The sequence below is a fragment of the Esox lucius genome, chromosome 3 (genome assembly GCF_011004845.1).
Source record: "Esox lucius isolate fEsoLuc1 chromosome 3, fEsoLuc1.pri, whole genome shotgun sequence".
NCBI classification, from domain to species: Eukaryota; Metazoa; Chordata; class Actinopteri; order Esociformes; family Esocidae; genus Esox; species Esox lucius.
The window spans coordinates 3,616,592-3,760,770 of NC_047571.1; the positions used below are offsets into that span (position 1 = coordinate 3,616,592).

Here is a 144,179-nt window from a genome sequence, read left to right on the forward strand (position 1 = left end):
AGGAGCACAAATAATTGAGCATATTGTGAGTGAATTTGACATATTAAATATTATTAAGATTATAATATCTAAAAATTGATAGCACCACAAATATTTTTTAAGGCACAAACCAGCACGAACGATTAAGCCTATTTTGCAGTAGTAGTACCCCCTTAAAAGTCGTGTTTGTTTGTGGCTGCTTCGGTGTTTTAAATATTAGACATTTAATTATAGGGTGTGATGTCACCAGCCCCCCAACATGCTCAAAATGAAGTAAATAATTGAAGGGGATCCACCCAGCAACTCAACGTGACTCAGTAGTACATGGCCCCAACGTGTCTGTACAGTTTGGTCAGAATCATGCACACCGGTAGCCCGCTGTAGGTCATTACGTAGGGCTCTGGCAGTGCTCCTCCTGTTCCTCCTCACACAAAGGAGTGGATACCGGTCCTGCTGTTGGGTTGATGGGTACCAAGTTCAGCAGACAAGTTGTAAGAGCCTGTGGTTTCAATTGTTTACTTAGATTTTTGGTATGATTTTGAATCCAGCCTTCAATCGGTTGGTGATTTTGGTTTCCATTGGTCGTTGTTGTCATTTTGTTCTCAATGAATTACACAATGTACAGTAAAGATTTCCTTCATCGAGACCAGACGATTTAAGTGTTCCCTTCATTTTTTTGAGCAGTGTACTAAACAGTACGTACTTCATCATCACCTGCGAAGCATTGACTTTTAATTAAATACCAAAAATGTTCATACTTCTACAATGTTAGTTTCTACAGATCTAAATAATAAATGACTAACCAATGCAACATGCAGTAATAGTCTTGGCGTCATTCAATGATGCAATGCATAAGATCTTTACGCAGAATAAAATAACCAAGGACTGAATGCAAATGTTTTCAAATGTTCCTGACTGCACTGAAAGCATCCCAGACACAAGGCATGCTGGGAAAGCACAGGAGACCTATGGATTTCACAACCCACTTCATCGTGAGAGCACGATTATGGGAGACGTCTGTCAGGGGAAAACCAGTCCCTCATCCAGTCTCCTCTCCTTCCGCTCAAGTAAACAAACAGGGGCACGCACATACACAGGGCCTGCTAGTTTTCGCCCCCCCACTCCTTCAAAACACCAAACACACGCTGCCTTGTCTGCTTTTACTGTCAGTGCATGTCACATCAGCAGTGTCCATCGGGAAAGCTGCCATTTATGACGACTGCCCAAGTTACCAAACCGACAGCCCCCACACCAACACACACCCTTATTGATAGCATTGTAATGTCTCCCACTAGCCACCCCCTCCTTCTGTTTTCTACCCATGCACCTCCTCCCTGTAGTCCCCCAGCATATGATGCCTTTAATAAGTCCAGTTGGTTCGAGCAAGGCGTTTAAAGCCTGAGTAGTAGAAATGATTCCTGCATGAACCACACATTCAGTATGTTAAATGTGCATTGTTTTCGGGGAACACCAGTATTACTAGAGGCATGTGTTGAAACAACGGAAGCGCTGCGGATCCAACAAACCTAAGACGCAGAGCTTCCAGAAGCTTCTTCATAGTTTTCTAACGCCATCTGTTGCTCTAAAATTAGCTCATGGTCAACTAACAAAATAAATATTTTCCTATGAATTTAATCTGATGGAGCACATACTCTCAAAAGGATGCTGAAACTTGAAATATAATTCAGACGGTTATGACGGTTACATAGCCTTCTAATAGTGGCAACACTGAATGTTTTAGACACTAATTCAGCTTTGATCTTAATTCATCAAATGAAAGAAGTTCCTATTGGATCAGTGGCATGAATAAACAAACCTTTATCAGCATGTGCAGACCAGAATGCTAGATGCCGAAAGTCCAGGAACTAGAAACTTACATTAAACTTTCAATTACCCTTCTCAGGTCTTAAATGGCCCTTGGCTCTTTAAGTTAAAACTATATTAGGCATTTTTGTGTTATATTGTATTCAGAAGAGAGTAGGAAAGAGTTGTGTATGTTCTAAAACAGCTATATGCCAAATTCAAAAAAGTACTGAAACTCGAAGAGATCTGGCATGCAGCCAGGGTCCCAATTCTTCTTGAGGTTGGGTAAATGGATAGTGTGGCAATATGTTTTGCAAAATTAAAACATGTGGAGATCATTATTTAACTTCCTGCAACATGACAAGTTATCAGACTAAAGTATTATTGAATTAAGTGGATTATCTTGAAATGCCAGATATTTTTAGCAGACAGAAGCAATGAATACATCTGGCAAAAAGATGTCCATCTGCATGTAAAAACCTTTATTTTCAAATTATGGGAACTTTAAATTCACTTTACCTTCTGCCAATATCACCACAATGAATCAGCCAACATCATTCAACACTCAATGGACATCTACATTTAACATTCAATTGAAAAAAAGTCACAACAAGCACTCTGGGTTTGGTTTCCTAGGCGAATATCATGATTCACTTTTATTAAAAGCATCATAACTACAGTTCATCATACATGATGTTCCAAAAAAAGACACAAAAATAAAGAAAAAAATACATTTACAACATATGTCTGTAAACTTCAAGGCTAGTTAGAATTGAGGTAATGCTGTTCAGCTTGGTGGCTAAAAGTAACAAAAAGTCCATTCAATAGCTATAATAAAGGTACCTGATTATTTTACTCTTACACCAGTGCATCAACAGGAATAGAGTGAGACAAATTGATTGCAGTACTTTTTCATGTCATCGTTAATATGCGTTCAAATTCTTTCACTGACACTTGTTGTAGTTGTGTTTTTTTTTCATATTGGGAGAGCGATGTTTGAAACATTCAAAAAGCTGCCTTAGGTTATTGCTGTCTCCCCCCCTTGGTGTCGGGGAGAGGTCTCTCCCCTGCTAGGCTTTGTCAGTGTGTCAGACTAAAAAACAGTCAGGAGAGTCAGGGCAATCAGACAGTGTGTGAGACTGGAAAACAGTTTCTATAACGAGTTTGAGTGTGACTTGGAAGAGTCAAACAACAGGGGTGTTAGTAGTAGTAGTAGTAGTAGTAGTAGTAGTACTTAAAAAACTGGAACCGGAAAGTTTGACAAACAGCGGTGGGGAATGTTTTGTAGACTAAGGAGGGGGACGGTTGGAGGGTTAAAGGGTCATCCCAACTGAGACCAGTCGGATTAGGGTGTTAGTGTGAGATTAAAAATAATGAAACTGTCGGACGTGTGCGCAGGTGTGTTATGAAGGAGAATCGAGCATGTGAAGCTCGTTCAGTGTGAAAGACTTGGAACAGTCACAGATTCTTAGGCCATCTGATATGTGAGAACTTCACCCTGCTTTTCAAGGCAGAACAGTACAACAGCAAAATAAAAATTACCCATCAGCAGCATATAGACGCTTAATGCCGTTAAATTGAACGCCACTGGAGAGTTAAGAGATGCTACTTACTGTCACAATAAACGGTAGAGAAACAAAAAAGGAAGAAAAAACAGAAAAGCAGCATAGCACTATTGGAACCATTAATTCCTATAATAATATTTCAGAGGAAACTTCCCATCTCATCTAGAATGCACCATTTAGTGCACAAAGACCAAAAATAACACCCTTTTGACATCCGCAAAACTCTACTTCAGTTTGCTTTTTTCCCTGACTAAGCTATTTTAATGGTGCAGTGAGAGCTTTTAGTTACATACACTCTCCCTGACTTAATTTTTACCTGTCAAAGAAACGAAAGGGAAAGAAAAAAAAGAGGAAAAAACCAAATTCATACATGTTTGGATATAAAGTTGGTGTGTAAACTTGTCTTGAGACCACTAAGGGGAGAGGGAAGAAATGTCAAAGGCCAATAAGTTTTCAGTCACTCTTCTCTTCCTCCTCGGGGGCATCCTCCCCGTCTTCCTCGGCTGCTAAGTCTTCTGGCGAGTCGGCGTCGTCAGCCAGTGCGGAGGCCTCGTCTTCCAGCGCAGATGATTCTGCAGTCTTCTCCTGGCTCTCAGCTGAGTCGCTGTCGTCGGCTGTCTCTGGGTCAGCTGTTGCAGCAGCAAGGCAGTCTGAGGCAGGGGCGGCCTGGCTGGACTCCTTCTCCTGACTCAGGGCTCCAGAGCCACCAGCGGTTCCAAGGGCACCAGCCATGGCGCTCTGTAGGTCAGCCAGCGCGGTGGGTGGGAAGCCTGGCATGGTCAAACCTCCTAGGCCAGGGGGCAGAAACATGTAGGGGGAGAAGAGCCCCGGGGCCATGGTAGACAGGAGGAAGGGGTTAAAGGCCAGGGAGTTGGCCGACATCCCGGATGCGGCCATAGCGGCAGCAGTGGCGTTCAGAACTGCCGTGTCTCCGTTTGCCTCGCTTGAATCTGCCTCCTCCCCGGGGTCCCTCTTCTTCTCCCGGTCCTCATCCTCCTCACCGCCGCCCTCTGCGTCGTCTCTTTTCGACGCCTCATCCGACTCTCCCTCATCATTGGTGCCGTTGGAAGCGGCAGCGGACGTGGATGCGGCGGCGGAGGAGGCCGCTGCCAGATTGTTTCCGAACAGGCCTCCCAGGCCGAACATGTTGGGCAGACCACCCATGCCAGGCAGCATGAGAGGCAGCATGGCTGAGGCGTGTTTGGTGTCGCCGCCACCCATGCCCGGGAATCCCATTAGCTGCAGCTGCAGGCTGTGGAGGTTCTGGAGGCCCTGCAGGCTGGTGAGGTCCATGCTTCCAAAAAGACCATTCATCAGCAGGGGGTTCAGGCCCCCGGATGAAGTGGCCTGTGCCTGGGCTGCCGCGGCGGCTGTTGCCTTGGCAATCTCCGATTTGGGCCGCCGCCCCCGACGACGGACACCCTCCTCCCGCACCACAGGCCCTGTCAGGAGACGGTCAAACATGGCTTCAGGGAGGAAGCCCTGTGAGGTGAGAAGAGATTGCGGTTAGTGTGGTTCATGGAGATAAGTGGTCTCATCTGTGGATCAACATTTGTTCCTACATAAATAGCGCCATTGACATCTTCACAAGAAAGTAGTCAATTATAATACCTGAATAGGTTGATGGTTGAGCCAATTACGTAGACCCACCCATTTGACTACACTAAAATAACAGATGCCTATTATAGCAATGTCTGTTATTGTTCAAGTTGCTACCATGATAACTCTGAAATGATGCTTAAACTAATTAGAATGGACCAGGTGTACATTTTGATAACCAAACAGTGGAACTTTACAGGTGAAACTCAATGTTCAAAATGGATGTCGAGCTTGTGTCAGATAAGGTCAAAATCGAAAACAGGTGGTGATTGAATGTAGTTGAGTGTTAAATGACAATTAACTTACTGATTGCTTGACAATGTCGGTCCAGTCAGGAGCAATGGCAAACTCTGGGTTTTCCAGGAGCCACCTGGGCAATTCTTTCATGGGAGGGGCCATGGCTCCACCCATCTGGGGGATTAAGCAGAACAAAATGAAGAATATAAATTAAATAAAAAAACAGTTTCTGATAGTACGTTCTGGAGTTCTTTGTTGTTGCTAAACATTTTGCCACATGTGATCCATTTGATCCACTTCGATTTTAAATACCTTTCTGCCGTTTCTCCGGTTGACCACAGGAACCCGCTCGTCTCCGGTGAGTGTGTTGATGTCGATCTTGTTGGGGTTCCGGCAGCGATGTCTCTTCTGCTTGGGTTTGGGGAACTGGGAGGAGAGGAGCATCTCCTCACTCTTCTACACAGAGAGAGACAAGGACATGTTTAGGAACCACAACATGACACTAACATAATACATTTACATTCTAAAGCAACTTGCATTTACTGCATACACAGCTTGAATGTACTGAGAACCTATAGTATTTTAGAAATAAGGAGAGGGGACAAATTAGCTAAATGAAAGCTAGCAATGTCTGGGATGCCCCTACAATAAAGGCTAGATTGGATATCGAGCCAGGTCACCAGGGTTACCATCCCTACTCTTACACTAAGCGCCATGGGATCTTTACTGACCACAGAGACAGGACATCTGTTTAACCACCCATCCAAAAGCCTATACCATGCACATGGAGGGCAATGTCCCCATCAATGCCATGGGACATAAGGATCTTGATTTTTAGACCAGAGGGAAAAGTTAATCAATAATAAAACCCTTACAAAATGAACTGGATAACAATTTCTAACCAAATATCGATCACTAATATGGATGGGTGAGGATTTCATTTAGCAGGAACAGGTGGTTGAAGGTATTCCAAAGATGCTCACATTCCAAATTAAGGGACCATTTCACAGGATACAAATAAATAAAAAATGAAAAAGTACATACTGGTGTGTATGCAGAAGGCATGTCCATGGTGTATGTAGGGTGCTGTCTTAACCAGTCCCTTAGGTCCTTGCTAGAGGGGGTACCAGCCTCCCCATCTTCCGCACTGACTGATGGGACTCGGGCTAAAGCGCTGGGATTGGTAATGTGTCGGTGGGTGCGCGGGGGCATCTGAATCCCCTCCACTGAAGCTTTGGTCCCCTCAGAATCCTGTTGTGGTGGGGAGACCGGAAACAACAAACTCTTCATTTGTAACCATGTGGAGTATTGCTACCAAAAATGAAACTTCTAATAAATGTATCCTAAAACACAATGCGTTTCATTTTTTAGTTGAAATATGAAAAGAGCCATGTCAATACATTTTAATTCAGATTATTTTCTTAGTGTTATTTAAAAACATTTTATATATATACACATATATATATGCTAATCTGCCTGATGAATTGTTCCGTACCGCAGCTCCTCTCTTGTTGCTCATGAAGAGTAATTCCAGCCCTTCCACATTTTTCCTGCGGCCCCGCCTCCTCCGGGTGGGCAAGTCGGCCTCAGCCAGTGAGCCATTGGCCCTGTGTCTGGAGGGCGTGGCTGCCTGAAGCAGCTCCATCTGAGCCTTAAGGGCTGCGGGAGGTACCAGGCTGCTGCTGGAGTAGCCTGCCGGGGACGACGTTGTGGGTGATTTGTGATGGTGGTGGTGGTGCATACCCTGGAGAAAAACATAAATCCCCAAGTTTAGCAACATACACAATTTCAGAGCAAAAGGTTAACATTTTATTTTAAAAACGTAGAATTCTGTGGAGTCTACCTTGGTGAGGTCCATGGCCTGGCTCTGGGAATCTGCAGCGTGGGACTCTCGGAGTTGGGCCACCATGTCCATTAGGTTCCTGCGCTTGGCCGCACGCTCAGCCTCTATCTCCACCTTCCTCCGCCTGCGACGGCGCTGCTTCGGCAATGACATGCCCAGAGCATCCTCCTACACAGAGGGAAGAAGACAGGGAAAGAGAGACTTGTGACGGCCATAAAGGAAATGGTGACTAATAGTTATATTGAGGAGACAGAGTGAACCAAATCTAGTTTGAGAGAGTACAGACAGACATTTCATAATGAGAACTTACATGAACTTGTGGCGAGAGCGTGAGATCCTCGCTGCCGCTGAAGTTTGTCTGAGCGGCAGCCACCATTGACAGCTCTGCCAGGCTCCGCCTCTGCTGGGGGCTTTCGGACGTCATGGGGCCAGGGTAACCAGGCAACAGGCCGGGAAAGTCAAAGAACTGTCGGCGGTTGGCGGGCCACTTGCCCTTGATGACCGCCTCACAGATGTTGTCCATGCGATTGATCATCACGCGGTCCTGGGCAGCCGGGAGAGAGCAGAGGGATGGGTTCATTTAAGGGATTTGCAGTTTTTTTATAGAATACCATCAACCAGGCACTTATGGCCTAGTTTTTCTATTGTCTTAAGGTAAAACATTTATTAATAAACAAATGGAAAAGGATTTATGAAAGTGCACATGCTGGGAAAAACAAGGATGCTATAACAAATGACTAAAACGACAGTCATGTTAGTCTGTCACTTAAATCATTTTTTTTTAAGTAGACCAGAGTTCAAGTAGACCAAAATAGCTGACAAATACTACCAGAGGACGTATTTCTTACAAACAATACTTCATCGTAACGTGACTGAGAGGACATATCTTCATAGTACCAACCTTGGGCCAGAAGGAGAAGGAAAATGTTCTTTCCTGGAGGGCCTGCAAGGCTGAAGACTCCCCATCCTCCGGGCAGAAGCCATCGCGGGTCTCATCTCTGGCCGTGGTGCTCAGAGAAGCGTTGCTCTCCTCGTCAAAGTTCTTCTGCTCCGAGGCAACACCAGCTGTAAATCGAAAGCATTGTCAATTCCAGCTGTTAGAGAACCAAAGCACGTCTAATAAGCTTTACTGTACAAATACACAGCCAAGTAGTTAACTGAAATCTTAAATAGAATAATAAAGACTCTGTTAAGAAAGCCAGCAAAAGCCAACAAACTACACAAAGCCCAAAGCCGCTGACTGTTGCGGCTGGCTGATGGTCTGCAGGAATTTGTGCACACAAAATCAAATTTCCATGACCCGTGAGAATACTTTAAGCTACAGAGTGTGAACCTACCTTCAGCTTGAGAGGACTTCTCAGACTTGTCGTCCTCCTCAATCTTCTCTTCATCTTCAGGGCCTTTCTCCTCCACTACTTTAGGTGACTTTGCCGGGCTTATTCCACCCTCCAGCCTTTTCAAATCATCCTTGTTCTCCTGATCTTCCGAAGCTTTGGGAGACTCCACTGTCTCTTGGAAATGTGTCTTTTTCTCCTGGTCCCTGTTCTCCTCAGTGAGAGAGTCACCATCATTTTCAGGTTTGGTGTCCTTGAAAGCCTCTGGAAGGGTGTCAGAGTCCATTCTCTCAGTTTTTTGTGCTTTTTGCTCATCTTCATTCCAGATTTCACCCTTCCCTTCTTGCTCGTTTTTCACCTCCTCCTTGATAGACTTTGCCCCCTCCTTCTCAATCACTTTGTTTGGCTTTGTGGTTTTAGTGCTTGGAATGTCATCGAAGCCTTCCTTCACCTTCTCTTTTGTGACACAGGTTGACTTCTCAACAGCAGCGGCCGCAGCTACTTGCTCGTTGGAAGAAGACGAGGCGGTTGAGGGGACTCCGTCTCGGGGTGGCAGAGGCACCCCTGCAGATCCCCCCTTAGTGAACTTTCTGTGGGCCTCCAGGAAGCCCAGGGCCGGGTCGTTGAGGATGTGGTAGTCGGTGCGACTCACACCGTGCTTCGAGGCACCCAGGAGTAGGTCTCGGTCGTGCCGACCACACTCCCACCACTCAGGTAGGTCCGAGCTGGGCTGGCATAGGCGCAGGCGCTCGGCCAGCTGGGGGTGAGGCAGCACTTGTTCGCGGATGCGGCGGAGCAGCTCGATGCGGTATAGGGTGCGTGAGGCGCGCTCCTCTGTGATGGGGTCAATGATCAGGGTGGGGTCTGGGAGCTCTGCCAGATGGAGAAAGGGGAGGGAGATGAGTTGAAGAGGAAGAGAGAGTTCATCAGTCTGCCTAGTAATTTATTTTGGCTACATTCAGCTGTAGCCAAAATGGCTACGGCTGTATGTTGTTGCACAGACAAAATTTACCATGTATTGTTTGTTAAGTAGAGGGCCCTTACCTGTGTCGGACTTAAGCTGCATGCGACAGACGCGCTTACACATGGCCACAAAGGAGAAATAGTATTTCTCCAGACTCTCGTCAGTCTTCTTGTCCAGCCGGGCAAAGGCCCTGAACTGGGTCCAATCAAAGCACACACGGGTCGTGTCGTAGACCACACCGAATGTAGACACGACACGGTAGAAGTCAGCCTCCTCACGCCGGGTCCATCTGAGGAAACAGGACAGGGGTAAGATTAAACTACAATGGATAGGTTGGTCAGTTTAGGGATGTCCTCCAAAGAACTCTTGCTAGAATGTTGAAAAAGATTAGTGTCATTTCCCAGCCAGGTACATTTGCGTACCTTTGACGCCGCTCTTTGAAGAAGGCCCCTCCATCGGCCAGGAGCGTCGTTGCCTCGGGAATGAAAGTACCACCTTTAGTCATATAAGGGCTTCCCTCTGCTATAAAAGCTCCTCCCTCTGGCAAATAGGCCCCTCCTCCATCAGTGACAATAGAGAGGAGTTGTTCCCGGGGGCGGCGGCGGCGACGACCATCAGGCCGGGCCATGGCCTCCTGGCGTAACTGCTCTCGTTTGTGTGTGCGCTGGTAGGCTGTGATGAGGCGGCGGAGTCTAGCCGTGAGGGCAGAGGCCGCTGGCCAATAGAGTCGACCCGGTCCCCGATTGCTTGATCCATTCTCACCTGGCTTTGCTGAAAGAAGAGAAGAAATTTAAGCTACATTCGGTAAAGTATAAACTGTTTCCTATAGATGCGCAAACTGGTGAATATGTACAATTACATATGTTTTAACTCTGGATTGGTAGATTGTATATTTAAATGTAGGTGCAGCGACAAAGTTGGAAAAATGTATTCCTTATTAAAAGCTATTCTGGCATATATTTCTTTATTCTGCACCTAAGAATGTGCGCATCTACGTGCTTCTTGTATAAAAATGTCAGTTTATTGACTCTCTTTGAAAGCTGCACTAGACAGGATTTTCAGTAAAAAAAACAAAAAAACACATTTTGCAATTACTCACTGGTCAGAAAGAGGTTCTGCACCAATGCCGATAGAGAACGAAGTTCCAAATAATATGAAAAATAGAATTACCTGTTCCAAAAAACATCTAAGTTATTCTTAGCCTTGCTAGCTTTAGATGAGGGTTCCTGGTTGCTAGCTACAGAGGGCTAGTCTTCGTAGTGTACACTATAGTATACAAGGGAGGAATTGACAGTTTGTCGTCCTGGGTCTCTAGCTGTCATTAATGTTTCTTATAGTAAGCAAACTTCGCTCTCTATGGCGCTGTCTATATCTCCCTCTCCTCTCCCCTAACCTCCCTCCATAAATATATATCAATAGATATTCCAGGTAAAATGCGCTTCCTCACAATAAGACGAGGAAGGGCTGCCTCGCCGAAGGCTATTGGCTGAAACGGGATTGCTCGGACAGAATTTTCTGGAAAGTAGCAGAATGCCCCAAAGATTATAAATTGACATTCCACTGGCACTGAACTGTCTGTGTTGCTAAACACTTAGAGGCCCTCATCAGTTTACATAACATGTTAACGGGGGGGGGGGGGGGGGACACCTTTGTTTTTGTACTGAGGACATCCTACCTAGTGCAGCTTTAAGTGAATATCTCCCAAAATGGTGGCTAATGCAGTGGTGCAACAATCTGAAACCTACACTTACAATCGACGCTCTCGATGTCCATAGCATCCTCTTTGTCATCCAGGGGAGAGTTAGTGAAGTCGTCCATCTCATCTTTAAAAGGCATGCGGACAGGCTTGTACTCTGGGTCCTCATCCTCTCTGAAGACACACACAGAGTTAGACGCGCGCGCGCACAGAGTTAGACGCACGCACACACGCACAGAGAGCGAGAGAGGCACACGGACGCACGCACAGAGAGCGAGAGACAGAGCGAGAGACAGACAGAGCGAGACAAACAAATGAGTCAGAACAGAATGAAACCAAAAGGGTTGATTCAGAGACAGAAGATTGGAGACAGGCAGTTGGCAATATATAAACACACATACAAAAAAACAGGGTGAGAAAGGATGAGAAAATGGAAGCGAGGGAGACAGGAGGCCAGGAAGAAAGGCAGGAAGAGCGATGCGGTGGCGAATTTTGGCTGAGCGTCTTACCCCTCCACGCCATCTGCCATCATGTCCGCCCCCCTCTGCTCCGCCGCGATGGCCTTGGCGTCGGGCATGCCCACCCGCTCCAAGAAACACAGCGCCGGGTCGGCACGCATGGAGTTGTACTTCTCATAGCCTGGGATGGAGACAGAGACGAGGAGGAGGGGGAGGTTGATTACTGAATTAAAAGAGTTCTACTTTTCACGTCCGCAGAGGCATGGGAGATGATACAATTGTGACTAGCAAACCACTCAGACAGGCAGATAATGAAGCCCAGTTGGACTTGGGCGGGTTGCTTTGAAAAGCATATGGGCTACCTACACCTAGGCGTCGATCAGGAAAGACGCCGTAGCGTTGATGACAAATGACACATTTTGAGAGCAAGTGAAAACTACCTTAAAGGAATTAAACCTAAAGCTTTGTGAAGTAGACGATCAGAAAATGCAACCCTCTTGTAAAAAATTTATGAAAAAACGTCAGTCTGTATAAAACAGAAATTAAGAGAAAAAACAAAAACAGAAGGCTAGACCACAGGGCCCAGATGCAGACAGAGGGCAGCGCCTGTTGGAGTGTGTCTGTGCAGCAAAGACACACACACACACACCCCGTTGGAGCTGTCCAAGCAGAACAGATTAGAGCCTGCAGATCCCACTGAGCACTGCGGGTGGGATGAGAGGGGAGACAGGGAGAATGCGCGTGTCTGTGTGTGAGCGCGTGTCCATGTAGAGTGGGGGGAGAGTGCAGCCACCTCCAATGCGCCAGAGAGCTGAGCTGAGCAGAGCAGAGCAGAGGACCCCCCCCCCCCCCCCCCCAGCGCTTCACCCCCATGGCTGCCGCCTCCTTCCCCAAAGCCCCCGCCAGAACATCACATTTCAATTAGGATTTATGCGGTGACACATTGTTCCTAACCGCTGCGGCGCCCCGAGCCAAGCGCTAATCATGAGGGGGTTTATAGGCCATCACTCTTTCCTTTTGCAGCCCTGGAAACAGTGCGCGTGCGTGCGTACATGAGTTAGTTAAACAGCGTGTGTATGTGTACAGTGTGTGTATTAAGCATGTGTGCGTGACAAAGATGCATAGAGCAGATTTATCCTCTGGCCTCCAAAGTGAATGAGGAATACGATTAACTATAGTCAAGCTCTATTGTATTCTGCCGTTTTAGAGATCTTCGTGTGTGTGTGTGAGAAGGCGTGTTCGAAAGCAAGTGTGCATGCAAGGCCCGGATCCATAATTGAATCACAGGGTTACAATTACAGAAAAATTAAAATTACTCCAAATTAATATTAATATGTATCACTATCAATACAATTCACACGTAAATTGTTGAAATTCTGCCTCGTAATCTTGTTTGGCGCCGTAATGCAATAAGACAGTTCCAATCTGAACCATTTAGCTACAAAAGCCCTCATGAGAAGTGTGTGGACCAATTGTGTTTGATAAAACATTGGACCACCACAAACCATACACATAAAATCATGCACACACGCACGCCCCCCCCCCCGACAGCCTGTTTCCCCGGGCTCCTGGACACAGCCATCAATCAATCTTCTGACATCTTATTAAACCAGCTGTGCTCAGCGGTCGCTATGGGAACACCAATCAAGCCAAAGCAGCCAGAATGTTGGTGTGGTGTGTGCGTGGCATAGCGAAAGAAACAGCTGGGCGGAGCTTACCGTGTTTGAAGACGCCGATAAGCAGTGATTTGTCCGCCTCGCTGTCCCACCAGTCGGCAGGGACCTCGGCGTGGAAAGGCTGCGGTATCCAGATATCCATTTCACTGGCGGCCCAACCAAGGCGAGACAGGGAGAGAGGAGTGCAAGAAAGAGGAAAGGCGACAAGAAAAAAAAAAAAAGATTAAAAGGGTCCAAATCGGCACGCAATCGCTTAATCTGATGAGTGTGTCCGTAATGGGCCTTATCTCCCGGCATCTGGGAGGAAGCTCGGTCATTAGCCACGATTCTGGAACATTGTCAGAATCCCAAATGACTGCCTACTCCCTATACAGTGTAATACTTCGGCCCGGAGCCCAGTGAGGGGGGAGGGGGTTAGGGTGTCGGTTGGGGACTCAGCCGTCCTCTGGAAGGAGACGTGGGCAGAGCAGGCCTAACCTTATCACTGTTGTGCCAAGCCTGGGCTGCACCACTATCGCCACAAGCAGACTGCCTGGATTGGATTAGGCCACACGCACACATTCATTCACAAACTGGCACATACCCAGGCACATACACTCACTGGCATATATACAGGTGCGCACAGACGCGCAAACACTCACACTAGAAGCACAAACGCACACAATAACACCATTGTAACTATTCAGCTAAGACGCCATCAACATGATGCCCACGTTTCAGCATTATACATGCACATCTGGGTGAGGGGGAGGAGGGAGAAGGGGGAAGACAATTCTGGCAGCAGCTCAGGACTGGGGTGGGGAGGAGTGTGGATGCCAACCTAGAGTCCGTTCCCTCCAGGATCCTGTCGGCTTGGTCACCGATGACTTCCTGCCGAAGATAGTAGAGCATACGGACCCTCAGGAGAACTCTGTAGAGGAGAGAGGGGGTGGGGAGAAAGGCAAAGGGTGAGTGAGTGAAATCTAAATGAACGGGTAAGATATTTGTGAGTGGCGGGGGGGGGGGGGTCGGCAAAAGAAAAGAAACAAAGAGTGCGAGACTTGGGGCCCGGTGCGCCGGCAGCATTGGCTGGGTAGCGGGGGCAGAGCAGCGAGCTGAGGCGGCAGCTCCTTGGCACGGGCCCCTGCCCATCCATCACACTGCCAGGCCTGATTAGGCGCGCTGCGCGCCAGCCCCCGCGCCTGACAGATGGCACCACATAATCACCCCTGTGTGAGACGCCTTTCACCCGCTTCCAACAGGTCTGCCTGGCACCTGGCCTGGCATGCCGCCAGCCTTAGCCCAACAAAAAAATGGTTTTACAAAAACCTGGCCTTCACAAAATCTCCCCAACAACAAGATGAGTGGAAAAGGAAGAAGAGAAAGAAGTTGTAGCTTTGTAAGGAGAAGAGGAAATGGGACACCGGCTGAACTGAACAAAAGGAGTGGTGTGTGTGGATGTGCGCTAGAGTGTAACAGCAACTAATGGGGTGGTGGAAAGGGACGGTTCTAAATTAAACCTCCAACTAAAGAGACTAAGGCCGTAAACCAGGTGTGGAAACAGGAGTGGTTTAAGATGATGGGCTTCTATCATCAGCGGTACACAAGGACGCCCCGAAACGTGATTTTGGCTAATCCCAACATCTGCAAAGCACATGCTTTTGGATTTAAGGGGGTAGAGCGGTTGTTGTGGTGTCCAGTACCTTGCGAAAGAACAGCAACAGGCGATGGCCTTTAGGATTTGAACTGGCAACACTCCAGTCACTGACTACGGCTTCTAAGTGATAGGTTACCTCCCACCAGACAAGCTGTTGCTTGGTAAAAAAGTTAGAAGTCAATGGGTAGAGGTCAGAGGTACGTACTTGTTACAGTGGTGTTTCAGGTGCCTCTTGTAGCTGTCCTCCTGCAGGAGTAGGTCGGGGTTGCAACTGGCCAACCACTCTGCCCTTGGGAGCTGTGGAGCAGTGGGCGGAGCTGGTTTCCCCTTTTTCCCCTTACGACCCCGTGGAACAGGAGTAGACAGACCTGCAGCAAGAGGAAGCCATCATTTAATGCTTTATTAAAGAGTTTTTGAAACCAAGCTGCATCAGTGTGTGTGTAATGGAGGCAGCGGTCTAACTCTAGGCCACAAACATGTCATTGCAATACTATACTCTCCATGAGAGAACTGGAAATTTTTTTTTTTTTTTTTACATCAGCAGTTGACAGTGCTTTTACAAGAAATCCCGCCTGAAACCCCTAAGAGCAAGCAACAACAGGGATGATGCACTGTGGACAGTAAAAACACCCTAAAAGGGCCAAAACCTACAAAGAAACCTAGAAGGGAACCAGGCTCTGAGGGGTGGCCAGTCCTCTACAGGGGGATTAGCCACCTCCATAAAATCTTTAGTTTAATCACAACGTCTAACCGTTTATAGTTGCCAATTCCATGTATTGGTTTAGAGGGTAGTAGAAAAACAACATACAAAAGTAATTAGTGCAGTAAGTGAGCACAAATTGCATAAGTTAAACCAAGTAAGTAAAATTAGGAGGGTAAATAATTTGGTACCAAATGAACCAATCAAAAGAGGGATCTTAAGAGTTAGGACAGGTCGCAGATAAAGACAAGCAAGACAGTCAATTTGGTGTTAACCATATAGGTGAACGCAACACACCATGCCGAGAGGAAAGGAGAACTCAGAGGATATAAAAGGGTAGGGAAAGCACATCAGTCTGGGGAAGGTTATACAACCATCTCAAAAAGATTTGCGCTCCATCCATCCATTGTGAGGCAAAATAATTTACAAATGCAGAGCAATAAACATGAAAGCAAGCGGGCCTAGAAATGGACGCCTGTCCAAAATATCCAAAAGGTGCACAAGAAAAATTATAAATCAGATAAATGCCATCCAAAGCATAACATCTGGAGATTTGCAGTCCTCAATACTTGCATCTCAGGTTACGGTGCATGCTTCAACAATAAGAACACTGACTCAAAATGGTATTGAAGTTTAATTTCTAGACAGATTAATCCAAAATTAACCTTCTTGGCCAAAGCTGTTTGGCTAAAACCCAACACTCCACACCACCAAAATAATCTTATCCCAAAAGTCAAGCATAGTGATGGGAACGTCAAGATCTGGGGCTGCTTTTCTTCCACAGTACTTGGTGGACTGCATATCATTAAGGCAACCATGAATTCTGAGAGATGCAAAAAGATTATTGAACAAAATGTCAGTCCATCAGTCAATGAGCTAGAGCTGGGACTTCCAATTAGACAAAGAGCTGAAGCATTCAAGCAAATGACAGTCTCAGTAGAAAAAAGACTGGCATTTCGGATCGGCCAAGCCAAATTCCAAACTTCATTCCGATAAAGATGCTGCTAATGGAGGTGCTTCAAGCTACCGAATGAAGGGGTTAATACGCTTTGCACACATGAAATATGAGTTTTTGTTAATTAACTACTTAAATAAGCAATGAAAATATCACTCCATCACACCCTGGATACAACCTGTTCCAGCCCCTCCCCTCTGGTAGGCGCTACAGAGCACTGCACGCCAAAACAAACACACAGGAACAGTTCCTACCCAGAGGCAATCACTCTGATGAACAGTCAACTTCAGACACTTAGTGCCAGGCACAATCCATGTATAACAACCCAGTAACTCTGACCCTAACATCCACCTGTTTACTAATTTTCTTGTCATCCTGTAATTCAGTGCGGTTCATACTGTATATATACTGTATATCATATCCACCTACCTCACGTACATTACACCTGCACATAAATAACGTATTAATTCCAGCATTGTTTGCACTCTGCTCCATTACACTAGATATATATAGATTACGTCCACCGTCATTATGTAAATAATAATACCTGTGTACAAATATTTCCAGCACCCTTTATACCCTGCTCATTGCACGATTGTCTCAGTCTTTTTATTGTTTTGGTTTAGTATGTGTATTTATGGGTACTGCATATTGCAGTCGGTGACTCTTGTTTAAAGTTTAGTTATTTTTTTTATGAGTAAACAAATCATGAGCCTGTATAATCCAGAGTCAAATTCCTCGTATGTGTACACACACCTGGCGAATAAAGCTGATTGATGTTTTTGAATGTCTCCTTTCTTTGGAATGGCTATTATAAGTTGGGGTTTAGATAAGGATTTCATGAGTTTATTTTGATATTTTAGACTAAGGTTCACATATTTTCAAGTATCAGTGTATACATTTTTAAACCAATCATATTCCAGTGTTTCTTTCAGGATGAATCAAACGAGTCACGACTGAGGAACGAGTCAGGGAAGGAAGGTCTCAAATGTATAACCCTGCCTTTATTATCCAATCAGACTTGAAAGGAAATGAGGAAGGATGCAACTGAGCACTTCCCTTAGTTGTGGGACTGTGACAAATCCTAATGGAGGTTAACATACACTGCTCAAAAAAATTAAGGCAACACGTAATCACAGAATAACAACCAAGTCAATTAAACGTCAGGGATAATCTGTCCAGTTAGGAAGCATAAGCGATTGTGAATCAATGTCACCTGTTTTGGTGCAAATAAAAAAAGAGACTGGTTTTGCATGTGGGGCCACAGATTTGCTCTCTCCTTATCCTTCCGGACTGATTCTTCTCTAGTTTTGCTAGTGTCCTGAGGCAGTACCTGCAGCCCTTTCAAGTTGCACAGACAGTCCAGCTCCTCCAGAATTACACATCCATACGTGCTGTTGCAAGAAGGTTTGCTGTGTCTCTCAGTACAGTCTCAAGAGGAGATACCAGGAGACGGGCCGTTACACGAGGAGAGCTTGACAGGGCCATAGAAGGGCATCAATCCAGCAGTAGGACCGGTATCTGCTCCTTTGTGTGAGGAACAGGAGAGCCCAACAAAATTACCTCCAGCAGGCTACTGGTGTGCATGTTTCTAACCAAACAGTCAGAAACAGACTCAATGAGGGTGGCATGAGGGCCCAACATCATCTAGTGGCACCTGTGCTCAAAGCCCAGCACCTTGCAGCTCGATTGTCATTTGCTGGTGCAGTGGGCCCTGGGTTCCTCCTGGTGAAGGACAATGCCTGGCCTCATGCAGTCAGAGTGTGTAAGCCATTCCTGGATGACGACTATATTGATGTCATTGACAGGCCCTCAGGTTCCCCAGACCTGAATCAAATTGAGAACCTCTGGAGCGTTATGTATCGGTGCATCCGAAGCCGCCAAGTAGTGCCACAGACTGTCCAGGAGCTCTCTGATGCCCTGATCCAGGTCTGGGAGGAGATCCCCAGGACACAGTCCACCAATACATCAGGAGCATGCCCAGACGTTGTCAGAAGTGCATATAGGCACGTGGGGGCCATACACACTGAGTTGCAATTATGAAAATCAAGTTGGAACACTCTGTGATTTCAATTGTTTAGTTTGATTTAGGGCGTAAGTTTGAATCCAGCCCTCAATCAGTTGGTAATTTTGGTTTCCAGTGACTGTTGTTTCATCATTTTGTTAAACGAATTATAAAATATACAGTAAAAATGTTGATCTTTAAAACATTTCCTTCATTGAGACACTGTGATTTAAGATGTATACATCTCTTGCTAGTACAGGGAGCAAATGTGGGTGGGTCAAATTAAGTGGTTAAGCACAGGGTTATGTCACAGTAAGAGTGGGGGGGGGGGTAGCAATGTACCGGAGTGGTTGGAAAGAGTGCGACTCTGTCCGTCCTCGGTGGGTGTGATAAGGTCCCATATGAAGCTCTTGATGTTCTCGTCGCCACGGTAGTGCAGAAGGCAGTAGGCCAGCAGGGCCCGGCAGATGGTCTCCACGTCTTGCTCCCTCAGGGGACGCTTGAAACGCCCGTGGGAGAGGATGTCACCCCAGCGGCCCCACCTAGCAGGGAGGAAACAGGGGATAGAGATTGAGAGACGGTGACAGACAGAAGAGAGTTGAGAGAAAACAGGCCAAAGGATGGGATAGCGAGGGTAACTGAGAATGTGAGGCTAATTAACAAAAAAAGTCAAGAAGCCAGTGAAAGAAACAGGAAAGTGTTGCTAATTTATAATTTATCACAAACTACATATACAGACTGGGGCTAAATGTCTCATCACTACCCTACGCTGCTAAGCTTTGTCTCTCGGCACTTCAACCATGGTTAATCTGATTTTAGGACATCGTTTGTCAATTACGTTGCTAGCCGACGATGGGACACCACTAACAAGCCTGACCAAGAGCAAAACGCAAACGAGTGATAACAGGGCAAAGGCTTTCTGCACGCCTCCTTGCACAAAGCGTTTCTGTAATGCGCTGGCTCCACATTTGGTGGGCAACCCCGCCGACACCCAGACACAGGCGGGTCGTTTATGGGTCGAGGCAGAGTCTGGGAGGGGGTGGAGATGGGAGACTATGGAAGCACTGTCAGTTGAGTGGAGTCCTCAGATGTGATGGCTCTAATTTGCCCTATTGCCCCAGGGTCTAGACAGTACAGTGGAGCTGCTGCAGGCCAGCCGTGAGTGCCCACAGCAGAGGGTGGGGAACAAGCAATGAATGCGCATCAGGTCACTAAGTGACCATTGTGCGGGTGATGTACACTGCCTTTGGAAAGTATTCAAACCACTTCACTTTCTCCGCAATTTGTTATATTACAGACTTATTTATAGTTGACAAGATGTATTTGTATTGCCACCATTCTAAAAACACCACCCTCTAATGACAAAGCGAAAAAAAAAATTGAAATACAGTGGGGAGAAAGTATTTGATAACCTGTAAAATCGGCAGTGTTTCCTACTTACAAAGCATGTGGAGGTCTGTAATTTTTATCATAGCTACACTTCAACTGTGAGAAAATAAAACAAAAATCCAGAAAATCCCATTGTATGATTTTTAAATAATTAATTAGCATTTTATTGCTTGCCGTAAGTATTTGATCACCTACCAACCAGTAAGAATTCCGGCGCTAACAGACCTGTTAGATTTTCTTTAAGAAGCCCTCCTGTTCTCCACTCATTACCTGTATTAACTGTACCTGCTTGAACTCGTTACCTGTATAAAAGACACCTGTCCACACAATCAAACATACTCCAACCTCTCCACAATGGCCAAGACCAGAGAGCTGTGTCAGGACATCAGAGATAAAATTGTAGACCTGCACAAGGCTGGGATGGGCTACAGGACAATAGGCAAGCAGCTTGGTGAGAAGGCAACAACTGTTGGTGCAATTATTAGAAAATGGAAGAAGTTCAAGATTACGGTCAATCTCCCTCGGTCTGGGGCTCCATGCAAGATCTCACCTTGTGGGACATCAATGATCATTAGGTAGGTGAGGGATCAGCCCAGAACTACACGGCAGGACCGGGGCAATGACCTGAAGAGAGCTGGGACCACAGTCTCAAAGAAAACCATTAGTAACACACTACGCCGACATGGATTAAAATCCGGCAGAGCACGCAAGGTCCCCCTGCTCAAGCCAGTGCATGTCCAGGCCTGTCTGAAGTTTGCCAATGACCATCTGGATGATCCAGAGGAGGAATGGGAGGAGGTCATGTGGTCTGATGAGACAGAGCTTTTTGGTCTAAACTCCACTCGCCGTGTTTGGAGGAAGAAGGATGAGTACAACCCCAAGAACACCATCCCAACCGTGAAGCATGGAGGTGGAAACATCATTCTTTGGGGATGCTTTTCTGCAAAGGGGACAGGACGACTTCACCGTATTGAGGGGAGGATGGATGTGGCCATGTATCGCAAGATTTTGGCCAACAACCACCCAGCGACAGCCATGAAACCTGAAGGATCTGGAGAAGCATCTCAAGGTCCTGGAGTGGCCTAGCCAGTCTCCAGACCTGAACCCAAAAGAAAATCTTTGGAGGGAGCTGAAAGTCTGTATCGCCCAGCAGAGGTGGGGGAATCGAGTCACATGACTTGAGTCTGACTCGAGTCACAATTTTCAGGACTTGTGACTTGCTTGATTAAAGTATGAAAATGACTTGACTTTGACTTGAGAAAAAGTTACTTGAGACTTGACTTGAAGTGGAAGACTCGACAATGACTTGAACTTATAAACAAACAGCAATAAAATGATTTTGTGACATCAGCACCACTAATCAGCATATGTGCCTTTAACGCTGCACAATTCAAACCGCGCCAAAAACGGCAGAGAGTAACGTTAGTTGAGCTCCACAAATAGTATCGTTTGGATACAAGGACTTTGAACTGGACTGTGTGAATAAAAAAAGATTTGCCAGATGCAAAATATGCAACAACGTCAAATTTCATTAGTTATTTTAAGAACCACAAGGAAAGGTAAGAAAGTAATCTCTTTATATTCAGTTTCACTAAGATCTATAACGATTAAGTTACTAATGTAATGAATTCATCTTTTGTTTGTCATAATTTGGCCTTGGTTGCATATTATGTATTTTTTTTTTCTTGTTAGAAATGTGACCATTATCATTACGGAATACGTCTGGTAAATATATGTAAGGGAATTTGACTATAACAGTGGCATAGCCTGAATTTTAATGTTGATGGGCATCTTAAATTGAGCGGGCATGTATATTATTACACGTAGGCTATAATGTCTGTATTAAATGTGGGCATTTTCAAGTGTTTGTGGACTGCGTGTGGAAACTAAAAAGCATTGTGCTTACACCATAACAGTTAACTTTACTGCATGAAAGGCTAACATGGAGGCGCCGATGTGATTACTAGCACCTAAACATTTGGAAGAGTTTATTTTTTTTTACTCATACAGACAAGAATAATTACAGTGTAATTACATATTAGGCAGTTTTTCGGTCACAATTAGTTTATAAGGTTGTTATTATCAGCCCTTATTACATGGATTGGCTGAATTCCAGTGCAGAATGCGTGTTATTTCTTGATAACAGACCATTGCCATGAAAAACAGCGCGTTGCTATGGACGCAGCAGAATTCTAATCAGAGACGGAACAGACCATTTTCTTTAGAGGAAGCAATACAATCATTTTTATATCAATAAATTCCTTTTGAAATCAATATTTTGTGTCAAATTATAGATTTATTTGGTAGGTAGCCATGTAATAAGCGGGATAAGGTATAGCGAGGCGGTTGTTATAGCGAATACAACCCCTTCAGGCTGATTCAAGATCCCTCCACTTCGTCCCCCCAAAAAAATTGTACCGCGGAGGAGAAAAATATTTGATTTTGAAATCGAGCTTCGCACCGAGCGCACGTCAGAAACAGAGGACAGTGTGTGTGTGTGTGTGTTCATCTCTTTAGTACTGTGACTTGACTTGCTTAGGGTGAACCCTTGACTTGACTTGCTTGATTTATCTGAACTGTGACTTGACTTGACTCGAGACTTGCTGGTTAAGACTTGAGACTTGCTTGGACTTGACCCATGTGTGACTTGTCCCCATCTGTCGCCCAGCGACAGCCACGAAACCTATCATTTGGTGGAGGAGTGGGCCAAAATCCCTGCTGCAGTGTGTGCAAACCTGGTCAAGAACTACAGGAAACATGATCTCTACTTGCAAACAAAGGTTTCTGTTCTAATTATTAAGTTCTGCTTTTCTGATTTATCAAATACTTATGTCATGCATAAGTGCATATTTGCAATAAAATGCTAATTACTTAAAAATCATAGTGTGATTTTCTGGATTTTTGTTTTAGATTCCATCACTCACAGTTGAAGAGTACCTATGATAAAAATACAAAGTTCTACATGCTTTCTAAGTGGGAAAACCTGCAAAATCGGCAGTGTATCAAATACTTGTTCCCCCCATTGTATGTGGCAATTTCTTGCGTGTAAATGCGTATTCAGACTCTTTATTTGGTATTTTGAAGAAGCGCCTTTAACAGAGATTGCGTCTTTGAGTTAGATTCTCCATTGGTTTCATGGTCACCTCCGTTAGTTACTAAGTTTTGCCGGAAAGCGAGCCATGGTGGTTCTAAACCTCTTCCATATTACAACGAAGCCCACAATCCCCCTGGGAACAATAAATTCCTTCAGTTTTTTTAAAAACCTTTCCCACACCTGTGCTGGGAAAATTCTAATGTCTGCAGAATTATCCTTTGAATCCATGGCTTGGTTGATTGAACAATTTATTTTAAAACACTTAAAGGTTAGCTATGCAATGATGAATGCCTCAGAGCTGAAAATAAACATTTTAGGAGGTTCTGTTTAAACACATTGAAAATTGCCAACAACTTTTGTTTTATTGCCAACTTGTGAGCAGTACTTGGGGAGGATTCAGTAGAACTTAGGTATTGTAATATCAACAACTCTGTTGTAGTCTAAAACAAACTGTTGCCATTGACCAACTAAAATGCTCTATACAGTTGCAAACAGTTTAAACCTGTTAACATACATCACCCCAGAACCAATATCGTTAGAGCAACATGCAAACCATAAATTAGTTTAATAATAATGTAAAAAATTAACAAGTGATGTCTTTTAAAAGATGCCGTTATGTGCCTGCACTGTGAGTGAAAAGGAGTAAAAAGGGTTTCAAGACTATGTGAAAGGTTAAAGCCACATTATGAATGTCCCTCTTCAGCAAATAGGTACCCACATTGAGCGTGCCAAAGCACAAGATAATCAATTGGCCAATCAAGAGCCACACAGTTTCCTTTTAATTAGTATTTTTAATAAGAGTTTTCAATTAAGAAATAACAGTATTCTTATAATTGTTCACTCAAACATTGTATGGCTCATTATTTTTGGGTTTGTGTTGCATCATTTTACAAATAACTAAGAACTGATTGTGTAACTGTTTACATGACATTTTTGCACAGTACCCGAAACCTTACAATGACCCTGAAACCAAAATTAGGCCCCAAATGTGGACATACCGATACACCCCAAATTGGGGCACATTTCAAAAAAAAAAATTGTGCTTTGTCATTATGGGAAACTGTTGATAGATGGGGGGGGGAATCTATTCTAAATTACGTCTAAAACAAAATGGAGACAGTGAAGGGACATTAACAATTACCGCAGGCACTGTATGTGTTGAATATGTGGTGATGTGTTGGATCATAGCAGTGCAGGCAGAACTGATCTTGGTTCTGTTGTGTGAAAGTACACAGGAATGTTAGTGTCCTTGTGGGTGGCTCAGATTGCTGTGCGCTTAAATGACTATACGTGAGCGTGCAAGCATTAGTTTTCTGCAGATGTATTTCCGCCCCTACCCCACAGACCACCGCAGCATAACAGACCAGTATCCTGTTAAGTGTTTAACAACGCAGGCAAGCGTACATGCTCAATCTCATCTTTCAACAAAGGAGGGGAAACCATACAGGATATGACATCGCTCAGCGGACTTCCTGGCCAGGATAAGACGTGAAAGGAAGTGTGAGGAAGTTAGTTCCTTCTGGTAAGCCACCAATTTTGCCATTATTGGGGAATATTTTTTGGGTTAAATATGCAGGGATTTGTTAGGTTGTGAGACATTTAATTATGAATACTAGGGATGCTCTAATTACAGAAATATGTACATGATACATATATTTGATTTGATATTTTATCACATTAGGTATATAGAATCTATTTCTATGTTTTCAACTTTAGCAGTAAAAAAATAAATTGGGAGTTATGTTAGCTCCGGTTTGGTGAGGGTAAATTGAGTGATGCGACATCTTGTTGGACAGCTAGTTTCTAGCCAACAGACTTTGAGATTTGTAGCTAGCAAGCATCATTAGTGAAGCTAGCATTGCTATCACATTGTTGGTTAACAATTTGAGACAGATCCCTGAGGCCAGCTCAACCAGGGTGTCGATTACACAGTGCAAGGTTTTAGTTTTGAAACACTGCTGATTGGTTTGCTCTATTCTTTAGGGGAATGAACATGATACTTAGATAGGATATGTGATTCCCTAGCTTTCCACAAATGCAGATACCCCCTGAAACAAGAGCAAAACAACTCCGACGAAAAAATTCAATAAGGTGTATACTGGATTGAAACTATACACCACAGTTTGGAGATGAGCCTGACTGCAGAAAGACTAATGTCAGTGATATCCACTCACCCATAAACCAACAGGTTCTTCTCCACCCTAAAGCACTCGCTGCGAGGGTACCCCTGGGCTCGATCCTGGGGCCTCCTGGGTTTGGTCAAGGGCTTCTCGTTTTCACCGTCGCTCTCCAGCTCAGAGAACTCTGCCAATTCATCCTCTTTCATCGAGCTGTAGTGGCGTGTCTGCTTTCGCACCCTAGGAGTGTCTATCACCAGGGTGTTCTGAGAAAAACAGAAAAAGCACCACCTATAATAAATATAAACCTACAAAAATAATCCTGCCCAATACCCCCAGATTGTTAAAACACACACACATATTTGTTTTTGTTGAAAAACTCATCCCGGGATACTTGCACAGCTGACACATCTGTTTATGCGGATGGATTAAGTGCCGTGCTCTAGGCTCTTGAGGAGAGGGAGGAAGAGAGCACGGGAGCGGAGGAAGAGAGAAAAGGACTTGATCTAGACTGACTAAGTGATGTCTCTGTTCCCCTCCGGCAGCAGCGTAAGCTGCTTATGGCCTCTGGGTCCACTGAAGAGGGGGAACGCGGGGGTAATTAAGAAAGAGATTCCCACAGCCGCCTTTTTAAATGAGCTCGCCTTAGCCCAGTTATGACTGGGGCTCCATGCATGGCTAGCCTGGGGTAATAAGCCATATTAATTAACGCTTTAGATTAGCGTATGTATGAGGGAGAGATCAGGGAGAGAATACCATTGAGCTCCCTTACTGTAGCCTGGTGTCTAGCGGGAGGGGAAACGTTATGACCACGTATGGGGTCGGTTTCTCCTATACCCATAGTAAATATAAAAACGGAGCATTTAGTCACAAGAGTCAATATGACATCCTTGTTATTAGCCTCACATTCCTCAAATAGCCAGCACTGTCTTTGAGTGACTGAAAACTAACCAAGACACAGTTCTGTGTCCTTGGTCACTCCGACAAACACCATTGCCCAGAGGCTCACCCGTCCATTGATGGCATCAACATCAAGCTCCGCCTTCTTGGCCCACTTCTGCCAGAAGTCTGGGTCCTCCAGGGAAATGTCTGTCCTGTTCCCGGCTGCCACGAAGCTTGCCTATGTAATTGGAGGAAAACCAACAAATACAGCTATTCTTCTCACAAAAGTGCTAATTTGAATAGAAAATCCCTTCTAGTAATTCAATGCATATGGTAATGAACAAACATTTACTTCATCAATGTGCCATTAGAACACATTGAAAACGAGGTATTGATGCTACCTTGGCAAAGGTGGACCCCTTGCCCTCAGACTCTATTGTGATAGTCTGCGTTCGTCTTTGGAGTATCTGGTCGATGTCCTCTTCGCAGAACTTTGAGCCCTCATCCTCCTCGTCCATTAGTGCTCCGTAGGCTCCTTTACGAAGGAGGTCCTCCACCTCTTTCTTAGACAGCTGAGGAACCTGAGGTGGAGCACATGAGTATTTTAGATGTATTGAGTTCAGCACAATGTAAGTTTCCCTTATGACAAAACACAGCCAAGAAAAAGGTTGAGCAAAGACAGAAAAAATTCACAGATCAGGTTTACCCCGTTGGCGGCATTCTCTCTGCCACTCATGGATTGCAGCACAGCCTTGTCTAGGCCCAGCTTGAGGCTGGCCTTGTCAAACATCTCCCTCTCATAGGAGTTCCTGGTGATCAGTCGGTAGATCTTCACAGCCTTGCTTTGGCCAATCCTGTGGCACCTGGCTTGGGCCTAAAAGAGAAAGAAAAAGAGGTGAAACCCGAGACAAAAAAATTCTTAAGATTCAGAGAAACACAGATCAACAGATAACCATGAAGCGGTGTACCAATGGTGAGATAACATTTGTGCCCTGCTTGGTTCACTACTGTCTACACCATGTCGTCATTAACATGTAAATAGGACTAGTGCTGCCAGAATTCAAAACACAATTCTTTATATTTATTATCTGAACAAAAAAACAAGTGGTTATACCATTTCCAAGTACAGTCATTTTACCTGTAAGTCATTCTGTGGGTTCCAATCCGAGTCAAAGATGATGCAGGTGTCTGCAGCGGTCAGGTTGATGCCCAGGCCTCCAGCACGGGTACACAGCAGGAAGACGAAGCGGTCAGAGTCCGGGCGTGAGAAACGGTCAATCGCAGCCTGCCGGAGGTTACCCCTTACACGGCCGTCGATACGCTCATACGGGTACCTAGTCAGATGGATATGGTTAAGGTCAGTCACAAACATCCTCATTGTCTATGTAATCATGAAACCAATCGTGCATGTTCTTCCTATGCACTCACACAGATCTTGTAATTTTTTTTTTTACTTTACAAAATAATATAATTACATTTTAACAGCAATGAAAATTTCAAGATGTGAAATCTATGTAGGTATTGGGCAAAGATGTCAAGGGCAGCTGGTAAACTAACGGTTAGAGCATCAGATCAATAATCTAAAAAGTTTTTTTTCTTGAGCAAGGCCGGCATCCATAATTGCTCCGAGGTTGAGGTAAATTAAATTGCGTTAAGATATTACTTTACAAATTAAATATAAAATAGTATTTACAATGACAGCAATGGGCCACTGACAAGGTGGTGCCTGGTGCTTTCCTAGGTGCTGACCTTGAATTTTTGTAGCCACGTGTTTTATCAGTGTTCAGGGTTTTAGACCACCATCTATCAGGCTCGGGCAATACAATGTATGCCAGGATATTTACAAAAAGTCATAGGGAGAATTTCAACACTGTCAATAACTTAAATTTAACAAAATTAGATTATTTTCTATGAGGCTTACAGAACAGCTGAGCATTGCACGATACGCAGGTGTCTAAAAATAAACAAGGGAGAAAGCAGGAGCTAGTGAGCCATGTGGTTTAATTAGCAAGTTGGTTAAGTAAATGGCTAAATTAATAAAGAGACAGGGACCAGACCAGTGTTGGCTTTCTGTTATATTTGAATGATGCTCTGGCTTCCGTTCACTTAAGCCTTTGCGTGCACACAGACTGCTACAACCCACAATTCAGCTTTTGGGTACATTTACACATCTCCTTCACTTTCGATTTTTAAACTTGCCCAATATGAACATTTGGAGCTAGCCAGTTCCTATACTTGTAAATGTTAAGAAACTTGATTCCCTAACAAAATCTTTCAGTTCTTTTGCATAATTAGCTAGCATGTATGCAAAATAAGTTAGCATTCAGATAAATCCCACCGTTAGCTTTCTTTTCTCTGTTTCACTCTGTCAGTCATTACCTATAAGTCATGAGGAAAATCGGTATAAAGCCTAACTAGTTACTTGTATAAAGCACTGAAAACTGCTGCTGTAAAACAGTTTAACATGACTGATTGAGGAGAATGTCCTTTAGGAGTCAATTGACAAATGCCTTACCGTTTCTGGATGAGGTAGTCCTCTAGGATGTCCAGACAGCGCACCATCTGGGAGAAGACGAGGACCCTGTGTCCTCCGGCCTTCAACTTGGGCAGTAGCTTGTCGATCAGCACCAACTTGCCTGCTGCCTGGATCATGGCCTGCAGGTGGAACTCGGCCATCTCAGCGTGATGGTTCTCACGGAACTCCTCCAGTATTTTCTCCTCCGCTCCTAGAACGACAAAACAATGATAATTGGGGGGGGGGGGGGCGGCGGCAGTGCACCAAATAAACATTGAGATAAATCTAAAATAATTATTTTGGAATTTGTTTGTGTGTGATCAGTACCGTTAATAAGGTAGGGGTGGTTGCAGCACTTCCTCAACTCCATCATGGTGTTGAGCAGGTTGGGGACTTGGGCCCCTCCACCTCCCCATGCCCCACCACCTCCTCCCGGACCTCCTTTAGACAGGAATGAGAAGTTCTTCTCCAGGATGGCCCGGTAGTATTTCTTCTGGATGTTGGTCAGCTCCACCTGAGTTGAAGAGAACAGTCGGCTAAATACAATGGCTTGCATTTAGCAAAATTTGATGTACAGGCCAATCCAAAAAAATTATAGTTGACAAGCTTGTAAAGATAGTACAGCAAATCTTAGTTTAAAACAGAGTAACATCAACAAGACCATACTTGTGTCAGAAGTGGGACAACATCATTAAATGCTTGTCTTGGTCAGGTCTGAGGCACAGTTGAATCCAACATAAACGTAAAAGTAGATTTCTTTTTCCTTAAGGACATTGTTGCTACTTGCAAAATTGATGTGAAAAGGGGCATTCATTTAAGAGCAAATCAAATTTGCATGGCCTTAATAGAGTAGAGCCATAAGGAATACCGTCCACATACCTCAATGATGGTCTCCTCCTTTGGGGCCAGGTTCTTCTCGACATCCTCCTTGAGACGCCGCAGCATCATGGGCTTCAGGATGCCCTGCAGCTTCTGAACTTGTTCCTCGGTCTTCAGGTCTCCAAACTCCTGCATGAAGGTGTTTTCTGAGGGGAAGCGTTCTGGCTCTAGGAAGTTGAGAAGACTGAAGAGCTCTTCCACGGTATTCTGTAGAGGAGTTCCTGTCAGTAGTACCTTGTGCTCCTACAGAGGACAAGGGAGAATTTAATTGTTACCCCTACATGACAAGACAATTTATTATTGTCTAGGGGTCGACAGAGCTCCTAGTAGCGCATCTTGTGAACTTACATTTCAAACAGATAAAAATGACCTAATAAGCTTCCCAAATCAGGTACATTTTACTGTTTACCATCATTGCCAGGTTTCATTCCTGTAAAAATGAATGAATAAAGTAAAACGTTTCTGCAACCTTTCTGTGATGTAGCCATCTGCAATGAAAGGGGGTTTCAAAATAGAAAGTTAAGAGGGTCAAAGAACTAAAAATACGCTTAAATTATTACAGCACAAAAGCGCTTTAGTTATTACAGCACAAAAGCAAAAAGCATGTTGGTTCCAATTCTATGAACCGAATGTATTAACATGATAACAGGGAACCAAACAACATTATTACTGACATTTTCGGCTATTGAGTCACACTTAGAGCATGACCAACCTTGGTATAAGTGACATGCAAGAATTAACATTACTTCAAGTTTTTTGCTAAGTCAGCGTTCCAAATAAACGGTAAACAAAAAAAAAAACTAGCTACTGCATTAAAAAAAACATGATCTAATTAATGCAAGAATCAACGTAACCCTAACCCTATTTAATGTTAGCAAAGTTGACTTGACTTTTGCTAAAACTAGCTACCATCATGTAAAAACATAAATACAGTCCAGTATTCTGTTTTATATTGTTACCATACTAGGAATTTTAGCTAACTAGCTGCATTTGCATTGACGTTGTTACACAAAAATATCACTGCATAAATAAACTCAAACATAAGCGTTAGCTATCTTTTACTGCAACAAAGAGCCTTAGGCAGGGACTACTGCGTATCAGATGTGGCTGATTTATCATGTCAGCCCTATTAAATGGGGGCCCGGAAAAAACGCTTTCCAAAGACTTTCTGCTAGTAGGCCAAACCAAAACATTAGCTCAGGTATTTTCGGTGGAGTAACGTTAGTTACTTTTGTCATTAGAGAAAAAGAAATGTGTTGATTGGTTATACATCACAAGTAAATAGACAATCTGATAATTCTGCGGGCAGGACATTGAGCAATACAAGCAGAAACCTTTCAGAGAGATGCGGCTGCCAGAGAAGCACATTTAAAACCAAGTACTTTACATATCAGCAGTTTCATCAGACAATTGAACGACGCAGATTGTAAAAAGCATGAATATTGAATCAAATTATCGGTCAGGCTGATAATCGGTCGACCCCTACTATTGTCACATTGATGAAGTCCTTCAAGTCTGAGATATTAAGAGTGCAATCAATACACACCCTTTTCAGATTTTCCAACTAGTTCAATGGGAAGTTGGCATCCAAACCTAAAAGCCTTGAAGTGTATACACAAAAGATGTCAATGGTCAACGTTTGCCTCCTGTGCAAACTCACCATGTCCATCATTTTCAGGCCCTCCAGCAGTTTGCAGTTCCTGTTCTTGAGACGGTGAGCCTCGTCGATGACCACACAACGCCATGGGACACTGCGGAGCTCAGGGCAGTCGGTCAGGATCATCTCAAATGTAGTGATGACTGCATGGAATTTGTAGGCTCCCTTTAGGATGCGACCCTGAAGGGGGGGAGGGGGTCGTCACACTGGTAAGAGACTTCGTTTTGCCATGCGACTGAAGAGGGGAGGGGGACTATGAATCTAGGCCATAGGTTTTCAACAAGGGCACAAAATCTGCCCAGGACTGGTAGATGAAAAAATTAAATGTTCGGAGAGGAGCCCATCAACAAAATTACATGTCATGTTGTGATTGTTTTACAGATATCCATGTTCTATGAAATAATTTACATTTAAATGTTTATATACAGGTTGGTAAAGGTGTTACTAATAGGAAAACAAGTAATACATGACTTATTGTAATGTGAAAATATTGTATGAAACCCATGAAGCACACCTATTAAAGGCTTTATAACGACTTACACTCATTAAGAATGTATACTGTATGTGCGCATGGGTCAGGATTTTATTCCTATAATCCCCAAATCAAAACCTCCCTCACTGGTGTGATCTCTGTTGGTTCAGTCACTGTCTCACTACTCTCTAGGCCACTCTGTCTTCCAACTCCTGCCAGCTGTCCCTGAGCCTGGTCCTCCCTCCAGTACCTCTGCCCCAGCATCAGTCACTGGGTCACTACTTAACAATCCTTTTACCAAAACTAAAAACCACATTTGAATTGTATAACAGTTACAGGAGGTTATAGAAATGAGATTATTAATAAAATTTTTAATATAAAGTAAAATGTTTTGTCAGGGAAATGTTTTGCCTTTGTGGTCACCTTTTGTAAAAGCACTTTGTGACAACTGCTGGTGTAAAAAAGGGCTTTATAAATACATTTGATTGAGTTGCCTTGCTAACAAAGTTTCCATTTGTCGCCTCTTTGTAGAATGGCGCTATTTTGCCTTTTTCCATGGTTTTACAGGCAAAATATGAACCCATTATCCAGCTACCTGTCTAATTATTCACAAAATTAAAACAGGCAGCAGCATTACCACAGGCTAAGGCATACCTAACTTGCAAACGTATAGACAGTACAATCTTCAGTCAGGGAGATTACTCTTGCTTCAAATAACTTTAGTTTCACTGTCAGTACAGAAACTACTCTCTTACTACAGCGCAAGATCCGAAGAACAAGTTAAGACCAGATTGTCTATTGGACGGTAACTTCACTCCTTAGAACCAAATTCCTTAAAAAGCATTTGTGGTATTGTGGTACAAACGTGGATAGCCTTCTGAGATTTACTCAGCAAATGGAATCTACCCGCATTTGGCACTTGGGGGATGTTTAGTTCAGACCCTGATGGTCAGCATTCTGGCCTTCGGTTAAAACAGTAATTAAAAATGGACTATGTACAACGCAATCAAAGCAATGTCTTTCAGTATGACATTCGTAAAAGAAGGTTAACACATCTGAATGGTGAGAGGAGTGGGTTATGGTCACATTTCAGTCTACATTTAGCCTGGTATGGTCAGTGGGGAGCTCTGGTTAATGAGGTTAAGTACCTGACCGTGCTTAAGATAACATGCTGTACATGGCTATGAAAGCTTGAGTAGCAGTGTCGCTTTGGCGCAAGTGTCTTGTGAGGTCATCGTTAGGATTGATGTTATGTGATGGATGGTTCATGGATAAATTAGAGCAGTGTTTCCAAGGGTGTACATTGTTTTTGTCATAGCACTTACAGCTGATTCAAATTGAAGACATAATGATAGGTTGATTACATCAATCTAGTGTGTACAAGGTATGGCAACAATTGAACTAGGTGTGAGAGTGCTAGGGCAAAAACAAAAACGTGCACTCCTTGGGGGGTCTGGACCAGGATAAGGAAACAGAGTTAGGGTCATGGTGTGAGACTGGGGGAATGATCAATTAACAGCATGCTCAAGGTTTACACAGCAAGGCAGTGTTAAGAACGTTACAGTACTGATCGAAAAAGTCTTTCAACCAACCAATTGGTTGACATTTGAAAAAAATGCTTTCCAGATAGACAGACGTTTTTATAAAATCCAAAGGTCTATTGATTATACCCATTATGTGTACTAGAAAGTGAAAATGTCCAGGCCGAGCAATCCAGTAGCAAACTCGACAGCCAAGTCCGGGGCCTGTGAGCTGCACACCATTATAAAGTGAATTATGTCAGTTTTAATCCTGCTGTTGCACGCAGAAAAGCAGTTTCGTTTGGGTTTCAGTTTTACGGATTAGGTAATATCGTCTTATTTTAACACGTCACTCTGACGTTTGTGTCTCAAAAATTCACTAACATGAATGTCAAGGTCAATATGAATGTCAAGGTCAATAGGCCCAGAAACATGAACTACATGAACACAAATATTTTTCTAATAAGCCCCAAGACAGGTAGGTTATTAACAATACCAACAACAAAATGCTATGCATGACTAACAACCTATGGACCAAACAACTGACCATTCATCTAAATGGTGTCAGTCTTAACGTAATCCTAGTCACCTGCAAGTAATATCCTTGCATCATAAAGAAAGAGGTTTCCTGGAACCTTAATAGGAGAGCTCTAATTCCCAAGAACTTCATAAACACAACTAAAAATGTTTCAGCAATAGGGAATAGAATACATGAGTCAAAATGACTTCTCACTGGGCAGGGTGGAGAATTAACTATATTTTTAATTAGATGGATCTTCATCATGAAAATAGTCCATGCTTTAGTTCTTGAAAGAGCAATTTGATCTAAGTTGTAATCAGGACATTCAGGCATTTGAAGAAATTCAGTCACCAGAAATCAACAGTCAGAACAAAGTAACCTATATCTTTTGCATTAAGTCTGTATGGACTGAAAACCAAAGCAATGGTTAGACTTTCTACGGTTTTATGGTTAAAACAGCCGGTTCTGTCAGAAGGCAGGCCTACCTGCGGATCGCGGTAGTTCATCTCATAGGCCTGGATGGTCTTGCGGCTGGCCTGGCTGCCGTGGTAGACAATGACGTTGAGCTCGGTCCAGGTGCGGAACTCCCTCTCCCAGTTGGGAATGGTGGAGAGGGGGGCGATAACCAGGAAGGGACCGTGGATCCCCTTCAGGTAGATCTCGTAGAGGAATGTAATGGACTGGATGGTCTTGCCAAGGCCCATTTCGTCTGCTAGGATGCAGTTCCGTCTGGAGGGGGGGCATGAGAATGTTAGCATGATGATTGGCGCAATGAGTCATCTGATCTTACAGTATAACCAGCAGTGAGTGTTCAAAAAGTGCCGTTAGGAGGACAGAAAACACTTCAAAATGAATTAGTTTTGACAGGGACACAGTCCAGGCCTGAAATGACACCCCTGTGACCAGATCAGATGTCAGCAAGCTATGGCTTTTACGCCAAATGTCACTCTTTAACCAGTTTCTCCCTGGCTATTTATAGAAGTAGTTGCAAACCCAAAAACATAACTTTAAAACGCATATAGCCTTGTTGAAAACATTAAACAGACTACTAAAACTATTTTAAAACACCCTTGCATGCAGATTTGAGTTAAAACAGGCTATAGCACAAGCAGGCCACTGACCAGGCAGGCAGGCTGTAGCTTTGACTTGGTTTGGCAATAGCTGGTTTTAGCACACGGAGTCATCTATATTGGACAGCACATCCGCTCAGTTTATAGGTGGAATAGGTCCTTGCAATAGTTATAGTCACGGCTGTGTGACTACAAATGAAAGTACAGATTTTAATTTCGTGCTAAACTAAACTGTATAACAACTCATATCGGTATGAAGTGTTTGTACAATGTAAGGTTCCCTATATACTGAGGTTAATGAGGAAACAAGCCACAGCTGATATAATGGCTGATGAATAGCATTCAAGTTTTTTTTTTATAGTTAACTTAACTAACCAATATATATTGCTTATTGTTAGTTAAAAGTAGCCTGAACAACATTTACTTTGCTGGTAGGTATTAAAATCATAAAACCATGCATGTTCATGAGATTTGATTGTCGCACGACTTGACCAAAGAGCAGCTCAGTCCAGTCTGGAATGTGAAGATTTTCTTTAGGTTCCTAACTCAAGTGAATCACTTTTGGAAATCAAATAAAAAAGTACTTACAATTTTAAAAGTGTAACTGGAAAAATAGACAAACCAAAAACTATATAGTTTAAAAGGGTACTCCATCCCCTTTTTTAGGGGATGGAGTACCCTTTTGCTCTCAAATGGTGGTACTATACCTAGTATCTTATCATTATAATTCTGGTTGTAAATATAACCCTTCCTTTGACATGCCTTGACTAGTGCACTTTCACCAATGTGTCTTTGAAGCTTCGTCCACTATTATTCTGTCAGCTAACCCGGTTGGCGCAAAACAATAACAGACAAATTAAGAAGTAGTTGTGGGTGGTTTTCACAAGTCATTCTGAAAGGAGTGTGCGTGCATGTGCGCGTGTATAACAGTGGTAGGTAACACATTTATGATTAGTGTGATAAAGGCACAGCTTGGGCACACACATCCCCGCAACACATGGGCTGGAGGACACAATATGGGGCATGGATGTGTTGATTGTATTAACGTGTGTTGGGTGACATGATTTAGTATGATCTAGGAAAGTGTTGAATAAACACATGGCCTATATGGTACTACTTATTAGATACAAACGCGCATTTCTAAAATGCATTTAAAAAAGTACTACAAATGTATTTTAACAGCCATATTTTTTTCTGTGAACTTGCACAAGCGGCATTTGAAGAGGCATATGAGCACAGCCGCCGCCGTGCAAACAAGGTCTCTGACAAGGAACTGCGCCATGCAAGTTTAAGACGCCTGAGGGAAGTGGGTTGAAGAGAGCCAAACCATATAGCGTAAATGTTATGAAATGGATACATCATTTAGCGTCTCAGTTCTAGTACTCGGGCTACTTACGTGTTGTACCAGTTGAAGAGCAGCCAGTTCAGTCCCTCCAGCTGGTATTCCCTGAGTGCATTGCCGTTTTTATAATCCCTGGAACTCTCAGATTTCTGCCAGTCATCAGTGGGAGGTCGCTCCTGTTTCAAATAAAAGCCTGCCGTTAGTGGTTTCCGTGTGACTGCAGGAGCGTGGCCTTTCTGGCTCCGCGTTTAAAGGGCCGGGGCCATATGATAGAAGGCACTAGGAGAGCAAGTGGAAGGGTGCACTCGTGTTAGAGGGGGAGTCTGCCACCCTTGTCATTTTTATTAAACACACCACACGTTTGGTCTCAGGTTGGCGAGCCGCCAAGGCCTCAAACTCCTCAATCTTGGCCAGGTCGATGTCGGCCTTGAGCTCCCACGTGCTGTCCTCGTAAGGCAGGGAGCACCACTTCACCAGGTACAGGTTTACAGGCTGGGGGAGGGAGACAGAAGGGGTTAATGTTTGTATGAGTTAAAGTTTCGTTTTCAATGACTCTGGAGATGAAAGGAAAGGGCAGCATTTGGTCTAGACTTGAAAGACAACACACCGCCTTCAATCGAGGCCGAAGCTATACGCATCTGGTTTAAAGGCCATATTGACCAGACAAACAAAACAAGAGCACACCTCCCCGTTCTCATCTGTGCTCTCCGACACATCTAGGACCCGGTCCACTTCGACATAGTCTGGGTTGAAAGGCTCATCATCCATCTGGTGGGAGACAGGCAGAGACAGGACAGTGGTTAACATTACTGAGACAACTTGAGACAGCTTTCAATTAGGACAATTCAGTTTGTAATTCACTCACACTTCTCATACATTTACATGACCATTGCTTTGTGCAGAAAATTGGCACTTTGAAACAATTTGTAAGTAATGTGCGTTATAAATAATATTCCGTTCAAACCAAATAAAACACTTACTGGATTCTTGGATGGTAGGGAATAGGGAAAAAAGCCAATTCTACAAAAATCAAAGCGGACACAAAATGGTGGCTAAACAATTCCGGGTATTGAACAGTGAACTGACCTCTGTCACAAAGGTGGCGAGAGCCTGTTTGGCTTTGAACCGCTTGACCTTCTGGTGGATCCTTTTGTCCTTCTCCAACTCCTCCAGATCAGCCCAGCGACAGTGCAGGTAGGAGCTACCCAGTAACAGGGGAAATACACAACATTAAAAAATATATTTACACTACAAACACACGTTATGTTTAAGCAATAGTTTCCCAAGGGGGATGGATAAATGGCCAATATACCACAGCTACATGCTGTTTAGACACATCGCAAAGCAGTGTGCCTGGACATGACGCTTTGCTGCGATGTTTGGGCCATGTACCACAATGCCAAGCTGACTTGTGGCAATTATGAACTGAAAAATGTAATTCTGAATCATATCCATGGTACATGGTCCGACAATGTCTGATACAGCCAGGGGATTCAGCCACTTAGAGACTCTCGCTATGACACATATTGCCATCAACTACAAACGCACCACCACAGAAACAAAGACACACACTACATTTAACCCATTCAGACAAATCACATTCACACTTGCTTAAATCCTTTAATTCCAAGACTAACAGCATTAAACGTTTTCTCATTCGACTCTGCTCGGGTCCAGACAGTAGGCCAGAGGTTCAGAAAGTCAATTAGATTCCTCATTTTATTAGGAGGGCATTTATCCCCTCCCAGACCTAGAGGAAATCCGACAGCATGGTGAACCGGGGAGTCCTTGGTGCACTGCACTGTTAGTACTCACAAGCTCTTGAACTTCACATAGAATTCTTCCACCTCCACTTCCTCACCCGACTCAGTCTGTGGAGACAGGCGGAACAAGTACAAAAATTGTTAGTGTCAGAGATATCCACTGCATTTGAGACTGTTTTTGATTTAATGTTTTCTATAAACAAATAATATACAGTCCACAGATTCCGCGAACCGAACGTCTCGTGGTAGAAAGTTCTTTGTACTGGGGGATGTTCTAAAAAAACTGCCAATATTCCCACCCCCGGACCCCCTCAGTAAAAGACCAACCATCCCAGCTTTGTCTGCACTGTGCTGGGCAATGACTCATGAATCACTTCTACACAGAAACACACTACACACACAAACGCAGCGCACACACAAAACACACACTGTTCCATTCACTGAGAGCTGACCCGAGGCCTGGCTTCCTGCCAAAACCACAGTGCTACGACAGACGCCGAACTAGCATTTCCTCAGGCAGGGAATCTGTGCGTGCGCGTGTGGGTAAGAGAAGGGAGGAGTGAGCATTGGAGGGGTAACCAGTTCGCAGCTGCCTTACTCTGCGTTCCGCCCGCCAGCCGCCCAGCCTGCACGGGTGCTCGTATTGTTTTTGGCAGAGGTGAGCCGAGCTTTGTTATGGATCAGCTTTTTCGAAAGGAGCGAAGCAACGTACGCGCACATACACCCTGAAGATAGATAAACACGTGTACGCACGCACACACTCCAGACAACCTCGTCTGGAGTTTAACATGCAATACGAAACCTGGCAGTCTTGTGGGAACACATAGCAAGCTGGCAGCTCGTGTGCCTCGATCCTTCTACCATCAAAGTGTTACTGAGGTAAGAGAATGACCCTTCTACAACAAAAAGTTACTGAATTGACTGGCGTCTAACTGAAGATAGTTCATATTTAACCTTTCTGAAACAGTCCATTTACATCAGGTCAGAGGAGTTCAGTCACCTGCCTCAAAGCCCACAAGCCACCGTCTCCCTGCCTTCCTTCCAGACAACCTACAGACAAGTCTACCAAGCAGCTGTCCACGCATGTGCCTGTGTGTAATCTGCTTAGAACTGGTCAAGCAGCAGTTAATAAGATGCCCCTGGGGCAGGGGCTCTGGCTCCCTCCCCACGGACGCAGCTGTCTCACCTCCTTCTTCCCCATGCGCATGGCCATGATCTTCTCCACCACGGGCCCCTCGGTCTCCGCCACCTCCTACAGACACACAGATGGAACAACATTAGTGCAGCCGTATGGAATGGAGACCAGTCAAGCGACGGTCTACGTTCAATGACACACAGGTGCTCCCAGTCTGGAGCGGGTACACTCGTTACGCGGGGGTGGCTGACCTGCTGCTCAGAGTTGTTGGAGGGGGACTTGGGAACGGATGAGTCATCGCCATCGTCATCCACATCCGAGATCCTGAATTCCATTTCCTCAGTGTAGCGCTTCCTTTTCACCTGACGACTGGAGCGACGCTTCTTTGGGGGGGGGGGGATAGGGTGAAGAAAGAGGGATGGGGAAAGGTGACCAAGGGCATTTGACAGTGCGGTGTTGGGATAATGCCCACAAAACAGAACAACAAAGTAAATAGGAAGCACAATTCATTTTAAACGGAGTACACAGTATGTCACAGGTTGGAAAACAAATAAAAATTAAGACTTTTCACATGACTACCCTTCAAACAGACTGTTGTTTACCATGTATTTCTAGGTAATCCCCTTCCATACCCATCAGTGCAGAACTTGCAAATTGAGATGGGAGGGGGTGGAGGGGTGGTGTTAAACTCTTGGAGGCTGTTTACACTTCAGAGAAGGGAAGTATTTAAAAAATTGAAGTGCTATTGAATTTACCGGCACAAAAACTACAATCAGAAACATTCCCACATACCCCATTCAGTTTCCTTCTGTGAAGATGCAAAGGAATCAAAACTGGGTATTTCGGTGGATTTTAGATGAATTTATTTACACCCCTAACTTCAAGATTGGATTTGGAAATCGATGAAAAAGTGGTATTAGGATGTGAGATTAGAAATCCAGTTAGAACCAGGTAAAAGACAAAAACAATATTACTGATGTGAAGGGAGGTGGGGCTGGGCATCTCCAACTCTACCAGTCCAAGTCCAAGTTGAAGCACAGTAAGAGACATTGGGCTGACTGCACTCAGTGGTGTCTCGCCCTGCTGAAGGGCTAAACCGCGCCAGCTGTGCAGTGGTATTACACCCGTCAGGCCTACTGTTTAAGAGGGCTGGAAATTGGGCAATGCCTTAGTGTCAGCCAGCTGGGTCAACTGGATGTTTGGGTTGGTGAAGTAATTTACTGCTAACAGCTCCCATATGCCTGGCTCAGAGCAGAGGCGAGAGCGCGCTCACACACGCACATGTCCGGCGTTAAGATATTTCTATGAATTAACTTGTGAGCAATGCCGGTACCTGATGAAGTCTATAATTTAACACAGTGGCTGAATGCCCAGTAGTCAAATTGAGTCACAAATGGCACTCCATTTACTTATATTATGCACTATAGGCCCATAAACATCTAGGCCCTGAGAACTACAAGACACAGGGGGGAAATGCAGGGCACCGTGTTAGGGAGCCATTTAGCACTTGTCCTCAGATTTAATCTGGCCCTTTAGTTTGGCCACCATCCATATCCCATGTGATCAATTCCTTATTAAGAATAGATAGAAGTAAATAACGAAGATGGGGGTAAATTCAGCAGCTTCTGAGAGGGCTAAGGAGGTTCTGGGCAAAAGGTTTCATCCTTTGAATGGATATGGAGCATCTGATATGACGCATGTCTGGTTGGCACGTTTCTATCACCACCTCCTGTGACGTTCAATTGTAGCACCCTCAACAAGTTGGGCAATAAATACAGCCAAATAGCATGATAAAACAGGCCGTTGTTCTAACATTGCTGCTTGTTTGTATTGTCAATATGTAACCCTGAGCCGCAGACGTTACACTTATAAACTGTGTGTGTGTACCTGGATGCCATCATCATCGTCATCCTCATCAGAGGGGTGGGGTGGGGACTTCTCCGTGTCCAAGCTGACCGAGGGCTCTCTCTTCCTTTTGGTCTCCTTCACGCTGCCCTCCACTGCCTCGGCTTTCTTAGTGCTGCTGGAAGGAGGGAAAGGATGAAAGAGAGTAAGAGTGATACGAAACGGTGTGGAGAATAATGGGTGGAGGGGCGGCATGAGTGGGTGAGTCAAAACACAATCTCATGTAATCACCACCATCTTGTTTGCACATAAACAGATATTACAGTTCATGGCTGCCTGTCTCTGATACCTTAATGTCAAGAATACCTACGGTACAGTTAAGTAGCTGGAGGTTTGGTCCAATATACCAAGGGTGAGGGCTGCTGTTAGGCAGGAGCATCCAGGTTCTACCAAACCAATAAGGCTTGATGGGGCTACGTGTATGGCCTATTTATGGAGGCTAAGGACCTTTCCTAGGCACAACCCAAGTGTCCCTGGATGCAGTCTAAAGCCTTGATATAATGGCCAAGTAAAACACACCCACAAGGCACGTTTAATGACAGTCTGTACTTAATCATTTTTTGGATGGATGGGCAATATGTTGTTCATATTCACAAAACTTAGAAAAGTAGAATCCCTATCAAATCTCAGTTAGCCATGAAATTCCAAGTTTAAGAGTATGGGTATGATATTTGTTAGAATGAACAATTTGCCAGATTTATATCAACAACAAAAAACACCACTGTCCAACAGATTGTGGGACATGACCGATACTCACAGCGACTGAGGTCTAAGAATAGTGTCTTGGAGAGGAAGTCTGGCTCTGTAAGTCCTTCCAGATCCATGAACAGACTCAAAAATAATTTTGGCTATTAAAAACATCTCACCAAAACAATTCTACTACCACCAGCAACAGCAGTTGTTTGACAGAGCACCATGTAAGCCATGTTTCAGGGAGTTTACACGCCTTCCGGGTCAGTGGTCTGCCAAAGGGCTGCACTCATATTTAACCTCATGGTGCAAGGAAAGTTTCTTATTGCTAGTGGGAATCTACACTTTATTTACAGCCCAGTTTCCAAAAAAGTTGGAACGCTGTATAAAATGAAAATGAATACAAACTACTATGACGACATTTATCCCTACATATATTTAATAGAAAATTTTACAAAGACAACATATCAAATGTTGAAACAGAAATTAACGTTTTTGGGTCAACATTTTTTATGCCAGCAACATGTCTTAAAAAAGTTGGGACAGGGGCATGTTTACCACTCATGTTGCATCACTTTTAATACCCGAAGCATTTGGGAACTGACAAAACCAATTTCTGTAGTTTTGAAAGTGAAATATTTTCCCATTCTTGCTTGATATAGGATTGCAGCTGCTCAACAGCTCGGGGTCTCTTATGGCGTATCTCTCGTTTCATAATGCACCAAATGTTTTAACAGAAATGTAAGCAGGCCAGTTTAGCACCCAGACTCTATTACTATGGGGTCATGCAGTTCTAATATGCACAGAATGAGGTTTGGCATTCTCTTGCAGCATACGTTGCTCCAAAACCAGTATACCGTTCAGCATTAATGGCGCCTTGACAGATGCAAGTCACCCATACCATGGGCATTAATGCCCCCCACCACCAATCACGGATGCTGGCTTTTGAATTGTGCGCTGATGGTCCCTCTCCTCTGTAGGCTGGAGAACACTGTCCATGAATTCTAAAAATTATAAAAAATGTGTATTTGTCAGACCACAGACAGTTTTACACTTCGCCTCAGGCCATGTTTTATGAGCTTGGGGCCCAGAAACAGCGGTAGCGTTTCTGGATCTTGTTTTAACATGGTTTCTTTGCATGGTAGAGTTTTAACTTGCATTTGTGGATAGTGTATGAGCCCATACAGTAATGTCTAATACAAAATTGTGCCCATTTCAATGCAGTGCCACCTGAGGGCCTGAAGATCACAGATATCCAATATTGGTTTTTGGCCTTGTCCCTTGCGTAGAGGTTTCCCCAGATTCTAATTTTAACAATATTATTTACCATAGATGAGATCCCCAAACTCTTTGTAATGTTACGTTGACAAACATTCTTAAATTGTTACTCTATTTGCCTGTATAGTCTTTCAAAGAGTGGTGAACTTCACCCCATCTTTACTCCTGAAAGACTGATCCTCTCTGGGATGCTCTTTTTATGTCAAATCATGTTACTGACCTGTTAATTATTTGCAAGATGTTCCAGGTTTTTTTTTTGTATAACAGTACCTTTCCAGGCTTTTGTTGCCCCTCTCCCAGATTTTTTGAAACATGTTGCTGGCATCAAATTCTGCATTTATTTTTCAGGAAACAATAAGTTTCAACATTGGATGTGTTGTCTTGGTAACATTTTCTTATGAATACACAGTTAAAATGATTTGCACATCATTGCATTGTGTTTTTCTAAACATTTTACACAGCGTCCCAACATTTTGGTTCTGATCTTAGGGACAACTAAAAGGCCAGTGCCAGAAGACCTGAGCGACCAAGCAGGGACATACTGTATTGAAAACGCATGTCTAAAACAATCCATTCACTGATGATATTGCTTAGTCAGATAAGGATGTGGTTTCAAAGTTAGAAGTACAATTGACAAGAGACGATAAAAGTACTTGGGGTTTCTAGAAAGTAAGCATTACGCTCAGAATTAACAGGTTAATCTTTTTTCCATCAGGCGGGAAATAGAGAGTTAAAACTCGAAAGGAACAAGAGGGGAAGGCGGAGGGAGGGCGTGGGTCTTTCTACGGTTTCTATGCACACAGACACCCAGCTCCACTCCTGCCCTCCCTGCCGCATATTACACAAAGCCCAGGGGGCGGGCGGTCAACCCAACAACCCCCCTCCCTCGCTCTGCTCTAGGGCCCCCCTCTCCTTTCATTCGCACGCCAAGAGCAATCACATCGCCCTGGTAACCGGCGGTCACGTGACCCGCACCTGTTCCTCTGGCTGGAGGCCACCGGCTGGAGCCATCTGCTCTGCTCTGTCACACTCCCTCGCAAACCCTCTTCCTTCTCCTCTATAAAGTCTTGCGCTCCTTCCATCCTCATCCTGCAGATTCTCCTCTAGGGCCTCTCGTAGTCATTTCCTTCTACTTTATCACTTCTCTTGATTCTCCTCTTCTCCCTCCTCGTTCGGTCTTCGTGGGTAGCCCCCCATCACTATGCCTTAATCAACCAGGCATGTTCTTTTTATTTTATACGTTTTCTTTAACTCTTCTCGGTCTCCTCCTCCAATGAGAGACATCCCTCCCTCGGATGGTCAACACATCGCTCTCATTCTACCATTTCATCCTATTGATTAGCTTTGTTGTCCCATCGCTCTCATTCCTCCTCTTGCCCTTCTCAGATAGCTTAATCTTTCCTTCTCCATCTCTTTTCCACTTGGTCAGGCTCTAAACCGCTGTGCTGCCTTCACTCCTTCAGCACACCTTGTCATAGGCCTTACAGATCCAGCCAGCCGGCGACAAAGGCAATGAAGGTTTGGTGAGATGGGGTGGTGGTGCTGGAATGGCATTAACCAGCAGGATTTGTAGAACCCCGCTGGAAAGTAGCTGGCCTCTGAGGTATACTGGATGGTATTTAGGCATGTGGCCCTTCGGCAGTGGGGGGTGTCTTTGCTCAGCATGTGGGCCTTTGCCATGTGTCTAAGTTAAATGTGAGAAGACAGAGGTGGAGGAGAGGGCGTTAAAGGACACCTGCTGTCCACTGGTGAGATGATCATAAACGGTGAGGCACTCATACTTGCCGATGAACACACACGCACGCACGCGCTCGCCATAGGTCTCGAGACATTAATAAGGAAAGGTTGGCTTTGTCATGTGACCAGCTTGATGGGGGAGTTGCCTCAATGCCAGAAGAGTAGGCAACATCCAAACAAATAAATGGTGTGTTCGCCTCTCCAGATTGACTCTTCTGGCTTTCAAAATGAGACACTGGGGTCACTCACATCTTAAGGGTTAACAAGGTTTTGTATGTGTTTATATTGTAGAGGTCACACACAGTTGCGTGTGTGTTTCAATTGATGGCTTCACACACACCTTACATTCCGCCCCGACTCTGCATGCAGCAGCTATTTATAGCTCAGCTTTCTCCCAGGATGACCGGGCACATAAACACAAGGTCAAAAGACTGCCTGCTTGCTACTGGCTCTGATGGGCACCCTCTCCCTCTCCTGAAGCCTCGCACTATATCCATGGCAAAAATGGGACCAAGTAGATGAGCAAATGTCAGTTTGGGTTGAGCACAACATCTTTACGCAGCGAAAAGGGATCATCTGTATTAGGGGGGGGAAATAAATATTTATATGTGGCATCCGCCATATTGTTTCTCCCATTATAATCACCTGTGCCTTTGGCCTCAGAGTATTAATGTTACTCATAACTCAACTGCCCCAGCACTCAAACTGACATACTACCATAACCAAATGACTTGAGACTGCTCAGAGATCAAGATATCAAAGACAACGTCATACAGGATAATCATTTTTACCATCATACAGTACTCTTTAATACAAGCACATTTTAACTAATTCTGGTGACTATTGAGGTGGATAAGATATCCAAGATGGTAGAGGTTTGCCACGGCTACTCATTTTACTTTTGAGTTTCTATAGGAAAACATTATCTTCAGGACTATTAACACGGTGAAATATGCCAAATAAAATTTGAGTCTCTACATGAAGTAAACATTCTTCAATGAGCATGTTTTAGTTGTGTACGAATGAAGTATGACAATGCCATGCTCAACCAACCATATCTACTTAATTTGACATAAGTGCAACAGTTTTTGCCGCTAAGTTTGTAGCTCCAAGCAGGGATGTCACGATACCAGAGATTTAGTAGTCAATATAAATACGAGCATACAAAAATTCAACAAAACAATAAATCCCATGTATTTAAGAAACCCATATTTTTATGACAGACTGAAAGGTAAGGACGGTAGCCTACTACGAGCAATGGTTACATTACGGTAGCCTTTAGCGTTAAGTCATCGCTAGTCTTGCGAGGTCACATCTCCAATTTTGTCTGGCCTCCTTGGGACATTAAAACAGGCCTGGTTTAAGAGGTTACGCCATTGCAAATGGCATACGGAACATAGCTGGCTAGGCCACACACCAACGCTAGTTGTCTCAAACAAAAATAATGGTACCATGTACATCAGGATAGGGATATACAAGGAAAATACATGGGATACATTTTTTATGTAACGTGAATTGAAACTCACCTTGAAATCCTTAAATAAATTGGCATCCCTGTCTTTGAGGTGCTTCGCTAAGTTGGAAGTGTTTTGTTCCTTTAGTCCTGACATTTTGAAGGCACCCTATGAAGTGTTTTTTGTGAATTCATCACTCCCTGATCATCCGCCTCACAGGCAAAGTTCGCAACTTACAGTTTTTTCGCCGACAAGTCGAGGCAAAGCTGCACTTGCCACCAATTGTCACATTTTGGATCCCCGGTACTAGGGGTGGAGCCGAACCCGAATACGGATATTCGGAAAGACACAAATAACGTGGTTTTTACAAATACTTATTTCAAACAAATATTTTTTTAAATATTTGTATTCGGGAACAAGAAAACTGTTACGTCAAAAAGCTGCGTTTTCTCATGAGACCGCAGTACATTCCCGGATGAGTGAGTGATGTTCAGTCGGGGGAAGGGAAAAAATTAAAAGCGGTAACTGACACAGGCTGCTCCACACATCTCCATTCTCCACACAGCAACAGAGAGCGCTCGGCTGAGGGAAAAAACTTAACTGCGTCACAATTTTGTTTAGATTTTTGTACCTTAACTGGGTTCCAAAGGCAATTTATAACTTTCAGGAAGCGGAGTTTGATCGGGATATTATTTCATTACGCTGCAATCGGGTGAACCAGTCCTAACGAAAAAAAACCCGGAATGTTCACGCCTATTTTGAATTTTACTCGAATACAAATACTTTCTCCCCCTTAACAAATACAGATACAAATACGGGCTGCTTTGTACACCCCTACCCGGTACCTACGGTACTGTACAAAAAAAACAGTACCGTCATGTTTTCAATTTTGGCATCAACTTGGTACTGAAGTTTCTCGGAACATCCCGAGCTGCAAGCTAACACTGTTACAGGTTCTGTCAGCGGCCATCCGCCTGTTGTTGCAGCAACAACTACATTCTCCAGTGTCAGCTGCTCAAATGTGCCACTGCATAATTTCATGTAGTACAAAATGTTAAAAGCATTTGCTTTAAGAGGAGGCAAAGGTTTCTTGCCATCAATTGCTGGTTAGCAACATTACTTTGCCTACTAATAGCTAGATGTGGCACTTCTGGGCATAAATAAAGCATGTATGCATTATAACTAGGGATTTGATGTTTAAATTGATATTTTTTGTTTTCTGTCAAAACAATGACGATGTTTTTTAACATGTTACAGCATATAAATGCCAAGACATGTGACATCAAACCAGCAAATGCATGCGGTACAAGCCTCTGTGTGGCTATTAAGTTATTAGGAGATACATACAAATTTAAATATGGACAAAATAAGACTAAACCCACTTAGCTAAAATGTTTGTATTCTGAGGTAGCCAACATACTGATGCTTTAGGGAAGCATTTTCTTTTTTATCACATGGGCATTTAACATGGTGAATACTGAACTGTTACTCTAATTTTGTAAGTATTATTTCTTATTTAGGTATTTTTCTTAACCTAAAAGATGTCACAGTAATGTGTGAACTCTCAAACCTAATTATTATAGAGTTTGGGGTTAGCAAGCAAACCAGGCTTTTATGTTATTTGGAAGAATGGGGAATAACTTCAGTTCGGCAAGTGAACAGTTCCATATTGCTAACAATGCTATATAGTCCATTTTAAAAAGTTTCCCCATCCAAAAACATAACTAGATGGGCATTATCTCAGCAAAACTTTAGAAATGCTGGGCTGGACAATAACCTTCCTGGCAATTTCTGGTCCAACAGCAAAAAACAAAAGTCCAAATCAAGATTTAGGCATTTTGATTAACCTTAATGTGTGCAATACAAGGGAACGAGCAGTACATCACTCACCCTGTCTTGTGGAATCCAGGGAAGGGTTCCATTTCTTCTTAAAACCCTTTAGATTCCATAGTGGCCACAGGCGGCTGTGTTTTTTTTTAACAATATCATTTTTAACATTAAAGATGTGCTCTATAAAACAAATGTACCTACTAATTGTGGTTCCCAACCAGGGGTACTAGGACCCCTGGGGGTACTTGGCCTCTCCACAGGGGGTACTTGAAAACACTCATGACACCATAGACTTACTAGTGAAATTAACATGAGGGGGTACTTCAGGGGTACTGAAAGTAGTGCAAAAACATTTAGGGGGTACAGTAACTGAAAAAGGTTGGGAGACACTGTACTAATTTTTATTTGTTCTTAGTTTTTGGGCTGTATCTGTGTGAAATGTGTAAAAAAATTTAATAGCAACCATTCTAGAATTGTATTGGGGTCTAAAGGGTTAATCAGGGAGGAAATGTCAGCCTTAAGGGGATGCTTAACTTGCAATGGTACCAATGCCAATGGCCAGGGCAGGATTCCAGACAAAACAAAAGGTCTCATTTCAATCTTTATTCTTTGCTTTGTGTAACATTTCAAATTGATTACATCAGGGCAAAATAAATATTTCAAATTTCATAATTTGGTCAAAAGGTAAACATGGTTATCCTGACAAAACTGCAGGGCCATGAGTAAGCCACTCACTACCTTTCTTACCCTTCCTTGAGACAAGGAAGTATCTAACAAGATAACCTCTTGTTGAGGTTTGAAACAGAGGCAGCTTCGGCAGAACAAAATGAACAAAATGAAGCAGCAAGAGAGAAGCATTTACCAACTTCAAATGATACAAAAACAGAGCTCTCTGTCAGAACAAGTTGAGAGATCAGTGGACAAAAAATATATAGCGGCCATCGCACTACATACTGCCAAATGAATGTGGCCTATAAGGAATAACGATGACAAGTCAAATCCTTTTTACTGACTCAAATCTCAGGTTCAGGGGAAAGATCACAATTTCTGTAAATTTCACTGAGATAAGGTATTGTGTTGAATACAAATATTCCGATGACAAATTGGTTGTTTCTGCTTTTATCTTTAGCATAATGACCACACCCACACCCCTCATCACCAAAACCTCAGCATCATACTGTAGTCTCTTGAATCTCCATCTCCGAACATCCAATTCTCACAAAGCATTATTTTTCTGTGATGCTATCAACATGTTAATGTATTGCAATAATGTCACTTGACACCTGTATCTCTTCCTTGTCAATTTAAGATTTAACAATACTTAACAAAATTCCCTAATAACCTAAGTACTCCCCATCAATTAACCACTAAAACTGCTCACAAATCACCTCCCAGATCTTAAAAAAACCCTCTCCAAAGCTAATGAGCAAAAACAAACATAAAAAATCTGTTTATATTAGAAAGGTTCTCTAAATGAACTTAAGTTCTAACCATTTTGCAATGTGCTCCACCTTAATGTTATTTCTATAATGTATTCTTGGAAATACATTAAATACGAAAAACGGAGGTCTTATTGTTGCTGCAGAATCTGTTACAAGCATGATAAACCATTGTAAAATCTCTAGTGTTAGGATGCTAATCCATTGTAGAAATCGAATTGAGACAGTTAGCTAGCTAGCTTCTTACCTTGGTTCGTCACCCAGACAATGCCTAACTTCTTTATAACAAAAATGACAGCCCCGTATTGACAGTTCAACACAAACGGGTGCATGCACAGACACAGCTAGTTACTTTTCTCTGACCTCAGTCGCTAGCTTGATACTCCGAACGTTGTTGCACGGCTCTGATGCTTGCGCGATAACAGCACGCGATGGAAAAGTCAAATGGGCTAAGTTTGGTTAAAAAAAAATAAGTCAAATATATTCTGTTTTTCTGTTGCGGTGCATCACAACTTAGCAGTGCAACTCTCTGCTGCTCTAATTAAAATTATAGGGAAACCTTGGGTACAAACATTTACCCGTCATTTTCACGGACTACCTTCTGAGGTTTACTCACCAAACGTAAAATATACCCACATTGGGCGCGTGGCAGGTTCATTTCAGACTGTGCTTATGATTCTAACAAATTAAAACCACATGTTTATAACCACTAGGCATAAACATTTTATTTCCTGATGCATTTAAAAGGACATCTAGGCACAGCATCAACACAAAGGGATGAGCATTGGACCAGATTTTACAATCCGAATAGTATGTGTAATTATTCGAATAGTATTTAGTTAACTGAAATACATGTTTTTAAAAACAACCGATACAACATAAGCGCTACTATATTACACACAACGGAGTGGGTATAGTTCTCATGTAACATTGGCTCAATAACCGTTCGTGAGAGAAGTGCAAGCACACACATGGAAGAAACTGTGTGGTAGACACGCAAAACTCAGCTATAGAACTAGTAGACCATATTTATCAACTTACAACATTGAGTTCATTGGAAGGAAGAGTCTAGTAAAGCAAGTTAGCTAAGGCCATTTGATTAAATCACCATTTTCTGCACTGTCAACCACCTTCCACAGCGTTTTTCCACAGGCAACATTAATTCAGTGAATACATTCCATCATCCCTTGAATTTGTTAACTTTCATCCACTTGCTGATAGTCAGGTCTTAATGTCAACCAAAAAACAATGTATAAAAAGCGGGGGGCAAAATTTAATACACAAACAAGTACCCGAATACTAAATTAATTTTGGGTATTCAAATATTTGTCTATCCCAATTTTGCAGTACAGCTGCCTGCAAGGGGGACAAGCACAATGTCGGCAACCTGCAGAGCATTTCAGAATTGTTTTCCAAATGCACATCACTAAAAACACCATTGACAGATCTTCCCTATCTTCCGATCTACACCACTCACATTTCTCATTTCAAGGAAACTTCATTTAAAAAAAAAATAATAGTATTTCCGCTATAACAGCAACAAACTGAGCATAACATTTGACATGAACTCACAAGCATCACTCAGTTGATTTGCTCTACCACTTCACCTATTTTGTACCTTCATTATGAAAATATAATTGTGTAGGGCAGTAAATGCCTGTGTGTCATGTGCCAACAGGAGGCTGTTGTCGCACTCATTCCCTCACCAGGGGGATGGGTGAGTGAAAAGGAGTGGCACAGAAGCAGAAACACGCAACGCACAAAGCTGAGGGTTTTATATCATTACCAAGTATGAAGCACATTGACCAAATCATCCAACTTGGAAATGTGTTTGAAGGTCGCATTTATTCCAAGGGCCAAAACAAAGCTCTGTGTAAGCATTAAAATGTATGAGAGATTACCAAAATACAGCGGGTTAAGAATCACTGCTTTTGTTCCCCCATTCCATTCAAGGAGCAAGTCCCTCAAGATAGTGGACATAGTCAAGACCAAGCAAGACTAGGGAGTCATGGCAGGGAGGTTTAAGATTAGTTACAATCTCCCTAGCTGATGGTTGAGGTCAGAAATCTGAGCTCAGATCTGAACTTACGAGTAAAACAGTTGCCTGAAGCAATTAGATGAGAAAAGCTTTAGTCCACCATTACAAAGTAGAGTTTGAGTGAATCAGCTGCCACCATTATCTTGCTAAATTAACCCATTGGCAAGACTATCACAAAATGGAGGAAACTTGTAGAAAGAATAGCCAAACTTGATTGGAGATCATTTAGCGCCCAGTGGCCAGGGACTTTTTAAGCTTGGCTTCCTTCCGGTCAGACTTGATGGCTAAATGAGGAAGTGAAGGCCTTGATCACCATTAGTGGCCACAGGATTACCCCCCTCCACTTCCCTCACCCTTAATAGACACATGCACACTTTATCCCTACCCCCCAGGAAACTCATACACAAACCTCCCCCACACCGCTGACCCCGGCGCTGGTGCTGGGTCGCAGATGCTAGGCTAACGGGTGGCTGGGCCCTCTTTTTTCTCTTTCGGATGAAAGGGACCAAGCGGCAGGAGCTTGTGACAGCACTGCCGAGGTGGTGGGGGCAACACACACAGACATACACACACACACAGGGGTTGGGGGGGTTGGGGGGGGGGGGCGCTGACACATTCCTCAGGCAGCTCATGTTACAACCTTCACAATGAAAAGGCCCCAGTTGCTCACAGGCTTGTTCACCAAAGCACCCCACCCCCCCCCACCCCCACTTCCACTCTGGGCGGCAGTCAGCAAGTGGGAGACGAGAGGAAGAGATGGAGGAGAGAGGTAGATGGATACACAGGGTCTTTAGCACGCTAATGTCTCCTGAAGCCCTGTGATAGACACAGGGCACTGATTCCACCAGAGAAGGCAGAAAAAGAGAGGGGGAGAGAAAAGAAAAAGGCCAACACTGTCTATGAAACATGGCATTGGGCTAGACAGACCAGGGTCGTATGAAAGAGCATTTTCCATCCATCTAAAGTTTTACATTAATCATTTAGACTACTACTGACAGATCGGTTGAATGGAGATTTTCTGCGGTTTCATATAGGCCACGACTGAACGCTAAAGGCCAACCACCATGTTCCCACTAAGGCATGATTAAGTCACTGTCACTGTTTTTAGGCTGGGGAACCCCCTTTCAATGCTCAAATTCACTAGCAAGTCACAAGCACCCGCAACCAACAGTCCTAACCTCACAGCTTGGTTTCGCAGCAGCGTTGTGTGCTCCTCCTCCTGCTATTCTCCAACTCTGCACGCTTCACAATTCACGCCCACAAACCCTGTGGGCACTTCACCACACCAGCAGCCTAGCCGCATAGTTCACTGAACTGCTAATCAAGCAGTGGCCCCAGTTTTATGTTTGCCAAGCCTCCGGACATTGCTCAACATCCACCTGGTTGTTAGGGAACCCAAGATCAAAACTTTCAGACGGGAATTCCAAGTTGACTTGAGAACGGGGTTTAGCCAATAAGGTCCAGTTAACATAAATACTGGCCTGAACCCGCACAGACTCGCACCAGCTTTAACTGCCCAGCCAAAACAAACTGTAGCGGGGATGCTAACAAAGATACCTGAGGTCCACCAGAGCATTCTTTAAAAAATAGTAGGGAGCTGCTGGAGTAGATGTAACCAAGCTAATATTGAACTGGTATAAACAGCAAGGCCACTGCAAGTGAGAAAGTTTACATTGAGGTTACCAAATATATGAGGAACCTACCTAGGCTTCTTAGGCGTCTTGGCCTTGGGGGTGGTGCTCTTGGCCTTCTTCTCCTTGGGCTCTTTGGGCGTCTTCGGCAGCTTGAGTGTCTTCGGAAGCTTGGGCTCTTTAGGCTCCTTTTCCTTTGGTTTCTTCTTCGTCTTCTTCTCCACCACCGGCAATGCCTCTGGGGGGACCGTCAGAGGGTCGACCTCGGCCCCGAGGCAGTCCCCGAACTCCAGGTCCCTCTCCTCCTCACCGCCCTCTGTACTTGCTCCTTTCTTCTTCTTCTTTTTCTTTTTCTGCTTCTTCTCTCCCTCCTCACCTGCCCCCTCCTCAGTCCCCTTGGCTTTCTTCTTCTTTTTTGGCTTCTGCTCTGTGTCCGTGGGCTGCTGGTCACGGTCGGCTGGTTGGAGGTTCGCCCCTGAGGCGGGCGTCCTGTCGGAAGCTGTCGTCTCGGATGACGGATCAGGCGGGGAATGCTGCCAAGGGAAGGAAGAGGAATAATAAATGAGTAAACATTTTCAGCGGCAGGGAAAGAAAAACAACCAACTGCACTGAGGCAGTTCATCGGATAATCAAAGACTCTTTAGGGTAAAAGAGTCTCCGTTCAGATTTCAATAAGACGTCGGTTCCGCTGTTCACCCTACAAATACACCGGCGATTGCCGGCCCAGATCCATACCTCTATCACCATATGGACATGGCAAGCATCATAATATTATTCAGTTCAACATGGAGACAATGGCAATTTAACTACATACAAACACTATATAGCTAGATATTTACAGAATAAACACATAACTCTAAGAAACATGTTGCAATTAATGTCAAGTCCTAGGTCTGATTTAGCCTCTGTTCCTAAAAGGTCAAGCGCTCTATCTAATGCAGCCTCTTTTTGAAGTAATTTAGGGGTTAGGTCCAATCACGTCTATATTCCTGGAGAGTCAGGGGCCAGGTCTACTCTAACCGCTGTTTCTAAAGACAGGATCTTAGTAATTCTTGTCTAGCCTCTATTCCTGCAGAGACTGAGCTGGCTCTCCTCTCCTCCGCTGCATTCTATCCCCAGTAGAGCTGGGCTGACAGGAAACACGTTGGCAGCTGTTCGGGGCTTCCAGCTGCCTGCAGTCCCAGAAGCAGATGGGGCGAAGGCATTATGACACGAATAAATTATAGCCATACTTCAACAAAAAAACAAAAAAGGGGGGGTTAGTGCATTTATGGACATCAGCACATTTACTGCAATATGTCACAGCTCTCTGAGGGCGTCTCCCAAAACCCCCTTGTCTACGCAAGTTTGACTGCGTGCAAATGCTCCCATTAAAGACAGAAAGAGAGGAAGGAAATTCAGAAGAATGAAAAAAGATGAGGTCCTGTTGGTAGCACACTCGTTTTATCTCAGAGGCCTGCAGAGAGCTCAAAGGCAAAGTAACTTTGTTGAGAAACCACATCAACTGCGGCAGTCTAATGCAAATTTCCTGTAAACAGGCGAGCAGACTGATTGGGTGCACGGTGCGTGCCAAACATCACCAAGGTCATAGAGAATGTGTTCACGCCCCATCCCCAACCAAAGAGCTGTGCGGAAAAGGCTGGCCATAGAAACTGAGGTGAGCTGCTACTTTAACGGATAAATGTCTCCCCCTTGCCCAGCGTCCCCGATAATCAATCACATGAATGACAATGGGCCCAGCGCACGCACCCACTCGCTGCATCGCTAATGTGACAGCAGCAGTGCAGAATACGATACGGACGGTATTGGGTTTCATCTCTGTGAGGGGGCAGAGTGACGTGCCGGTTAATCTGGCAGGCAAAGTGCTCGCTCTCTGAGCTAAATACTCCCTAAAGGAGCAGGACAGAGGGCCGCCACTGCTGCCGAGTGGCAAGGGTCGTCAGGCAGCAAACACTTTCAGGGGTTGGCGAAAGGATCTGACAAAGCTATTGAGATGTCACCATTAAGGTACTTTTATTTGATTATATAAACAAGAAACCAGGCAAGCCTAGTTCAGCCGGCCCACAATAGAAAGTGCTGCCATCTAGAGATTCGAACCCGGGTTGCCCATGTGAAAGGCTGTGTCGATAACCACTGCACCACGGAGCTGTAAATTTGCTGGTTGTCAGTATAGCCTCGTCTATACTGACACACGGCATCTGTATATCCTGAAATCCTAAATCCTCTTTTGCCACTGGCCGTTTTAATAGTTAATTGGCCATTCGTGAATGACACCGATACAGTTAAACTGACAAATTTCTTACTAAGTTGCCCTCCACCAAAAACAGCATCTACGAATGCTGTTTGCCGTTTTAACAGCGTATTAGCCAGTAATAAACTTTACCGGTATCTACTAACTTACTGGAATAGTCATAAGTGAGCAATTGCTAGCGAGTATGCCAAAGCTATTTCATTTCATGACAAACACTTTTTTCATTCGTGAATGACATTTATACAGTAACTATCAATAAAAGCGACGATAACTAACCTTTTCATTAAGTGAAAAGACGAGAGAATTGTGGAATCTACCAGATATAATGAATAAATGTTGTTGCTCTCAAACAGATTCCATATTAGGTCTTCTACGTGAGAGGCACTGTCCTTAACGACTATGCCACGGCATTACACGTTCCAAGAGTCGCTAGACTCCATTACGGATTTTACACTGACTAACATTCCTTATTAACATCACCTCCACCATAGCGTCTATAATCAGTATTGCTTTTGCCACTGGCTGTTTCAACAGCTTATTAGCCAGTAATAGGTTTACTGCTATCTACTTACTTCCTAGGAATAAGCATAAGAATTGAGCAATCGCTAGCAAGACTAAAGATGAACTTTTCCATGCCAGAAACAGTTGCAATATAACCGTATAGTTTCAGTTAAGGCTTACTATAACGTAACCACTGTATGTTTGTCTATCCTGCACGGATGCATAACTTTGAAAATCCACCAGAAACAGTCGCAATATAACCGTAAACAGTTTTATTTTAGGTTTAATATAATGAAGATACTAACGGTTTTAGCTAGCCAAGTTTGTCTATACGGAATAATTCATAATGCGTACATCGCTTCGCCTGCGAGGAGATACGAACTCGGGACCTAAACACTACGCTATTTAACAAGGGGCAGTCAATCAGACAATCGCTCTTTGCCAGCTCCACATACTCGGTCCGGCAAAAACTGCTCAAAAGGATTGAATAATCAAGTATTTTACTTTTGGCACTGCAGCCTGGTATGCCATTGCTTAATCGATTCCTTTTTCACAAGGGATTCATTTTGGAAGGTGTTTGTCTAGGGTTAGAGCTGCCCTGGGGCACAGTTGTCTATCAGCATCTCTTCACCAATCAGTTACGACCAATACCTGTTCAATTTAGGAGATCTTTACAATGAGCGTTTCAATTCCACCTGCTAAAATTTAATTGGCCCCATCTCAGATGTCAATTTATCACTCCTGAAACAAAATGGCAGGTTATTGCCCTGGGGTGTAAAACACCCCAGAGACATTTTCTGGTGAGGCAAAATAGCTCCTTTTGTTGTGGTTTTTGGACCTGGTGGGGGTTGGAGTTGCCTTTAAAAGGAGTATTTTGGGGGTTAGTGCACTTGAGACATGGTCCGTGTCCCAAAACAAGCTTTACTATCCTTGAAGGACAAGCTGGTGTTCCCATAAGCACTGAATAAGGGCATCAAGATTTTAAAACTTCACCCATCTATTTTCTTTGTTGATATCAACCAAAAAGACATCCACTATAAGTTACACAAAGCTATGAGCTAACTAGGTGCAGCATTTCTACAACAGCTGAATATGAAAAGGGAGACAGTCGGCAAGGACATCTCTTCAAAAATACCCTTGAACTTTCCATTAATCTCCTTGACTAGCAGAAGCAAAATCATATTAAAGACATTTTAGTTTCAGCAAGTATGGGAGAAGCTCACCTTTGTAATCATCGATTTTGTGAAACATCTAGTTAGCTAACACCTGCTGATAAAATCCATGGGCTTGTTTAGCTGGCCACAACTCAAGAGGGTATCAATATGGACCTAATGCTATTAATAAATGCCACCCATTTCAAGCAGCCATCCATGAGAGTGCAGCTTCTAGATGGGGGTAGCCTATGCAAAGATTCCATAGGCACAAGGCAGGCAGATACATTCATGATATAGAACGTAAGGTGGTTTAGTAATCCATTGCTTCCCACATCGTTGCTTTTGCAGATGACAATGAAATTATGAAGCGGAGTAGACTCCTTAAACTTGGGCAAGCCCGCCCATGGAAAAAGGGCATTGTGTCATTCTGTTGGAGACGTTGACACCACTAGCTCTGGATATAGCTTAAAGGGTTAGGGAAATCAGCAATTAGGCTAAGACTGACTTCATCAGACCTGTTGGCAAGCTTTGTTGCGATATTTAGATATATAAATGGCCCTTTAATGGGATTGGTGCTGCATGCTATTGAACAAAGGTCTCAGAGCTATCAGCTTAGCAAGACTGAGATGGTGACTGACTAAAATAAAAAGTACCAAGCACTAGCCAACCATAAATCACAGCATTTGAAGCAGGTGCCTGGGAGCTGAAATCTGACTTTTAGGAATATGAAATGCTAAATTCTACCGGTCAACAATATCAAATAGCAATGAACAGGGCTGCAACAACTAAGTAGACAATGTGTGAGAAAAAATATTGAAAATAAATTTGGCCAGTGGAAAGACATGTAGAACTCAACTCTGCAATTAATGTCACCCGACTAAGAAAAGTTTGTGAAAAGATATTTGGAACAGAGGTGAAAGTGGGCTCAGCAAGATATACTAATCTAAAACAAGTGTTCTTTTCAGGCAGTTCATGAATTGTGTTATCAAGCAACAGGCAGTTTCATGAGTTGTGTTATCAAGCAAGATTTGGATGAATGATTCTTCTGTAATTTAATGTTTGCCAAATCTAGGGTCTCCTTGTGAAGGTGGAATTTGTTTAAAATCAAGCGGTGCCAGATACCAAAAACCATTACTGTTACCAACTGATCATGTGATGATCACAGTTTATAAAATTCTCCACCAGAGAAACAGATCCCTAGTTAATCCATTTGTTTTAATAGTGATGTTGATGTCCTTAAGATTCTCAGACATACTTAAGATTCTCAGACATAGGTTCTACCATTGCCTAGTTCTTCTTGTCAGAGACTATATTTCAAAGGTTTATTAAGCAACCTGGAATTATAGATTCCTTGAATAATTTCATGTTCTTTTGAATAGCGCATTGTGTAATATGAGGAAAAACATTCATTTTAATTAAACAAACCTTAATTTAATGCTAGAATGAATACACACATTATACAAACGCAGACGCACAGACACTCAACATAGTCATGGATAATCTAAATATCGTTAGTTGCAGCCCTAGCAGTGATACAGCATTGATAACGGGAAAGCCAGACCCCACTACCGAGATCCGCCACAGGAACAATAACACCATCGCGGTCAGACGTCCTCGGGCGCAATTCCCCAAGCCAGAATAACTGATAATGGAAGTACGTCCTTCGCAGCTAGGGGACCAAAGCGCACCCAAGCGATATGGCTCAGCTATGCGCCTAACAACTAGGTCATTCGCAATGGGCAAATTAACTCTGACATCTTAAATGTCAACCACAAAACTCCCTAATCAAGAAGACCCGGTATAAGGAGGGTGGGGGGTGGGGTGCGGGGGCTGCTGGTAAAAGGGGATGAGCGGTGGAGAATGGTGGTGATGGTGTGAATGAGGAAGAGGATAAATAGAGATGCTAAGTGCTAGATATGTGCTGCCACAGGGCGGCCATTGTATGTGAATGGGTCAGCAGAGAAAGAGGCTTTGAGCACAAAACAAGCTAATGGAAGCCAGTGCACGTGACTGACACACACAGAGCTGCTAACATCCACTCCCCACTGCCCTCCACTTCCCCATCCTCCCTCCCATTTTCCCCCTCCCCGACAGGGCACATCCTGCTGTACACCATTAACTCACGCATGAGTCCTCCGAGACAGACAAGGCAAACACACACAGACTGGAACAGGGAGAGGAAGCGAAAGAAAAAGGGGGAGACTACTGGAGTCAGAACAAGCAAGAGGGGAGAAAACAGAGGGGTAGAGAGGTAGAGAGAGACTGAACGAGAGAGGGGGAAAGAGACGAAACGGGTGGGGGGGGGGGGGTAGAGAACAAGAGAGAAAAGGGTAGAGAGAAAGAGAGAAAGAACGGAAATAGAACAGACGGGGGAGGAGAGCGATGCTTAGAGAGCAGGAAGGGAGTATTCACCCTCAGAGGGGAGAGGGGGTAGGAGGGGGTTAGAAGATTAGCACAGTGGCGCCTGGGTCTTGGGGAGGTCCAGGATATGCAAGGGGAGGAAACAAACAGCTGTAAAATCCAAAAAAAAAAATCCATTTCACACACCTCAAAACCCCCCAGTCAACCACCACCCAGGGCACCGCTGAGTTTAAATGTCACGCACCCACTCACACACACAAAAACTCTCAGAAGACCCACACACAGAAATCCCAAACATCAAAGCCAACTCACCTGAATGTGAGGCACTTTCTGGGGGGTTGGAGGCGATTGGTGCGGGGGCGGCGCCCAGGGAGGGGAGCTCTGGTGGTGGGGGCCGGCCAGGTGCGTCTGGGCCTGCGATGGGGGCAAGGCGGCCTGGGCGGGGTGCACCTGCTGCAGCTGCTGGAAGGTCATGGGAGGAGGCTGCAGCTGCTGCCCCGGTCGGGGTGCCTGTTGCTGCGGAAGGAGAAGCCGCTGGTCCTGGGGTCCTGGAGGCTCAACGTGGACCACTGGACCCGGGGGTCTCACCTGGCCCAGGGTGGTCCTCTGGTTGGGGGGCATTCCGGGATACAGCTGCTGGCCAGGTGGCATGTGGGGGTGCTGTGGAGGGTGCGAAGGGTGGTGTGTGTGGGGAAGTGGCTGCGGAGCAGGGTTCCTCTGAGCGGGGGCCATAGGGTTGGGGGACTGGAGCGGGACACCGGGGTAGCCGCCCACCTCTGGAGCCAAGCCTGCGCTAGGGGGCCGGCACTGTGGGGGTGGGGGCGTGCCCCCGGGGGTCCCCATACCCCTCATGGGGGACATGGAAGGGGGAGAGCCATAGGATCCCTGAGGCGGCGCGGGGAGGTGGGGCTGCTGTTGGGGCACGGCTTGAGACTGCGACGGGTGCATGGGCTGTGACGGGTGCATAGGCTGCCCGCTGATTTGGTTGGGGTGGACAGGCTGCTGGTGTACTGGGGGCCCTGGATAGCGTTGCGGGGGCCCCCCTGCGGTAGGGTAGCGCTGGACCTGGCCTGGTCCCATGGGTCCACTGGCGTTACCGTTGTTGCTACTGCTGCTGGTGGTGGTGGTGCTCATGCCGGGACTCATCCCTGGGCTGCCAGCTAATCCCTGATTAAGACCGCCGTATTGGGAGTAAGGAGGATACTGCCCTGAGCTGGTTACGGCACTGGGAGGGGCTGACTGGCCATGCATGTTGAAGCCCATGCTTTGGTGGGGTCTCCCGGCCTGCAGGACCTGCTGCTGCTGGCGAGAGGGGCTGTGGGGGAAGCGAGGGGCGTGGGAGGCCATAGGGTCCTGGGGGTGAACAGAGCCCTGGCCAGGTCGGTGGAGGAACTGCTGGGCGGGCTGCTGGGTCTGCTGCTGCTGGGCCGGGTGGCGCATGGGAGGCCCTGTCAAGTTTGGGGCCTGCTGGAGCCCCACATGACCCATATAGTGGTTGGGCTCCTGGCCCATGCCCTGGGGGAAGTGGTTGATCCTGGGAGGTGTCTGGGTTTGGCTGGGGTGGCCCTGCATGGTGGCGTAGTCGGCCCGGCCCATGTACTGACCCATTTGGTGAGCATGAGCCTGGGGCCCCGATGGAACATGCTGGTGGGAGGGGGCTTGGGTGGCTACCTGTTGTTGAAACGGAGGCCTGCCCTGTCCAGAGCCTGTCTGTGGCGGCCCCCACACAGCCCCTTCAGAGAAGGGTTGCCCGCGTCCATCACCCTGCGTCCCAGGGTAAACATGGTGGCCCGTCCCTGGTTGCTGGGGGTTGCTGTGATAGCGCGAGTGTGGTGACGCCATGCCGTTGACGGGCGGGCCATTGCCCAACATCCGGCCCTGTGGCTGCTCGTAGGCGCCGAAGGGGTCGTAGGGGTGGCCCATCTTAGGCTGTCCGGCGGCGGCTTGCGAGGGGTGGTGGAGAGAGTTGGTGGAGAGCGACCCGTAGCCCTGGTGCTCGTGGGGCATCTGCTGCCCCATGGCATTAGGCTGGCCCTGGGGGAAGCCGCAGTCCCCCAGGCCCTCCAGCCCGTCTGAGAACAGGTTGGCATCGTCCCCAAACAAGCTCATCATCCCCGGGTCGGCCATGGCTGGTGGGGGGGGAGCGAGGCTCCGGGGGAATACTGCGCTCACACAGAGGTGGATGTCCTCAAAGCCGCTAATCCGCTAACTAATCTGCAGCATGTCACTCCATATTTCCCTAATTCTCTCAGAGAATGCAGGGTCAGGCGAAGCCAGTTTACAGGACCTGGAGTTGGAGACAGAAAGAGAGGGAGGGGGGCAGAGTATTAGCATTTGCTGTATTAGCTGAGGTCCATTGTGTAACCCTACTCCTGTTAACAGAATTTAGAGTTCCTCAAAGTTGGGCACATGTTTCACAGTATAATCAGTTGTACCCCCCCCCCCCCCCCCTTAAACTTAACCCCCAACAGCTCTTTCACCCCATCCCCCAACACAACCGATCCTACCCCGGTTACCAATTGCTTTCAAACAAAGAAATGTTTTCTCACACACACACACACACACACACACACACAATCTTTAGAAAGGGGTTGTTGGTTGGGAAAGAACAAAGGCCTGGGCAGAAGCAGGGGTGTTTAAACAGCAGCAGCTGCAAGATCAGCCCGGCAGATGTGAGAATACAAGGAGGGAAGCCACCTGCTCAATGGCGTGTGGTTGTGCACGCGCGTCTGTGTGTTGTAGGGCAGAGAGTAGAGGAGATATCCAGGGCTCAAGTGTCCACAGGAGTTTAAGCATGATGTGTATTAAAATGCATGTGCGGTGTACTTCACTGAGTGGGTATCCATGAGTTCGTCCTTGGAGTCCCTGGGGTAGTTATTAGACTGGAGGGCAGTGGTGGGGAGAGGGGAATTAATGGAGGGTTGGGGTGACTCAGCACAGAGCCTGTTTATCTGTCGGCTTGAGACTGGTGTATATGCCCCGCCACTATGGGCGGCATGGTTCTGTGGAGGTCGTAGTGCCAGTACCCATAAGAGTCTTGATGTCGAGCACCTTTAGAATACCTTTGATAATAGGTTTGTGGCAGATAAATGAAAATAAAAATAAAAGATTGCATGTGCTACAGTGCGTGGGTGGGTCTTTGTATGTAGCCTGCATTGTGTGTGTGTGTGTGTGTGTGGGGGAGGAAAAATGAGTTGTCTAAACTTCATCAACACTTCCCCCAATACAGATTCCCCCTCCCCCTTCTCTCTGCCCCACCCCCAACTTTCCTCTCTTTCAAGCCTCTCCACATGGCTGCTAGCATCAGCTCAGCTCTCTACCACCACTGACCTTTCTAGTCAATGAGCGGAGGGGAAGCCATTTCCTGCTAAATAGCAACTTTTCAAAGGCTACATTAGCATAAGCCCTTGTAAAACGCAATTCAGAGACAGTATCACCTTCCGTTCTGAAACTTAAAAAAGGAAAATCTGAGAGAAAGGGAATGCTACTTGCGAGTTGTGACGAACAAGAAAACTTGTTTTAGCAACAAGCATATTGTATAAAAGGAATTACAACCTTGGCAGGCGACTAGCTCGATGAAGAAACCCGACTGAAAGGGGTCGCTGCAGAGAAAGCCGTGTCCCAGTGTGGCCTTGACAGAGCAGGGGGCTGTAAGTGACGAAACATGATTGAGTAAGAAGGGTTCATGCTGTCACATCCGTAGTTAGCCACCAGTGCGGCAGACGAGAGTGGAGAAATGTGGCCTGCCGGGAGCAAGCACACTTCCTGTTTATTGTGGTGGTTAACACACAGTATGCTTACCTACATAGTAACAAAGATTTTACAGGCTACTGAGCAATACTACAACTGTACAGTGGTTTCTTAAGTTTCACATACTAGCCTTAGTAAACCTGTAAAATAAGGATAATGCACCAATTGCATGTTAAGATTAGTAAATTTTGTCCTCACATTGCACCATTTATAAATCTCTTGCACTTGGCGTCACATTTACCGATAGGCCAAGCAGTCATGCTCTTGACATCTGGACGCTTTTGAGCTACACAGTAGCATATGATTGACATGAGTCGGAAGGGAAACGTCAGGAATGGATAGGCTACAACTACACTCGCAAAGTCATTGCATTCCACTTGGGCCCATGAGGGGGAATACTTGGGAGTAGGGAGAATAAAAGAGGCATGCTATTCATTAAAAAAAAGGCACCCCATCTATTTCAGGAGGTGCCCTAAATTCGACCAGATTGAGCAGTTATGATTTAAGGGGCCCCGGGCGGGGGGGGGCTCTGGTCGGGTGGGCTGTGTCGCACTGACAGTGCATGCCTCTTTCATCACCTCACAGCTCCCACTAAGAGCAGAAAGGAGTTTCCTTACTTCCTCTCCTTCTGGGCCATAAATCACCTTCTAGAAGATAGGCTACTTTGAGAGAGAGCTCTCCCTTGCCTTTCTATGACACTGCACGGTTTTGCAACAACAATGCGTGTCAGTGTGGTGAGATGGTGTAAGCATGTGCGGGGGGAGGGGGGGGCTGGGAAGTGGTCATGCCAAAAGCTGCACATTTGAATTCCTGCGACAGGCTGACCATTCACCTAATTCCCCCTGGAGTGACAGATTATCTTCCTCCCTGGTGATAGGGCCACACCCCGGTGTGCGCGCATGACAGCATAAGGGGGGGAGAGGCAGGCTTAGGTGTCAGAGGCACTGGCGGAGTGGCAAACAAGCTACAAGTAAAGGAGCAGAGGGACGGAGTGCGAAGTAGGGGGGTTCAGTCAGCAGGCTAGGAGCTGACGGACAACTGAGTCGTAACCAGCTAGTTTGAGGTCATACATGCCCTGGCAAAAGATGTGAGGCACCGGCCTGTACAAGGAAGTGCCAGTCCATTGGTACCACCATGTTTACTTGACTGGCGGCAAGACTCATTTAAGGCTGACAATATGGCCGAAATCTGTGCGTCTATTGTGATTCTGAACAGCCAGTAAAGCAGCTATAGTGACAAAGGAGGTGATATGCAGCAAGTTCTTGCCATGGTGTTTTGACTTATCACGTCCATGTATCTTTGTTATTTAGCTGCCACACAAGCTAACCGACCAACAACTGTAACAGGGTACCAAGTGGCCATTGTGAAAAACATTTCCAATAAACATTGAGACAATATATCATTAAATGTCCTTCATTTAAGCAGGCCAAATGTTTTGCACTGTTTTGGCAAATGCTTCAGCTTTGTTGCTTAACAACGCACCTGGGTGTCGGTGTGTGTTGTGGACTCATCCCGAGTTTAACACTACAAACAACCACAGCGTAACAGTCGAAAGCAATGCATCTGCAGCCACTGACTGTGAACCTGAGGTGGTAGAAAATGTAAACGAAGCAAGTGAAAGCACAGCAGACAGGACAGCGGGCTAGTTATTTCGCCTCGGTTCTCTTGTTGGGTTAGCTGAAGAGACTTTTGACCAGGAAATCCCCCAAATGTAAACAGGAGGCACTTCCTGTGGGCCGTGTACTGGGCTGGTTGGGGTGGGCAAGCTGACAAGCAGGCACATACAACACCACCACTTTACTTTCACACAAACACAATAAGACAGTCTATGCCATTATCATAACAGCCTTTCATTAGAAATAACCTACTGTCAGAGCGCTGCCTTGTCCATGGATGGTAGACAGTGTGAGGGAGGGAGGGGAAGTTGAAACCTTGATTGTGTCAGATAGCGTGACCACGGGTCTTTTCATAAGAGGTGCTCTTGCTGTTCTGTTTTGAAGGCTGGCTAGCTGGGCTGGCCCACCCAACGGCTGCGCTGCCATTGACACAGGCAGACGGTGTGAAACAAACAAGTTCCTAATTAGAATGTGATTATGGATCATTCAGAACCTGGCCTCCACTTGGGATGACTCTAACAGGATTTGAATGTATTAATGAAACATATTTGGAGAGGGGCGAGGAGGACAATAGAAAATTTAAAAGAAAAAAAAAAAAACTGTTTCCACATACAGAATAAATTCACCCGAGTATTTAGACATATGAACAGTACAAAAAAAAGTGACACTATTGCCTTGTTTGGCTCTCTTATGCAATGGTTTGATTAATTAAAGAAAGCATATTCACAATTTCCAACCAAGATTATAGCACTGTCCTGATAACTGTTCTTAGTACAAATTATGTTAAATAGTAAACTTAAAATGAACAATATTAAAAACAATACTACAACAAAATGGTATCCCAGCAAAGGTCAGATTGGAACCTGTATTATTGCACTATATAATTGTTGGGCACCCTTTTACCCACTTTTTCCCAGTTTCATCATATCCAAACCTACAGCCTGTGTTATTTCAACAACTACCAACAGATTTGGGAGAGTTGAAGATTGTGGCATGCCTTCATCACTGGCATTCACACCAAGCCACAGCTTTTTCCTGCTGACCGACACCTGCCCCACTGAAGACAATGCGGGCCAATTTGCATGTCAATATTTAACATAATCTAAATGGCAATTTAATTGAATGACAAATCTACTGATAAACTATAGAGCAGGTCTATCTATGTAGCCTAGGTCTATGTATAATATGAGCGAGTGCATTTAGAACAGCAAGGTATGAATGCATTCATCTTGTTTTATTTTGGAGGGCTACAATGACAACCTCTTCCATTTAGAACTTTTTGGCAACTGGGAACATTATTGAATTGTACGTACGAACAATCTTTTCACAGAAATGTCGCACTAAGAAATTAATGACATAATTTGCAAAGCTATTGAATGTAGTGGAAACCAGGGAGGTGAGAGAGAAGTAATGTTTCTGGAGATAATCTGCATTTAAATCAGAATTGTTTGGACATCATAAAAATACTAAGGTAGGGAACTGATGTTAACTCCAACTGTAAAATAGGAAGGTAAGTTAACATACAAATCTGGAAGCTAACATTATTTTCTAGAATTATTGAAAAGTTTATCCAAAAGAGCAAATGAGGGTGCAAAATATAGAGTCACAGTAGTTTGTGCCGTTATTCTATACAGCCAATCAGATAATCACTAGATGTTAGAACTGTTACTACTTCAGACCGAGCTGCTCTTTGTTGTGCCTCGTCCATACGCTGACTTATTTGGAGGTGTTTACCGTTGGTTGGAACAAACAACTCTGCAAGGGGCCATATGTAAAAATTACACCATGAAAACTAGAGCAGATTATCTTTTAGCTTTGGTATTGCCAATGTCTAGTCCCATTTAGATGTGTATGTAGCAGACTTTATTTAGAAATGGCTCATTCTTCCAACTACCAATCAGTAGCAACCAACTAGGTGTTCAGTTGCACTTCTAAATTAGCGCCATTCTCAATATAATTAAGTAATGATTATTGGTTGTGCTGGCATTGTATTTACGCTAAACCTGCTTAATCCTCATTGTAAATATTATGTAGCTTCAGAATCATGAATAACCATGAACTATTGTTTCCCTGAAATCCCTATTAAATTGTAACATCCTTCAACTTAAAACAAATGGTCTTTTTAGATGAACACCTGTAGACAGTTTTGTGAACAATAATTCATAGTTTAAACATTCCTTTATGCCATGTTGCATTACACGTTAGCTTCTCTGCAGCAGGGGAACTAACAATGCAGCCTAGAAATGGCAAATCAATGAGTAGACAGAGCAGGAAGTGCTGATTTACAGACTTATGACTTAAGTAACTAACACTTCTAGTACCAAATGGATAATTAGACCTAGTCAAAACTAGGTACAATAGACAAAGTTCTCAAGAAGCATTTCAGAGCAACAGCAACTTACCTACTATTCACTCCATTAACATTAAGATAATTGTGATTTATGTTGTTTATTTTTAATAGCAGAACAAATTACATACATTTGCATGTGATTAATGGGCAGGCTTAACAATGATAAATGGCAGGATAGCCTCTGATAAGGCTGGGAATTGCCAGGGACTACTCAGTGTTCTATAAAAGAAACAAGTGATACGTTGATACAAATCACAATTCAATACAGTCATTTTACAAGTTTAGAATAGTCATGGAAATAGTGTTGACTTTAAAGTTTGGGAAGGCCAATCTTTAGTACTGGTTGTTGAAAAAGTTCAAGAATTGAATTGGGAGAGGGCTAGCATACTATTGCAATCACAATACAAGTAGAGTAGGCGGTCCAGGTTTGCGGGCTACTAGCTAGATCTCTGCTTGCCAAGACCGAAGACTATCGAATATGACACTAAATTGCTTTTTTTACACACGGCATGTTGACAGACATCCTGGAGAAGAATTGGAAGACAAGAGTAACTTACAAATTGCTTTGACTTCTGAAGTATTGTAAGCCAAGTAAAAAAATACAAATTGTTTTACTCAAAATGTAAGCGCTTTTTGTAGACTAAGCAGAATGAAGTCAGGAGCAACTGAATAAAAACTGAATTGCTCTAAACCAACATTTATGGTCCTAGGTCTTGTTTCTGATAAGTAAAATGCCCTACAGAGTTCTTGCCCTCCCAAACCGTAGGTCATCTGATTCATCAGCGGCATATACAGCCATGTGGACAAAGACTTAAAGCTGAGAATTGCCAGGCTGCTTACAATACCCAATTATCAAAATGTATATGTTCTATATATTAAAATTATCACAATTCTATATGCAGGGGTCAGATTAACTACGAATTGAGCATTTTCAAATTGAAAACATTTTTGCTGTTATTTGGCTAAAGTAATTAAAGGCTTCGGGTGTTGTACTCTGGACAAATCTTCGGTCCCGTGTTTATACCATTCAGATCCGAGTGAGTGTTTTATAGCAGAGATTAAATTTTTCTTAAGCTGGCACAGTAATATGTTTATATTAAAGTCATTTAGTAGACACTCTTATACAGAGCTGGTTAGAAGTTGAGTGCATCCTTGCATTCAAGTTAAAGGGGCCATGTGTAAGATTTTTACTGTACCACAAGCATGAAAACAAGCCTAAGAGAGTTCGTTTTTTGAACATATTTCTCTACAAAACTGTTGGGAGCGGCTGAGATTTTCCGATTTGAACTCTCAACGGTCGGTCTATCAGTCATAGCATTGACGTGTAGTATCCACATAGTCCCTTAAGAAAGTAATATCCCCCCACCCTAAACCACTCTGGACAAGCTACTGCTATTCCAGTCACATACACTAAGGGAGTTGTCGTCCTGTTGTTTAAATTCATTCTTGTAAACATCTGAGGCATAGTGCCCTTCACAAATGCAAGTTCAGCTTTAAGCAAATTATGAAAGGTAGCTCGATTCAAAGGAAAACTTAAAGCTCATAGCCTGTGTCAGGTAGGCATAACTTTTGAGTGGATACTTGACAAAGAATTGCACTTCTGTTGAAGTTCGATAAAAATAATTTTGCAGGGAAGAATTTTGTGCAACAAAAACCCAATGAGTCCATGGGCTGAAAAACTAAAACTACCCAATGTTTATTGCAATATGGTAACTTCCATGTAATGCAATGCTCCAAACATACTGATCCAACATACAGGACTGCTGAATCTGCTGAAGAGGGAAGAGAGCCATGTTAGCTCGTCATTGAAAAAACACAAAAAGGAGAATAACATGTAAAGCAAAAGGAAAACTATGCAGGTACAAACATTTTGTAACAATTAAATTATTCAGAGCAAAAGGTATGCAGCTATTGACCCCCGCCCCCCCCCCCCCACCACTACCACAGTGGTCCAGTAGGACAACCGGTAATGTCGGTCTCCCCCCACAATCCCCGTATTACAGGTACCAGTGAAACACCACAGGCACTCATAATCCACTCACAGGGTGATGCACCTACCCACAACAGGGCATGCGCCTGGGTAAAATGAACACCTCCACTCCAAAAGAATGCGGGTAGATTTCCTTTGGAGGGGCATGATAAGTTTGTGTACAGGGGTAGGGACCATAAGGGTATGGATGGATCTGTGGTGCGAATGTGACTAGATGTGAGCAGTGGGGGAGGGGGCGCAGTAGCTTTGGGCTGGGTCTTCAGTACGGAGGGGATGGGGCTGAGGGGAATCTGGTTGTTTTACGCATGGCTGCCTTGTTAATGGACCCCCCCTCCTATTCTACAGCGGGAGGGAGAAAACAGGAAGCAGTTATGTTTATGCAATCTGCTCTCTGCTTTAAACATTTGGCCACAATACCCCCCCCTCCAACCCCGAAGAAATTGCTGTCCAACTCAGTAGGCCTTTCCCTGGTCAAACTGGAAGCAGGGGAGAGGAATAATAAGAGAAGGTACGTGTGTGGGGGGGGGGGCATTGCAAGGAATATTAGTCGTAGTCTGTGATGTATTCAACAGAACCTTGAACTTGACTCAGTGGGAACAGAGCCACTTTGCCCTTCCCTGGCACTATTGTTGTGGCTAAGGGACCTACTGCAGGGTCAGCCGGGGGCAAAAATACCCCCACACAACCTCACCCCTGGGGGTTTGGGGTTGGCCTGCTTCAGGCCTGGGGGCAGCAGGCATGCCTGTAGCCTTGACACTGACGTGAGGAAAGGGGGGGGTGGTTAACTTCCTGTCAAGGATGTCTGGCCCAGGAGGAAAAACATGCAAGGGAGTTGGAAGGGAAGTGACAGCTTTGGAAGGTTTCATTTTCAGTCTGGAGTCCATATTGGACATTGCACTGAGAGAAGCTACATCTATGATGCAAGGAATTGTCCATCCATACATTAGATCCAATAAAACCAAAAAATGTTGTGCCATCCTACCTGGAAGAATTTTGTTCAAAAATCATTGTAAGATTATGCGAATAGAGGGCAAATAAAGTCCTATCAAACAAAAACACAGAACTAAGCTACATAAAATTCTGTGCTCCTGTAAAACGTTCTACATTGGCCGACAAGAATTACAAGCGATTAACTAGTACTGCAAACAACATGGGGAATTGGTTAAATGTTTGCCCAAACAGTTCAAATCCAAATCTTCTATTTGGCTGGGCCATTTTTTAAAGAATCAATTACAGGATCCTCTTTGTCTCCCAGAGGACCTAAATCATTTTCCAGAGAGACAATGACCCGATCATACTGAAGAGTATTCAGTTGGGGCCTGGGTGGGAGGTGGGGGGGGGGCTGAAGCCTCTAGCAAGGTAACTGCTTTTATGACACTCCCTCTGGGCAGATCATTCCAGCCGGTGTACGTCCTGAGGCCCCTTCAGACGAAAAAGAACAGACCGTGATGGTAGCCTACTGTTCCTAACACCACTGACCCAAGACCAGGTATTTTCATCATGCCGCTAATGGTTACTGTTGTGATCTGGGGTAGGGGTTATCTGATTCCAGGTCCGTGGTTAAGGGCTGTCTCTAGCAGAAACATGAGGGACAGGAAGAGGATGACCCGAGGTCAGGATGGGGGTGGAGACTCGTTCTGCCTTGCTATCGTTTCCATTCATATTCAAAATAAAAGGCTGCTATCAAACATAAATCAGGGATGAGATTGTTTCCCAAAACCCATACTGTAAAGATAAGAGTCCACAGTAGGTCCAGCTACTCACCGGACTCAGGGAAAGTAAAGATAGGACTGTTGCTAAAAACAGTGTTTCGGAGCACCATTATCCAATGCCCCTTCACTTCCCACTTTTTGGTGGGACTCAGATGTTCTGAATGGTGTTGTATTTATAGGATGCACTCCCTGTTTCTCTTCACATTACAAAATGCTACAACAATTTCTAACATTTTTTGCTGAAGCAAACTTTCTATCCTTAGTATCTTGAAAGGTTTCTCCTCACCTTATTTGATAGCACTGGACAGCTGAAATGAACCCATGTAAGCCCTTTGTTGCATAGCTTTCCACTACACCATTGCCCTATTCTTTCATATCGATGCAGATGAAGGGGAAGGTAGGACAGAACCTACTTTACACTTGCAAGATGTCTTCCTTGAAGGCCTATAAATCTCCCCTGGGCTGTATTGAGATGAATTACACCTCGGACCCCCTTAACGCTTAACCACTTGACTGAGTCTCAGCTGTGGCATTGCCATGGTTAGAATGAGAAAGGGGATGATTACCAAGGGAAAAATTGAAATTTAATGAATAGAGGGAAATACCCTCTACTTCAGCTGTAATAACTGGATGGAGATTTTCCAAGATGAAAATGAGCCGTCTAGAAAGAGATTCGACAAGGCTGTGATAAAATGCCATCTAATCAACTGTTGCCAATCTAAATCCTGTTCTTTTTGGAGAAAAAGGAGCCAAGGCTTGGGGGCCGAGCTAAGCTACACTTCAGATAAAAACAGCATCTCAAATCTTTCCTCAAAGATGAGTGGTCCATAGGGCCAAGAGCAAGGGCGGTAGAGGGACAGCGGTTGGGAAAGAGAGATGAAGGGGAGAGGGACATCTCATTTTCCAAGAACCGGCCACCACGGGCCTCCTAGTTGGTGAGAAGCAGAGCGCAGGGGGGGCCGGGGGGAGAGGGACGTGACAACAGAACTATGCTCAGCGTCTTCCACTGAGGAGCAGCAACCGGCACAAATCTAAACAAAATGGCAGCCGTAATAAGTGGTCAGATCAGATCGCAGTGGACCGCATCCATTGCCTTCATTCAAAGGATCAGTGTGGATTGAGAGTACCTCTGGCACACCGGGGATCAGATGAGGCTGCTGAGAGAGGATTAGGGCTGCAGTTCCAGGTCAAGGTGTTAGCCAATGGGAGCAAAGTGTGTGGGGAGGGGGGATACTGAGCAGGTGTCTGTTTCTGACGCACTTTACTGTAACTCAAACCCTGGTTAAAACCCGAATGAACCACCATTGGGTTTGCATCTGAATGTTTTTGTAACCCTTCAAGCTGCGTTTAGCAACAACAAGGCTCATTCAGTTGATAGAGAATTTAGTAACTTGTGCTGATAGGAAATTAAAGCTATTAATTTAAATAATTGACCCCTTTCAACAGATAAGTTGTGGATTGTGTATCAACAAGCGGGCTCTTCAAAATGTGTGCCTCTAATCAGCTTAAAATTGTCTTAGCAGTACTTTACTAATTAAGTCCAGATTTAGTCACCATAGTAGCTGGAATGTGCAACAGAGCAGTTGGAGTAAAGACACTAGAGGGGCCAAAGCATCCCAACATGCATTGCTCCACACATCAAAATGGGGGGACAGCTAAACAATGCCCATGTTCACAGCAGAAACAACATAGCACTGTTTACAAGGGCCAATAGTGCTCAGTCCATCAATAGGGCAAAACTGGCTTAAGTGGTCAAAATGGCCACATCTATTGTGTCTTTGTTTCCCATTGACGCTCTGCCCTTTACAATTAAAGCATAGTTTATTAGCTTGAAGATCCATGATGTTTGCTGGTAAGCATCATAAAGTTACATATGTCAAAACTAGACCTGGGAATAAGGGATTCACTCTGAAATTATTTGCGATGCTAGACCATTGTTAATAAGCATGTCTATCATTACAGAAATTGGAGCTCTGTCATACATCTTGTGGGAGCACAGGTACCGCTCACGACAAAAGACAGGATAGATAAACTTGCATAGTATAATAAACATTCTCAGAGAGAAAAAGAAGTAGTACTGTATGCAATTTAAAATAAACATGCACCAAAAAGAATAGGAAATTTCAAGGTCATATTTCAGCGAAGAAGCCTGAACTCTGACATTCTGAAATAAAATAAAAAGAACATCTCGTTATCGCAGGAATTTTAAATATACATTTGAAACCAATCTACTACTAAGATAACAGGTTCTGGAAAAGTTTACTAAAACCATAATCAAAAATCGGTACTACCTCGTAACACCCGTGCAATGCCTAAAACAACGTTGTTTTTTTTTAAAGAGAACCCCAACACACGACCCCTTCGGAAAGTCAAGGCCGCTATATAACACAGAAGGAAAAAAGTACCTCAAAAACCACAAGAAAGGGCATGCTATGGGAGAAGCCACAATACTGGTGAACATCTGTTCCGCGCGCCATACCCGGGGCCTCTTATCTGTCGGCGGAGTGGCCCGACACACATTAGAAGCTGCCATCTTAGGTTAGAGATTTCATAAACCGTGAGGGTAGTATTTCGTTGAAATTGTATAAGATACTTGATTATCTAGAAACTCTTAGCTTGGATATTCACAAAAATATGCTTCCGCTTAGCGCAAAATGTTTTCCCCCCAGAAATATCTGTTCGTTCTGTTATGAAAGTAGTTCTGTATCTAGTAACACATTAGGCTAGTTGACTGATTACAGCATAATGGAGAGAGAGCAACACTTACGGGAAAAATTAGGAAAAGAACTGACCGCCAGCGTCAAGAAATTCAGCCACGCACTATAAAGCGGCAGGTGCTTTAAGTCTAAAATACATCGATCAACGCAGGGTAATAAGTTAAGTTTTTAAAAGTTCTCTGATACAATGTTTCTCCATAAAGACGCAGTTTTATCCAACTTTGAAAGGCGGAAACGCACGAAACAAACTGCGACCGGTTTGCTTGCTGTTGTGTTGAACAAAGTGGTTTGGCTAGAAAGGATCTGTGGTCTGTTGTTCACGATCAACATTCGCCATCAAAGTATCCCATTAGCACATGATTAGCCTTTGGGCTAGCGGCAAGACAATGAGGGCAATGATACAGTGGTCGAATGTTGGCTACAAGCTAAACTTCACTACAAGCAATGGGCCACCATCTAGCTAGTAGCAAGCTAATTAGGCTACAAGTTCGCACATTTGAGAAACGCAAAGCACACTTCGGGTTATTACTTTCTAAAATTTAAATATTCAAATAAATAGAAAGTTAAAGTCGTTTTTTTAATTATAGTCCGGTACTATCACAAATATATATATACCAGGAAGAAAATATGGAAGGCTAAACAGGAATGACCGTCTGGCCTCAACCAGCAACCCCCTGGCCCTGTCCTGTATATCCATCGTCCAATAACACTACGGACAGGCTACTTAATCCCGCCGTTGACAAGTTAAATTCAATGCCAATGCACAACATTTTTAAATGAAAGTTGAAACCCAGTACGAAAAATGTATCGCAAAATGTAACTGTGTGGTTTGCCGTAATACATTTCATATATTTCATAGTACATCCAGGGAATCTCCTTCGCGTTAGCAAGCTACTCACTCATTCAGCTCGTCCAGTGACTCACCTCTACGTTCTAACCACCTCGTGTCTCACTAGCTCTACACACAATTAGCTAACCCAAGCTAACGAACGCACACCATTGCCTATTGTTTCAGAAAAGAATGAAAAGCAACAATTCTAAAATGTTCTAAATTCAACAAGTTGTTAACATTTATCTGTGTTTTACGGAGAGATCTTACCGTGATGAATAATATTCTTCACTTGTTAAAAAAAACAAAAAAACTATTCAGGACTCACTCAGCTCAATGCAGCGGGTGGCGAACTAAACTTGCTAACTGTCGTTAGCATTTCAGCATCGTAGCTAATGTTCGCCAGTTTACGAACCTTTAATTACTTTATATTCTTCTCATTTAGATCACTAATTTCCTGTTCATAAACTTCCAACCTATAGTTATTCAGGAAATTGGTAAACGTACCATCTTACAAACAAACTTACATGGTCGTTTAAAAGTCTAGTTGTAAGTTCGAAAACTAGTTTAATACACATTACATGGGTTATTTACAGGTAAGAGTAAAACACAACTAATTTACCATGTGACCAAATTGGATTGAGCGAGTATGGAATCCAACCTTTCAAAAAAGCATTGCCCGCTTACCCAACAAGCTTGGTCAGTTCAGGGTTTCTCAAATTAACTCCCGTTAGTATCTCCAGTAAAATCCTTTCTGGTCCGTTTATAAATAAATTTAAGTTATTTTATATTGTTCAGTGTGTCCGTATCCCGTTCTCTTCGACTCTGCCTCTCTCCTTTGTGTTAATTTTACTCTATTCGAGTTTAATCCGATCGATTCCGGCGGTCGCGTTCTCGAGTCCTCTCCTCCAGACACTCGCTCACCTTCTACGGGCAGGGGGCGCGTTCATGGCTCCAATGGATAAACATGCGTGCGCGTGAATTACCCTACTGGGCTGTGACGAACGTGCGCTTTAATTCTAATTTATCATAAATAGTAGATGCTAATTAAGTTATAAGGTTTTAACTTGTTGTTTTGCGTAGGACTGTCGGAAATAAGGTATGTATTGTACGTTTTTCCAATTATTTGAGTTTCCTAGTGCAATGACGCTAAAGCGTGCCAGAGTTAAGTAACACAGACAAATACATATTTCTATCACTGTACGAATGTAGCAAATTCCTTTTATTGGATCCGTCTGATTTTCAAACGATACACAATATCGCTTGAATCTGTTTATTAACGTTTCTGTTACCACCTCAACTTGATTGACAAGTAAAAGCTCATGCCCGTTCAAAACGACTACAAGACAAGTGTTGAAATAAAAATCGCTTCGTACTACCCGACGAAGGTCCGTTTTATTTGTGCGGTTCGTCCACTTGAATTGTAATTATGTTAATTTAATGTGTCCATAATGCAAATTCAACATTCCAGATGTAATACTATTTGGATCATTTTCTACCTGACCCTTTATGCTCGAAGATGGGCAAAGTGAGACTCCCTGTGGATTTGAGAATAGTTTGAGTTCTTTAGCTTGCCAAGGAAAAACCTAAAGAGCGCAATATAAATAGGCCTATAAAACATACGTATATCACACTTATGGTTCGTACTGTTATCCTTGACACACACTTAGAGGAATCATGGGGCAAGTAACCCGGATGTCCCTTGCGCGGCCATTAATTTGCTTATCATAACAACCTGCCCCACAGGAGCACTGAATTTAAAGGCGCAGGTACACCTTTTCTGTACATCTGGTAATATCCTCTCAGGTCTAATACCTACTATGTTATCTAAATATTAAAATCACAAATACATTCAGCAGTATTTTGTACGTAATTAAATGTATCCTTTGTGTTTGTGGGTATAATGTGTCTTATATAATGCTATATTAATTTTTGGAAGTCAGACTTTTTAGTGCCAATGACTAAAATCAAACTTCCGGAATGGTTATTAAAATAATTTTCTAAACAATTAAAAACATACACGTAGGCCTACTAGAACTCTACTGTTCCAGTGTTCACTAATCTGTTCAAAACAAGCTTTTCAAATTTTGTTTCTTTACAGCTTTGTAAAGTAGGTCAAGAGAATGGAAACATTTGATAATGTGATCTCACCTATAACATCAAGCTGTCGCTGGGCGTGACTTTCAACTAAAGCCCTTTTCAAGTTAAGTTAAAATGTTGGGGGATGGAAAGAGGATCCATTGGAAAAAAATATCCAAAGAACTGTCTTATTATATTAAGAACAGCATTGCTGACTGCATGCTATCCATGCCTGAAACCGATAGTACTCTAAGCCTAGTTGAGACATGTATTCAGTAATAACTGTTAAGTGAGCTGATTATGAAATCGCACGTGTGTATATTTTCAAATAGCTCTCACTTGGACTGTATGTACCTAAAAAGCATTTAGCAAAATAAATTATTTTAGAAAATCCTTTGAACTGGTACTATGTAACTAAAAAGCATTTAGCAGAAGAAGCTGTCTGGATATCATTTGAATTGGTACTAGATAAATTTTTCAGTATGCTCCTTTAACTTGTGGATATTAGGAAAGGGTGTGCAATGATCATCTGAGAACCCAGCCGGGGTGAACTTAGAGTAATTCCAAAACTCCACACAGCTCTGAGGACATGCACGCTTTATGTTTCACTTTATATATTGATAAATCAGAGATACAATACAGTATCGATCCATATATAATTGTTTCATTCATATACCAACACAGACACTCAAAATTAATATAGGGAGATCAGAGGCAAAATAGCAACTCTAAAAAGGAAATTACAAAATCTAAGTTTCAACATTGCAATTTTTTTACCACATGACCATCAAATGATATGAGTTGAGAATGTTTTATTATGGTTTGTGATAGCATATTTATTTACTTTTTTTATTTAAGAAGAACCAACACAGCAAATAACAGCAAGGGGGGTCACAGATTCTCCAGGTTTGGCTTTTCCCGCACCCCTCTGGCAACAGACAAGATGTTCACCATAATATCTACTAACAGATCGCACTGCCAAAAAAAAGCAAGGCTTTACACAGCCTTTCACACGCCTACAGCAAAACACTGCTCTGCAACGACACTCCGCAGCAGACTGCATGGAAAACGCAAAATCCTGAAGAGAAAATATGTATGCATTTACATATGCATGCATATATGCAGGCTTGTATGTAAATGGACAGAAGCATGTGGTGTGTTTGTGTACATGCATGTACCTTAAATCTATGTGCAGGTATGCACTTATAGTATTTATGTAATTGTACGTAATGTGTGTTTAAATGAAAATAATAATAATAATAATGCTTTGTGTGTGCTGCATGACGGCATGTATGCATGTATAAGAATATGCATGTAGTTAACTGGAATGATTCCGTCGCAACCGGATTATGATTTTTTTTTCCTTCTGCTGTCCCAATCTTAATGTTAAGGCAAACAGTGGAGATCTCTTTCCCCAGCAGAGGCGATCAATTTCTGGGGTTTGTGGTTATTGAACACAGGTAAACAAAATGTTGGCATTAAAATAGACAGATGCAAAGTATTGAGCCACAGTTTCTATACACAGTCATAGCAGATCTAGGGTACAGAAAGATCATTAGGGAAGGCAGATGGCAGGACAAACTAAAAGTAAATGAAGTAAAATATCTTAAAATGGTGTCAAAGCAGTTTTTTAGCAATACTGTTGCAGTTTCAAGCTCTATCCGTACAGTATAGATTTTCCCAGCAAATTCAAAGAATTCTAACTTGGTCAACATACACCAAAGCAAGAAAAGGATTACTAGCTATAACTATATATACACAGAATGTGACTTGATAAATACAGAATTAAAACAGCCCTGCTTTTTATCGTCGTTCCTTCTTTTAACTTCTTCACCTTAGACTTGGCCACTGCTGTTGACACAGCTCTACATTTCATTTTGTTTTATTTTAAACTTGAGTTCACCCCACTTTTCCAAAGCTGTCTTTCACCCACATGAAACAGATTAAAATACTATTGATGACCAACCTTGTAGTGTTAAATACAAATCAGCCTTAGGTCAAAAGGGCACAGAAAAATGATATCCTTAATTGGGAATAAAAAAGAAACAAAAGAACACCATCCACAACTGGCAGAAAGATACAAGTCCCAATCCTAAAGCATCCTGCCAATTTTGCCTTCATTGAAACAACAGTAAACCCTACAAATCTTACAAGCCAGACAGGCTCTGATGCTCTTATACAGGAGCGTTTTTGCCCCAGGACTGGGGTACTTTTAACATGTTTTGCTTGTTGTTTTTTTTTTTTTACTTGACAGCCATCTAGTATACACTTATGACTCTCCTGTGGCAAGGCTGTGGGGGAGGGAGGGGTTAAGAAAATGTTAGTGATCCCAACCAGTCCAGTAGAAACACAAGGGGTGGGGCACGAGGGGGTTGGGGAATGGGTGGTGGTATGAGACCGGGGTTGGGGGGTGGGGGGTGTTCAGCAGCATCCTCCCCCAGCCTGTTGGCCCCCTTGGCTACCGGAGAGCGTGGAGTTGGTGGCAGCGTGCTGGGGCCCGATTTTAATGCCGTTAGCCTGCCGAGAGAAAACCACAATACAAGGGTCAGAGCCAAGCCAAATGGAATGCGGTTGGTGTGTCATCTTGTGTTCTTATTGGGTGTATGGTGTGCAACAGAAGAATCGATGGAGACGACATTCTCTTTGGCTCACGCAGTCGCAAGAGTAGTCCTTTCTACACGTCATCTCACACACATACGCACTCACACACAGCAGCAGCCACTGAGGCTTTCATCCATCCATCTTCCTGCTTTCATCTCCCCAGCCCTTCAGTGGCTGAAGAGAGCGGCGAGCGGCTGAAAGGAGGCACTCCACTTCTGGGCCGGCGCTGCTGTGGCTTTCACCAGCAGCAGTAGTAGTAGTAGCTCTTAAGGAAACTCTGCATCACTCCAAATCAGATTTATGTTGTTAAGAGGGGATGAAAAGTGGGGGGGGGGTAGCTCTCGCTGCGATTGCCAGCAAGCACCAGGGATTCTGGCCAGGGTTTCCCCCTTGTTCAGTCAGCTGATGCAGTTTGGACCGTGCGCTTTTCTCTCTCTCTTTCTTACTCCTCATTCCTACTACTCTAACAAAAGCCTACCAGGGGCTCGCCTCCTTCAGGCTGGCAGTAACCTTGTGTGACGTGAGGAATTTATGTGCTGGCCAGCATCCAGGGTTCGCAGGGAAGTGGAAGGAAATAGGGAGGGGAGAAGGGAGAAACGGAGGGACAAACAGTGGAAGTTTGGCTTGGCAGACAGGAACCTACAGTGCTTTACCTCTGCCTCTTTCATGGGAGTGAGGAGGAGTGTCGGCCCGCTGACTATAAGCAGGAGGCACAAGCTTGAAAATATGAATATGGGTGCAGGGGAGCACACAGCACGCCTCAACGTCTGCTGTCAATGTATTCATGGGTTCTCTCTTCAATCCTTATATGACGCATTAGGAAACTCCGAAGAGGGCGGGAGCATTCAACTAGTCAGCCGTATAGCAGTGGATGACATTTAATGAAAAATGTGGTACAAAACAGACGCTGGATGCATTTTTCCTCGTGCCATTACCTCATTGTTGATGTCAAAGACACCCTCCTGAATCTTCTCGTAGATCTCCTTTGCTGTGTTGATGAATGCCTGTAAAAGAGAAAGAAAACCTAGTTAGTACAGACCTAGCACACACGCACACATTTGTAATCAATTATCAAAAACACCTGCCAGACTTCAGGCTTCGGACCAATCATTCCATATATATGGTTATAAAGCTATAAATAAGCTATAAAAGGTGAGATTTACAGGAATATTGGATAAAGTGGCATTAGGGTCTGAGCCTCTGGCTTGATGCCACAGAAAATAAATCTAGTGCTTTGTGGTAAAAAGGAACAACATTTAAACATAGAAAATCCAAATACTGCCATGTTGAACCAGGTCAGTTTCTTTTCTGTTGTACTTTCAAGGACCACCGAATTGACTGCGTTTTGGACAGACTTTAAGCCTCATAATGAGCACCAGAAAAGGGCGTCGCTCCACAGTAAACACAGACGGATTCATCTTTTCAGTGCCGATGGAGACTAAAAACAATAAAATAAAAATCCCTTTTGGCTCAGCTGAGGAGGCCCCGACCTTGTCTGGTCCTCTACTTCTACCTTCCCCGCCTCTACACGCATAACAGACGTTAAACAGCAACAGACGTCTTCCCCCTAAGCCCGAGGCAGAGTGCTCCCAACTGGTTGTTCTGGCCCAGGGCAGAGGGCAGGGACACAGCCTCGGCCTCAGTACAGGCAGAGAGCAGAGCACATCTCTCTGTAAAGAGGCAAGGTCCGTGGGAAATGAAGAACATCCAGTCCCCCGTCTACGTCGTCTGAAAGATAAGGCCTGATTGGCTTTCGGGCAGGCATTAAAGTCGGGGGAGGGGTTATGAATATGGATGAGCTATAAGTGGGTGATGTACACGTCACATTGCGGTGAGGGGGAGGAAGAGAGGTATCGGGAGGATTCAGAGAACACTAATGAGACAAATTAATCATACCAGGGGTTTTTGTGCTGCGGGGGGAGAGGAAGGAGGATGTGTGTGTAGTTCCATAAACTAGGCTCCCCCATCTTAAATCCCCAGAAAATGAGCCTGGCAACCCAGCACTCCAGAGAGCAGATGTGGATGTGCATGTTGGAGAGCGAGTTTGTGTGTTTGCCACAGTGAGAGGCATGGGGTATATTAATAGGGAAACACACAAGTCTAAGAAAAATGTGTTGACATAAACACACACCTCTTCTACGTTGGAGGCGGTTTTGGCGGAGGTCTCCATGAATATGAGGCCGTGCTCCCTGGCGAAGGCCTCCCCTTCCTCCTTTTTCACCTCTCTCCTGGACTCCAGGTCACTGGGGGGAGTAACAGCGCACACGCGCACACACACACACACACACACCTTAATATCCCTGTATATGTTGTACACAAAATTATATGTTAATTCGTTCTGTCACTTTTGCCAGTTAGGAGATCTATCATCTAACAGGAAGAGACAAGACCACACAACAGGGAGCCGGCCTGTAAGAATCTGGATGGGCGCATCTCAATTGCACCGCCCACCCCTCTTTCATTTGCAGTAAATGTTCCCCCGGTGAGGGGGAAATGACACAGCAAAGAATCAGCCATTTTGATTTGACCCAAATCAATGCCATTGCTGAAGGACAGTGAATGAGGAAAAGATGCAGTGTCAGACCTTTTGAGGTGCGTCCGCTGTTTATTAATATGTTAAGTAGCCATGGCAACCGTGACAGGGTTAATTTGGTAACCGCAAGTGACAGGGGAGGTGAGGCTAACCTCTTGTTCCCAATGAGCATGATGACCATGTTGGAGTTGGAATGTTGGCGAGCGTCTTCCAACCAGGTTGTCAAGTGGTTGAACGTGTCCCTTCTGTAAAGAAAATAAACAAGGGTACAGTTGAGCCACAGTGAAGATAAGAGAACAATGCATTTCTGCTTTTATGGTAAACTAACGCACACCAATGAAATTAGTTATGAATGTAGGTTTCCTTCTGCAACAACAATAGCTGACCTACATGATCAAAACAAGGACATTGGGGAGGGCCAAGACATTCCTTTTAAGTGAATCCAAGACATATTATTAAAACATAAATATCAGTTGCTGAGACCATAGTTACAGTGAATGAAAAAAAGTATATATATACACAATATCCCTTCTAAATAAAGATTATAATTTCTTTCAACATATATCTTTTTTTCCAACGTTTGTCATGAGCAGCAGTCATTAGCTAGTCATGGAGTAGGACCTTGGGTGAGTCAAGTTGACTTAGTGGCCAAAGTGTTTGTATAGACTGATAAGGCCTGGGGAGAAAATGGCCGCCGGACTGACCTTGTGATGTCGTACACTAGCAAGGCGCCGGCTGCTCCTCTGTAGTAGGATCGAGTGATGGAGCGGAAAGACTCTTGGCCAGCCTGAGAATGTACACACACACACACACACACACACACACACACACACACACACACACACACACACACACACACACACACACACACACACACACACACACACACACACACACACACACACACACACACACACACACACACACACACACACACACACACACACACACACACACACACACACACACACACACACACACACACACACACACACACACACACACACACACACACACACACACACACACACACACACACACACACACACACACACACACGAAAAAAGCTAAGCACAGAAGTAACCCACTGCTAAAGGTTAAAAACAAGATTCAGTACTACCATATAACAGCAGTAGTCATAGCAGTAGTAGTAGCCCTCCACCTTCCACAAACATTGGCTTTCGTCTATTAATATATTAATTATGTAATGTTGTATCTTTTTCTGTCTTCTAGTGCTGACTTTGCTAAAAGCATTTTTTTTTTGGAGCATCTGCCAAATGATTAAAACATTAAAAAAAAAAAAAATGTAGTAGTAAGCTGAAGTGTCCAATGAAGAGTTTATACATTTGGACCAACACTCCCTGGCGTTACCAACAGCAATTCATACCAACACATTGTCCAGAGCCCAGCATTTTCTATGTCCAGGGGGATCATCTGAGCCCATGGCCGGAAAAATCCCCACCCTAGTGATGTTTTAATCAAGCATGCCTACCTAACTGGAACAGTCCAGACTTCAGTGCCATTCCCCAATCCAAACACATTCCCAACTAGAGCCATTCCTTACTCTATAACAATTTCTCCATGTTTTCCCCTCTGCAGAGGAGAGAACAGGCGAGCCCCTGTCACTGTGCACAAAAGGCCCTCTCTCACTGCATCCCATCCCCGACTGATGACCTGAGCCCACGATAACAAGGCGTCCTCTGTGTACCCCCCCCCCCCTTACAGTATTCTACGGCTCTGGCCAATCAGGACTCCCCGTTCCCTCCCTACACGGCCAGGTTCGGGTTTATACGACAGCCAGACTGGACCTGTCAATTGATTAGCATGGTCGGCGGCTTTTTAACATGGCTTCACTGGACTCTGGCAGTTGAGTCTTGATCAGCTTGATCTCCATCTCTGTTCTGGCCTGGCAGCAGGCGAGTGAGAGACAGGCAGCAAGAGCTCCAGCCAATGTGAATTCAATAAGGCCCAGTCAGTCAGTCAATGAGTCAGTGGCAACAGCCTGCAACCCCCCCCACCCAGCCCAAGGCAGCTGCTAACATTGGAGCTAATGGAGGCTATTGTGAATAAATGATGAATGACACTTTTATGCCAGCCATCTGCTGGAGCTCAAAGGTTACAGGAAGGCCAGAAATGCAGATTCTGGCTATTACATCACTCACAAGGCAGGCAGTTCCTCCCGGCTACTGGGAGGGAATTGGGGCCTAAAAGGCAGTGGAATTCACAGGCGGGTCACGACCCCTAGTGGGGTCATGGAGGAACTGCACCAGGGTCGCCAATATTATTACATTAGAAACAAATTTTTTTTTAAACACACATTTTATGGGACCATATACAAAAATGTAAAATATATACATGAAAAAATGTAAGACAAATATTTGAAAAATAATTTAATTGAAGTCTTGGAACTGCATATTTTCATTGTACTAAGCAAGTACAATGAAAACATTACATATATTAAGATTTTAAGGTTGTGATATTGGATTTGTGGTGTAGCCACTAGTTACTGCTCCAAGGGCATAGGCATCTACTTTCATAATCCATCAGCTTTACTGCTGTGGGATTTAATTCTCATTAACATGGCTGAGTCTCCCTCTGGCGGCCTATAAAAATACTACACTAACTATAGTTTTCAAGTAGCATTCAGTGTCAGCAAAGCACTGCAAGGGAATTACAAGGAATCAAAATGATGGTATACTAAGAACCTCAATTGTTACTTCAGACTTTACTCGTCACAAGGACAGAATTGAGACTAATTACATAGGTTGCATAATGACGTCCGGTAGACTGTGTAATGTTTTTACAACGTGTCCATGCAGACAGAAAAAGGATCATACAAGATCTAGTCTCTCTACTGTAGTAGGTTCCTTGAAAATTAAACATGTTTTTGCCCAAGTGTGCAGATTCCACATACGTTTTCAAATTCTAATGACCTTTTACTAATAATACCATGCATCTGTATTCTTTTAGACTGACAAATAACAAAAGTACATGAAATAATTAATTGAAAACATAAAAAGAGGAAATATGGCATAATATAGTATCCGATAATGTCATCACGCAGTAGTTTAAAACTTTTACGCCACAAAAAGTTGACTGTATTTTGTGGTAAAGAAAATCTACACAGGTGGAAGAAGTTAACTTACCGTGTCCCAGATCTGCAGCTTGATCTGTTTACCATCTATAGTAATCATTCGTGCCCCAAATTCCACACCTGGGGAAAACATGGCACACAATCAGAATACAATTCACTTAGATTGAATTACAACACAAGATTTCAGTGGAAATCCAAAATGGACACAGGAATTGTATTCAGGAAAACCTCTATGCCATTGTGTAACCAGTTGGTAGCAAGGGGAACAAAACGTGGCACTAATCAGTGGGGAGGGTTGTTGGCACTAATCTCCCCCAATTCGATTTCGTTGTATATAGCAACAATTACAACTCTAATATTATTTATATGACAGATGCTTTGAGAGTGAAGGCTATGAACTGCACACGGAACCTTCTAGCTAATATAAAATGGTAGCTTACAAAAAAAATTGTTAAACATTGAACACTAAGCTCAAAACATTATATTGAATAGCTTTTTATTTAACAAATATAAATAACCATCATAGCTTTTTGATTTTTTTTTTACACAACATCTCAATAACTAAAAAGTACCTCATTTATAAATTACCATGAGATAATTGCAAATTAGCTAAGGCTCTGACTAGTCTTTCAAAAGAGTGCAAATTGTTCCAGAAAAGAGCATAATTTAGCATGTTTCACCAAACAGCACTTGACATCCTTATTGCCCCATTTGTGCTGAAGAAACACATATTAACCAAGGAGCACCAAATGCGGCATGGATTATTTGTTCAAACTGTCCATCCTGGTGAACTTTATGGCTCCCAATGGTAAACATTTTATTTGTCTTTTCAGACTTTCACTCACAGTGAGCAATTTGAGCTTGCAAATTTGGGCAACTCAATAGCGCCACCTAGTGGTTCACTGGAAATAGCGTGGTCCCATTTTGAGCCCCTTTCGCCTTCAGAACTGCCTTAATTCTACGTGGCATTGATTCAACAAGGTGCTTAAAGCATTCTTTAGAAATGTTGGCCCCTATTGATAGGATAGCATCTTGCAGTTGATGGAGATTTGTGGGATGCACATCCAGGGCACAAAGCTCCCGTTCCACCACATCCCAAAGATGCTCTATTGGGTTGAGATCTGGTGACTGTGGGGGCCATTTCAGTACAGTGAACTCATTGTCATGTTCAAGAAAGCAGTTTGAAATGATTTGAGTTTTGTGACATGGTGCATTATCCTGCTGGAAGTAGCCATCAGAGGATGGGTACATGGTGGTCATAAAGGGATGGACATGGTCAGAAACAATGCTCAGGTAGGCCGTGGCATTTCAACGATGGTAACAAGGCATGATGGATCCATGTTCCCAGTCTGTTTACGCCAAATTCTGACTCTACCATCTGAATGTCTCAACAGAAATCGAGATTCATCAGACCAGGCAACATTCTTCCAGTCTTAAACTGTCCAATTTTGCCTCTTTTTCCTATTTGTAGTGGAGATGAGTGGTACCCGGTGGGGTCTTCTGCTGTTGTAGCCCATCCGCCTCAAGGTTGCGCATGTTGTGGCTTCACAAATGCTTTGCTGCATACCTCGGTTGTAACGAGTGGTTATTTCAGTCAAAGTTGCTCTTCTATCAGCTTGAATCAGTCGGCCCATTCTCCTCTGACCTCTAGCATCAACAAGGCATTTTCACCCACAGAACTGCCGCATACTGGATGGTTTTCCCCTTTCACATCATTCTTTGTAAACCATAGAAATGGTTGTGGGTGAAAATCCCAGTAACTGAGCAGATTGTGAAATACTCAGACCGGCCCGTCTCGCACCAACAACCATGCCACGCTCAGAATTGCTTAAATCACCTTTCTTTCCCATTCTGACATTCAGTTTGGAGTTCAGGAGATTGTCTTGACCAGGACCACACCCCTAAATGCATTGAAGCAACTGCCATGTGATTGGTTGATTAGAATTGCATTAATGAGAAATTGAACAGGTGTTACTAATAATTGTTTAGGTGAGTGTATGTATATATCCCCACTGTTTCTGGGCATATATGACAATTTTAAGGGACCTGTTTTAGCACGATGAAACCCACTTTTACAAGCAATGGCCAAAAAACCCAAGAAGCATCTTTAACCAACCACAACACCTCAAATCCTCTAAATTATAAGCCTCCTCACCTGCTTCATCCACAAACACACCCAAAAAAGCTTATGATTAATAATGATTACTTCTTAGACATTGTAGTAGATAAGATGGCTAAGATACTGGCTGAAATAGTACACATTAAATCCTATTAAAATGCAAATATATCTTGCTCATTCTTAATGCAAATTCAACTCCATCTTCACTGGTTAGACCGGAAAAGGGCGTCATGAAAATCCTTAATAAGGCATGAACAATACTGCGAGAGAGGATCTGAGACGTGGATCGAGATTATTTAATTGAGGTCCCCCCAGTGCAGCAAGGCAGCATAGAGAGGAAGGCCACCTTTAAATCACAAGTTGGTTATTAAAGATTCTAATGAAGAATGAGATGTGTGCTACAGAGGAGTCTTACCGATAGTGAGGTCGTGAACAGGCTGAAACCGCTTGTCGGTGAACTGTAATAATAGGCATGATTTCCCCACACCTGCAAAACAAATAACAGGAACGGTTAAACAGAGCCACATGCAGGAACAAACAGGCACTCCTTTTGCATGATTAATGAGAGTTTGTCGGCCACGCAAACCCGGTCTGTTACCTTAGTTAAAATGTAGCACTGTTTTTTATTAGTTTTTTTTATGCTAACACAATATATGTTGACTTAACATTCTTACTCATTACTCTCATTGAACCCATATGTGCATGGAGCATGACTTACCACTGGACCACAGTTCTGCACGGAGCTAAATTAAACCAAAAATGCTTTACTGTTCCAATACTTATGCAAGACACTATACAGTGCCAACTCTCTCATTTACTGAATTGCAAACCAAACATTGACACTGAAATTAAACTACTGTAAGATGACATTGGTTATATGTTTGGAAATATTTGTAAGATAAAAACTGAAATATACTGTTTCCATAAGTATGCAACCCTTACGCTGTTGACACAAAAATATAAATGGCTTTTACACATTCTCTGGATAAAACCCCCCACTGTTCAAGATTACAGGATATGCTGTTAATCTAAAGGAAAATGAAGACCAAATAGTATTCCACAGGAGAAAAGGACAAAGTAATACAAATGCATAGATTGCAAAAGGTTACAAAGAAAGGTTTTTTTCTTGTCAGGGATATCCAAAAACAGAGACCATGCCTCTAAATCACCATCCCTACAATGAAGTAGGTGGTGACAGCATCATGCTGTGTGGGTGCTTCTCATCAATAGAGGACGAATGAATAGAGCAAAAATACTAGGCAATACAGCAATGCTTCAAGAAAAAATGTCCACAAGCATCATCCAAACAACTTGAATAACTTGGAACAAATATGCCAAGAAAAATGTACCTGTCACTCCAACACTGGGTACAAACCTGTAGGTTATATACAGTTGTGCCCATAAATTGGCATACCCTGGCAGAAAGTGAAATTCTGGCATTGAGTATACATTTTGCATGTTTTTTCCACTTTGTGACATACGTTTCGGTACGTAGCGAACCGTGACTTCGGTGTACCGTTACACCCCCAGAATATTATCATCACAGATAAGATCTAGGAAACAAATTTGTCTAGTATCAGACTCCATGGTAAAACACAGAAGTTCTGAGCAAGAGTTAAGGAAGGACTGGAATGCCTGTAGGTTTTCACCATAACTGTTCCATCACAGAACCAGGCAAGCCTAGTTCAGCCAGCCCACAATTAAAAGAAATGTTGTTGCACACACTGGATTCTAACCCCGGTCTCCCACATGGCTGTGTCTTTAACCACTACACTATGGTGCTATATGTTTGCCCAATGTCAGATTAGCATCTCTACATTACATCACTGTCACATTAACATCACACCAAATTTGAATATTTCGCTATACACCATTAAGCATTGTTATATTGACTCACATTTCTTATTACGTTTACCTCCACAACAAATAGCATCTATGAAATGTATAGCTTTTGCCACTGGCCATTTTAACAGCTTATTAGCCAGTAATAGGCTTAATAATATCTAACTTACTACTTGTAATAGTCATATGATTTAAACAATTTCTAGCAAGACTGAATATGAACTTTACACAGCCAAAGATATTTCGAGGCACAAAATCGTTTTTCTTTCATTCGTGAATGACATTGATACAATAAATATCAATATAGGTGACGATAACTGACTTTTACTTCAAGTGAAAAGACGAGAGAATCATGGAAATCCCTACTCTTTTACTGCCCAAGGGGTTGTCATCTAACCCATATTACCTGAAGAATCATGCAAGGATTCATACCTAGACAATCCACCAGAAATAGTCGCAATAGAACTGTGAAGTTTTATTTTAGGCTTAGTATAACGTAGCTACAGAAGGTTGTAGCCAGCAAAGTTTTTATCTATCTGGAACAAATCCTAATGCATAATTTGCTTTTATTGTGAGGAGATTCGAACTCGGGACCTATTGGTTGCAGGTCCGCATCTCTAACCACTACGCTATTTAACAAGGGATAGTCAGTCAGTCAGTCAGTCACTCAGTAAGAGACATTCGCTCTTCTTGGCCAGCTGTGCTTATAAGGTCCAGCAAAAATATTATCAATGTAACATTTCCAAATAATGATATTGGAGGAGGAATTTTTCCCCTCCATGAACTGCCACCTTAACGTGGTTGAGGGGTTTGAGTACCCGAGTGACCCTAGGAGCTATGTTGTCTGGGACTATATGCCCCTGGTCCCAAGGCAAACAGGTCCTAGGCGATGGGTCAGACTAAGAGCAGTTCAAAACCCCTTGATGAGAAAAATCTTGAGGTCCGTGACGTCGCCCGGTATGACGCATCCGAGGCCCAAACCCCACCCAGCCAGGCCCGAGATTGGGGCCCGTACGCGAGCACCTAGTGGCTGGGCTGTGGCCGTAAGGTCTCCGGTGCCAGGCAATCCCCGAACCCGGTGGTGGACACCGGAAGTAAGGAATGCCATCAAGCTGAAGAAGGAGTCCTATCAGGCCTGGTTGGCTTGTGGGACACCTGAGGCAGCTGACGGGTACCGGCAGGCCAAGCGGACTGCAGCCTGGGTGGGTGTGGAGGCAAAAACTTGGGCCTGGGAGGAGTTCGGTGAGGCCATGGAGAAGGGTTAGGGACTATCGACTGGCCTCGAAGAGATTCTGGCAAACCGTCTGGCGCCTCAGGAGAGGGAAACAGTGCCCTAACACTGCTATTTACAGTAGAGGTGGGCAGCTGTTGACCTCAACTGGGGATGTCGTCGGGCGGTGAAGGAGTACTTCGAGGATCTCCTCAATCCCGCCGTCCCGTCTTCCATTGAGGAAGCAGAGGATGAGGGCTCAGAGGTAGTCAAGAACACTGGACCAGCTCTATACCCTCTACAGGGTGATGGAGGGTTCATGGGAGTTTCCCCAACCAATTCATGTGTTTTGTGGATTTGGAGAAGGCATTCGACTGTGTCCTTCGCGGCATCCTGTGGAGGGTGCTTCGGGAGTATGGGGTCCTGGGTCCTTTGCTAAGGGCTGTCAGGTCCCTGTACGACCGAAGCAGGAGCTTGGTCCGCATTGCCGGCAGTAAGTCAGACTTGTTCCCAGTGCATGTTGGACTCCGGCAGGGCTGCCCTTTGTCGCCGGTTCTGTTCGTAATTTTTATGGACAGAATTTCTAGGCGCAGCCAGGGGCCGGAGGGTGTCAGGTTTGGGGACCACACGATTGTCTCTGCTCTTTGCGGACGATGTTGTCGTGTTGGCCCGTTCAAACCAGGACCTTCAGCATGCACTGGGACGGTTTGCAGCAGAGTGTGAAGCAGTGGGGATGAGAATCAGTACCTCCAAATCCGAGGCCATGGTCCTCAACCGGAAAAGGGTGGCATGCCCACTTCGGGTTGGTGGAGAGTGCCTGCTTCAAGTGGAGGAGTTTAAGTATCTAGGGGTCTTGTTCACAAGTGAGGGAAGGATGGAACGGGAGATTGACAGACGGATCGGTGCAGCTTCTGCAGTAATGCGGTCAATGTATCGGTCTGTTGTGGTGAAGAAAGAGCTGAGCCGCAAGGCGAAGCTCTCGATTTACCGGTCAATCTACGTTCCTACTCTCACCTATGGTCATGAGCTTTGGGTCATGACCGAAAGGACAAGATCCCGGATACAGGCGGCCGAAATGAGCTTTCTCCGCAGGGTGGCTGGGCGATCCCTTAGAGATAGGGTGAGAAGCTTGGTCACCCAGGAGGAGCTCAGAGTAGAGCTGCTGCTCCTCCACATCGAGAGGGGTCAGCTGAGGTGGCTTGGGCATCTTCCTGGGAAGGTGTTCCGGTCCCGTCCCACCGAGAGGAGACCCCGGCGAAGACTTAGGACACGCTGGAGGGACTATGTCTCCCGGCTGCCCTGGGAACGCCTCGGTGTCCCCCCGGAAGAGCTGGAGGAAGTGTCTAGGGAGAGGGAAGTCTGGGCATCCCTGCTTAGACTGCTGCCCCCGCGACCTGGCCCCGGATAAGCGGAAGATGATGATGATGATGAGTACAGTTTTTCCATATAACCCAAATACAAATTAGCATTATTGGGAGCCATAGGCAATCCCATAGCCATACCTTTCCTCTGAATGAAAAATATATTTGGGAAAATGAATTAAGTCCTATCTCAACCAATTCGCACACTTCAGGGTCATTCAATAGGGTCACAGTGTAAATTAAAGTGTTGGCTTCAATTCCACCCTCGTGGGACGTTAGTGTATATCAAAAGTAACTAACAACGTGATCTCAGGAAGAGGATCAAATGATTCAGTAATAGTGACCATACAGGTGGTGTCCTTATCGAAGTTAAGGAGCTGTTCGGCAAACGGTCTAATGAAGGAAGCAACAAAGGTTGACAATGGGGCCGTTACTGCATCAATGCCAGAAACAATAAGGTGTCCCGGTGGCTTAGTATGATTCTTATGTATTTTTGGCAAGCAAGCAATTTGTACTGTAACAGCCAAGAAATCATGTTCTTTCTTCATAATTTGACCAAAACTTAAATACAGTACCAATGGTTTTCTGATACTGGGCAGGAGGGTCACTTTTGAGTTTCTTGTAGAAAGCAGCTTCCACTCTGCTACTGCATCCTAGCAGTACCTGCGCCAGATTTGTGCATGCGTGACTCTCATAGAGGGTGTGTCTGTAGCACCAGACTTCGCATCTCCCACTCCTCTGTGGTGCTGTGAGCAGTTAGTCACGTAGCTTTCTGTGGCCCTGGAGGTCCACCCATCTGTGGTGAGGGCAACAGAGGATGCCTTGGATTATTCGTCAACAATTTTGATATTTTCCTGTTCATTAAGATCTAGTACTAACCTCATATTGCGAGGGGATTTCGTACTGTGGCTCAAGCACTTTCACCATATTTTTTAAACCCTTTGTTTTACACAACAGAGTATTGCAGCAGTAAACATCCCAATAGATGGGTGAGGGCTTTAGCCCGGTCTGATTCCGCAGCAAAAGGCAGCTGAAATGCTGAGTTGGCTGCCGTCATTGACACACCAGGGTGAATCAGCTTTAAATGTGTGGCCATGTCCAATGTATTTCGATTATGATACAGCTTTCTTGTGGCTCAATGCCTATACAATGTAGCAGTGTTGTACACCACCCTTCTTCCGTCATCATATTCGACAGGGAAGCCAAAATGCTTCTACATCTGAAACTTAAATGAAGCGGGAAGCTTTGAATTCTTCAGCTCCACCGCTAGCCATGGCGGTCACTGATCTTTTTTCTTATTTGCTTTTTGCAATGCAAGTATCCAGGATGATTCATTGGGATTCAACATGCCCCGTTCATGTGAACAGCACACACAAACGCTTTTTAAAAATAATAAAATCTACCTTCAGGCTTTGAGTAAAACACAGCACGCATCTGTCTTGTGTGCATCTTTTCACTGAAACTCGAGGTTCACATGCGTGACAATCCCGTGGGGGGTGAACCATACGGATCATGGATAAACTATGGTCGTTACACCACTACTAACTAGCAGCCTGCACTGAAGTTGGTAATCGCTAGCTATTTTTACAAGCTATACAAGCCGGTAACATTAGCAATTGAAGTGTTATGTGAATTAACATGTATAAAGTGAACTGTCTGAAGAGGCAATACAGCGTAAAAATGAAAAAGAAAAGTGGCAAAATACTATAGTTATTGCCCGTTACTGGGCTTATCTCCATAACCATATCTCGGTGGTTGATTACAATTGGAAATTGAGTTTATAGTCACTTTTAGCAACAAAATATATTTCACCCATTATGTCAACTCGAAATTTCAAATTTCATGACTGATAATGAGGTTGTTTTGTGTGACAAAACAATGATATACAGTGCTAAAGATAATGAACGCAATACTTAGAGTAATGATGGGTGGCCAACTCAGTTCATTACCAAGTAGACCGAGTGTTAGAGAAAATATGAAACCCAGACAGCCAAGTAAACTGCCATGCCATGCAGTAGGGACCTGTCAAAACCTGTGTGCAATACAAAACGGTTATAATGCAAACAGGGGAAACCTTTAGGACACCAGAGAAGCCTATCATTAGTGTTCCCATTGGTTACCACTGTCGTTGCTAGGCAGGGGAGATGGGGTGATGAAAGAGATGAAGGATGTAAAGAAACAACAAAGCGATGTTACGTTACACAACATTAGCATGTACCTGCTGGCCAATCAGCCTCTAGCAATGAATAGATGTCTGCATTTGTTGCTTTAGTGGTCAGGTCATTATTGTAAAGCAATAAATACAATGCAGTTCAATTTGAGAAGGCTGCCAAATCAAAGATAAGCCTTTAGAACTAAGATAAAGGCTTATTAATCTAATAAGATGAGAACTGAATGGGACAAAATGCATTGAGGTGTGATTCAGTCTTGGTTTGTGATGCGTATGGCACTTTAAAAACAGCTGTTTTATTCAATAGCCATGTGCTAATACTGAAATACAGAATTTCATTTAGCACTTGGTGAGAAACACAGAAGGGTGCTGCTTTATCCGGGTGAAAATGTTAGGTTATGATGGCTGGGGAAAACATCTGTTTTGGCTGGGGAGGGGTGGGCTCTACCATCATAACATCTCCCTGATTTAGCCTAACTAAGTAAACAACAGTATGGCAAACTACTCAGAGCCTGGAGAGCCATACTTAAACTGGACTCAGATTGAGTTTCGGGTGGTCACATGACAGCCTGTAGTGAAGCCTGGGGGATGACACAGGTTTGACGTGTTGCAACAAAACAAGTCTGTTTATTGGTAGGCCTACTATCAGATGCAGAGAGGACAACACGAGTGACACCTATCCTCAGTATGCAACATATCTTCCCCCCAGTATGCACCATATCTTCAGCGAGAGAAAACCCATATATAGACTTGATGAGTACAGATTGTGTCCCTTGAAAAGTATTTACATGTTTTTATAGCATTAACTTACTATGGTGTTCTTCAATTAAAGCTGGAAACCATGGCGGAGAAATTGCAACATTACAACATTTGCAATATTACAAAGACATCACGTTTTTCCTCCCACAGACATCATTGCAATTGCATATTATTGCATGAGCTTAAGAACCACAGAGTATTTACATTTTATTTACCACACTGCAGGATGCTCTTCAGCCAAGTCACAGAAAATGAACCTGTCCGGACCAGTCAAGCCTTTTTCCCTTAAATGGATGTACCTCACATACAGAACTTATAGGCTATTTAAATGTGAACACAATTCTTAGCCCTATTTTAGTTTCATATAGTTGATCCTGGTCTTACCAATTACACTCAGCCACAAAAATCAACTCACAACTGTGACATGTTTGTTGACCTTGCTCCTCGAGACGATCATATCAACTTTCGTATTACACAACTAGGGTACAATATGCAAATTCATAGATCACTACTAGAGATCATGGAAAGCCATGTATGGCCTGAAGTACAGCTGGGAGTTCATCCGGCCAATAGGAAAACTCCTGATCCTAGTGCCTGGTCAGGAAATTGCAGACATGAGTAGTCACAAGGGGAAAATTCAGGTGGATGTAGCCTAGAAAATGACACACTGACATATGTACTACAGCCACATGCTGACCGCTGAGATTTGGATTGGTCTCTTGGATCTGAAACAAGACTTATAAGACATGCAGTGGGTATATTCCATAGCCTACTACTAAATGTTTGCCCTTTTGGCAGTTATGGATGGGCCTGGGATACTTAATGTTATTGGCCTTCCCATGTTGAGGGAACACTTCCCGTCACGAATGTGTAATCACAAACTGACCCTACCCATATGCATTTGTTGAGATCTAAGATTATTTAATGTCTAATTAACCAATAACAAACTGTAAAATCCTGTGTTACATCACAGTGTACACTTATGAAATTATCCTTTTATTATACCATGTGGATTTGAGTAACTAAGGTACACTTAATTCAGATTGACCAGCACATAAGGGTTTATTTCTCAACAGCATCATACACTGTCAACCTCTATTCTGAGAATTTACCTCTACCTATCTATGTAGCATTTCTTTTTGCTCTGGGCAAAATGCTTTCTTTGCTAATCTAGTGATATTAATAATGGCTATTTTTAAAAAGATCTGTGTGAGATTAGATTAGAGAATATTTATTATTGCATGCTAAACTAATAAATTATAGCACAAATCCAAACAATAATCCAAATAAGATGAACAAGCACGTTTGCACGAGTGTTATTGATAAATAAGTAATTAGCTACATGTTGCCTACACCTAACTAAACCTACCTAGAAAGCTAACCATAGCAATAGGCTTTCTTTATGATCATCTAGGATATTTCCTCCAGAACAGTTCTAGGTAGGCCATCATCTAGGTAAAACTAGGACAGCATGAGACCTGTGGAAATGTTATTTAAAACTAAAACCCAACGGTATTATTCATAAATGGAGGTAGTCTTAGGCAACTGTATACAAATTAAGTAAAACGCCATTTCGAAGGAGCTGGACGATTTGTGGCCTTGCTTGTGACTAGCGATACAAGCTTGCAATACAGCTCAAAACAATGTTGTGAATGAGTTCAAAGAGGCATATACTAGGTCGGTGCATGCACCTATGTTGGGGCTTTTAAACTACCGTGTATACATGTACCGCTGTAACAGTTTGCTTATTAACTGGCTAGTAAGTAACATAGCTTGCTTGTTAGCTAGGTTTACCACCCCCACCCTCCGTGCACAGTGCCGGAAAGACAATAGGCCGCCAGTTTGTTGGATGTGTTGTCAACAGTTAATAAATTAGCCTACTAACTAACGGTACACACAGTAATAATTCGATGTGAGTGAGGTGGAAATTAATGCAGTTATTATGGCAAGCTATTAACGATGTTAGCAACCAAGAAATCGGTCTGTCATCCCACTCTTGCGTCTCAGCTTTTACCACGTCATTGGACTCTCCAACACTGCGGAAATAAAATATAGCCGCTGTGGGTAGCTATGCTATTAGCTGGCCAGGTAGCTTTCGTTACGTTAGCTATCTTTGCTATCAGTGACCGCTTACCCGTGTCTCCGATAATGATGTATTTGAAGAGGTATGCATATGCCATGGCCACTGGGTCCTGTGTCAACCTGCCTTGGCCGTTTTACTGTGTCTCCGCTCCTAGAAACCGTATGAAAATGGCCAGTGTAAGCGTCTCGGTATTCGTTAGCGCTTCGCCTTGCTAGCCTCCTTTCTCTCGAAGGGAAGGAACAATAAACACATCCAAGCGTCTACCGACGACGTCATACGTTCCGCCCTCGCCACGCACGCTAAAAATCGATTATTTTGCCCCCGGAAGTCCGTCAATTAGTGGTGTCCACCACTATAAATGTTGTTTTATATTATGTCTATTTAGAATTCTATTTCTATTCTTGTTGTCCATTCTATTCCAGCATGAAACCATTTTTGAGATATCTTCTTAATTTAGAATGTATTACATTTTTGTTTATGCTACGCTCACCGTTAAAAGACATTTGATCTCATGACAAACCTGCTTAAATTTTTTTTAAATAATATATAAACAAATTACTGTTCAATAGTTTAGGGTAACTTTGAAATGTCCTTGTTTTTTAAAGAAATGGCAACCTGATCATTACAAACCCTTTTGCAATTATGTTAGCACATCTGAACAATGTTGTGCTGGTTAAAAAAGCAATAAAACTGGCTTTCTTTAGACTAGTTGAGTATCTGGAGCATCAGCAATTGGGGGTTTGATTACTGGCTCAAAATGGCCAGAAACAAAGAACGTTCTTCTTTGTTGTCAGTCTATTCTTGTTCTAAGAAATAAAGGCTATTCCATGTGAGAAATTGCCATGAAACTGAAGATCTCGTACAACACTGTACAAGATCTCGTACAACACAGAACAGTGCAAACTGGCAAAAGTGGAGTGGGATGCCCCAGTGCACAACTGAGCAAGAGGGCAAATACATTTGACTAGTCTAGTTTGAGAAATAGATGCCTCAGAGGTACTCAACTGGCAGCTTCATTAAATAGTACCCACAAAACACCAGTCTCAACATCAGCAGTGAAGAGGTGACTCCAGGATACTGGCCCATTAGGCAGAGTTGCAAAGAAAAAGCCATATCTCAGACTGGCCAATAAAAATAATGGGGAAAAGAACACAGACACTGGACAGAGGAAGAATTGGAAAAAAAGTGTTATGAACAGACAAATCTAAGTTTGAGGTGTTCAGATCACAAAAAAGAACATTCATGAGATGCAGACCAAATGAAAAGATGCTGGAGGAGTGCTTGGCACCATCTGTCAAGCATGATGGAGGCAATGTGATGGTCTGGGGGTGCTTTGGTGGTGGTTAAGCGTGACATTTTCACAGGTTAAAGGGTTCTTGAAGAAGGAAGGCTTTCACTCCATTTTGCAACACCATGTCATCGATGTTGTTTGATTGGAGACAGTTTCCTCCTACAACAGAACAATGACCCAAAGCACAGCTCCAAACTATGCAAGAACTATTTAGGGAAAAAGCAGTTAGCTGGTATTCTGTTTATAATGGAGTGGCCAGCACAGTCACTGGATCTCAACTGTACTGAGCTGTAGGAGCAGCTTGACCATATGGTACATAAGTGGCCATCAAGTTAATCATCCTTGGGGGACGTGCTTCAGGAAGCGTGGGGTGAAATCTCTTAAGTCAACTAAATGTCAGCTAGAATGCCAAAAGTCTACAAGGCTGTTATTGCTGCAAATGGAGGATTATTTGACGAAAGCAAAGTTTGAAGAACACAATTATTAATTTAATTGAAAATCATTATTTCTCACCTTGTCAATAACCATATTTCCTATGAATTTTGCTATATTTCCTATTCAAACTCATTTCATATACGTTTTCATGGAAAACAAGGACATTGACCCCAAGCGTTTGAACAGTTGTCTATATTACAATTTTCATTTCATAGACAGCTATTTTTAGAACTTCAGAAGTAGACATTTTGCTCAACACATTTCTTCCAATGCATGGAACACCAAATCCATTTGCTCCTATTCTTAATCCGTTTCAATAACCTGGTCAACTGATATCTATAATTTCTACTCAGCCAGTTGGAAATGTGTTAAGTATTATAAGTATCACCTCACATGGTGATCACAGATGCTGGTCATATAATTAGAATATCATCAAAAAGTTGATTTATTTCAGTAATTCCATTCAACTTATACAAAGTTGTATAAGGTATACATTCATTCCACACAGACTGATATTTTGCAAGTGTTTATTTTGTTTTAATTTTGATGATTATAACCGACAACTATTGAAAACCCCAAAGGTTCAATATTGAAGACACCTGGTGCCACACTCTAATCAGCTAATTAACTCAAAACACCTGCAAAGGCCTTTAAATGGTCTCTCATTCTAGTTCTGTAGGCAACACAATCATGGGGAAGACTGTTGACTTGGCAGCTGTCCAAAAGACGACCATTGACACCTTGCACAAGGATGGCAAGACACAAAAGGTCATAGCTAAAGAGGCTGGCTGTTCACAGAGCTCTGTGTCCAAGCACATTAATAGAGAGGCGAAGGGAAGGAAAAGATGTGGTAGAAAAGTGTACAAGCAATAGGGATAACCGCACCCTAGGGAGGATTGTGAAACAAAACCCATTCAAAAATGTGGGGGGGATTCACAAAGAGTGGACTGCAGCTGGAGTCACTGCTTCAAGAACCACCACGCACAGACGTATGCAAGACATGGGTTTCAGCTGTCACATTCCTTGTGTCAAGCCACTCTTGAACAAGACACAGCATCAGAAGTGTCTCGCCTGGGCTAAAGACAAAAAGGATTGGACTGCTGCTGAGTTATGTTCTCTGATGAAAGTACATTTTGCATTTCCTTTGGAAATCAAGGTCCCAGAGTCTGGAGGAAGAGAGGAGAGGCACAGAATCCACATTGCTTAAAGTCCAGTGTAAAGTTTCCACAGTCAGTGATGGTTTGGGGTGCCATGTCATCTGCTGGTGTTGGTCCACTGTGTTTTCTGAGGTCCAAGGTCAACGCAGCCGCCTACCAGGAAGTTTTAGAGCACTTCATGCTTCCTGCTGCTGACCAACTTTATGGAGATGCAGATTTCATTTTCCAACAGGACTTGGCACCTGCACACAGTGCCAAAGCTACCAGTACCTGGTTTAAGGACCATGGTATCCCTGTTCTTAATTGGCCAGCAAACTCGCCTGATCTTAACTCTATAGAAAATCTATGGGGTATTGTGAAGAGGAAGATGTGATACGCCAGACCCAACAATGCAGAAGAGCTGAAGGCCACTATCACACCTGAGCAGTGCCACAGACTGATCGACTCCATGCCACGCCACATTGCTGCAGTAATTCAGGCAAAAGGAGCCCCAACTAAGTATTGAGTGCTGTACATGCTCATACTTTTCAGTTGGCCAACATTTCTAAAAATCCTTTTTTAGTATTGGTCTTAAGTAATATTCTAATTTTCAGAGAGACTGAATTTGGGATTTTCATTAGTTGTCAGATATACTCATCACAATTAAAATAAATAAACATTTGAAATATATCAGTCTGTGTGTAATGAATGAATATAATATACAAGTTTCACTTTTTGAATGGAATTACTGACATAAATCAACTTTTTGACGATATTCTAATTATATGACCAGCACCTGTATATCTAATCCATCAATAAATATGTATAAGATATTTACTGACCTCTTCCTTACACCACTGTTCATAATGGTTTTGACTGTTTTCATTTTATTAATGTTTAACAAAGTGATTGTCTTTGAATTTTTATGCCTTCGGCCAGGTCATCATTGTAAACAAAAATGAACTCTTAATATGATAACCTTGTTGAATTTAGGTATAATTACATTGGAAGTATACATTTCTCATTTGTCCACATGAAAATATCCTCATGGTCTCACATACTCTCTAATGACTAATATAAACAGACGCAATATCTAAACATCTCTATGGCTTCGGATTAAATGCTAGCAAAATTATCCTCTTGTGGTGAAGGATCAACCACCTGGCAATGGCAACTGGGTATTTATTAAAACTCTCCAGGTATTTGATGTACTTTCTGATGCTGTGTGTGTGTGGGTGTGTGTGTGTGTGTGTGTGTGTGTGTGTGTGTGTGTGTGTGTGTGTTCATTAAAGGGATAGTTTAACATTTTGTCAATAAAGCCATTTTCTGCTCCCCAAAACATTGAATTCAAGAATACAATTTGTACCTCATGTGTAGGAATATTAGACGTTGTTTTGTGAGGAAAAAGCTAAGTAGTATTAGTGCAATAAATTCCTGCAGACATTTATTCTATGCCAAGGTTTAACATGTGCTACTTCATAATTCAGAAATATTTTTGTCTTGACTAGAATAATTGCATTAATCAAGCATTTGATAATAGTACTGCAGTGTTGCCTCTGGCATACAATTAAGGCTGAATGGGATTTAATTGATTTTTGTGTTTTACTGTTAATCATAAATACACTTTGCATCTTACATTTCAAAGCCAACTTAACATTTTGACCAATGCTTTGGTTCTGTTGTAGGAAGCATGAACTCTCTCCTATAACTGCACTAACAACCCTCTGACTGATATCAATATACGGTGCAAGTGGCTCTGAGTTCTGTTCTACTGGGATTCGCGTCAACCTGTGAGGCAGTGTCATGTTGTTTCAATCACATTAGGAAAAAAGTCCATATAGTCCAGGGACTAACTCAATGATGTTGAATCTTTTTTTTACGCTCAAGCGTACAGCTTAGTGGAATCTTTCTCAGGATTATGGGGCTTCCTGGTTCATTCTGAAAAGGTATGATCAAATGTTGAGTTCAAGTTTTTCATTACGGAAAGATTCTCAATGTGCTTAGTGTGTATAGTAACCAAATGAAGAATGTAAAAGAATACTGAACTCAGTTTCAAATCAAACATACAGTACATGCCAGGCTGTTTATTAATCCCAGTGAGCACATAACTGTAGAAAAAACGCTTAAAAGCCAACTCTCCCCGACGTTTAGCCAACGTCCAGATTTTGGGCAGAATGAAAGTTTTTACTACGTCTTTTACGTCCCTAAAAAAGACGTTTTTCATGGACATAGATAAGACAACTCTTCCGGGCACTGAATTAACGTCCAAATGTAGTACAGAATGGACATTTTAACCACGTATTTTATGGCCCTGAAAAATACATACTTCATGGACGTAGAAAAGACAACTCTCCTGGATTTTGAGATAACGTCCAAATGTAGGACAGAATGATTCTACGTCTTTACGGCACTGAAAAATACGTACCTTGTGGACGTAGTTTAGGATACATTTACACAACGTCCACATTTGGGGCAGAATGAAAATGTTTACTACGTCCTGTAAAACTGTTAAACGGAGCAGAAAACAGTAAGACCAACATCCAGTTTCAGTCCAAAATATAGGTATCTTATGGTCCATTTCTTTAAATATTGTTTTATGTTTAATTAGACCAGAGATAAAAATTAACTATGCATCTTTCATTTATGTCAGAATAAAATCCTTTCTGTAAATTATACAAACATTTATTTTCAAACACCATCAATCATACATAAAAATTGCAGTCAACACAGCAGCATACTTTTCTTTTACATAACGTGAATTACAAAAACAAAAGAAAAACATTACTGCTATGTAAGTCAATTACACATACATTAGCCAATAGGCAAAGTAGAAAAATAACCAAATATTATTTTATGAAAATGTCATACAATAAAAACAAATAAGAATGAATTATACTATAAATAAATCTGAAAATAAAATCATAACTACATTGCCAAAAGAACTGAATAGAACAGCAGCTGCTTTGTGTGGTGAGAATATAAAAACTTTTAACACAAATAAAACAGTGCCATGAAATGAACAGGCAATCCCTTTGCTGGCCTCAGGCTTGTTTGTACCCTCCACCCCCAACTCTTCCTGGAGCATGCTTCAGGTGATCTGCAACAGCCATTCTCACCTCAACATCTGTTGCTTTGGAACTCCATTTCTTGACAGAAGCTACAAAATCAACACAAACACTTTTAGTACAATGCAATAAAATATTAGGGAAAACCAAAGTGTTTTGTTCAAATCCAATTAGTGTAGCATGCACTAGCATAACAGATTAATTCCAACAAGCTAAACCCAAAAAAACTAATAAATAAAACTAAATTATGAATAGATATGTTTTTCTTCTAAATTAAACTATATATGGTATGTGTTTAGTGACATATAGTATTTGCACAAATGATACACACCGTATATTATGCTGTATAAGTTGCTCTCAGCAAATGGCCTTTTGTTTTTCAGGCCATTCATATTAAAGTTGCTCATCAGCTTGTTTGTAAGCAACCTGTAAGTCAAAAACACATATTGGACTAACATTACTTATTCATTAAAATAGAACACTAATGAAATGTCTCCTTTTCACAAGAAATTAACTTATTAAGCACACTTATAATTTAACAAGTCACCCCATTTGCGGGTTTCATAAATAATGGGAAAAACAACTGATATAAAGAAATATAGCACGGTATATTAAGATGTCAACTGTGTGACTGCTTTGCAGCAAAACTACGTCAGTGTCCAGGGTTTGTCCTGGTTACGACATTTCTGACTATGCCAGGAGACCCAGCAGGAGGGCGGCAAAAATTGGCACAGAGCTGATTGACGTAGGGGACAAAAAAGTCGAGCGTACCAGGGGTTGACATTAACTTATTTGGCGGCCCTCCTTTGTACAAGTCTGATCTTTTAATTGTCCAAAATCTAAAAATACTTGTCCAAATCTCTCCCTCTAAGTCACATTGGCACCAAGGCCAAAAATCCGAAATCACAGTGTAAACTTTCACTGTTACGCTGATGACACACAGTTATATATTTCAATGAAGCATGGAGAAGCCCCTAAATTAGCTACTTTGGAAGCATGCGTTTCAGATATTAGGAAGTGGATGACAGAGCATTTCTTGCTCTTAAACTCAAGGAAAACAGAAATGCTCGTTTTAGGACCCAAGAAACAAAGAGCGTTGTTATCATATCTCACTGTGAACCTCGACGGCTGCATGGTCGTATCCCAAAAAACTGTAAAAAAATCTTGGCGTTACCCTGGACCCTGACCTCTCCTTTGAAGAACATATAAAATATGTCTGAAGAGTTGCTTATTTTCATCTTCGAAACATTGCAACATTTGAAACTTTCTATTAAAAACTGATGCAGAAAAATTTATCCGTGCTTTCGTTACGTCTAGACTAGATTACTGCAATGCTCTTCTCTCTGGTTATCCAGACAAATTAATAAACTTCAATTAGTGCTGTACACGGCTGCTAGAATCCTAACTAGAACAAAAACATTTGAACACATTACTCCTGTACTAGCGTCCTTACACTGGCTGCCTGTTAGGGTTAGGGCTGATTTTAAGGTTTTACTCTTAACCTATAAATCAATACATGGACTTGCTCCTACTTACCTTGCTGAAATGATCCAGCCATACATACCTACACGTAACCTACGATCGCAAGATGCAGCCGTTTTAATTGTACCTAGAATTTCTAAACAAACAGCTGGCGGCAGGGCCTTTTCTCATAGAGCTCCACTACTGTGGAATGATCTGCCAATTAAGGTTAGAAATGCAAACTCAGTGCAAACTTTCAAGTGTCTACTAAAAACTAATCTCTATAGCACGGTTTATAATTAGGTGTAGCCTGGCCCGGGGGCGTGAAGGTGACCAGTAGGCTTGATACTGTCCACCCTTGCTGTCTTGCCAGGTGGGCTCTCGTCGCCACTGGGATGCCCTCCCTCCAATGCCTTTCGGGGGAAGAATTTTGTTAAGCGTTTCTATAAATGGGGCTTATTGTAATTCAATGCTTGGCCAAATTGATCTTACTTTACATCAGGTAAAATACAGTTTAATCTCAAGTTATACCTACTATAACGGTTAAAATTCTAGATATGATGATACATGAAAATATACCAGTGAATCGCCCACAACAAGGAGCAGTTGGGGCCAAGCTGCAAACCAGTCATGATGTGGCAAATCATGTTTGAAAGTACGACTATCAGGCATTCATTTCACCACAATTAAGCCAATTTGGTAAACATTTCTGAAACTATGTTTTCCTTGCTAAGGATAAAAAACATGCATACCTTGTTTCTAAATTAGAATTTAGATTTTTTCGTGTATATAGAGTAATATGTTACCTTTGGCTCAATTGGTAGTATTTGATCTTTGACTTGGTGAAAACATTTAAACCAATTTAGACTGAACAAGATTTTGTTGCAGTATATTAAATAAATGTATAGTAGTTTGCAATTAGCTTCATTTAAAAGGCCCTTGGTCCGAACTATGGTGTCTGCATATTATACTGCTGGAGTTTAGATATCCAGTCATGGTTTATCACAGCCTATTAGTGTCACTGCCTTATTAGTGTCTCTGTAAAAAATACAACCATACACTTGTATTGCTGAAACTTGACTTGAATACGGACTATTGTGCTCATTGTGAAATTTTGGCTTTGATTTTGAATATATGACTGATCATGCAAAGAACTGTCTTACCAGGCTACTGAGCCATGGGGAGCAGAAAAGAACGTCAAAAGACGTAGCTGCATAACAAGGTAATGGAACTTTACAAAGTTAGATATAAAAAGATCCTAGTATATGCAAGTCAGTATACTGTTCAATCACTTAAGTGTAAAATTCAGGCATCTCTTGATTCCAAGACTGACCAAGTTGGCCCAGAAATATTTCAGCCAAAACTACCAGAAGAATTGTTCGAGATACAAAGAAAAACACAGGTAATCTCAGGAGAAATACAGGCTGCTCTGGAAAACGACAGTATGGTTGTTTCAAGGAGCACAATATAAAGATACCTGAACAAAAATGAGCTGCATGATCGAGTTGGCAGAAAGAAGCCTTTACTGCACCAATGCCACAAAAAAGCCTGGGTACAAAATGCCCGACAACACCTTGACACGCCTCACAGCTTCTGGCACACTATAATTTGGAGTGACTAGACCAAAAAATTACTTTATGGTCACAACCATAAGCGCTATGTTTGGAGAGGGGTCAACAAGGCCTATAGTGAACAGAAAATCCATTCCCACTGTGAAGCATGGTGGTGGCTCACTGATGTTTTGGGTGTGTGAGCTCTAAAGGCACAGGGAATCTTGTGAAAATTTAAGGCAAAGATAAATGCAGCATGTTATCAGAAAATACTGGCAGACAATTTGCATTCTTCTGCATGAAAGCTGCGCATGGGACACTCTTGGGCTTTCCAGCACAACAATGTCCCAAAGCACAAGGCCAGGTTGACCATCTGGTTACAGCAGAAAAAGGTGTAGGTTCTGTAGTGGTCATCACAGCCTTAATAACATCGAGCCACTCTGGGGAGATCTCAAAAGTGCAGTTGACAACCAAAGACTTTGCATGACATGGAGGCATTTTACCAAGACGAATGGGCAGTTATAATACCTGCAAGAATTCGGGGCCTCATAGACAACTATTACAAAAGACTGCACGCTATCATTGATACTAAAGGGGGCAATAATACAGTTGCATACACCATCTACACTCACCTAAAGGATTATTAGGAACACCATACTAATATTTTGTTTGACCCCCCATTCGCCTTCAGAACTGCCTTAATTCTACGTGGCATTGATTCAACAAGGTGCTGAAAGCATTCTTTAGAAATGTTGGCCCCTATTGATAGGATAGCATCTTGCAGTTGATGGAGATTTGTGGGATGCACATCCAGGGCACAAAGCTCCCGTTCCACCACATCCCAAAGATGCTCTATTGGGTTGAGATCTGGTGACTATGGGGGCCATTTCAGTACAGTGAACTCATTGTCATGTTCAAGAAAGCAATTTGAAATGATTCCAGCTTTGTGACATGGTGCATTATCCTGCTGGAAGTATCCATCAGAGGATGGGTACATGGTGGTCATAAAGGGATGGACATGGTCAGAAACAATGCTCAGGTAGGCTGTGGCATTTAAACAATGCCCAATTGGCACTAAGGGGCCTAAAGTGTGCCAAGAAAACATCCCCCACACCATTACACCATCACCACCAGCCTGCAAAGTGGTAACAAGGCATGATGGATCCATGTTCTCATTCTGTTTATGCCAAATTCTGACTCTACCATCTGAATGTCTCAACAGAAATTGAGACTCATCAGACCAGGCAACATTCTTCCAGTCTTCAACTGTCCAATTTTGGTGGGCTTGTGCAAATTGTAGCCTCTTTTTCCTATTTGTAGTGGAGATGAGTGGTACCCGGTGGGGTCTTCTGCTGTTGTAGCCCATCCGCCTGAAGGTTGTGCGTGTTGTGGCTTCACAAATGCTTTGCTGCGTACCTCGGTTGTAACGAGTGGTTATTTCAGTCAAAGTTGCTCTTCTATCAGCTTGAATCAGTCCTACATTTGTCGGCCCACACAAATAACACTCCTAATTTGAATGTGAGTCATGTTCAACAGACATTCAGGACAAGCCCTAGCCCAACAGGCCTGTATAGGAACAGAAATGGTGAGCATTGTAGGCGTAGTTAGATCATTGTACTGCATTGTGTTGTCAAGAAGGACCTGAATCTCCTAAAATATTGCTTCTAGGGGTGAGAATAAATAGCTGAATTGTCGACATTTCGACAAGGATGCCATTTATCGACAAATTAATCTAACTTTTGAAAGATACAAAAAAAACTCTGTACTACCGATTGACTCACTTGGCGGCAGTAATGACGGGTTATTTCTAATGAACTAAACAAATCTGGCTAACAGCCAAGTACAGGAATTTTTCACAGCTAGCGAAAGCATACATGTGCATTCTGGCAAGATCTTTAGCCTACGGCCTGAAAGGGTTTTCTTAGCTTTGGGCCTGATAGTCAACAGACTACGTAAGCCTACTCGTCTACTCCTGGAGCATGTGGACATGCACATTTTTCTAAACAAGTATAAGTGATCATCATAATATGGACATTGCCATAATGATTCTTTACATTTTTGTTAAGCTCTTGCATCTATGGATGTGCTAGCCAGATTTTGTTTGTTTTTAGTTCATTCATTTTATATAATTTATTCCTATTAAGCTTCTTTCCAAGGATATTTTTATTCACTGGAGCTGGAACACATCAGTAGGCTTGTGTCACGGTCGTGGGGTGAGAAGGACACAGGCGCAGAGTAGAGTTGGTGAAGATAATCCATGTTTAATGCAAAATAAAGAAAGACTCCAGCAAAACAAAAGGCAGCAACCAGTGACGTGGGTATTCCTTACACAGGATAAACAAAACCAAAATGAACCACGCCTTGGGGCCTACAAACTAAACTTAAATAGGGTCCCCAATTGGAGGCAATAACTAACACCTGCCTCCAATTGGGGAAACCAAAAAAAGGAGTAGAGGTGGCTAAAGGCCACCTCCTGTCCTGTCCTGGCTATGCCCCGAGCCCAGCGCAGAGATGGCTAGGGGCACAGCCAGGACGTGACAGCTTGTTTGATTTAATACAGGCAGTAAGGTAACTCTGTTAGTCTAGATTTAAAACAAAACTATATCAGTGTAGTTTCTTTTGGAAAGTATAGTTTTAAGGGACTGTAAAAACAAGAAACCAGGCAAGCCTAGTTCAGCTGGCCCTCAATAAAAGGTGTAGATCGTCATTGCCCTACTGAGATTCGCACCCTGGTCGCCTACATGGAAGGCTGCGTCTTTAACCACCACGCCAGAGAGCTATACATTTGCTAGGTGTGTAGCCTCGTGACATTATATAATTTTGTCACACATTAACATCACGCCAAGTTTGAATATTTTGTTAGACACCATTTACCACTGTGTTAAACTGAGTAACGTTTCTTATTAAGTTTACTTCCACCCAATAGCATCTATGAAATGTATGGCTTTTGCCACTGGCTGTTTTAACAGCTTATTAGCCATTCGTGAATGACATTGACACAATAACTAGCTACTGTATCAATATAGTGAAAAGACGAGAGATTTGTGTAGTCAGCAAAGTTTTTGTCTATCCTGAACAAATCCTAAAACATAATTCAAAAATCCACCAGGAATAGTCGCAATATAACAGTAAACAGTTTAATTTTAGGCTTCCTATAACATAGATACTAAAGTTTGTACCCAACGAAGTTTGTGTCTATCATGAACAAATCCTCTTTTGCCACTGGCTGTTTTAACAGCTAATTAGCCATATGTGAAATACATTGATACAGTATCTATTAATATAGGTGACGATAACATAATTTTTCATCAAGTGAAAAGACGATACAATCATGTAGTCAGCAAAGTGTTTGTCTATTGTGAACATATCCTAAAAACTGTTTTATTTTAAGCTTCCTATTACGTAGCTACTGAAGGTTGTAGCTAGCGAAGCTTTTGTCTGTCCTGAACAAATCCTGAAGCATAATGTGTTTTCACGGTGACGAGATTCGAACGCGGGACCTGTTGTTCTGCAGTCCGCATCTCATTACCAATATGCTTAGTGATGGCCATTCGAGGCTTCATTAGCATTATTTTAGCAGCAGGATATTATGCTATTATGATATTATAATTTGATTGATTGATTTACAAAAAATTATTTTGTCACAGTTCTAGGGGAATTTTTGTTACAAAACTCTGAGCGTCAGTATTTTACATTAGCAAGTGTTATTAATGAGTTGCATGATTCATTGACAGTATGAAACAGCTGTACTTATAACTGGGATTGCCACTGGACTTTTAATTTGAAATAAAATAAATACGCAGCAGTAAATAAAGTAGCATAATCTCCAGACCTCGTAAAATATTTTTATTTTTGATTATTTTTAAAGTTTTGGATGTGTATGACTCAACGGACCGTATCCGGACTGGGGGCCTTATCTTGTCCAGGTCTGCATTAGGTTATTTGCGGCTGTTATTGCATTTCTGAATATTAATGTCTCCCAAATAAAAGTATATCTGGCCTAATTGTTTATACTAAAACTTTATTGAGGTTAACTACATTTTTTTATAAATTGTTGAATTTATTGCATAACATATTACAATATACTTATTTTTTCATTTAGTACCTCTTTTTGTCACCAGTGGGTGTGGTCGACTATTCGACGACAAAAGCTGAGGAACTATTGATAGTGAAAATATTTGTCATGCACATCCCTAATAGCTTCCTCATGGAATCTACTACAGAGTCTACCACCTGTTTTTATTTTGTTCTTATTCTATTTCTATTCTCCTATTCCATGTTAAGCACATTGAATTGCCTATTTGATGTTTTTATTGTAGTATTTGTTTTTATTCTATTGTATTTTTATATTTTACTTTGTCTTTGTAAAGCACATTGAATTGCTTAAATTGTTCTGTATAAATAAACTTGCATGCTTGCTAAATGTCAGGAAGATCAACAGACTGATATCCTTTTTAATTAAACAAATGAAATAGAAACAGAAGTTAAAGAAACAACAAGATTTGAACAAGGAAAAACAAATAAAGACAGAAAGAAAGGAGCCATATTACCCTTCTCCCCACAGCCAGGACTGATTTGCAGAACCAGGACTTGAACCTCAATAAAAGTCAGGAAGTTTAACAGACTGAGATAAAATTATGTTCCATAACATATGCTCAGGTAAAGATTTACTCCTCTTACACTTATGGAACCTGTCTCACACCAGCCACTAGGTGCCACTGGCTACATTAAAATAAAATCCCCACTTTCATCTTCGTCTATTGATCTGGTTTTCTTTATTTTCTCCATAATCATTGCAATACAGTGACAGCAAACAGGACAATGAGTCCCTTTCTTTATTCAAATTAGTAATGGTTGAATTAGTCATTTTTGATATTGCAAGCAAAGGAAATTCACCTGCTGAAATAATAAATAAAAATACATCAAAATGCCAAAAATATTGTCCGGATCATTTTAGGATTTCTTTGTAGAATAATTAAAGATTTATAAATTATTCAAAAAATGCTAAAATTATTTTGACCATTACTCCATACAGTCTCACACAAGCACTGAAACAGAATGCATTCCCCTGCCATCAACATCAAATGACCTCGCGGTTAACTAACCTGTCCCAACGAGTTGCTGGAAAGCAACAAGACATTGCATATTCCAGAAAAATAACATGAATTCAACATAAGGCAGGGCTTCTACATATGGAAGGAATGGAGGCAGGTAAATAATATGGGTACCCCCAAAAATAGGTATCCATGTTTAGATTTCTAGTGAAAACTAGATTCCTGGTTTGGGCAACAGTAAAGTTTTTCTGCTTTTTATGAAACTGGGTACCTGTTCAAAGCGTCATTCTGCACAATTAAATATTTGTGACATGGCACACATCTACGTAGAAAGAATTAAGAAATATATAAAGCAAAAACATAACAAACATACACTCACCTAAAGGATTAATAGGAACACCATACTAATACTGTGTTTGACCCCCTTTCGCCTTCAGAACTGCCTTAATTCTACGTGGCATTGATTCAACAAGGTGCTGAAAGCATTCTTTAGAAATGGTGGCCCATATTGATAGGATAGCATCTTGCAGTTGATGGAGATTTGTGGGATGCACATCCAGGGCACGAAGCTCCCGTTCCACCACATCCCAAAGATGCTCTATTGGGTTGAGATCTGGTAACTGTGGGGGCCATTTCAGTACAGTGAACTCATTGTCATGTTCAATAAAGCAATTTGAAATGATTCGAGCTTTGTGACATGGTGCATTATCCTGCTGGAAGTAGCCATCAGAGGATGGGTACATGGTGGTCATAAAGGGATGGACATGGTCAGAAACAATGCTCAGGTAGGCCGTGGCATTTAAACGATGCCCAATTGGCACTAAGGGGCCAAGAAAACATCCCCCACACCATTACACCACCACCACCAGCCTGCACAGTGGTAACAAGGCATGATGGATCCATGTTCTCATTCTGTTTACGCCAAATTCTGACTCTACCATCTGAACGTCTCAACAGAAATCAGACCAGGCAACATTCTTCCAGTCTTCAACTGTCCAATTTTGGTGAGTTTGTTCAAATTGTAGCCTCTTTTTTCTATTTGTAGTGGAGATGAGTGGCAACCCGGTGGGGTCTTCTGCTGTTGCAGCCCATCCGCCTGAAGGTTGTGCGTGTTGTGGCTTCACAAATGCTTTGCTGCATACCTCGGTTGTAATGAGTGGTTATTTCAGTCAAAGTTGCTCTTCTATCAGCTTGAATCAGTTGGCCCATTCTCCTCTGACCTCTAGCATCAACAAGGCATTTTCGCCAACAGGACTGCTGCATACTGGATGTTTTTCCCTTTTCACACCATTCTTTGTAAACCCTAGAAATGGTTGTGCGTGAAAATCCCAGTAACTGAGCAGATTGTGAAACACTCAGACCGGCTCGTCTGGCACCAACAACCATGCCACGCTCAAAATTGCTTAAATCACCTTTCTTTCCCATTCTGACATTCAGTTTGGAGTTCAGGAGATTGTCTTGACCAGGACCACACCCCTAAATGCATTGAAGCAACTGCCATGTTATTGGTTGATTAGATAAATGCAATAATGAGAAATTGAGCAGGTGTTCCTAATAATCCTTTAGGTGAGTGTATAGCAATAATATACAATTATGCTCATAAGTTTGCATACCCTGGCAGGAATGGTGAAATTCTGACAATGATTTTGAAAATATTCTGTCTTTTATTTAAGGATAGTTATCATATTATTATCACATAGTTGTTTGGCTCCTTTCAAAATCATAATGATAACAGAGATCACCCAAATGGCCCTGATCTAAAGTTTACATACCCTTGAATGTTTGGCCTTGTTACAGACACACAAGGTGAAACACACAGGTGAAAATGTCCCACACCTGGGGCATTTTAAATTGCAGTGTCAGTATATAAATAGTCAATGAGTTTGTTAGCTCTTACGTGCATGCACAGAGCAGGCTAGATACTGAGCCATGGGGAACAGAAAAGAAATGTCAAAAGACCTGGAACTTTAGAAAGATGCAAAAGGATATAAAAAGCCTTGCAAATGCCAGTCAGTACTGTTCAATCACTTATTAAGAAGTGGAAAATTCGGCGATCTCTTGATAGGTTAAGGTCAGGTATACCAAGAAAGATTTCAGCCAAAACTGCCAGAAGAATTGTTTGGGATACAAAGAAAAACCCACAGGTAATCTCAGGAGAAATACAGGCTGCTCTGGAAAAAGACAATGTGGTTGTTTCAAGGAGCACAATATGACGATACAAAAATGTGCTGCATGGGTCAAGTTTTCAGAAAGAAGCCTTTACTGCACCAATGTCACAAAAAAGCCTGGTTCCAATATGCCTGACATCACCTTGACATGCCTCACAGCTTCTGGCACCCTGTAATTTGGAGTGACGAGACCAAAAAGGAGCTTTATGGTCACAACCATAAGCGCTATGTTTAGAGAGGGGTCAACAAGGCCTATAGTGGACAGAATACCATCCCCACTGTGAAGCATAGTGGTGGCTCACTGATGTTTTGGGAGTTTGTGAGCTCTGAAGGCACGGGGAATCTTGTGTAAATCAATTGCAAGCTGGATGGAGCCAGTTATCAGAAAATACTGTCAGAAAATTGGCATTCTTCTGCACAAAAGCTGTGCATGGGACGCTCTTGGACCAGCCTGACAATGACCCTAAACACAAGGCCAAGTTGACCCTTGTTAAGAATTTTACGTGTATCAGAATTTCTGAAGAAGGACGAGGCTTCGGTCCGAATGAAAATTTAGCACAAAGATTTATTAATATGAATTGATGAGTCAAAATACATGAAATACACTGCAGCGGTCAAATATTTGCTCAATCCTCGAGCTTCCACAAAATATTCGCCCCGAATCAAGATCGAACATCGGTTTTGATACTCCCGCCACAGGGGCGGTTACTTTTTACTCTCGTGAGTAAAACCCATCCTTATTGGCTCTTCGTTGGCATGGTGACCTGTTGGACGAATCTCTTTGTTTTCGCTGTCCAATGAAGAAGGGCATGCACTAAACTCTTCCCATTTGGGGTTACTCTTGGTCATAGATCAACAGGGTCTTGCATACAGGTGTGAAATCTTAACCAGGTTACAGTAATTTACATTATATTGTCCTAACCTAGACTAGAACATCAGGGGGTTGGAGACAGAAGGTCTCTTCGTGCTGTATAGGGGGCAGTTTCATTTGTATGTTAATTATGGGGTTTTAATCCTGTCTCTCTATCTGAGCCAGGTGTGAAGTCTGAGTGAGTGTGGCTGAGTGTACAGTATGGAGTTTTAAATTTAGATGGTTATTGTATTCAATCATATTTCCCTAACCTGGCTGCAGCATACAATTTAATAAAACAAAAACATAAAATACATGGTTATTAAATCAGCATTATTTAAACTTCATTTATCTCAACACCCTCCAGTGGTTACAGCAGAAAAAGCTGAAGGTTCTGGAGTGGCCATCACATTCTCCTGACCTTAATATCATCGAGCCATTCTGGGGAGATCTCAAACATGTGGTACATGCATGACGACCAAACATTTGCATGACCTGGAGGCATTTTGCCAAGACGAATTTGGGGCCTCATAGACAACTATTACAAAAGACTGCACATTGTTATTGATGCTAAAGGAGGCAATACACAGTATTAAGAACTAAGGGTATGCAGAATTGTGAACAGGGCTCAGTTAATGTTTTTCTTTGTTGCCATTTTTTGTTTTATGATTGTGCCATTCTGTTATGACCTACAGTTGAATGTGAATCCCATAAGAAATAAAATACGTTTTGCCTACTCAGTCATGTTTTCTTTACAAATGATACATATATTACCAATTCTCCAAGGGTATGCAAGTGTTTGAGCACAACTGTACATATCAATGAAAACTAACAGCAATTATAAGAGAGTAGGATTGGGGAATATGAACAATATGGGTATTGAATACTATAGAGGCAATATGAAAGTAATATGCCTATGAATGCCACATACAAAATAATATTCTAATGTATATTGAATGTACATGGAAAGACATCATTTGAAATGTTCATGTGTGATCAGTATGATCATAGATCAGTGTTGCTGATTGAGGAGCCTTATGGCCAGAGTGAAAAAAAGTCTGGAAGTATGTACCAGACGGCAGCACTGTGAACAGACCATCGCCTGGATGGCTGTATTCTTTGATGATTTTCCGTGCTTTCCTAAAGCATCATGTATGGTAGATGCCTTGCACGGAAGGGAGATGGCAACCGATGACACACTCTGCAGACTTCACCACCCTCTGGAGGGATTGCAGCGGAGCAGCTGCCGTATCAGGCAGTAATGCAGCCTGAAAGGATGCTCTCAATGCTGCACCTGTAGAAATGTATGAGATTTTTTACAGACAGGCCACATTTCTTGAGTCTCCTTAGGATGTATAGTCGCTTTTGGGCAATTTTCACTGCCGAGTTCGCTTGCTTGGACCAAGTGTGGTCATCTTTGATGAACACACCAAGGAACTTGAAGTTGGAGACTCCACTTCAGCTCCCATCTGCCGCTTCCTGAAGTCCACGATCATCTCCTTAGTCTTGCAGACATTGAGAGAGATGTTGTTGTCCTGGCACCATGTAGCCAGGTTCTTTACCTCTTCTCTGTAAGCGGTCTCATTATTGTTGGAGATGAGACCCAGGATGGTTGTGTCGTCCTCAAATTTAAGGATGGTGGTGTAGCTGTGTGAGGCCATGCAGTGATAGGTGATAGTTCGTCCAAAAAAGGGATAGTTCGTCCAAACATCATATTTTTCTGAAAGTCTACCTACCCTGTGTTGTTCCTGAAGGCACAGAGTCATTTTGTAAAAAAATATGTTATTCAGCTCTTAACCAGTCTATAATTAGCATTATTAGCATTGTACAAATCACTCAAAACAGTGCGTCCCACTATACTACAGCTGCATTGCAAGCAGAAAACAACTCCAAAACACTTCAAACTACATTTGGTAATATGTCGAACTAGCATACATTTTTTAAAACTGTGTTTTGACAAAACCGGCGGAATTGGCTGAATTCAAACGGGCACTAGCAAAATATTTCCTAGAGCCACCATACATAGCTTCTGTCCTTCGGCAGTGATGTCATCGATGTTAGTGTGAACTTTAACCAGTGTGAGCGTGAACTTTAACTATTCAACAAGCTATGTGAGAATCAATCAAATTTCAATCAAATTTATTCATAAAGCCCTTTTTACAACAGCAGTTGTCACAAAGTGCTTTACAGAGACACCTGGCCTTAAACCCCAAGGAGCAAACAACACTAGTGTTGAATTTCAGTGGCTAAGAAAAACTCCCTAAGAAGGCCGAACTTTAGGAAGAAACCCAGAGAGGACCCAGGCTCAGAGGGGCGACCAGTCCTCTTCTGGCTGTGCCGGGTGAGATATTAAGAGTTCAATTGGAATAATAAATACATTTCTCTGGGCTAATACCAGAGTCTATTTGATTCTAGACTAGGTCAAAAGTATGACCAGATGGACAAGGACAGGGACAGCAACGGGCCCCCCAAACCAGGTACTCCGAAGGTGTGGACCAGGAACTGGTGCGTAACACCTTGGAACTGAGACGGGGGGGCCCGGCGACACTGTGGCCCTACCCGGGGGAGGCCCCGGAGAGGGCCCAACAGGCAGGAAATCAATCCACCCACATTGCCAGGCATCAACCAAAGGGACACCCACCAACCGCAACCCCCCTGAATGAGGGCTGAGTTGATTTCCAGCAGCGTACAGCCCAATTGCACAAGTGTGCAATAGAGAGTCAACAAGCCAGTGACTCTTCCCCCGAAAGGCATTGGAGGGAGGTCATCCCAGTGGCGACGAGAGCCCACCTGGCAAGACAGCAAGGGTGGACAGTATCAAGCCTACTGGTCACCTTCACGCCCCAGGCCAGGCTACACCTAATTATAAACCGTGCTGTAGAGATGTGTTTTTAGTAGACACTTGAAGTTTCCACTGAGTTTGCATTTCTAACCTTAATTGGCAGATCATTCCACAGTAGTGGAGCTCTATGAGAAAAGGCCCTGCCGCCAGCTGTTTGTTTAGAAATTCTAGGTACAATTAAAACGGCTGCATCTTGCGATCGTAGGTTACGTGTAGGTATGTATGGCTGGATCATTTCAGCAAGGTAAGTAGGAGCAAGTCCATGTATTGATTTATAGGTTAAGAGTAAAACCTTAAAATCAGCCCTAACCCTAACAGGCAGCCAGTGTAATGACGCTAGTACAGGAGTAATGTGTTCAAATGTTTTTGTTCTAGATAGGATTCTAGCAGCCGTGTGCAACACTAATTGAAGTTTATTAATTTCTGGATAACCAGAGAGAAGAGCATTGCAGTAATGTAGTCTAGAAGTAATGAAAGCATGGATAAATTTTTCTGCATCAGTTTTTGATAGAAAGTTTCAAATGTTTGCAATGTTTCGAAGATGAAAATAAGCAACTCTTCAGACATATTTTATATGTTCTTCAAAGGAGAGGTCAGGGTCAAGGGTAACGCCAAGGTTTTTTACAGTTTTTTGGGATACGACCATGCAGCCGTCGAGGTTCACAGTAAGATCTGCTAACAACGCTCTTTGTTTCTTGGGTCCTAAAACAAGCATTTCTGTTTTCCTTGAGTTTAAGAGCAAATTCTCTGTCATCCACTTCCTAATATCTGAAACGCATGCTTCCAAAGTAGCTAATTTAGGGGCTTCTCCATGCTTCATTGAAATATACACTCACCTAAAGGATTATTAGGAACACTTGTTCAATTTCTCATTAATGCAATTATCTAATCAACCAATCACATGGCAGTTGCTTCAATGCATTTAGGGGTGTGGTCCTGATCTAGACAATCTCCTGAACTCCAAACTGAATGTCAGAATGAGAAAGAAAGGTGATTTAAGCAATTTTGAGTGTGGCATGGTTGTTGGTGCCAGGCGGGCCGGTCTGAGTATTTCGCAGTCTGCTCAATTACTGGGATTTTCACGCACAACCATTTCTAGGGTTTACAAAGAATGGTGTGAAAAGGGAAAAACATCCAGTATGCGGCAGTCTTGTGGGCGAAAATGCCTTGTTGATGCTAGAGGTCAGAGGAGAATGGGCCGACTGATTCTAGCTGATAGAAGAGCAACTTTGACTGAAATTACACTCGTTACAACCGAGGTATGCAGCAAAGTATTTGTGAAGCCACAACACGCACAATCTTGAGGCGGATGGGCTGCAACAGCAGAAGACCCCACCGGGTACCACTCATCTCCACTACAAATAGGAAAAAGAGGCTACAATTTACACAAGCCCACCAAAATTGGACAGTTGAAGACTGGAAGAATGTTGCCTGGTCTGATGAGTCTCGATTTCTGTTGAGACATTCAGATGGTAGAGTCAGAATTTGGCGTAAACAGAATGAGAACATGGATCCATCATGCCTTGTTACCACTGTGCAGGCTGGTGGTGGTGGTGTAATGGTGTGGGGGATGTTTTCTTGGCACACTTTAGGCCCCTTAGTGCCAATTGGGCATTGTTTAAATGCCACAGCCTACCTGAGCATTGTTTCTGACCATGTCCATCCCTTTATGACCACCATGTACCCATCCTCTGATGGCTACTTCCAGCAGGATAATGCACCATGTCACAAAGCTCGAATCATTTCAAATTGCTTTATTGAACATGACAATGACTGTACTGAAATGGCCCCCACAGTCACCAGATCTCAACCCAATAGAGCATCTTCGGGATGTGGTGGAACGGGAGCTTCGTGCCCTGGATGTGCATCCCACAAATCTCCATCAACTGCAAGATGCTACCCTATAAATATTGGCCAACATTTCTAAAGAATGCTTTCAGCACCTTGTTGAATCAATGCCACGTAGAATTAAGGCAGTTCTGAAGGCGAATGGGGGGTCAAACAAAATATTAGTATGGTGTTCCTAATAATCCTTTATGTGAGTGTATAACTGTGTGTCATCAGCATAACAGTGAAAGTTTACATTGTGATTTCGGATTACATCGCCCAGACGGAGCATATAAAGTAAGAACAATAATGGGTCCAGAACCGAGCCTTGAGGAACACCAAAGCATACCTTTGACTTGTCAGAGGATATGCCATCCACACTAACAAACTGATATCTTTCAGATAAATAAGATTTAAACCTGGCTAGAACATGTCCTCGTAGCCCAATAATGGTTTCCAGTCTCTCTAAGAGAAGGGAGTGTCAAAAGCAGCACTAAGATCAAGAAGCAACAAGACGGATGCGGAACCTTTGTCTGAGGCCATTAGAAGGTCATTTGTTACCTTCACGAGTGCAGTCGTGACTGCACTCGTGATGGGATCTGAAACCACTATGATGGGATCTGAAACCGGACTGGAGTATTTCATAAATTTTATTTGTCTTTAGGAAGGCATTCAGTTGTTGGGAAAATCATTTTTCTAAGATTTTTTAAAGGAACGGGAGGTTCGATATTGGCCTATAATTGTTTAATATGTCGGGATCCAGATTAGATTTTTTTTTAGAAGAGGCTTAATTTCTGCTATTTTTAGTGATTTTGGTACACTTCCGGAGGAAAGGGGGCAATTTATCATGTTCAGCATTGGCTGACCTAGCACAGGAAATAGCTCCTTAAGTAATTTTGTTGGAATCGGGTCTAGCTGAGAGTTTAGAACTCATTACAAATTTAGTAAATGTGTCGAGCGATACGGTATCAACAAATTCAAGTGTCCCCATTGACACCTGGTCAGGGAGGTTCAGGACATTTTTAGGACAACTGAGATTTTGAGGACCATAACTATTTAAGGAGGGGTCAGTTATTTGTTTTCTAGGTGATTTAAGCAATTTTGAGCGTGGCATGGTTGTTGGTGCCAGACGAGCCGGTCTGAGTATTTCACAATCTGCTCAGTTACTGGGATTTTCACGCACAACCATTTCTAGGGTTTACAAAGAATGGTGTGAAAAGGGAAAAACATCCAGTATGCAGCAGTCCTGTTGGCGAAAATGCCTTGTTGATGCTAGAGGTCAGAGGAGAATGGGCCGACTGATTCTAGCTGATAGAAGAGCAACTTTGACTGAAATTACACTCGTTACAACCGAGGTATGCAGCAAAGTATTTGTGAAGCCACAACACGCACAATCTTGAGGCGGATGGGCTGCAACAGCAGAAGACCCCACCGGGTACCACTCATCTCCACTACAAATAGGAAAAAGAGGCTACAATTTACACAAGCCCACCAAAATTGGACAGTTGAAGACTGGAAGAATGTTGCCTGGTCTGATGAGTCTCGATTTCTGTTGAGACATTCAGATGGTAGAGTCAGAATTTGGCGTAAACAGAATGAGAACATGGATCCATCATGCCTTGTTACCACTGTGCAGGCTGGTGGTGGTGGTGTAATGGTGTGGGGGATGTTTTCTTGGCACACTTTAGGCCCCTTAGTGCCAATTGGGCATTGTTTAAATGCCACAGCCTACCTGAGCATTGTTTCTGACCATGTCCATCCCTTTATGACCACCATGTACCCATCCTCTGATGGCTACTTCCAGCAGGATAATGCACCATGTCACAAAGCTCGAATCATTTCAAATTGCTTTATTGAACATGACAATGACTGTACTGAAATGGCCCCCACAGTCACCAGATCTCAACCCAATAGAGCATCTTCGGGATGTGGTGGAATGGGAGCTTCGTGCCCTGGATGTGCATCCCACAAATCTCCATCAACTGCAAGATGCTACCCTATAAATATGGGCCAACATTTCTAAAGAATGCTTTCAGCACCTTGTTGAATCAATGCCACGTAGAATTAAGGCAGTTCTGAAGGCGAATGGGGGGTCAAACAAAATATTAGTATGGTGTTCCTAATAATCCTTTATGTGAGTGTATAACTGTGTGTCATCAGCATAACAGTGAAAGTTTACATTGTGATTTCGGATTACATCGCCCAGACGGAGCATATAAAGTAAGAACAATAATGGGTCCAGAACCGAGCCTTGAGGAACACCAAAGCATACCTTTGACTTGTCAGAGGATATGCCATCCACACTAACAAACTGATATCTTTCAGATAAATAAGATTTAAACCTGGCTAGAACATGTCCTCGTAGCCCAATAATGGTTTCCAGTCTCTCTAAGAGAAGGGAGTGTCAAAAGCAGCACTAAGATCAAGAAGCAACAAGACGGATGCGGAACCTTTGTCTGAGGCCATTAGAAGGTCATTTGTTACCTTCACGAGTGCAGTCGTGACTGCACTCGTGATGGGATCTGAAACCACTATGATGGGATCTGAAACCGGACTGGAGTATTTCATAAATGTTATTTGTCTTTAGGAAGGCATTCAGTTGTTGGGAAAATCATTTTTCGAAGATTTTTTAAAGGAACGGGAGGTTCGATATTGGCCTATAATTGTTTAATATGTCGGGATCCAGATTAGATTTTTTTTTAGAAGAGGCTTAATTTCTGCTATTTTTAGTGATTTTGGTACACTTCCGGAGGAAAGGGGGCAATTTATCATGTTCAGCATTGGCTGACCTAGCACAGGAAATAGCTCCTTAAGTAATTTTGTTGGAATCGGGTCTAGCTGAGAGTTTAGAACTCATTACAAATTTAGTAAATGTGTCGAGCGATACGGTATCAACAAATTCAAGTGTCCCCATTGACACCTGGTCAGGGAGGTTCAGGACATTTTTAGGACAACTGAGATTTTGAGGACCATAACTATTTAAGGAGGGGTCAGTTATTTGTTTTCTAATGGTGATGATCTTTTCATCAAAGTAGTTCATGTATTCATTACAACTAAAGTGAAGACCCACTTCACTTGCTAAGCTTTGCTTTTTTGTTTACTTTGCAACTGTATCAAAGAGAAATTTTGGATTGTTTTTGTTCACCTCAATCAGGTTGGAGAAATAAGCTGATCGAGCAGACATGTGTGATTTTCGGTATTGTAGTATACTGTCTATCCAGGCTAGTCTAAATACTTCCAACTTGGTGGAGCGCCACTTTTGCTCCAATTTTCTGTAGGCTTGCTTAAGTGCTCTAGTATTGTCTGTGTACCAGGGAGCAAGTTTCTTGTTGCGTATTTCTTTTGTTTTTAGTGGTGCAAACCGTGTCTAATGTATTTTGCAGTGTTGAGTTTAGATCATCGATTTGATCGTTTATAGATTTATTTACTCTGTCGTTAATGAGTGAACTTGTAAGAATATCAAGGAATTTATTTGTAGTCCGAGAATTTATAGTACAGCTTTTGAAACTCATTGTTTGCGGAGCAAGTGGATTTCTTGTTTTAACAGCTAATGTAATAAGACAGTGATCTGATAATCCAGGATTTTGGGGGGAAATTATTAGATCTACAATATCTATTTCTCGTGACAGGACTAAATCTAAGGTGTGATTGTGGCAATGTGTTGGACCTGAGACATGTTGGATAAAACCCATTGAGTCAATTATGGCTTCAATGGCTTTTTGAAGAGGATCATTGGACTTTTCCATATGAATATTGAAATCGCCAAAAATTTGAATCCTATCTGCCATGACTACAAGGTTAGACAAGAATTCTGGAAACTCATTGAGGAACATTGTGTATGGCCCAGGGGGCCTATAAATAGTAGCTATGTAAAACGATTTATCGGCCTGATTAACTTTCATGAGTAAAACTTCAAAAGGATGAAACTCAGTGATATGTTTGAGAGTACATTTATATTTACTGTCATAAATATTAGCAACACCCCCTCCTTTTCGGGATGCACGCGGGATATGTTCTCTAGTATAGCCAGGAGGAGAGGTGTGATGGCAATTCCATCGATCAACACTCTTAAATAAGGAAGTACAGAGACGAAATTCTCTAGGCACAAGAAAACCCTTTTAATATTATTTGCAAATAAGAGAGACTCGTCAAACGCTTACCAGCATTATCGTCCGAGGAGTCTCTGACTCCATACATGCACAATCCATATTTATTACAGTGAAAAGGGGTGTGGTAAGTTTTTGCCCATCTGTCTTGTGTCACAAAGGCTTTACCCAAAGGGCGGGCTGTCCCCCCACCTTATCCTTCCTGCCATGATGTTTACTGTTGTGTTTACCTAAAGGGGCCAACTGATCTTACTTCCCCCCAAGGACCACATTCCTAAGGAACAGAGAACTGACACCCTTCTTTGTCTAGGCAGGAGGTCATGGCCCAAATACCTAATAATCCTCTGATATTATACAAACATGTGTGTCACAATCAAATTAAAGATTTACTTTCCAATGGAAAGACAGGCATTTCTCAAATGCACCTTAATTCAAAGTTTCCATAACAATCCAATCCTCTTGATACCATGTCAAACCTTGGTATCAAACCTTTAACAGTTCACTCATTAGGATGTAGACTGCAACAAAACAGTACTCTTAAACAACATGACCCAGTCAATAAAATTACCCTAATGATTATAGAACGGAACAAATCTGAAATGTCTGGATCCTCATTTGAATGTTTCTAAACCATTACCTTTGTATTAACTCCAAGACCACACATTGTCATTATACAGAATTATAACATAGTACAGTAAAACCTTTTATGTTAACATCATTGGTCAAAGGAAATGAATTCAAGTCAGGAGAATCTGTGTGTTCTCCTTTGTAAATGCCAAGATGACCAGTTTCATCTAAAGGCTCTGTAGCTGCAGGCCGGGTCGGAAGTGATGGTTACTAGCACCAGAAAATTCACTTTTCCCTCAGTGACTTCAATTCACTGTGCCTAATCTTTAAATACTGAAGCCCTCCTGTAGCGTGTGTCGTCGACCCCAGGCTCCTCTCTCAGCTACCTGGACAGCAGATGAGATGTACCTGGTATGGACCCAATCAGTGTGGCATGATGTTGCGTAGTTGGTCTTTCCGCGCCCCCGTTAATGTTGTCCAGAACTGGAGCTTTCCTTCGCCTCCATCCACCATCCTCCATCCAAGGTTGCCCTCTCCATCTCATGGCAGAATTGTCACGGCCTAGAATTAGTCCAGCTCACAGGAACCTGGCATCACTGTAGACGTGCGGTGCCCCAGAGTAGACTCCACTCGTAGCTGTAGGACAGGACAGTCTGTGTGTGTGTGTATGAGATCCGTCTTATCTCAGCCCACCTCACAGTTGTCCTTTAACGAACTGATATTTAGCCTAATTTCTCTACAAGATGAAAACTCAGTGTGAATTCTCCAAGTCTCTTCTTATAATCCTAGCACATCAAAGACACTCTGTAATCCTGTCATAGATCATGACCCCCCCTTTTACGCCCTATTCCAAGAGCTCAACCTGGAGTGGGGGATGATCTATTAACCTAAGAACAGATCCAATCTCATAGGACAGAGTGGTGTTATCTTGAGGCCAGACAACAGAAAGCCGACCTTACACCTCAAAGAAGCATCTGTTAACCATTAACATTCCAATGATTGCCTACTAGGACAGAAATTCAATTAGAATTAGAATACCCAATTTTGATAATGTCCCCAGTAAGTCTGTTTCTCTTCTAAAGAGTTAAAACAAGTCAACAACACATTTCATACAGCCCCCCATACCACAGACTGGTGTTTGTGTGAATGAGTTGAGCAATCCAGGGGGTCTGTACCTCTCACAAGTACTTTCTCAGTATCAATTAAAACATGGGAAAATTCTGTAAACATGTAAGGAATAACAAAATGTGCTCCCTGCACGTTTTTACCCACTTATTCCATAATGCATGAGATTAAAAGGATTACTTCTAATCAAATATCAAACAAACTGAACAATCCCATCAAATTAGTTATTTTTGCTAAACCATTTCAAAATGGTAAGATATAGTCTACTCAACCATAACCATGTTAGATTTTGTATAAAACAAACTTCTCAAAAAAAGCAAATTAGACAAACACTGTGAAGGGATGCTGATTTTAACAGATGCCAATTTTCTGCTATAACTTTGGAAACAGAAAAACTAAATTCTTCATGTAACTCTTTAAATATATATTTAATTCGCTTTGAACTCTAGGTTCAACTCTTTTTCATCATAGATAATAATTTCATACAGTCCCCCCCCTGCTTTCACGACAGAGTCAACGGAAAATGACTCCAAGTGAAAGCAGAACTATTGCAGGAGGGAGATGAAAAGAAAATCGATAGTTGGGAAGAATCCAACATTCATTCAGTAAAAGTCGCAAACTAAACATCTAACAAAAACAAACGTGAAAATGAGAAAAACATCCACAAAGAAAAATTAAAAAAACAACGGTGCTCGTGAGAAGGAAGTATATTGAAACAACTTCCTAAGTAGCATATGAAAATTTGCATTTCCACAGGCACCGGCCAAACTAAGGTGAAACAACACATGTAACATGACACAACGACCCGCTTAAAGTCTAGGGAATTTTCTCAACTTAGATGCATGTCTATGTTATTCAAGAAAGTGGCGATCAGACAAAAATCGCTACTATCATGCAACAACATCAAGATTATTCTAGCAATTAACAATGTTGGATGACTTTAGGTCTCCACCCTCAATACAAATATGTTTAAAAACCATACATTTCGACAGAAAGCTATAGGTAACTTGCAATTAAAGTGTGATCAACAGAAAACTAAACATACTCATGTTGGGGAAATTACCACATGTGAGGACAGTCAGAACACTCAAGTAAGAGACGTCATGCTTTCAACTTAGCCGAAATCTCACGTTAACTTGAAAGTTCAGAGTTATTGCTCCACCCATCCTATATAGTTGCTGTTCGCAGAAAAATCGCATATCTTATTAACACAGAAACAGTAGGGGGAAAAAACTCTCAAAATAAAGGCAAGTTAACAGAAAACAGATGCACGAAGTCACCAAAATCAAGGAACAATCAGTGACTGAACCCCATGATAGCTGTTGAAGTCTAACACTTCCCCGAGTTGGTTTGTTGGAAAGGAAAATAAAACACCAGGAGTCAGGTCAATTATCATACCGCATATTCCGTTTATTACAAAAGCTTTTGGAGACAAGTGTCGCCGCAAAATGTCTAAGGATCAACAGTCAAAACATCATTTTTATACTTCTACTACGCCCAAAAGATAGAGGCGTTAACTTACAAAGCAAGTGTGTCATTGGCCCAATCCCAGTTCTATTCATTATAGGATAACTGCAAGTATCCCCTTGCCCCCCTTCTGGTTTCTGTGTTGTCTGTCCGACTATGTGTGTGTGTCTCTGACCTGTGACCTGTTTCTCACAAGACAGACATACTAAATCTTTCTCTCCCCGGCAACCGCTTGAACAGGGTTTCCTATTCTCCTACTTGCTCCTTCAGTTTCAGCTCATATTACAAACAATTAATATTTTGTTTCATTGGTTACAACAGCTTACAACAGTTCACTAACTTATACAATCAATACATCTACAATTCCCCCTTTTGATCTCTCCCAAGAGAGATCACCCCTATTCGCCAAGCTCCAGTTCTCCCGGGTCATGCTGCTCCAGTAGAGGCATCAGCATCCCTGGTGGCGGTCCTGGAGCCTTCTCAATGGCTGTAGAGGTCACTCTCATGGCAAGCCCTCTTATGCATGGGATACAACAACACCCACAAGTAACCATTATAGCACCAAATGTAGCAAGCGATAAAGAACTGACATTATCAAACCTCTCCACTGGCCGAACATCGAGGTTAGCCATTCCTCCAGCGGATTATCTATCCCAGAATGCTCGTATGCGACCCCTTGACATAGTCCAATTCAATCCCCCAAATTTCCTCAAACAGGTGTCCTCAGGTGGGGTCGCGAACCTCTTCGCTGGGGGAATGAAGACCCAATGCCAATCGTCATGAGTGCCAGTGGCAGTGCATCCACCCAGTTCAATTTAGTCTGTGCACATATCTTAACCAACTTGTTTTTTAAGTTTTGGTTAATCTTTCTACCTTTCCCTGGGACTGTGGATGGTACACAGTGCCAAAAGCATGTTTTAGGCCCAATAAGCTCTCTACCTTCTGTAAATCACTGTTCTTAAAGAGTCCCATTGTCTGACCTAATTTTCTCTGGGAAGCCGTGTCTGGGAATGTACTGGTTCACTAAACACTTGATCACTGTCTGACTGTCCTCCCTTCTTGCCGGCCAGGCTTCTGGCCACCCTGTGAACATGTCCACACACACTAACATGTAGCAGCACCCCCGTACTGTTTCCCCCATGTCCGTGTAGTCTATCACTATCTCTTGTCCAGGTCTCGTCGTCATGGGGAATGCCCCCATCTCAGGTTTGATCGTCGGTTTTGGATTGTGGTGAGTGCAGATGGTGCATGTCCTAGTGTAGTTACGTACCATGTCTACCATAAACGGGTGCCACCAATGGCACAAGTTCCTCAACATCTGTGCTGGCCCTACATGGCCCAACCCGTGGGCTTCTGCAAATCTATCTCCCCGCATGGCTGGTGGAAGTATTACTCTACCGTCTGGCCCTCTCCAGAGCCCGCTCGTCTCTGTTGCTCCTCTCTGTTGCCAAATTGTTTTCTCTTGTGGGGAAGCCCCCTTTTGATGTCTCACTAGCCCGTCTCTCTCAGGGCCTTCTCCCCACCCCACTTCCTCTTCTGCTCTTACCACCATCACTCGCGGAGTGTACCCTGCTGCCTGTTTTGCTGCTGTGTCTGCCGCTTGATTTCCCTGAGCTACTACACTATTTGAATTATCGTGTCCTTTGTATTTTATGATGGCTACCTTTTCGGGCAGGTCTAGGGCCTCAGCTAGTTCTCTCATCTCTGCCTCGTGTTTAATCGGTTTGTCTCCTGCTGTTCTAAACCCAGCTTTTAACCACTGTCCTAGCTCCATGTGCGCTGCGCCTACTGCGTATGCCGAATCTGTGTAAATGTTTACTCTCGTTCCTTGGGCCAGTCTGAGGGCCTCTATCAGTGCTCTCACTTCTGCTCTCTGGGCTGATTGCATCCCCTGGAGCCTCTCTGCTTTCAGCGTGACTAAACCCTCTGGTGTTAGTTTCACTACCGCAAAGGCCGCCCTCAGCCCATCTTGTTCGTGTCTGAAACAGCACCCATCAGTGAAGAGGTCCTCTGCCCCTGGGAGGGGTTCTGCCTCCAGATCGGTTCGGGTCTTACTCTCCCTCACTACCTCTTGCGCGCACTCATGTGGTAGCCCCGTCCCCATTCGGTCTGCAATATTTATCCCTTCATGTGTGAAAATCTAATTTGGAGCCCCGAGAATTTTGATTAGGTGTTGTTGCCTGAGGGAAGTCATAGTGAACATCTGAGAATTAACATATGCCACTACACTGTGTGTTGTGAGTATCTGAAGGTGATGCCCCATCACTATGTGTGCGCATTTTTGAACGAGTCTCGCTACCCCCGCTGCATGCTGTGTGCAGGTGGGGTGCCTTTTTTCGGTTTTGTCAAATCCTATGCTTATGTACATAAGGATGTTCCTATCTCCCCCTTTTTTCTGAAACAGGACCCCGTTCATGACTTGTCCTGTTTCAGAAACATCTAGAAAAAAGGGTTCTGTGTAGTCAGGTATGGCCAGATCAGCTGCGGAGTCTAGTTGTTGTTTCAGCAAAATGAAGGCCTGGTCGGCCGGGCTAGTCCAATTGAGAGTGGCTTTAAGTTTACGCATTCCCTGCTCCTTAACTAGCGCTCTAAGTGGCTCTGTAATTGCGGCTGTACCCTGTGAGCCCCAGGAATGATAGCATTTCCTGAACAGTAGTGGGTTTAGGATGGTGGAGGATGGTTGTGCGGTGAGCTGGGGAAAGCCCCGCTCCCTTTTGCGAGATAACTCTGCCCAGAAAGGAGACCTGCGTCCTTACCAGCTGTAGCTTGTCTTTTGACACCTTGAACCCTTTCTCTGCCAGTCTGGTGAGGACTGTCATCGTAGCTTGGATGCAGGCGGCCACCGTCGTCTACGTACTGGACCAAAGTTACCCCTGTCGGCAGGCAGCATCCCTGCAGCGCTTCTCTCAGTTCCTGGTTGAATATACCAGGGGAAAGCGCAAACCCCTGTGGTAGTCTCGTGTATCGCCATTGCCGACCCCTATGTGTGAAAGAAAAAATATCACAAAGTTCCTCTGCTAGTGGGAGACAGAAAAAAGCGTTAGCCAGGTCAATGCAGGTGAACCAGTTTTACGTCTTACAGCTGTGTGAGTACCATACGTTTGGCGCCTGAGTGAGTGTCCAATCAGTACATTCGACCGCCCTTTTAACCATGGGCCCCAGGTCTTTTGCTTGGTGTTTAGGATGCAGGGCCAGTGACACATGCGGGACGGACTCCGCCATCATGTACCACTGATCCTGCTCCTCTGTCAACTGTACATCTGCCGCTACCCCTTCAGGGCCTACATATATGAATTTAGACCCGACCTACCACGTGTCCCCACACACTACATCCCCAAACCCCTCTCTATACACCTCATCGCCCTGCCGATCATAAAATAGGGTTACATGTGGGGGGTCTGGCGGAGGAAAGTACGGCTCGAGGAGGGAGATCTACGGCCTCCACTTGAAGTACTGGGACAAAATACCCTGTTTGTCCGGCTTTTCCGGTGTCAATAGTCCCCAGTATATCTCCGCTATTTCTCCCTTCACCGGTTGTACCAGGTACTGCCCTTTGCGTGTGGTTTCAGGTCCGCACACCGCCGATGTCCCGTCTGGTAACGTGACAGTTGGTCCATCTGGAGAACATAAGATATTAGCCCCCAGTTTTATCAACAAGTCTCTCCCCAATAAGTTCACTGGTGTGTTTGTCGACACCACATACGGATGGCTGAGGGCCTGTTTACCCAGTATCGTTTTAAGAGGAAATGTCACTGGCAAAGTCTGTCCCACTCCCTCAAACCCCACAACTTCCACTGTCTTGGAGGATTGTAGTCGTGTGATGGGAGGGGCGGTGATGGTGGAAAAAGTGGCACCTTTGTCAACCAGAAAGGGGAAGTCCTTCAGGTACAGCATAGGGTCTGCCCTTCCCCCGCTGTCCCCTCCCCTCCCTGTAGACCGTCATGCCTGGTCCCACCCTCCCTCATAAGAGAGTGGGTATTGTCCAGGTGCACTAGGTGGTGGGACTGCGTGTGGGTTGGGAACTGGAGCTGCCCCCTGGTTTGGGTATCCTCTGCCCCTTGCAGTGTTCTGTGGGCAGTCTCTGGACCAGCGGTTCGGGTCCCCACACGTAAAGCAGGCTCCGTATGGGACTTGGGCTCCTGGAGCCCCTCTGCCTCTACCCCGCCCCCTCCCCCTACCATAACCTCCCCTCGGAGTCCCTGGTCGATAGGGCGTGGTGAATGCCCCCCGGCCACCGTGAGGTTGGGGTGCCCATGTGGGAACAGGGTATAAATCGGGTGTGTCAGGTTCTCCTGAGCCTAGGGCTGCCATCTGTCTGTGTTTCTTTTTCCCTTCATTGAACCTCCCTTTGGCTTCACCCAGCTGTAAGCTTAACAGGTTCTCTTTCAGTCCCTGTATCTGTTTGTCTTTCTCTGTCTCCTCATCTTTAGCCCTCTGTAAATGATGCACTGTGTCTTTCCCATACATGTGATTCACTACCCGGCAAGTCACGATTTGCCATCATTGCCTCTTTCATTTTCTCTGGAAGTCCCTCTAAGACCGCCCTTCTAAACCACTCCTGCTGCAGACCCCCCTTCCCCGGGTGGTGCCCTGTGTGTTTGGCCCATGTTTCTTTACATACTTCTAGATACTGTCTAGGGTGTTGCTTTTTTTCCCAAGGTAACTTGGGCATCGGGGCCCCAGCGGGCAAGGGAAATCGTTCCCTCAGGGCCGTGGCTATGCGCCCGACCACCTGACTGAAAGGGGTGTTGTCAGGGCTCCGCCTAGTGGCTGCCCCTTTTTCTATCTCAGTCATAGCCTGGGCGGACACGGCTCGGGCGGCTACTGCCCTCCAGTCCCCCAGTGCCAACATTTGACCAGCTGTGAGTTTATCAAATTGTGACAACCATAGTCCACCTCCCTCTCCCATCGGGGGTAATTTATCTACCAATGCCTGTACGTCTCCCAGCCCCAATGGTTTATATCGCGGTTCGCCGCCTCCCACTCTAAAGAGAGGCAGCTGAAACCCAGCACACCCAGCTTCCCCTGCTTGTGACCGCGTATACATTTTTTTTTGGGGTCTTTTGAATTAATTCTACTGCGTCATGTTGTAGTTTATGTTCTGGTGGGGGCGTACGCAGCAGAGGGTATACGTCTACGTCTCCCTTACTCCCGTCTCCACTACTGTCTGCGTCGGGGTCTTTGTCTGAGTCAGTCCATCTCCCTACTGCATTGCCCGTGAGTACCACCCGTCCTCTATGTGAATTTCCTTTGTTCTGCCTAGTTCTGGTCCTTCTCACTGTGTCACTATCGTCCGACCCCGACTTTGAATCCTCACCTAACCTGCCTTTAGTACGGCCTGACCTTCTCTTTATGGCCCCTGTAATCTCATCCTGTTTATTTTCTCCTAGTCGCCTCCCCTTCTCGCTCCTTTCTTCGTATCTCCCGTACTCTCTCTCTGCCCTTGCCTTGAACGGTTTCACCTCCCCCTCAGTGTCTGTTTCGCTCTCTGACTCCGCCTTCCTACTCAACTTTCTCTTATCTTGCTTTCCTGTGACTTGAGTTATGGGCTTGCTATTCTGTGTGTCTAAAGACAATATACCACTCTCTAAACGTAACACTGGATATAATGGTGCCCGGTTTGTTCCAAGCACCGCCGGGTCATCTTCATATGCTGTGGGTTCTATCTCTCCTCCCTTTTTCTCCTCAATTTTCTGTCCCTTTTTCTCTTTGTTCAAATGGTCTACGCCCTGACACCACACTGCTAATTTACACCATTCTTTTCTGTGCTTTTCCCATTCCTTCTCCTTTTCTCTATATCTCCCTCTCTTGACCAAATTTGCTGTTTCCTTCTTGTCTCTAACTCTATCTCGATTTTTGCAACAATCCTTCTCCTTATTCCACAAAATAACATGTAATGGTCTCCTTTCCTCCATCCTTAATCCTGCCTCACTCACCACTTCGCAATTTCTCTTCTATCCCTTCTTTTTCTTTCTGAATTGGGTCCATCCTGCCTACAACAGTCATTACATTTGCCACCTGTATCCCCAATTGTTTCCACTTTCCCGTGCCTGGACCCCTCGTCATCAACTTCTCTCTCAAACTCCCCGTCCATTTTAACCTGACTTATGTTACTGTGAGTCCCAGACTCAGAATGATTAACAAATGATTAACGGGTCCCTGACCCAACACTTTTGGGACTTGAACCCAGTTCTCTTATAAAAAATTCGGGGAGTTCCAAACTCCCTGGGCCTCTTACCCAGCTGAACTTTTACACACAATAAGTATTTCGAGGTGCCCCTAAGTCCTCGGGCCTCTAACCCGACTGGTTGCCAAGACTCTAACTCGTAACTCTCCACCGTCCCCGTCGGGAAGTGGCGTAGGGTAGTCAACCCCAGAACGATTAACGGGCCTCTAACCCGACTTACAGTGAGACTCTAACTCACACACCGGTAACAGGCCTCTAACCTGACTTACAGTGAGACTCTAACTCACACACCATTAACGGGCCTCTAACCCGACTTACAGTGAGACTCTAACTCACACACCATTAACGGGCCTCTAACCCGACTTATAGTGAGACTCTAACTCACAGACCGTTCCTCTGACCTCCTGAATTTAAACCAGTCCCACTACGTTTTTCACAGGTCCACAATTTAGTTCATAGCCAATATGCAGATTTAGATATAACAGGCTCTGCTTACCTTTTTTATGATGCACCGGTGCTGGATCCTGTGAGTCCCGTATAGGTCAACTGGACCGAGTCGAATTCCTTCTCCCTTTTTCCAGGGAGATATAGAGAAAAGGAGAAGGAATGGGAAAAGCACAGAAAATAATGGTGTAAATTAGCAGTGTGGTGTCAGGCCATAGACCATTTGAACAAAGAGAAAAAGGAACGGAAAATTAAGGAGGAGAAAAAGGGAGGAGAGATAGAACCCCCAGCATATGAAGATGACCTGGTGGTGCATGGTACCGTGTACCATTATATCCAGCGTTATGTTTAGAGAGTGGGATATTGTCTTTAGACACACAGAACAGCAAGCCCATAACTCAATTCACAGGAAAGCAAGATAAGAGAAAGTTGAGTAGGAAGGCGGAGTCAGAGATCGAGACAGACACTGAGGGGGAGGTGAAACCGTTCAAGGCAAGGGCAGAGAAAGAGGAGCGAGAAGGGGAGCCACTTAGAGAGAATAAACAGGATGAGATTACAGGGGCCAGAAAGAAAAGGTCAGGCCGTACTAAAGGCAGGTTAGGTGAGGACTCAAAGTCGGGGTCGGACGATAGTGACACAGTGAGAAGGACCAGAACTAGGCAGAACAAAGGAAATTCACATAGAGGACGGGTGGTACTCACGGGCAATGCAGTAGGGAGATAGACTGACTCAGACGAAGACCCTGACGCAGACAGTAGTGGAGATGGGAGTAAGGGAGACGCAGACGTATACCCTCTGCCGCGTACGCCCCCACCAGAACATAAACTACACCATGACGCAGTAGAATCAATTCAAAGGACTCAAAATAAAATGTATACGCGGTCACAAGCAGGGGAAGCTAGTTGTGCTGGGTTTCAGCTGCCTCTCTTTAGAGTGGGAGGTGGCGAACCGCGATATAAACCATTGGGGCTGGGAGACGTACAGGCACTGGTAGATAAATTACCCCCGATGGGAGAGGGAGGTGGACTATGGTTGTCACAATTTGATAAACTCACAGCTGGTCAAATGTTGGCACTGGGAGACTGGAGGGCAGTAGCCGCCCGGGCCGTGTCTGCCCAGGATATGATTGAGATAGAAAAAGGGGCCGCCACTAGGCGGAGCCCTGACAACACCCCTTTCAGTCAGGTGGTCGGGCGCATAGCCACGGCCCTGAGGGAACGATTTCCCTTGCCCGCTGGGGCCCTGATGCCCAAGTTACCTTGGGAAAAAGAGCAACACCCTAGACAGTATCTAGAAGTATGTAAAGAAACATGGGCCAAACACACAGGGCACCACCCGGGGAAGGGGGATCTGCAGCAGGAGTGGTTTAGAAGGGCGGTCTTAGAGGGACTTCCAGAGAAAATAAAAGAGGCAATGATGGCAAATCCTGACTTGCCGGGTAGTTAATCACACGTATGGGAAAGTCATGTATAGTGCATCATTTACAGAGGGCAAAAGACAAGGAGACAGAGAAAGACAAACAGATGCAGGGACTGAAAGAGAAGTTGTTGCGCTTACAGCAGCGGGAGCCCAAGTCCCATACGTAGCCTGCTTTACGTGTGGTGACCCGAACCACTGGTCCAGAGAGTGCCCACAGAACACTGCAAGGGGCAGAGGATACCCAAACCAAGGGGCAGCTCCAGTTCCCAACCCACACACCGTCACACCACCTAGTGCACCTGGACAATACCCACTCTCTTATGAGGGAGGGTGGGACCAGGCGTGACGGTCTACAGGGAGGGGAGGGGACAGCGGGGGAAGGGCAGACCCTATGCTGTACCTGAATGTCGACGGGAAGGACTTCCCCTTTCTGGTTGACCAAGGTGCCACTTTTTCCACCATCACCGCCCCTCCCGTCACAGGACTACTATCCTCCAAGACAGTGGAAGTTGTGGGGTTTGAAGGAGTGGGACAGACTTTGCCAGTGACATTTCCTCTTAAAACGATACTGGGTAAACAGGCCCTCAGCCATCCGTATGTGGTGTCGGCAAACACACCAGTGAACTTTTGGGGAGAGAATTGTTGATAAAACTGGGGGCTAATATCTTATGTTCTCCAGATGGACTAACTGTCACGTTACCAGACGGGACATCGAATTCAAGTGGAGGCCGTGGGTCTCCCTCCTCGAGCCGTACTTTCCTCCGCCAGACCCCCCACATGTAACCCTATTTTATGATCGGCAGGGCGATGAGGTGTATAGAGAGGGGTTTGGGGATGTAGTGTGTGGGGACACGTGGTAGGTCGGGTCTAAATTCATATATGTAGGCCCTGAAGGGGTAGCGGCAGATGTACAGTTGACAGAGGAGCAGGATCAGTGGTACATGATGGCGGAGTCCGTCCCGCATGTGTCACTGGCCCTGCATCCTAAACACCAAGCAAAAGACCTGGGGCCCATGGTTAAAAGGGCGGTCGAATGTACTGATTGGACACTCACTCAGGCGCCAAACGTATGGTACTCACACAGCTGTAAGACGTAAAACTGGTTCACCTGCATTGACCTGGCTAACGCTTTTTTCTGTCTCCCACTAGCAGAGGAACTTTGTGATATTTTTTCTTTCACACATAGGGGTCGGCAATGGCGATACACGAGACTACCACAGGGGTTTGCGCTTTCCCCTGGTATATTCAACCAGGAACTGAGAGAAGCGCTGCAGGGATGCTGCCTGCCGACAGGGGTAACTTTGGTCCAGTACGTAGACGACGGTGGCCGCCTGCATCCAAGCTACGATGACAGTCCTCACCAGACTGGCAGAGAAAGGGTTCAAGGTGTCAAAAGACAAGCTACAGCTGGTAAGGACGCAGGTCTCCTTTCTGGGCAGAGTTATCTCGCAAAAGGGAGCGGGGCTTTCCCCAGCTCACCGCACAACCATCCTCCACCATCCTAAACCCACTACTGTTCAGGAAATGCTATCATTCCTGGGGCTCACGGGGTACAGCCCAAACTATTCAGGGCTCACAGAGCCACTTAGAGGGCTAGTTAAGGAGCAGGGAATGCGTAAACTTAAAGCCACTCTCAATTGGACTTGCCCGGCCGACCAGGCCTTCATTTTGCTGAAACAACAACTAGCCACCGCAGCTGATCTGGCCATACCCGACTACACAAAACCCTTTTTTTCTAGATGTTTCTGAAACAGGACAAGTCATGAACGGGGTCCTGTTTCAGAAAAAAGGGGGAGAAGGCTCTGAGAGAGACGAGCTAGTGAGACATCAAAAGGGGGCTTCCCCACAAGAGAAAACAATTTGGCAACAGAGAGGAGCAACAGAGACGAGCGGGCTCTGGAGAGGGCCAGACGGTAGAGTAATACTTCCACCAGCCATGCGGGGAGATAAATTTGCAGAAGCCCACGGGTTGGGCCATGTAGGGCCAGCACAGATGTTGAGGAACTTGTGCCATTGGTGGCACCCGTTTATGGTAGACATGGTACGCAACTACACTAGGACATGCACCATCTGCACACACCACAACCCAAAACCGACGATCAAACCTGAGATGGGGGCGTTCCCCATGACGACGAGACCTGGACAAGAGATAGTGATAGACTACACGGACATGGGGGAAACAGTACAGAGGTGCCGCTACATGTTAGTGTGTGTGGACATGTTCACAGGGTGGCCAGAAGCCTGGCTGGCAAGAAGGGAGGACAGTCAGACAGTGATCAAGTGTTTAGTGAACCAGTACATTCCCAGACAAGGCTTCCCAGAGAAAATCAGGTCAGACAATGGGACTCTCTTTAAGAACAGTGATTTACAGAAGGTAGAGAGCTTATTGGGCCTAAAACATGCTTTTGGCACTGTATACCATCCACAGTCCCAGGGAAAGGTAGAAAGGATGAACCAAAACTTAAAAAACAAGTTGGCTAAGATATGTGCACAGACTAAATTGAACTGGGTGGATGCACTGCCACTGGCACTCATGACGATTCGATGCTCGTTAAATCAGACCACTGGGTTCACCCCATACGAGCTGCTGACGGGGAGACAGTTTCCAGGACCAGCCGCGGGGCCTGTGGTCCCAGAAGGGGAAAAGTGGCCCAAAGATCACAGAGTGTATTTTGATGAATTGCGAGCTCTCGCATCGCATCGCATCTTCTTCCGCTTATCCGGGGCCGGGTCGCGGGGGCAGCAGTCTAAGCAGGGACTTCCCTGTCCCCAGACACTTCCTCTAGCTCTTCCGGGGGGACACAGAGGCGTTCCCAGGCCAGCCGGGAGACATAGTCCCTCCAGCGTGTCCTAGGTCTTCCCCGGGGTCTCCTCCCGGTGGGACGGGACCGGAACACCTTCCCAGGAAGGCGTTCCGGAGGCATCCGAAAAAGATGCCCAAGCCACCTCAGCTGACCCCTCTCGATGTGGAGGAGCAGCGGCTCTACTCTGAGCTCCTCCCGGGTGACCGAGCTTCTCACCCTATCTCTAAGGGATCGCCCGGCCACCCTGCGGAGAAAGCTCATTTCGGCCGCCTGTATCCGGGATGCCTGCCTCAAGTGGAGGAGTTTAATTGCGAGCTCTCGTTTCAGAATTCACCAATAGAGTCGGAGAATGGAGGGACCTGCACCCGCTGGACCAGAACCTGCCCCAGGCGGAGTGGGTGTTGCTGAAGGTCATCAAGCGAAAGTGGTCGGAGCCAAGGAGGACGGGTCCTCATCAGGTGGTGGAGAGAACGAGTCATGCGGTCCGCCTGAGGGACAAAGGAGAGACGTGGTACCATTGGAGCCAGTGTACACCAGCGCAGGAGCCAGGGAGGTCGCTAACGGACCTCAACCAAACCGGGAAGGAGGAGCTTTCCCCAGTGTGGACGGAAGGAGGACCAGCACCAGTCGAACCGGTGCCAGGAGCGGACCCCAGGACATGGCGGGACCACGAGCGAGTGAAGGAGACAAAGGACGGCGTCAGGGGAATAGACTCTTAGGGGAAAGAACTGAAGAATACTGTAACAAAAGGGGGTATAGGACACCGAGTGGCTACCACTCGTACCAAGATGACAGGGTTACAGAGAAAGGTCTGGGGAGATGATAATAGAATGAAATGGCATATGGGAATTGGTGGAATAATGTGTTGTGTGTTGTTACAGGTTTCCCAGGTTGGCATCGGGTCTTCATTCCCCCAGCAAAGAGGTTCGCGACCCCACCTGAGGACACCTGTTTGAGGAAATTTGGGGGATTGAATTGGACTAGGTCAAGGGGTCACGCACGAGCATTCTGGGATAGATAATCCGCTGGAGGAATGGCTGACCTCGATGTTCTGCCAGTGGAAAGGTTTGATAATGTCTGTTCTTTTATCGCTTGCTACATTTTGTGCTATAATGGTTACTTGTGGGTGTTGTTGTATCCCATGCATAAGAGGGCTTGCCATGAGAGTGATCTCTACAGCCATTGAGAAGGCTCCAGGACCGCCACCAGGGATGCTGATGCCTCTACTGGAGCAGCATGACCTGGGAGAACTGGAGCTTGGCGAATAGGGGAGAGATCAAAAGGGGGAATTGTAGATGTATTGATTGTATAAGTTAGTGAACTGTTGTAAGCTGTTGTAACCAATGTAGATGTATTGATTGTATACGTTAGTGAACTGTTGTAAGCTGTTGTAACCAATGAAACAAAATATTAATTGTTTGTAATATGAGCTGAAACTGAAGGAGCAAGTAGGAGAATAGGAAACCCTGTTCAAGCGGTTGCCGGGGAGAGAACGATTGAGCATGTCTGTCTTGTGGGAAACAGGTCACAGGTCAGAGACACACACACATAGTCGGACAGACAACACAGAAACCACAAGGGGGGCAAGGGGATACTTGCAGTTATCCTATAAGGAATAGAACTGGGATTGGGCCAATGGCACACTTGCTTTGTAAGTTAACGCCTCTATCTTTTTGGGCGTAGTAGAAGTATAAAAGTGATGTTTTGACTGTTGATCCTTAGACATTGTGCGGTGACACTTGTGTCCAAAAGCTTTTGTAATAAACGGAATATGCGGTACGGTAATTGACCTGACTCCTGGTGTTTTATTCTCCTTTCCAACAAACCAACTCGGGGAAGTGTTAGACTTCAACAGCAGGTAGCCAGGTAGGTAACAGCAGGCAGTGTACAGCACGTCAACAATATGCAAACTCTAGGTTGCATCGCCTATCTGGCCCATTTCACGGGTGGATTTCAGAATAATATCTGTAATTGTGGAAAATGCTGTGGTCAGAAGAAATATACAAGGGACGTGGGAGAGGAGACTTGAGATTTCACTCATTGCCAAATCTGTCTGTTCACAGTTTCCTCTCTTGACCATATCACCAGGACGACATATAGCCTCCAGATCCCAAGATCCTCCAGATCCTAATCACAACAAATGCTGCACTCCTCCCAGCTCCCAATCACCAAAATACCATGCCCATTCAAGAGTTTGTGATAGCTTTCTAATATTCTTTGATGAATAAATCAATCAATCACATTTATTCGTAAATCCCTTTTTACATCATCAGTTGTCGCAAAGTGCTTTTACAAAACAACAAGCCTGAAACCCCAAGGAGCAAGCAACCACAGTGTTGAAGCACAATCGCTAGGAAAAATGCCCTAAAAGGGTCCGAAATTTAGGAGGAAACCTAGGGAGGAACCAGGCTTGGTTAATTTATAAATTAATGTGGGCTGTGTCCAGGGCTATAAAACCTAATCCAGGTCAGAAGCCTGAATTATGACCAGATGGACAAGGACAGGCACAACCACCTGGGGGAGGGAGGGGGTGGGGAATGGGCAGCAGAGTGGCAGCTGGGCCAAGACCTCATGTCCTCCTAAGTTTAAACGGAGCAAGACAAAAGGAAATTAAGTGAGAGTGCATTCCTAAGATTTACAAGGATTTTTCAACGGAGTAGGAGAACTGACCATACTCTCCGGCACAATAATATAGCAGCGTAAAACTTTGGGGCTGAGACAGGGGGGTCCAGTGACACTGTAGCCCTATCTGGGGGAGGCCCCAGACAGGGCCCAACAGGCAGGGAGTCAATCCACCCACATTGCCAAGCAACAACCAAAGGGACACCCACCAACCGCAACCACCCTGAATGAGGGCAGAGTACTGCCAGCAGAGTTCACTCCAATTGCACGATGAGCACAACAGAGAGACAACAACAAGCCAGTGACTCGACCCAGAATTGCATTGAAGAGAGGGCATCCCTGGCAAGAGAGCAAGGGTGGACTGTATCAAGCCTTTCCGTTAACCTTCATGCCCCTGGACCAGACTGCACTTAATCAAAGACCATGCTGAAGAGATGAGTCTTTAGTAGAGTCTGTTTTTCTAACCTTAATTGGCAGATCATTCCACAGTAGTGGAGCTCTATGAGAGAAAGCCATGCCTCTGGCTCTTTGTTCAGAAATTCTAGGGACATTAGATAATTAGAAAGCCTGTATCTTGCGTTCTTAGGTTACATGTAGGTATGTATGGCTGGATCATTTCAGCGAGGTAAGTAGGAGCAAGTCCATGAATTGCTTTATAGGTTAACAATAAAACCTTACAATCAGCCCTAACCCAAACAGGCAGCCAGTGTAAAGAGGCTAATACTGGAATAATGTGTCCAATTTGTTTTATTCTAGTTAGGATTCTAGCAGTTGTGTTCAGCACTAATTTAAGTTTATTTATTGATTTATCAGGGTAACCAGAGAGAAGAGTTGCATAATCTAGAAGTAACAAAAGCATGGATTAATTTCTCTTCATTAGGTTTTGATAAAAGTTTTCTCACTTTTGCAAAGTTCCAAAGATGGAAAAAAGCAGCTCTTGAGTTATATTTTATGTGTTTTCATCAAAGTCAGGATAGAGGAATTGAGGTCAGGGTCGAGGAAAACCTAATTATTCTTTCAGTAAATTGGTGATTTTTTTTGGTCATTGTGTGAGCCGTACTGGTCAAAATGTTTAGATGTTTTTTCACCATGGCAGTCAACCCTAGACGTATTTGTTCTATACAAATGTCAGTTTTGTTATACAGTACTTTTTTGTTGACACTGACTGCTTACTGTACTAAACAATAATGTAATTTTTGTCTAGCTGAATGCATTTGTATATCACCCTGAGCTTTTACAGTTTTTTTAGATTGCTAACACACATTTCTTGAATGCCTTTGATTCTGGCTGTACGTTTTTCTCAAAACCATAAAACACACGTCCCATAAGTAAACATTGTAGTCAAAGCCATTATATCTGTTGTAGAAATCAAACTTTGCATTTAAATTACACACAAAACCATCAAAAACAATCAACCTACTGAATACCCTTTATATACTGCTGAGAGGAATTGAAATGACTATTATAAAAGGGACACGTTAACTATAACGTGTCCCTGAATTTCAGATATGTTCCACACCATGAGATTGATATGATGTGAATCATACATCATTGTCTTTCTTACAGGAAGTTTATTTTCCATTCAAACATTCTACAATACAGTACTGCAATGGCTTGTTGAACAATCATTCTTGTCATTTTGGTCACAGTAACGTACCCCAAGTCACCAACACAAATTCACCAAAATGGAATTTGCGGAAAACAATAAGCCTAAGAAAACAAGCAAAGAATCACAAGCCGCATTTCCACCAAAAGCAAACAATATCCTAACATTAGTTGGATGACTGATGTTACCATGCAACAGATTATGCGCCTCAGAATATATGTAAATATATAGCTAGGACATTAATTCCTGACCAAGGTTGCAACTTTTATGGTTACCACAAAATAATGCATACAGTAAATGTCTCCTGATATTTATTATAAAACTGTGTAACGAAAACCTTTATATGATTGCTCAATGCAATTAATCCGTGGACTGGGTCTCCTCGCCATTTACGTAGCCAAACACCAGGGGGAAAATGCACTGGAATGCCTGATCCATCCCCAACTGGGTTCCACAGCAATGTCCCCATAAGCTTCCTGAATGGCTTGGAGAAGGTTGTTCTGTACATAGGAATTTCTGTCATAGACCTTCCACTTCCATGCTGAGAAGAACTCTATCGAACTGAGGAAAAGGGAGTATGGTGGGAGGAACATTTGTGAACCTTGGATCATTCATGAACCAGTCCCAGATGCTGATGGCTGCACAAAGTTTAACATTACACTGGTGCTGGCCAGGGATGTCCACAAAAGCACGTTTGCCAATAATGTTGCGCCCTCTTTGTCTTCACTTTGTGAGCAAGCAAGCAAGTTTATATAGTACAATTCATACATAAAATCAATTCAATGTGCTTTACAAAGAAAAAGATAAAAATACAATAGAATAAAAACATTTAGAGCCCAATAATCCAGCTCTTTACTAATACTAGTTCTCTTATTTTTGTTGCCAAACTCAATCATTTCTCTTATCTTGGTTTAATTGTAGACAGTTTTGGTTCATCCAGGCATTATCTGTACAGTGACATAATGAGTCTATTGAGCTGTTGTCATACAGTTCGAGAGCCATATATATTTGAGTATCATCGGCATAGCTGTAGTAGTTAATGTTGTTGTTCTCTAGAATTTGGCCCAGAGGTAGCATATAGAGATTGAACAGAAGCCATCCGAGAACTGATCCCTGTGGAACTCCGCATGTCATAGCCACCCTATCAGATTCATGATTACTAATGGTGACAAAGTAACTCTGGTCATCTAGATAAGATCTGAACCAATCAAGGAATGTCACAGAATGTCCTACTGTTACGTACTCCCCTCGGGTGGTTCTCGTCTGAGGTGGAGACGTAGTTACCCGTGCTAGCGCACAAGATGACAAGGTGTGGACCGCGCAGAGGTGTGGGGGTGCCACCAATTAAATAAGACACGACAGTCAGAAGTTATGGGTATTCCCACCCTGGGGCGGTTTAGTTACTAAGTAAACAAAACCATAACACACCCATTTACAGGAACAACCATCCCACCAAAACACAATACACACAATAGGGAAGGTAGGAGAAGGGACTTAGGGAACGGGGTCCAATCAATGAAAACAATAAAAAGGTCCCTACACTTCTACACCTCTAATCCTTCCTAACCTGGTCTAGTCCCTAACCAGCTTTCCTAGCTCTTACCAAAACACATGGGTGACTCCCGCCCAGCTAACCTAGTGTGTATAACAAAGTGTTATCTATGTGCAGAAGTAGACCCATGGGCAGCACTATCTTTCCCTTCTCCAGGAACCAGGCAGGGTTGTAAAAAGAAAATGGACTGGAACACAAAACAAAGCAAAATAGAACAGACATTAAGAAATTACACTACAATCTGCCCACAAATAATCAAACAAGAAAAAGCCCTCCCCAGCTCACAAGGCAAACACTACATATATACTATGGTCAATCAGGCCCTCAATCATCTCCAGGACCCCAGGCAAACCACGCCCCTGCTCGTCAGCAGCAACTCCGCGCACCTGGGAATACCAGACACTCACACACTGGGAACATCACTCAACCACATACACATCATTCGCACAAGGAAGGCAGGAAGAAAAACATGGCACATGTAACACCTACCCAATTTTCCAGCCTGTCTAGAAGTTTTCTATGATCTACAGTGTCATATGCAGCACTGAGATCTAATAGAACCAGAACAGTTATTTTATCACAATCAGTATTCAGCCATCTATTATTTCAAACTTTTATCAGAGCCATTTCAGTACTGTGGTGAGGTCGGAAGCCTGACTGAAATTTGTCTAAGAGATTGCTTGAGTTCACAAAATTGCTGAGTGGATTAAACACAACCTTCTCAATGATCTTGGCTAGAAAACTGAGATTTGATACAGGTCTATAGTTGTTCAATATAGATGCATAGATGCAGTGTTCTCTTTTTAATAGAGGCTTAATGGCAGTTTTTAGAGACGTTGAGGAAATGCCTGATTATAGAGAGACATTAACAATTTGCTGTAAATCCATTGTTATAGAGTTTAAATATAGTTTAAAAAAAGTCAGATGGCAGTGTCGAGACGGGAGCGGGAGGAGCTGGTGGCTGCGGCCACTGGGCAGCGGGAGGAGCTGGCGGCTGCGGCCACTGGGCAGCGGGAGGAGCTGGCGGCTGCGGCCACTGGGCAGCGGGAGGAGCCGGCGGCGCTGGCTGCGGCTCCCAGGCAGCGGGGGGCGCTGAAAACACCCGGTGTCTAGGGGCTGGCACCAGACAGGGCAGGGGCACCTGGACCACCCCGCACGTGAGTATAGGTGGTAAGGTCTCTTCCTTCCACCCCTCCGGGGATGGCGGCCACGCCTCAGGGTCCTCTGCTTGCCCCCACAGCACCCCCCCAAGAAATTCTTGGGGCCGACACCCGGAGGATTGATGTCGTCTCTTCCGTCGACGTCTCCTCCTGGGTCGATGCTGTGTTTGCCCGGGGTGCCGCAGGGGACGGTAGGGGTTCTCCTCCTCCTCTGTATCACTATCCGGCCAACAGATGAGTTCCCCTACCGTCCATCTCTGCCGTGTCTCCTTTTGGTGGTTCATTCTGTCACGGTCGTGGGAGGAGAAGGACACAGGCGCAGAGTAGAGGTATTGAAGATAATCCATCTTTTAATGAAAACAAAACTCAAAACAAAACAAAAGGCAGCAACCAGTGACGTGGGTTTAACTGAAAACATGCAAACCAAAATGAACCACACCAACCTGGCCAACAAACTGAACTTAAATAGGGTCCCCAATTGGAGGCAATAACCAACTCCTGCCTCCAATTGGGGAAACCAATGCAGAGATGGCTAGGGGCACAGCCAGGACGTGACAAGCTAGTTGAATTTTCTCTGGTTTTGGTTGGTTGCATAGCTGGTAAAAACAGAGTATGTCTACGATAATATTAGCCGACCCATATAAAATGTGATTTAGTGATCTACTTTCGACGCATCTTCCTCAGAACAATGATAGGCAATAAGCCTACCTGGTGTTATATCTTTTTCAAGTTTCAAGGTTTATTTGTCAAATGCATAGCCAGGAAGAGATGCACTTGAAACACTCAGACAGGAATTGTTTAGGCAACTATTTATTAGATAGCTGTAACATGGCGCTGCCTTCAAGATAAAACATTATATGGAATTAATCACGATATTTGAGGAGAAAAGGTGTGTTGGGAAGCAATGCCAAAAGATGAGATTTGCATTTGAGCAGCCATCTCAACCCCGTCCATACAAGTAGGCCATGTGATTCTGCTTGCTTTGCATCTAAAATGTTGTTGATTGGTTACCATTGACAGCTTACCACAATGACTTTAAGCTAAGAGTGCAGGTGTATGATCACAGTTTATTTCCTTAATTAGCATTTTGAAAATCCATTGCTGGTGGATCTAACAATCGCAGGTTACGTTCACTCAGGTAAAACTTATTTACGTGCATTCGCATGACTGGGGTTTCTGCAACGTTTTGACAATGTTGATGATTGTGGAGCACCACATCTGACTGCTGCAGATTTAGTGTACATGCGAAAAGCAACGGATATCTTGATTTTTGTTTATGCTACAACAATGTCAATAACATTTCGAAAAATTGCTATTAAAAACATGAATAAAACACAAATAACTGAATAGGCTAACACATCCTTAGATTTTGGGTTATGTTCAGATAAAAAGTCAGTTTCTGGAAGATCAAGGTTATTGGATTAATTGGAATGCTTGAGTATCTGACAGATCTTTAGCATGTAATGAAGAGATGTAGCCCAATCATATTGAAGTAGAAAGCAATGTTTTTGGCCAGGGATGTAAATTCTATCATTGATTGATCCTGCAAAAG

The 144,179-nt window shown here is 43.7% G+C and overlaps 2 protein-coding genes across 9 annotated transcripts; both read right to left on the reverse strand.

The window, feature by feature from the left end:
* Positions 1-2,405: 2,405 nt before the first annotated feature.
* chd7 (chromodomain helicase DNA binding protein 7) lies at positions 2,406-74,981 on the reverse strand. 8 transcript variants are annotated; one of them, XM_029119041.2, is made up of 38 exons: positions 74,726-74,981; positions 59,387-61,361; positions 52,880-53,340; positions 40,693-40,825; positions 39,057-39,188; positions 38,857-38,922; positions 37,723-37,778; positions 36,994-37,108; positions 36,592-36,675; positions 36,262-36,399; positions 35,962-36,083; positions 33,981-34,224; positions 30,987-31,163; positions 29,327-29,569; positions 28,775-28,961; positions 28,448-28,658; positions 27,071-27,266; positions 26,639-26,806; positions 26,334-26,513; positions 26,060-26,170; positions 25,108-25,316; positions 18,793-18,992; positions 14,996-15,158; positions 13,975-14,064; positions 13,197-13,300; positions 11,530-11,659; positions 11,070-11,194; positions 9,747-10,095; positions 9,405-9,613; positions 8,364-9,233; positions 7,928-8,091; positions 7,337-7,570; positions 7,027-7,194; positions 6,679-6,927; positions 6,228-6,434; positions 5,496-5,639; positions 5,253-5,357; positions 2,406-4,829 (listed from the first exon to the last, which is right to left on the reverse strand). In XM_029119041.2, the coding sequence occupies exons 2-38, from the start codon at positions 61,199-61,201 to the stop codon at positions 3,801-3,803; spliced, it is 9,588 nt and encodes a 3,195-aa protein (XP_028974874.2). In that variant the 5' UTR covers positions 61,202-61,361; positions 74,726-74,981; the 3' UTR covers positions 2,406-3,800. The 8 variants fall into 8 exon arrangements, with proteins under 8 accessions (XP_028974874.2, XP_010904457.4, XP_028974868.2 ...); XM_010906155.5 differs by having other exon boundaries at positions 11,076-11,194; positions 40,693-40,828; XM_029119035.2 differs by having other exon boundaries at positions 40,693-40,828.
* A 1,728-nt stretch (positions 74,982-76,709) lies between these two features.
* rab2a (RAB2A, member RAS oncogene family) lies at positions 76,710-96,154 on the reverse strand. The gene is made up of 8 exons (XM_010906156.5): positions 95,941-96,154; positions 86,880-86,951; positions 84,398-84,465; positions 81,956-82,038; positions 81,404-81,496; positions 80,850-80,961; positions 79,654-79,722; positions 76,710-78,634 (listed from the first exon to the last, which is right to left on the reverse strand). The coding sequence occupies exons 1-8, from the start codon at positions 95,984-95,986 to the stop codon at positions 78,539-78,541; spliced, it is 639 nt and encodes a 212-aa protein (XP_010904458.1). The 5' UTR covers positions 95,987-96,154; the 3' UTR covers positions 76,710-78,538.
* Positions 96,155-144,179: the final 48,025 nt, after the last annotated feature.

Coding starts and splice junctions, on each gene's coding strand:
- chd7 (XM_029119035.2), bottom strand. CDS start 61,201: ATGGCCGACCCGGGGATGATGAGCTTGTTTGGGGACGATGCCAACCTG. Junction 38,923..39,056: donor CCAACAACTCTGAGCAGCAG/GTCAGCCACCCC, acceptor GTGTGTCTGTAG/GAGGTGGCGGAGACCGAGGG. Junction 10,096..11,069: donor CGAGAGCGTCGATTGTAAGT/GTAGGTTTCAGA, acceptor CTCTTCTTTCAG/CAAAGCCAGGTGAGAATGGA.
- rab2a (XM_010906156.5), bottom strand. CDS start 95,986: ATGGCATATGCATACCTCTTCAAATACATCATTATCGGAGACACGG. Junction 84,466..86,879: donor TGTTCACGACCTCACTATCG/GTAAGACTCCTC, acceptor TGTTTTCCCCAG/GTGTGGAATTTGGGGCACGA. Junction 81,497..81,955: donor CTAGTGTACGACATCACAAG/GTCAGTCCGGCG, acceptor TTTTCTTTACAG/AAGGGACACGTTCAACCACT.